Genomic DNA, 144179 nt, shown 5'->3' with positions numbered 1-144179 from the left:
ACCACAATATAAATCTCTCTGTTTTATAACAAAAATTGTTGTAAAAAACTCATGGGCCACCGGGTCTTGATCCTTTTAGCTGCTCGAGCCAACCCGGTCGCTTCTATGCTTCGCCACTAGCCTCAAGCATCAAGCTAGTTATTTTTTAAAATGTATTCGCCACATAAAAACATGTTTTTGACACGTTGGGCGTTCGTTACTATGAGATCATTGGGAGGACATAGTTAGTTTGGACTGTCGTCGGCCAATAGCTAATAGTTAAGATTATTTAAGTCTAATATTTTTAAAAAGAATGGCCCCACACTGCACCGCACTGTTCCCTATGCCGTAAAATCCCAAACTCCCAACACATACATTACATTTTTTGTGACCTTTACACCCATGGCTCATTGGCTCGAGTCTTTGGTCAGCTTTAACCCTTTCCTCATTTTCTTAAACAACTTTGATTAAAAACTAAGCACACTTTATAAAAAAATATGTTTTTGTTTTTAACGGGTCATGTAACTAATTAATTGGAATAGTAATGCCAAGCCCGATATTAAGATGATTTTGAGTCGTCAAATCGTATATAAAAAAATGAATATTTAACTAACAATTCACATAATTAACCACTTTAAGGGCAGATAACATCAAAACCAAATAATTACAAGAACCCTTAAATGGGTTAAACTCCAAGAATTCAAATAGAGCTAGGGATAAAGCTTTAAGCCAATTTTTGTTCTGCTTTAATTACTCAATGATAAAGCCTTTAAATTTTTAACTTTTTTTTTTATATAAAGAGTTCATATATTAAAGAAAAAGATCTAATTACAATAGAGATGTGGATAAGCGGGCAACAAGCTGCGCCACCAACCTCTTTTGAATGGCAAACCCGATCCTATTAAAAACAAAGTTGTAGTTCTTTGACATCGATAAATTACTATGCATTACTCGTTGAACTCTCTTAAAAGATGCAGAATATAAACATGCAAAGATGCATCTGATAAGAACATGGACATAATGCACTTATTACCCACTAACATTAATTAAAAAAAAACATTTAAAATAAATTGATAATACTAAACGTGGTTGATCCTCTAGTTGTGCTCACGCTGGATTGTTCATCACCATTAGTCTCCCCGAAACAAAAACGGTTAAAATCTAACCATCAATAGCTTTAATCATCATATGGTAGGTATTCAGAACGAATGTCATATCTTAAGACACACCATTTGTTTGATGCTTTGGGGCCCTCATAGGGGACCTCAAGTGCTTCAACAAATTTCATACATGTGTCTTTCGATAGAGCTTTCAGGTCCCACTTTGAAGGGTAACCACCGATCCTATCGAAAAAATACATTTCTCCACCTTTACAGATGCTAGGGGAGGAATTTTTGAGAAACTTGGTAAACCAAACACCTTGTTGACAAAGGGGATTGTAAAATACAATGCGGTCAAACGGTAATTGGTGTTTAAAGCGAGCATCATTACAAAATTCATATGGATCAACTTGATAATGAACCGTTACGTTCGCATTTGCCTTTTTAAGTGCTTTTAACTTTTTAGCAATGTTGTTAATATTCACTTCCCTGCTTCCTGATGAAAGGAGAATATTTTGGTAATACATAAATTGATAGAAAGAATAAATAATTATAAAACTTGAGTTATTTTGGAAATAAAAAATATATTTATCAATTGATGTTTTTAATATATTTATCGAACTGGTGTTTTTGAAGAGAGTGACTGAACCATTAACATAAGCAAATAAGCAAGAAAGTTTTGATGATTAATGTTGATACTGAGTCTTTTTCTATAGTCAGAATAAATAAAACTGAAATATAAAGCAACCGATTCAAATTACTGTACGTTCTTGTTCATAATTAGAAAAAAGACAATAAAAGTCACTTCGATTAATATTTTTAGAACGATTTTGTTAATATATTTTAGGGGAAAAAAAGAAAAAGAAATTCGGAAGTCAAACTCACCATTAAGATAAGGAGAGGTAGCACACAGCTTGATCTCATTGTTTGTTATGTGAGTTAATTCCTTAGCAAAACCAAAGTCGTGCTCACCGATAATGAGGATTTTGGATGTTGGTCTAAATAAGGTTTTCAGTTCATCAAATTTCATCTTTGAATAACTTCTTTTTACGAATTCTGATGTTTTATTCATGGTTAGACGATGAAAAAAATGGATATGGAGGATATAATGCAATTTCATCTTGCTATAAAACATATACGAATCATAAATTTATCTCAATGAAAATTCGGATTTTTTGAGAAACAAAGTTCAAATGAGGAAATTTTGACACTGATAGAGATTTTATAAATGTTTTTGTTATGGCCATTTAATAATGGAAATATACTATAATCAACAAAGAACGGATTTAGATAGAAATACAAGCTTTAATTACAAATATACAAATGATTTTTTTAACCGATTTGATTAACGATGATAATAGTTTGATATTACAAGTAATTTTTGTATAGAAGCTTTACTTTCATGTTTTTTAGGACATAAAAGAGCAACGATAATAGTTTGATATCACGTGGAAGTTGGTCAAACTATTTATGACTCTTTTTAAACTAGCGATTTCAATTATGTTAAAAATTAACTTTTTTTATGTTTATATTTTATGAAAACAACGCTTTGGGCCAAAATAGCCAACCAAAAAAAAGAAGTTAATTTCAATGTAACCAAAATCCTTGTTTTTAAATGAGCCATAAATAGTTTGATCAACTTCCATGTAAAATTTCCCTGTAATACGAAACTATTATTGTCATTGATTATATCGGTTAAAAAATCATTTGTATACTTGTAATTAAACCTTTATTTCAATTGGAATATGTTCTTTACTTATTATCGTATATTTCAATTATTAAATGATTATAACAAAAACATTAACAAAATTTCATTCTATGTCAAAATTTCCTCATTTAAACGTTGTTTCTTAGAAAATCCAAATTTTCGTTTTAAGATAAATTTCTAATTTATATATGTTTTCTAGCAAGATGAAACTGCATTATCTCATCCGTACACATTTTTTTCCACCGTCTAACCATAAACAAAGCATCAGAATTTATGAAACGAAGTTATTCAAATATGAAATTTGATGAACTGAAAACTTTATTTAGACCAGCATCTAGAATCCTCATCGTCGGTGAGCACGTCTTTTGTTTTGCTAAGGATTTGACTCGCATAACAAACAATGAGATCAAGCTGTGTGCTACATATCCTTATCCTAATGGTGAGTTTGACTTCCAAATTTCCTTTTTCTTTTTTACTTTTCCTAAAAAATATTAAAAAAATTGTTACTCTAATAATATTTATCAACGTGACTATTTTTATCTTCTTCCTAGTTATGAACAAGAACATACAATAATTTAAATCGGTTGCTTCTATTTGAGTTTATAAACTTCTTGCTTATGTTAATGGTTCAGTCAAAACTCTTTCAAAAGCACCACCTTTGATAAATACATAAGGAACATCAAATTTTTTTCCAAAATAACTTAAAGTTTTATAATTTTTTATTCTTACTATTAGTTTATCAGTTTATGTATTACTAAAATATCCTCTCTTTTTTTGGAACATAACCCCTTGGAAGAAGATATTGTTGTCTAAAAATAATTATCAAATTTAAATGCACGATTCGTTATCAAGTCGATTCAAACTGGGACATGAAAGCCCTATCAAAAGACACGTGTATGAAATTTGTCGAAGCATTCGGGATACCCCTATGAGGCTATGATGGCTCCAAAGCATCAAAGTGTAATTGTCTATTAATATATGACATCCGTTTTAAATATCTATCATGAAGATACATGTATGAAATTTCTTGAAGCAATCGGGGTCCCCTGTATGACCCCAAGGCAACAAATTAGTGGTCCGATTAAAACTGTTTGATTGATGTTTTGCTTTCGAGGATTGATGGCTTCTTTTATGGGATGAATTTGCATATATATTTTTTTTAGGGGGTTATAATTTTTCTTTAGGCAACAAATTAGTGGTCCGATTTAAACTGTTTGATTGATGTTTTGCTTTCGAGGATTGATGGCTTCTTTTTTGGGATGAATTTGCATATATATTTTTTTCTTTAGGGGGTTATATTGTTGTTATTAGTTATATATATATATATATATCGTTTTGATGCTATTAGCCCTAATCTGGTTAGTTGTAGACTTATAGTTGGTTTGTGAACTCAATGTTTTTTTAATCAAAATTGAATTTTTAAGTTATATAAAACGAAATTAAACACAAATTTTATAACCCGAAAATGTAACCACCACCTAAGAATAAATTATAACCTAAAATTTAATGCACATAAGTTATAGCCTTTCATCCGTTCCTTTGACTAGCTTTAATGGTATTTCAACATGTTTTATTGAAATCAAATGTCTTAAATGTTGTTTTAAGAATTCTAACAATATTTTTGAAAGTTTATTAATTCTTTTTTTAAATTAACCTCACCTTAAAACTTAAGTTTACTTCAACATGTATTTATACAATTCCAAATTGTGCATAACAACAAAACTACATTTATAAGGCAAGTAATAATCATCTAAAAACATAAAAAAAAAATGAACTAAAAGCATTCACATCCTGCTTTCAAAAATTATTTTATCTCTAAATTATACAGACATTTGTTACAAAAACTGAGATATAGTTTAGAGAAGTTAAAAGTTTTTCTCTAATAACAACAAAAAGTCACTATAAAGAGAAAACAAATAATAAAATAAGCTTACGCGTATATGATAAAGATATAGATAAAGAGTAAGATGTGAGATGTTTTTACGAATCAAACAAATTTCATTTTCATGGAAATTCTAAACACAAAACTTAGTCGCAGGAGGCGGAAACTAGCCAAATGATTTATTTTTCATGGAATTGTTTACCTGTCGGTCAATAACAAGTATTGAGAGAGATATAGGGGTTGAATTCTTACTTCTTTGACGTTGTCGACAACCATCAATTATAGACGTACTTCATGAAGGACCTAATGTGTTATTTGACACACAGCTGGTACCCGCGTGGTCATTGAGTCTAAAAATCTGTGTTGTGAAAGCCATGGAAATGCTCATAGTGGCGAACCTAATTTTGTTTTTTCTATAGGTAGAGAGATGTGTGTTGAGTGATCTTTTTAGGATAGTTTTATACTCATACTCTCATAGGTCGAGAGGCAACTCTTAATGGCAATTAATGGTATTTTGACTCACCTCATAAACAAAGGAGAATGGTTAAAGGATGAAGGAAATTTATTGACTAAATCATAAATGACAATTATTGTAAATACTAAATACCTTAGTTAAAAAATAGAGTCTAAAATTTTATTAAAACATATTTAAAAAAAACAAAAACTCTATAATAATTTGGTGAATTCTTAATATTTATGAATTCTTAAAGTAATGGTTAGTAAACAATTAAGTGACAAGGAAATTGTCGCTGATGTGAATTAAAAAAACTACAATATGGTCGAAGGTGACAAGAGCCCGAAGAATGTAACGTAGTTGGTTTTGGCAACGGGGCTTGTACAAGATACACGATATTCAAGTTTGAGTTATGTGAGCGACAACAGGGAACGTTACAAAATTATAAAAAAATCTCTTGTTTTTCTAAACCAGGTAAATCACACACTTATAAGTTATAAACATACTTCTGCATCTAAATACTAATAAGGTAATCCAACAAGATTGTTGTAATTTGTAGTTGAATTATAGTCGCCTGAATAGTTATATAAAGTATAAACCATAATAATATCTTATTAGCTACATTAGTATATGTAAAAAGAAGATTTCAAATTAATAACATTAAGCTGGCTTGCCCGAGAGGTTAAGGGGGAAGACGTAAGATCTTCTGCTCATAAGTGTGCATGGGTTCGAACCCCATAGCCAGCATTTATTTATTTTTTTGTTTTTTTTTTCAAAACATTTTTAACTCGTTGTACCTTAAGTATATTAATGTGATTAGAGTTTTAGAATAACGTACAATCGCTTATATAGTTATCTCGTAATATGTCTGTATATGTAATCTCGCGAGCTACTTTATTTTTTATATTAAATTTTGTTATTTTTTATAATACGAACCTTATAATTGAAATTAAGAAAAAGAAAGTTAAATGTTTATGTATTAAATAAACTTCTCTCGAGTTATCACAACTACGGAGAATTCTTAAATGATCCCCAAATAAATATATATAAGCGCGTCGATAGAATTTGAGATAAAATTGTTAGTGATTAAGAATTGGCTCCTTTTATATTTCATAGAAACATCCAAACGATTTACAATGAAGTGGCAGGTAAGCGGGCAACAAGCTGCGCCGCAACCCCCTTTTGGATAACAAACCCAATCCGACTAAAAACAAAGTTTTGATTCTTATGGGTTGATACGTTACTATACACAATTTTCTGAACCCTATTCAAAAGGTCCACGGCATCCGGAGCTAAGAAACCAAAAGTGTCAAAGGCGAAGGGGATAAACACGTGTTGATTCTCCAAACAAGCTCTCTCGTGTTTAGCAACCTTGCCCGATACCGCCTTCAATGCTGCCTGGCCTGCTACAAATCCAGTGTCCCTAATCCCAACAAGAGGGGACACTCCTGTGAGGTCGACACAAGCGTGTTTTCCCCCTACCCACCCAAAAACAAGTATATCGGCCGGTCGTAATGTAGATCTTCCTTCTTGAGGATCCGTAAGAAAGTTTACGGGGGCTTCCTTTTTAGCCGAAATTCCGGCTCGTTTAAGAACATCGCATAGAACATCCCTCACCAAATCATGCCTGTACTTAAACCCAGGCAACTCTTTGCAGTGAACCGCATGCTCGCCAAAAGAATCCAAACAAACCTTAAGGCAAACCGGGCACGGCTCATCTACCGGAAACAAAGGGATCATTAACCGATACTTCAGGATGGCCCGGTACTCCAAAGCCGACATATGTTGGCCCAATCCTTCAATAGGCAGAACACTTAAGAAATCTTGAGCCCGAGGAGCCCGAAGACACTCAAACACCTCTTTCTGACGAGGGGATAAATCAAACTTCATTTCCAAACTCTTGATGATTCCACTATAAAGGGCGCTCGCCAAAGCATGTTGAGCTTTAGGGGGGGGGGGGCGGTGTCTTTATTAGAGAAACCGCTAATGTCAAAATCGGGAAGTGAAATGTGCAACCGATCTATCGCACTCTCGTAATCGGAGTCAAACCCATCAATACCACAACCTCGAAGAATGTGGTCTTGTAATTCCCAAGATTGCGCCCTCGAGGCCACAAACGCATAAGTAGAAACGTCTGAAGCTGAACATAAACCCAAACCTCCAAAACGAGTCGGAAGTGATGCCAACCTCCATTGAAAATCTCCAAAGAAGGGACCACCACAAACCACGATGTCCTCAATCGCCCCCCGAAGGCCATTGTCAAACACAGAAACTGCTTCCCCTAAATACACAGGTTGGCATGTTCTAAGACCAAACAACAACTTTCCAACTCCCATACATGAGCGGAGCAAAAGGAGCTCGCATTGAGGGTCCCGCAAATGCGGGAGATAGCTCATCAACTCCACAACTCGCGAAGCCCTTTTCATATCAAGTTCACTGATGAACCCGGCATCCCGACTAACGGCTCCCCCGAGGAGTTTCACACCTAGCACCGGTCTTCTAATCTCACAGGGAAACACCCCCTCCTGCACCTTAACCCCATTGCACGATGGCCAAATACTTTGGTTTTCTTAATATTAAGTTCAAGGCCCAGGCGGGGACCCTCCGACCTGATAATATCTAAAGCTTTGGCAACCTCTTTAGAGTCCCCAATGATTGTACCATCATCTAGGTACCAAGCATGAAAGAGAAGCTTACAGGAACTCTGGACTAGATGAATAAGTGGGTGCAGAACTAAGGCGAAAAGAAGAGGTCCCAAAGGGTCCCCCTGCTGAACCCCAGTGGTGGACCAAATGTGGCCACCCCCCACATATAGCCTGGCCGGTTGCCCATATAAAAAGTTCACCCATAAGGAAATAGATGGGCATCGGGCCCGAACCTCATTCAGAAGGGCAGTCCTATCTACAAAGTTGAAGGCATTACAAAAATCAATAGTAAGCATAGCCAATGACCCATCAGAATGGAACTTACTTAAAAACCTGTTCGCGCTATGAAGAACGGCCTCTGCACCACTAGGGACTCCCACCCCAAACTGAAAGTCGCACAGGTATTTAGTAATGTCTTTCCCAACACCCCTCATAGCCACCTTAGAGATCAATCTTCTCCAAATGGCACCTACGGCAATGGGTCTAATCCCATTGTCCGGTTTGAGCAACGGTGTGAGAGGAGCCGACGCAATGAACTCTGCCAAAACCCTTGGGCATCTCCCCCCCAAACATAAATTAACCATCGCAGTAGTAGCCTTTAGTAACCCAACAGCGATCGGCGACCCCTCTCCACAAAATGCATCCAAAATATGTCGTGCCCTCAATCCATCTCTTCCGCATGACGTCCCTTTAGGGAAGGATTTAATGCATCCAAGCACACAATCCTCATCAACAACAAGAGGAGGCTCAGAAAGCAATGAAGCAGGCATAACCGGCGGGGGCAAATTGGGATGCTTAGCCACTAACGCTTTCAAAGTGTCATTACCGAAAGGTGCAACCCCTGAAGAGCATAATACTTTAATGGCGGCAGTAAAATGCCCGTCCGCCACTTTTCGTAAACATTGTTTCACATTGGCGCATACCGCAACATCATCGTGCTTAGCGAGAGGCTCCCCATGACTCGAGTTCACCCTTATAGGTGTGGCAAAAAGGGATAAAATAAGCGCATCAAAACCATCATTAGCACCCCAACTTGCTAGTGCTTGTTGAATACTCTGACATTGCAAAGACTTTCTATTACCGGACCCGCGCTCCTGACGTTTAGAAGGTCTGAAAACACGCAGCGTGCACCGTGGTAACAAGAAAAGTTTCACCCATGCCTCAACAGAGTCTGGCATAGCAACCACCTTACCCAGAGCCGCAGTTAACGCTTGAGCAAATGCCATACGACAACTATGAGGGATGCTCTTAACAATTGTGATAGGAAGAGAGAAGACGCGGTCAAGGAGAACCTCATCCACCACTATCCCTCCCAAGGGAGCAACATCCCTTATAACATGTGGTTTATCAATCCCCATAATAAACTCCTCCACAGCTCCCACACCCTCGTTGTACTTGGTGACTCCATCAGCATGATGACACGTCCGTTTAAGAGCATTTGGACGCATACACACCCCACATACTGGTCCGAGGCCTTAAAAGCCTCCCCAACTGAAATAAATAAATCACAATCCGTGGAAATGGCGTCCCGTAGGGTCCCTTTCCGCTCATCCGACGACAAATGAAGTCGTTTGATATGCGCCATTAACCGAGAGATCCCTCTTGACCCCGCCCGTCCATCCGGGCAACAATGGAACCCCCTAAAAGGACATGGCCAAACACCCACCGAACCCACACTATTTTCTAGGGTCTTAGACATAGCACCCTCATCAATTAATCCACCACGAGAAATGATGTCGAACCGACAACCATGTCCACCTCCCGTGCCCACCTCCCCCGATGGGGCTCCTTTGACAATCCGAGCCCTTGTCATAACCCCTCACGACAAAAAGGTCAACAAACAAACTCGAGCTGAGTTTTGGGAGTAAAAACCCGAACTAAGAGGAGAAAGGAGAGCAACCGTCAGTTGCTCTCCCCTCCGTAAACCCAAAAAAACCGATTAACTCATTGAGACATTTTATCGAACACCTGGCGGGCAGACCCAAAACCGAGGATTAAAGGCAAAATTGAAATAACAGTAGGGGTGGTGGTGAGGAGATGACGAGGATATGACGAGGAGATGATGCTGGTTACTAATGTGTGACGGCATATTGTTCTTTAGGCGAAGGTGTAGCAACGGTGGTGGTGGTGGAAATCTATTTGGGGGTCGGCTCAAAAAGTTGAACAGTTGATAATGACGAGGAGATGATTCACGTTACAAATCAATTAAATGTGTATGTAAGTGTTCCTTAGGTTGGAGTAGAGGTGTACAAAACCGGTTCGGGTTATAAATCGAACTGAGATGGTCAACATATTATAAATATCGCTTTGTTAAAATCTATCAAATCAATTCGGGTTATAAATCAGTTTGAGGCAAAGGAATTTTTTTTTATTATTTTTTTGTACGTTTTTCAAATCGGGCTGGGCTATAAATGGTTTCAATGAATGATGCTACGAACCTGTTTCTTTTGGTGACGTGGACCCGATAGAAACCGATTTACCGGGCCCACGGCAGTTTCTTTTGTACATCTATAGGTTGGAGATAAGTCGTTGAATAATAAAAAATTTCTTAATATGTCAGGCCCAAAATTTTATGAGAAGCCTTTTTGGATCACATGTTTAATTGTTGTTAAGGACACAACTTCTTTAAATACCCGATAACGCAAACCAAAGCCTTTGGTTTTTAATCGGGTCATATATCACATTCCGGTTTCAGGTCCGGGTTAACGAGCTATTTCAGGAACGGACCGAAAGTGTAATCAAATCTATAAAAAAACAATTATACCGTTTCCATATTTGTTATAAGTTTTAACCTATAAAAAATAGGAGCCGATAACTATATCATAATATACTTTGTTTAAAAATCAAAATAACACATCCACAAAAACTTAAACAGGAATCAAACTTTAAGCAGTTTTCGTTCAAGAGCAAAGGTTATCATATATTTGTTTCACAAGGTATTCATTAAATCGTTTTTAATAATTAATGATGTTTATATTGTTCTTCAATGATGTCAATACTTGCTTTGATCAATATATTTAGGTAGTTTCATATTTATCAATAAACCATAGAATTGAATAACTGAGTTTTTATATACTTTTATATAATCTGGTTTGGTTTCAAAAGTATAAAGATATAAAGTATGCATGTTGAGTGTCATGAAGTTTATACATGCTTTCATAATAATTTTCTTTTTACGTTTTTTTTTCATCTTTTGTGTTATATGGATTCAATGAATATTGAGATTTATCATAATAATGCCAATGTTTTCATAACCAGAGAGTGAACAAGATGTCTTATTGGATCAGATTTAAGAACTGAATGACGGCATAATTAATTTAAAAATATTTAAATATTACGTAAAGTTTAAATACTATTAAATTAAAATTTTAATAAAGTTGTGTTGTTATTTTACTTATATTTAAAAAATATTAAAAGAAATGTTATAAGTTTCTTATGGAAAAACAAAATATGAAAAATAAAGTAAGAAAATAATTTCCACAAAAATCTAATAAGATACTATACAAGGAAAAACTAACATTTTGGCAACTATATTTGGTCATATAATTATGTGTGGGGAGTTTGTAAATTACGGGGTGGGGTTGTGAGTGTAAATTATAGGGTGGAGAGAGAAATGTAGTGATTTTTTATAAATTTGGGGAACATTGTTTGCCCCTATTTATTTTTTAATATTTGTTGGATTGGTTGTGATTAGAGGAGAGAGAAAACTGTAATGATAAAGATATAAAAAAATATTTTTTAATTGAACAAGAAAGAGAAATGTATTGTTTTTTAGTGTAATTATAGAGATGGGGATAGGGAATGGAATGAGAATGCTCTAAGAGCATTCTCATCCCACCCACTATCTCCAAACCAAAAATTACACTAAAACTCACTTTATTTTCTCTCTCCATTTCAATTAAATAATACTTTTTATACCTTTTATTATTACATTTTCTCTTTCCTTCACTCACAACCACTTTCAAAATATATTAAAAAATTATAGGGGATGAACAGTAACTTTTCAAATATACAGAAAAATCACTACTTTTTCTAAAATATAAAAACTCTTCACTCACAACACTCTAAATCACTCTCTAAATTATAAAAACACCACTCACATATTATAATGGGTTGGATGAGAATGCTCTAATAAGTTGCTGATTTATTATGCTTTACAATTATAATAACATCTTAATAAGCATCAATGTCATGTTACATTTTTTTATCAAACTTCAAAGATAGACCGATAAATCGGTCGTTTTAAGTTATGTTTTATTTCTAACGTGTCATACTGGTTAAGTTAAAAGATTTAACTAATTACTTTGACATTGTTTTAGTATGCAGAAGATGATCAGTAAACCCGCAACTGCGATTCTATATTCCCTACTTAGAGATGGCGAGAAACGACCCGTTCAAGATATCATTACCGATTTCTCCACAAAGGTCCCGCGCTCTCAGCATAATGCAATCTACTCTGCACTTGTTATTCTTTTAGAAGACACACCAAAGTTTCTAAAACCGTCCGAGCGTTTAGTTGCATTTGCGTTACTTCATCACTCGTATGCATCTGCCAACCCGTACGTTTCATTGCTTATCGACATTGCAAACGATGCAAAAACCGACAGTTTTGAAAAATCGTTTATTCGTCATCTGCTAGGCGGGGTCCACGAGGTTTTGAAATTATCAGCTGCAGATTACATTAACAAGTTTGACTCTGCATCAAACAGTTTCACCCTGCTCGACCTGCTAGTGAAAAAGCCCAACCCGTTTACCTGTTTTTTTAAAGATGCTGCGGTAAAAAATGTGATACCTGATCCAGATTTCGGGCCAGGTGACCGAGAGGAAACAGTAACGGGCCTAATACAGTCTTCGTCACTGGACGGGCTGTATCCTCATTGGGCCCGGCCCGTTCCACCTAGACTCCCGGTTCTAGAAGGTGAGCTAACATGGGTCAACCACGAAAACATTCATGGCCCGCTTTGGGATCTCGGGATGTGTGTTGACATGAGCCTCGCTGCAGTGGTTCGTGAGCTGGTTCAGCAAGCCTTAAAAGGCCCGCTTGCGCCAGCTCAGCAAGAACGTGTTTTACTCGAGTTAAAATCCAACCCAATCCTCGTGTATCACTGCAGGTTGACTCCGATAAAACTACCAAAATTAGTGGAAAACAACCCGTTAATCGCGGTTGAAGTTTTGATCAAACTAATGAACTCACCAAAAATAACTGACTACTTTACGGTTCTTGTGAGCATGAAACTGAGCCTGCACTTGATGGAAGTTGTGAACCAATTAACGACTGAGGTTAAGTTACCAGCTGAGTTTGTGCATTTGTATATAACCAACTGCATTGCGTCGTGTGAGAATATTAAGGAAAAGTTTATGCAGCACCGGTTGGTGAGGCTCGTGTGTGTGTTCTTGAGGAGTTTGATCAAAAACAACATAATCAATGCTCAAGATCTTTTTTTCGAGCTTCAGACGTTTTGCGTTGTGTATGCGAAGATGCCTGAAGCAGCCGGTTTGTTTAGGCTTCTTAAAACGTTATAATGATTAATGTTTTTCGTACTGTTTTCATGTTAAGTAGTATTTTTAGATGAGACGGATTGAACTTGCATATTTGTGATTTGAAACTTATATGTTATTTACTAGTTAATATACGATTCGAGAAAGACCATTCGCATTTGAACGATAGTCACCAGAATATATGTGAAATTATTCTACCCATTCAGTTTATTCTATATACCGTGTTAAAATCTATATCTGTATCTATATCTATAATAAAAATCTCTTATGTCATGTCTTGTCTCCATATCATTCTCACAAATTTTCTCGCATTTCTCTATTATTAAATATACCTTCCCTCTCTTCAATAGTGATATATATATATTTTTTAAAAAATACTAATTATACTAATGAAACACATTTGTTTTAATATCTCTCTTATTTTAAGAAAATAAATGAAAACACTTCAATGAACACAAATTAAAAATATATAAAACCTTTAATTGACTCATCCGAATAATAATTATTTATTTTATATTAATACATATACGAACATAAATAAACGAACATAAATGAACGAACGGAACATGGGTTCATGTTCGTTCGTTTAATTAAACGAATACAAATTTTTTGTTCGTGTTCGTTCGTTTAATAATTAAACGAACATAAACGAACTTCCCGCCGAACGGTTCACGAACAGTTCACCGAACGTTCGGTTCGTTTGCAGGCCTATACTTAATACATTTTTCCAAGTATAATTATACATTAAGATATTGAATGTTTAAAAAAAGATTTCAAATTAATAACAGGAAGCTGGTTTGTCCGAGAGGTTAAGGGGGAAGACTTAAGATCTTCTGCACATAAGTGCGCATGGGTTCGAACCCCATAGCCAGCACTTTATAATTACTTTTTATTAAAGCTTTGTACTTTTCATTATAGTTAAAAGCTGGCAGTTTTTAGTTTTGAAAATAATCATTCATGTACATCTTGATTTTTTTTGAGTGGTGTACATTTGCTAATATAGAGTTCTTATAAATTATAATAGGATAACTAAATATGAATCAATATAATACTAACCGCGATGTATAATACTTCGAAATGCACAATCAGAAGCACCAAATCATCAAGAAAAATACGCAAGAAACTCAAGTGATGAGCGTAAACCGTTCTACTTGTATATAATAATATTGGTGCATGAGTTTACATGGTTGTTGAGCTTTCTCAAAATAGGTCCTTAAATTTTTCTTAACTGTACTACAATGTATTGAGTTATGAGTGATGAAGATTTGCTTATATCAATTCCTTATGTAAGGATAAACAAATAAGAGTGTAATTAAATCTATAAAAAACGATTATGCTGTTTCCATAATGTGCTATAGGCTTTAACCTATATAAATAGGAGCACATAATTAACATAATACTTGTTTAAAAATAAAATTATCACAGGAATCAAACTTTGAGCAGTTTTTGTTCAAGAGTAAAGGAATTCAACTGTTTGTTTTCACAAGGTATTAATTTAAATCATTTTAAATAATGATGTTTATATTGAATGATGTGAATATTGAGTGTCATGAAGTTAGTTAATACATAATATTTTTTTTATTTTTTTATTTTATTTTCACTATGGTGTTCTTGTTACTGATTAAATGTAGATGAATTCAATGAATATTGAGAATTTATCAGAATAATGTCTTTTTTGTTTCTAGTAAATTTTGAGTTGTAGCCAATGTTTTCGTAATCGGACAGTGACCAGGATGCCTTATCGGACTAGATTTAAGAACCATATAATGTCATAATTGATTTTAAAAATAATATTCAAATATTTTGTAAAATGTAAATACTATTAAATTGATAGTTTAATAAAGTTGTGTTGCTATTTTACTTATTTTTAAAAAATTAAAAGAACTATATTAGTTTCTTATGGAAAAACAAAATGATTGCATATGTTATTTAGAAATATATATGATGCTTTTCTTGTTAGATGTTGTAGCAATATATTAAGAATAATAAACATGGAAAAAAATAAACAGATATTTGATTTTATTACTGCTATGAGTTATTTTATTTCACTAAATTTGTATGGTTTATTATTAATTTGTTACACGTTTGATCAAACTTCAAAGATAGACCGATAAACCGGTCAATTTAAGTTATGTTTCATCTCTAACGTGTCATAAAATATTTAACTAGTTACCTTGTAACTATTTTTGTATGCAGATGACTGGGAAACCCGAACCTGCAGTTCGTATTTCCCTATCTATAGATGCTGAGAACCGAACCGTTGAAGACATCATTACTGAGTTCTCAACAACGATCCCGAGCTCTCTGCTTAATGAATTCTGCTCTGGACTTGTTACTCTTTTAGAAGACACGCCAACGTTTCTAAAACCGACTGAGCGTTTAGTTGCATTTGCGTTACTTCATCACTCGTATGCATCCGAGTCATCCGACAACCCATACATTTCCTTTCTTGGTAACATTGGATACGATGCAAAAACCGACACGTATGAAAAGTCGTTTATTCGCCATCTGCTAGGCGGGACCCACGAGGTTTTAAAATTATCAGCTGCAGATTACATCAACAGGTTTGACTCTGCATCAAACAGTTTTCCACCGCTTGGCCCGTTAACGAAACAGCCCGACCCGTTTACCAGTTTCTTTAAAAATATGCTTCCTGACCCGTATATCGGGCCGGGTGACAGGAAACGGTAACGTGCCTAATACAATCTTCATCATTGGACGCGCTGTATATTCATTGGACCCGAACCGGTCCAGCTAGACTCCTAGTTCTAGAAGGTGAAATAATACGGGTCAACCCCGACAAAACTCATGACCCGTATTGGGATCTTGGGATGTGTGTCGACACGAGCTATGGTGCAACGGTTCGTGACTTGATTCTACAAGCATTGCGTGGCCCGCTTGCAGTAGCTCAGCAAAAACGGTTAATACTCGAGTTATCATCCAACCCGGGACTCGTGCATCACTGCGGGTTGACTGCAAGAGTACTAGCCAGATTAGTGGAGACCAACCAGTTAATCGCAGTTGAAGTTTTGATCAAACTAATGTACACACGCGAAATGTCTGACTACTTAATGGTTCTTGTGAACATGGACTTGAGTCTGCGCTCGATGGAAGTTGTGAACCGGTTAACGGCTGAGGTTAATTTACCAGCCGAGTTTGTGCATATGTATATATCCCATTGCATATCGTCGTGTGAGAATGCTAAGGATGAGTATATGCAGTGCCGGTTGGTGAGGCTCGTGTGTGTGTTCTTGCAGAGTTTGATCAAAAACGAGATAATCAATGTTCAAGCTCTTTTTATCGAAGTTCAAGCGTTTTGCATTGAGTTTTCGAAGATTCGTGAAGCTGCTGGTTTGCTTAGGCTTCTTAAAACCTTTGAGTGATCAATGTTTTTCATTTTGTTTTCGTGTTAACTAGTATTTTTACATTCGACAGATTGAACTCGCATCATTAATTAAATTTTCTCAACACTTCATGTATTAGTCGTTTAATATTGTTTGTATTTTTCTTACGTTTGTTTTTGGGCTACTTGTGTCTTGTAAGTGGTCCTTTTGTTTTTAATAATATTTGGCCTTTCAAAAAAAAGTTATTTAGCGACTCGGTTGCATCTGCAAAGAGCTTCAATATGAGCACACAAGATGGTCGGGTTCAAACAATGCTTAGAGGAATTTGCTAACTGATATGGTGTGTAACATAGTTTACTAGTTTATAAAAGATTCAAAGAAGATAATTTGCAGTTGAACGATAGTCACTCGATTAGTTATGACTTATGAAGTTATTCTACACATCCCGTTTTGCGTTCATATATATAGGGGTGGCTATTTACAAAGAATGTGTAACGTACGTTGTGTAATTATTAACATAGGTTGAATGATTATTTTATAAGTTGCGTGATATTTTGTGCGTAAACAGTTCAATTTTATGTATATTATATTTACTTCATGCGGAACTATGGCGGAGAAGATCTTTGTACACTCTGTACGATCATTTACCTATAGATATATAATAAATCAGAAAAAAAAAATGTGATTATTTATTTATTACATTACTGTATGTATAAAAAGAATTTATATTTAAAAACAAGAAGCTGGTTTGCCCGAGAGGTTATGGGGGAAGACTTAAAATCTTCTGCACATAAGTGCGCATGGGTTCGAACCCCATAGCAAGCATTTGTTTTTTATTTTTATTAAACATTTTTTACTCCCTGTATTTTGATTATGTTGAAAACATCATTTTCACAGCATAGGTCCCTGTATTTTTGTAAGGTATATTCATTGTACAATGTATTGAGTTATATCTTATGAGTGATGAACATTTGCTTATATAGAGTTCTTATAATAGGAAGATAAACAAATACGGGTCAATAACACTAACACCGCGGAAATATTAAACATTGAAAAGCAAAACTTGCACCGAATCGACATCATGGATAGGATATATGAGAATTCCAAATGCTTAGCATGATCGAATTGTTAAGTTTTTTACGTATATAAACATAAAGCAAGAGAAAATCATAAATATGTCTATTTATCGGGTATGTTTATAGTTGTTCTACATTTGGCAAGTTTAATTAACCTGAAAATGAATTTGAAAAGCCAATACCAATTTAGGTTGATCTAAATAACCTGAATTATGAGAATAAATAAATATATGAAATAAAAATTATATATAATAAATAAAAAGTTTATGTACTTTTTCTAAGAAAATAAAATTTACATAATTCAATAAGTTTGAAAATTTTCACACACTTAGAAAATTTTAAAAATAAATAAAAATTATGTCAGATTTCTATAAAGAGAAATATGACCGGTTAAAATGATTAAACTTGTTTGACAAGTCACAAAATTAATATATATGTGTAACATTAAGTTCCTCTAAGAAACCGTATCTGAACAGGAACCAAATCAGTTCCACTTCTACCTGGTCAAACCCTGAACTCGGCCCAGCCAAAAACCGTTAAAAACTTGACCAAATCAGTCAAAAACCCGACTATACCTGAACCAAACCTGAAACAAGATTATATCTGGGTTTGGTTCCGGAAAAAAAACCCCATTTATAGACCTCTAGTACTCTACTAGTGTCTAGTCTACTTCTCATAGGGTTGTTCACTAGCCGAGCCGAAATGAGCGAAGGCTTGCTCGTTGCTTGGCTCATTTACAACCGAACCGAACCGAACGGTTGAAATTTGAATTGAGCGAAGACCGAAACGAGCTAAAACCGAATCGAGCATTTTTCGATCGAACATCGGGCGATTTTGAGCATTATTTATTTTTTTTTTCACTTTTGAAGGTTGTAAATAATATATTTTATAAATAAATTAATACTCCCTACGTCCCATTTTAAATGTCCCGAGACCCAAGACACACAAATTAATAAATGTTTGATCATTTTATTTTATGAGCTGTAAAATGACAATAATGTCCTTTAAATTATTATGGTTAAAAACCATTTTTCTTCCTTGGCGAAAAAATAAAACATCTAGTATATGTAATAGTAAGGGCACAATTGAAAATTGAATTTATATGTATAGAAATGACATTTAAATTGGGACAACAAAAAATGGAAAAATGGACATTTAAAATGGGACGGAGGGGGTAGTTTTTAGACAAACATGTAACAGATTGTAAGTTTTTATTAAAAATAAGTTTAAAGTGAGATATAATGAACATGTAAACAAATTTATAATATCTAAAGACTTGAAGCGAACAAATAAAACTATAAATTGACAGAATATGAAAAATTTAAAGGGGTAAAAATAATTGTATGCTTATATTATGTGTTTTGTCTATATATTTATATATTTGTTCATATATAATTATATATAAAATAAATTAAAAATATTCGAGCTGAACAGAACTGAGCAGACCTTTGCTCGTTGCTTGGCTCGTGTACAAACCGAAACGAACAGAGCGGCTCATTTTCAATCAAGCTAAAAAATAAGCGATCATGAACAATTTTCGAACGACCGACGAGCGGTTTGGACGGCCCCAGAACTCTGAATAATCATTCATATATATTAATGGACCAAGCCCAAAGTAATACAACAGGCTGACCCGATCTATAGAAACCAGGTCTAATAACGGATCTCATGTTTTATTGTTGTTCAAGAAACCACTTTGTTCAAATACATACTTCGAAAGCTTTTGAATCAACGTATTAACGATCTGATTAACACTTATCCATCGATCAAAAGGTAATCTTCTACCTGATTATTATTATTATTATTATTATTATTATTTATTATATCACTAATTCCATTCATTGTTTGAATATTATTAGAATCATGCCTTAATGGCTTCGTTTTCAATTTTTATTTTTTATTTAATGTTTCGTTGTATGCGAATTCGATGTTGTTTCGCATAGTTATTGATTAGAGGCTTAAAATCAAGTAGTTTATTTTTTACTTATTTCAAGTTATATACGCTTTTAATTGTTTTCATTTTTTTTTTGAGAAAAACCTTTAACAAGCCTAAGCTCAGCTTGAGCTTCTGAGTCGGTTTCTCAATCTCGGACTTGGCTCGCTTATTATTTATTAATTAATTTATATACGTTTTTAATTATTTTTATAAATTTTGGGAAAAACCTTAAACAGGCTTAAGCTCAGCTCAAGCTCGTATAGTACCTTAAACAATCCAAAGCTCGGCTCAAGCTCGTATATTACCTTAAACAAGCTTAAGCTCGGCACGAAGTCCGAAAAAGGTAGAATTTAAAAATACACAGGGCTCATTAAGGCTCAACGAGCCTAAATGAGCTTCCTATACAAGCCTCAAGCTCGGCTCATTCCAAGCGTTTTATCAATCTGATCTCGAGTAGCGTGTGAGCAACTCAGCTCGTTTGCACCACTATTTGTATGTGTTTAGGTTTCACTCAGCTGATCGGAGCAAAAATACATTAGGAAGATTAATATGTTTAGTTTTAACAAGTTTGATGGTTATTGGTTAAGTTATAAATATAATGTCATGATTCTTGGGATTGTTTTCATGATTTTGTTTGATTATATAGGTGAGATTTATTTTGCTTTTATCAAAGAGTTGAACCAGTGAACCTCGTAATTTGAGGGTATATTATCAAGACTTTCATTTAAGTTTACAAGATTAAACTCGTTTGTGCGTTGTTAAAGTAGTTTTAGACTTTTAATTCTCATAAGGAACTTGAAAGTTGGAAAATTATGTATGAGTTGTTGTTTGTAGGTAAAAATCATGAAGCTTGACTTTAGCGGACTAGAATCAAGTGCACCGCTTTACGGTGGAAATAATGAGTCATTTTGTGACGGGTTCTCAGACACTCCTTCATTTGACCTTCCAGTCACATCAGATGTGAGTTTTTCGACCTCATTTTGCCCGACAATACTTGTTTTTTAATATAAAATTGATGAGTTTGTAATGTGCTGAAAACTACATCTCATCTCTTGCTCCAGTTTGATGGATTCCAGAAGAATTCTGTTCAAATGGTAAAACCTGCAAAGGGAACAACAACCTTGGCTTTTATTTTTAAGGAGGGCGTGATGGTCGCTGCTGATTCCCGAGCCAGCATGGGAGGCTATATTTGTATGTTCTTGTTCACACTGAAAATATATCTTGTTTTATAATTTCATATCTTATTACATTTTGCAATTGCAGCCTATGCATTTGAATTATATTTTTTTCGACTACTTTTTATTTGATCTTATTGACTAAACACTGGGTTTTATTTTTGAAGTCATTTCTTTATTTTTCTTTCCCAAATGCGTTTGGACATTTTTGTGTTTTGAAAATCTTTATTTTGCTAAAAGAGATTGAATGTTCTTACTACAAAATTAGTTTCTGACGTAACACATGTTTGAAACAATGATTTCACATTTTCACTTTCCTTAGGCTGCAGGTTCTAATTATAAAGCATTAATTGATCTAATACATACTTATGATTTTGTTTTCTTTCAGCGTCTCAATCTGTGAAGAAAATCATTGAAATTAATCCTTATATGCTGGGCACAATGGCAGGAGGTGCTGCTGATTGTCAATTCTGGCACCGGAATCTAGGCATTAAGGTTAGCCTGTTTTCGTTGCTCACCTCAGTTGTAGTATAGTACCTTCTTTTTTATAAAATCGCCAGTCAAAAAACCCATTAAACTTATAGTTTTTTGACAAAAACCTGCCAAACTCTCAAAAGGTTTGATTTTTGTGTGACTAGACCATTTTACCTTTTCTTTATCTTTCTTTTTTTCAGAAATAATGATAAGGTGATGTTGAATATGACCTCTAATCAGAATCTTGAATAATTACTTAAATCATGCATACAATGTGGCCTAAAGTAATGCTTGTATTATTTTTCAAAAAAATTTCAGTGTCGTTTGCATGAATTGGCAAACAAGAGAAGGATTTCAGTAACCGGCGCTTCAAAGATGCTGGCAAATATTTTATATTCTTACCGTGGAATGGGTTTGTCTGTCGGGACAATGATTGCAGGATGGGATGAAAAGGTATATACACAACACATAATTCAGACATGTATTTGTACTTTATGTTTATGTTTTGCATATTTAAGGTTAAACCTTTGCTACATGTTTTACATCTTGTAGGGCCCGGGTCTATATTATGTAGACAGCGAAGGAGGACGTCTGAAGGGAACTAAGTTCTCAGTCGGGTCTGGTTCGCCATATGCTTATGGTGTACTAGATAGCGGGTGAGCACGGATAAACACATTTAAATTTTGTCAATTAAAAGTTTCATTTTTGTTTTAATTTTGTGAATTTGGTAGTTACAAGTACGATCTGACAATCGATGAAGCTGCTGAGTTGGCAAGAAGAGCCATCTATCATGCAACATTCCGTGATGGAGCTAGTGGCGGTGTTGCTAGCGGTACACCCTCTTTAATATTTTCTATAAATATAAATAATGAATATCAAATTTGATGGCAAAATAATATTATTTAGTAAGAATATTTAATTATTGTTAATGTTGGTTTTGTTTTAGTTTATCATGTGGGCCCAAACGGATGGACAAAACTATCGGGTGATGACGTTGGGGAACTTCACTACTCGTACTATCCTGTCGAACCAGCGATTGTTGAACAGGAAATGACTGAAGCTGGTGCCGCGTGAGTCGACTGGCTGTTTGTAATTTGTTAGAAAAAGCAAAAAGACAATGTGCGTTTGTTATGATTTTATATTTGCAAGTGCCATGAACTTGTCTTTTTTTTTTTGCTTATTTATTACTAGAGTGATGTACTTATTGCTTAATCTTAAAAAAACATCTTGCTTTTATTGGAGTTAGTAAATTCCCTAGTAAAATCTATAGCATGAAATAAAATTCACAAAAAATTATGAAAGTCTTAAATAATAAATGTATAAACATTCATAGCTGATAATATGTATATATTGTTTTATTTTTAACAATTAAAAATGTGAAAAATAAGTTAACTTCTGTAGCTATGAATTCTACAGAATTTTTAACATGTACTCTATTTAAAGGATTTATCTTATTGTTGGAGAGTACAATCTTTCAGTCTCTTTTGCTATCTTTCTCATCCTTTTCATTTTATAAGAAAATTTTTAAAGAATATGAATTTTGTAAAATTATAAAGTGAGTCAAGTGTGTGTATTGTTAAAATATTTTTGGCAATTCATGGGTAAAACGGATTTATGATATTTATTTCTTTTTTCTAAGTGATATAGATGTAAAATTTCGTGACTTCTAAAATCTTCATGTCAGAGATTTGGATGTATTCATAGTTTTAACATATTATTAGATGTTTGTTTATTGATATTTAACTTATGAAAATCATGAGCGTATATTTGAGGCTTCGAGCTCTACCCAAGGATGTGTAGATGCCCATGGGTAGCTTGGCACGTCCGTAAGATGGGCATGGGTTGGAGCCTTGGAGTGTTAGGCCCACGGGGAAGGAAGGTGAGGGACATGGTTTGGAGGATGACGTTGTGGATACTGGGTAGTGGTGGATCTATAAGAAAATTTCATGGGTTTTTCAAAAAAAAATTGGGATCTAGGGGTATACGAACACGTAAAACGAAGACAAATTTTTACATTTCGCCGCCAAAGTTAAGAGATATCACGGGCACTCTTCGGATTCCCCTTAGATCCGCTCCTGGCTTGTGGGGAAATTGTTATGACGTTTTAGATCTAAAAATATAAAGAACAAATTGAAAGTAATTCCATTCATTTGAGTATAGTAATTCTGAAATTGAAGAGCCAACATGCAACATTTGATATACAATAATAATTTAAGTAAAGTTTACAAATCAAATGGATTATGAAATCAAATGCTATTATTATGACACCGAGTTTTGCTTCTAAGCATGTATTCATCATTGCTACATCATAGTTTGGTCATCAATTATTTCTCCACTCAAATTATAAACCTTTTATGTTTTAATATGATTATAAATCTGATAGTTTTTCATAAACTTTTTAAAAATATATTTTTGTTCTAAAATATGAGAGTCATTATATTTTTGTAATAACATAATGAGCCAATTTACATAAACATTATATTGTTGTAACCGCGAACTGACTCGAGCTAACTATGAGCACAACTTACGCTTACAAGTCGAGCGAACTTGCTCGTTACACATGACATCACACATATTAACTCTTAAAACTCTTATTCAAGAAAAGAAATCAGAAAATATAACTATTTGGCAAATATGCCATATGCATGATGTATCAATGTCTCATTATCAAATTACCAACCTCAAGTGATGTTAGTTACAGAGTTTTATACACTTAATAATTGTTTATTGGTTTTGTTCTAATCTTTTTTCACAAAATCACCTTATATGATCATTGAAAATTGGAAATCTTTGCAAAGAAGCCAAGCCAAATACAATGCACCTCATGTCATAAAATTAAATATTTACTTTTTTACTTTAAAATGAATAGAGGGTATGGATAATGGGTGATGTTAGTTAGATGAAAGAGATCGTATACAATAATACAAGTAGCCAACCCAACTAATTAAACCTAACAAATAAAAATAAAGTATAGTATGTCCATTCAACTACTTTGAAACAAATGGACACACAAGTACTAAAATTCAACTTTTTAGTACAAATTTGTTGGGGGGGAGTATAGAAAATATAATATGTTTATAACAAACATATGTCAATAGTGAAGTGAAATACTCGGTAATCTTTTTAAGATAACAGTGATTTATGTACTGGTATTTAATAACAGTGATTTATGCACTGATATTTTTAAATAAAAATATCAGTGCATAAATCACTGTTATTATCTTAAAAAGATGTACCGAGTATTGTAATGAATTATGTTAACGTAAATACTCTTTCCAGTTACAATGACGTGTCTGTCTAATAAGGTTGTATACTGGTATATTGTATATGCTTCCTTTAAAAGTCACTTTATATAATAATCAACTTGTATATCTTTATATGTACACATATTATGTATACTTAATTCAAGGTTAAAAAGCCATATGAAATCAATCCATGACTGAGCTAACAGCAAGTGGTGTATAGAATGGTGTTACATGATGTGGGGTAGCCATTAATGAACTTGAGTTAGCTTTCATTAAGTTATTTTACAGAAGATGGTTCCCACATTTATTTCCGGTCACATACATGGCTAGCGTCAACGAAACATTTATGATGCATTTCCCTCGTTATATTTTCTAGTGTGTCTTGTTAGGTTGTCGGGTTGGACTGGTTAATGTCACTCAAAAACGTCGCTTGTAGTATGACCATCAAATTGTCTTCGACCTATAACATTTCTGGTCACATTTATCTACTGTGATGTTAGTTGAAAAGTTTTGATTCCGTCATAAATGGTTATGCATATTATCTTCCACTAACCGATGTTTATTTGTCGTCAAAGACTAAACGTAGTTTCTAAGTAAATTAAGTTGTTTTAGCTTTTAAGTACCAAACATTTACACATGAAGACATTGTTGTCACTTGTCAAATAATCCATCCAACAATTATTATTTCTGTAGTACATGTGTGATCGATCACATGCAAACCAACAGATTATATTTGTGTGATTGAAAACTTAACTCAATGCAAGTACCATAAAATAATTAGAACTGATTTCATAAAATACACAAAACTATTTCGACCATACACGAGCTATAACCAGAGTTTTAACTGTGTAATCTACGTCCATTGCTATGCCTCTTACTCTCCAGATGAATTACACGTACAAGGATGACAGAAATAAAGATGCATTCGGTTTAAATTATAACTTTAATAACAAGAAAACTAAACATGCTCAAATAAAAGTAATACATGTCGGTTAACAAGGCAACGTGCCTCACTATCTTCGAACTCCATCAAGCCAAAACTATTAACATATCTTATTGTCTTCATTAAACCGAGCCCGAACTTGGCCTCTACAAACCCAACATTAATCGAAAAGTCCCTAAATTTTGTTCCATTTGTGCATGTCTTCTTCCTCAATACATATGAATCTTGATATTGATATGATTAACATCAACATGACACAAACAATTATACTAGGCAGAAAGACAACATATTAAAAGATCCCAATATCCCATTGCTTTCCTTCTACTTCTAGGAATCAATGTGTGTGGGACCCACCTCCCAACTCAACCCATTCCATTACCTTATTATTGTCATATGTTCATAAATACCACCACTACAACCACCATCACCACCACCACCACCACCACCACCACCACCACCACTTACTTCATATATGATATACCCAATGTCATAATTCATTATATACCCTTAAATGTTATCTTACAACTTCTTAACATGTTGAACCTTTATTATAATAATAATAATAATAATAATAATATTGTTATTATTATTATTGTTATTACAATTATTTACATTTTTTCAAATAATGTTTATGCTATTACTTCAGATGGACTTTCCCTCCTCTCCGTAAAATCCGCCCTCGACAACGGCGCTGATAAACTTACGGACTGGTCCGACAGCGACACCACCCCGTGTCATTGGACCGGCGTTACATGCGCCAACATTTCCGGGGTTTCCGACCCCCAAGTCGTCAGACTTGCCCTCGCCGGAAAAAATCTCCGGGGGTATATTCCGTCGGAGGTCGGAAACTTATTATATCTCCGGCGACTCAATTTACACGACAACGATTTCCACGGCTCGATACCCGATCAGATATTCAATGCGACGTCGCTTCACAGTATATTCCTCTCCGGCAACAATCTCTCCGGCGAACTTCCGGCGACTATTTGCAACCCACCTCGGATTCAAAACATTGATTTATCATCGAATTCGTTATCCGGAACATTCCCGAAGTTTCTCGAAAACTGCCGGGAATTACAACGGCTAATTCTCGCCGGAAATAATTTCTCCGGCGAAATTCCGGCGGGTGTTTTTTCGAAACTAGCCAATTTGGTTCAACTTGACTTATCATCGAATTCGTTAACCGGGTCATTGCCGGACGATATCGGCGAGCTGAAATCGCTATCTCGAATGCTAAATATCTCGTTGAATCGCTTCACCGGAAAGCTGCCAGAATCTTTGGGTGTCTTGCCGTTGACCGTTAGCTTTGACCTCCGGCATAATAATTTTTCCGGCGAGATTCCGCAAACGGGTTCGTTTGCGAATCAAGGCCCGACCGCGTTTTCGAACAACCCATTACTTTGTGGATTTCCGTTGTCGAAAACGTGTCGAGATATTAATAATATTAATAGCTCGGCGGTTTCGTCGGAAACCGAGGGGTTAACGCGGTCCATTCGCGATAATGGATCGCGAAAGGGGTTAACCCCGGGGTTGATCATACTTATATCTTTAGCGGATGCAATTGGAGTTGCATTGATTGGATTATTAGTGGTTTATTTATATTGGAGGAAAAAAGATTCGAATGGCTGTAGTTGTACAGGTAAAGTTAGATTCGGTGGAAATCAAAAATCCAAATTATGTGCATTTCCTTGTGTTAGTGGATTTCCCAACACGGATTCCGAGGCGGAATCCGTGAAGGACGACAACGGTGGTGGTGGTGGCGGTGGCGAAGATGGGGAGCTCGTGGCGATTGATAAAGGGTTTAGAATCGAGTTGGATGAGTTATTGAGAGCTTCAGCTTACGTGCTAGGGAAAAGCGGGTTGGGAATTGTGTATAAAGTGGTCTTGGGGACCGGGATCCCAGTCGTGGTGAGGCGGTTGGGTGAGGGTGGTGAATTGCAGTATAAGGAGTTTGTGGCGGAGGTTCAGGCGATTGAGAGGGTGAAGCATCCGAATGTGGTGAAGTTGCGAGCTTATTATTGGGCTCCTGATGAAAAACTGCTGATTAGCGATTTCATTTCGAATGGTAGTCTGGCTTCTGCCATACATGGTCGAACATCTACGGTCCTTAGATGGTCAACAAGGCTAAAGATCATCAAAGGTTCCGCGAGAGGCTTAGCTTATCTACACGAATATAGCCCACGGAAATTTGTTCACGGGGAGGTTAAACCGTCAAACATTCTCTTAGACAACGAGTATCAACCCTACATATCGGATTTTGGTTTGAACCGTCTTATTAACATCACGGGAAACAACACGTCGTCCTCGGGTGGATTCATGGGCGGGGGGCTTTCGTATTTAAAGTCAACCCAAACCGAGAAAGTCAACAACTACCGAGCACCGGAAGCCCGAGTGTCATCCAACCAACCTACACAAAAATCGGATGTTTATTCTTTCGGTATAGTTTTACTAGAATTATTAACCGGAAAGTCACCCGAGCTTTCGTCTCCAACTACTTCGACTTCACCCGAGACCCCGGATCTTGTTAAGTGGGTTCGGAAGGCATTCGATGAGGAAACCCCGTTATCGGATATGGTGGACCCAATGTTGCTTCAAGAAGTACACGCGAAAAAAGAAGTGTTAGCGGTGTTTCACTTAGCCCTCGCGTGTACTGAACAAGACCCCAAAATTCGACCGCGAATGAAATCGGTCTCTGAGAGTCTTGAAAAACTTAAAACATAAATCAACTGTCTATGTTTTTTGTTCAAGGATGAGTAAGTTTAGCTGATTTTGGCATTTTTTGTATTTTTTTTCTTTTTATTAATGTAAGGGTAAAATAAAAGAATAGTTTGGTGATCTATAATTCATAATTCTGTTATTTTGGTTATATTCTTGATGTTGATTATATGACGTCATGTAATATATATATATATATATATATATATATATATATATATATATATATATATAAAATGGATCATATCCATTCATCTATATTATCATCTCAAATTGATAATCTAATACACATACTTCTTTTAATCTAATATACATATTCCAAGTATTATGAAACATTTTTAGAGATATATAGGTCAACTGTAATCAGATATAAACTCTTGACTTACTATTAATGTGCCAAATTTGGTTACTTACAGATAGAGGTGGGTAAATAAACCGGTTAACTGAATCGAGCTGAAAACTGAATCGAAACCGAACCTGTTTGAAACCGATTATGAATAAACCAGTTTGGAACCGATTCAAACCGTCGGTTTGTAACCAGTTTGTAATTTTCTCCCCCAAAATGGTTCCAAACCGGTTAACAGAACCGAAACCGGTCAAAATCTGAACCGAAACCGATCATTAACCGGTTTTGACTTTTGTTGACCAAACTGAACCGGTTTCAACCCAAACCGGTTTTGAGTTTTAAACCAGTTTTTGCACGTTTACTTGCCGATTCCTCTCCGAGAATCATGAAAAAAATTTGTGTCGAAGTCGAAAAAAATTTCGAGTCTTATATTAATTGAGTAGTTTAGTTTAAACATAAAGAATACATAAATTTTTATTTCAAAAAAGTATATATAATTTAAAACAAAAATAAAAATTCAGACCCGTCAAGGGGATTAGGTCCGTGTTTCTTCACTATATGTGTTGGGCCGGGGTCAGTCAATAACCTAACCCTGCCTCATAGTCGGCTCTGGATGTTGTGACGGTTTATGTGACGTCTCGACCATGAAGCCATCCGAGGACGACTTGTTTCCGGTGGTGTTAACAAGACATGTTGAGTTACAAAGAAGTTCATTTAGTATACCAAGTATATATAACAAATAATATGAATTTACAAAAGAATATCCAAATTCCACCACTATATACATAAAGACTAGACGGGTGCCCGCGCGATGCGGCGGGGAACAAAAATCATAGTAATCGTGTAAAATTGTGGATGTTCAAGGTTCATTTAAAACCTTGAAAACGTTTGAACCAAACATCGCTTTTGGTCAGCTGGTTTCCAAATGTTCAAACCATAGCAAACGGTTTGGTTTATAGTTTATACAGAAAATTGGCCATATAAAACCGGACCAGATGATAAACTTATTATTGAAGCTCCATGCGTGAAACCAAACCATTAGTAACGATTCAGTTTAGAGTTTCTATGGTTCAATTTTGGTTCTCAATAACAAAAAATCAAACCAATGGTTTGGCTCACGGTATAACTTAGAAACCGTTAAAACCGAATTATGAAAACCCATGCGTAATATGTTAATTTTTTTTATTTGAAAAATTATAGCAATACCATAACCAAATTAAAGACAATAAAATGCTCATTTTTATGGTGCAATTTTTTATTAAAAATATTAACGTATGAAAAAGTTATTGCTGTCGGAAAATTGTTGGTGGGAAGTTATTTACAATTAAAATTAAAATGAATATATAGGTAAAGATAAAGGTCCAAAGTAGTAACTATTTCAAGACATGTTTTCAAATGGACAAGTTTGTCCCTTACATGCTATATAATATGTACCTTAGACGCTAAAAATTGTAATTTACTTAAAAATAAATGTCTTAATTTACCCTTATCTGATGTATCATATATAGTATAGATATTAGCAAACAATCATAGCTTTAAACTCATCAAAGTTAAGCACTCCATCACCATCAATATCAAACTCATGAATCATACCAACACACTCATCAAAACTCGTTGGCTCACCGAGTCGACTCAGCATCCGCTTCAAACTCTTCGGTGTAATGCAATCCGTTCCCTCCATTTCATACATTCCGAAAGCCTTCTTCAAATCCTCAACCTTCTCGTCTTCCTTAGAGCTTTCCATCAAATTAATAAAATCTTCAAACACTAATTGTCCGTTGATCACATCCTCTACCTCCTCGACTAATATTTCATCGTTGTGAATCAACCGAAAGCAGCATTGCAACTCGGATGGGGAGATCATGCCGTTGTGGTCTTCATCAAAGCGGTCGAATACTCGCTTGTAATCGGTCGGTGATTTGTTCATGATTTTGAAGATATTGTGAGAGTTGGATTATAACAAATTGGTAAAAGATGATGATGAAATCAAAGAAGTGAAGCATGATTAATATATGGTATGGATTGTACGCGTGATTATTATTATACCTAATTAATTTGAATTATGCAGCTTCCAAGTTGATGCTGATGATACCAAACGTACGAAATGAAATAGAAGTGTACGAGTGTGAAATATTTGTAGCCGTTTAATTAATTTCCCACGTAATTTATGGCTTGACGAAACTACAATGAAATTGCCTAAGTGGATTGTAGAAGTATAAAAATAAATTAAAAATAAAAAAAGCAATGACTAAAATAATAATAATAATAATAATAATAATAATTATTATTATTATTATTTGTATTTGTTTTTAACCTTTTAGATGTTAATAAACAATAAATACAATTCAAAACGATTTTTTGTATACATTTCATATTCATGATTCTTTATTTGGTGCCCCGCGGGTGGTGGTGTGCGTGTTATGTCGTTCTTGTATTCCTGAGCTAGAATTGAGGCTGTAAAAATACAATTCAAAACGATTTTTTGTATACATTTCATATTCATGATTCTTATTTGGTGCCCCGCGGGTGGTGGTGTGCGTGTTATGTCGTTCTTGTATTCATGAGCTAGAATTGAGGCTGTAAAAATAAACATCCATACTTGGGAGTATGTCGAGGGGGGGGGGGGGTATTTCACAAATCACCACATCATCACTATTTGGAACTGACAGACGATACGTTACTCGCTCATGACTCTCTCTCTCTCTCTAAAACAACGTTGTCTTCTCATACGCCGTTTTTTTGGTAACAGATCAGAATTCCACTCTATCTCCTCCATGTCAAGCACTGCTTTTTTTTTGTGCTGTTTGTTTTTCTGAAAATGTATGCGCAACCTCTTTTGTCTGTGCCTCGCAGACCACTTGCAGATTGTTTTTTTCTCGAAAATGTGTCTTTAAAAAATTGTATGCGCAAGCTCTTCTTGGTGCAGATAGGGGTGCAAACGAGTCGAGCCGAGCTCGATAAGTAAAGCTCGGGCTCGGACTCGTTTATTAAACGAGCTTAATTTTAGGCTTGAGCTCGGGCTCGGGCTCGATTAAGCTCGGTTCGCTCGAGCTTTTTAACGAGCCGAACTCGAGTAGCTCGCGAGCAGCTCGGCTCGTTTGCACCCCTAGGTACAGACTTGACTCACCCACTTTTGAGATCTTTAAGATTTGCGGCAGTGGCGGATCCATGAAATTTTCTCACAGGGATCGGAAAAATTTTTAGTCGATATTCAGTTGCTCATCGCTACAATTTTTTTCCAATCCGGTTCAACCTTTCGTGTTTAGTAATCGATATATAATTTTTTTGGTCTGGCTGGGCCCCTCCGATCGGCTAGAACCGAGTCGGCTTGAGTTATATAGAAAAAAGACAATCAAACACAAAAAATGTGTGAAACTTCATCAGAAATGCATAAATAAAATGTCATGTGTCTGTAATTGTTCTTTACGGGTTTATATTTTTTGAAGCTTAAAGAAAACATAATATAGTGCATGTCTTTTTCAATGAAACAACTACAATTTAATGTAACATCCCAAAATTTCCATAATAATATTTTAATATATTATTTGTTTTAACGGAAGAAAATTTACCCGAGTTAGTAAATAATAAATAGAAAGATAAGTAGTCTAATTAAATGGAATTAATCATGGACTAAAAAGGAAAGATGGTCCTTAGGTCCATGGGTTAAGGGAGTATAAATACCCCTTAAACCATAAATCTTTCCATTTCCATCCATAACATCCATCTTATTCTCTCACTAAACCTAAAACCCACACCCAAACCTTGCATTTTCGGCCGCAAGAGAGAAATCAAGATCTGAGGTCAATCAAGCAAAGGTCTTTGATAAATCCTCGATAACCAAGCTAGATACACGATTCAAGTCCAGAAACAAAGCTAGTCGTGACCTTAGAACCATCAAAAGGTATGTTCTTTAACCTTAAAGGTTATGTTTTTATGAACGGTTTGCTATGAAACTTGAACACATACTAGATCGGGTCTAGATAAATTATAAAGCTTCAAACTTGATGATTAAAATGAACACCATAGACCTATGGTTATGTACGACTCATATATGAACCCTAGAGTTAGCCTAGAACGTTTTAAACTTATAAAGGTCAAAACTTTATGCCTAAAACGGGAAAGATTTTGAAGCCATGATAATAAGGGGTGTAAAACGGGTATGAGCGATGATGATATAGGATTAAAAGTTCATGGTTTGAGCTATGAATCATGTAATCTGGGCAAACAGAATCATAAGATAGATAATGAGTGAGCTGGGTGTTTTCGGCCAATATGGGAACTCGGTCAAAACGAGTTTTCGGTCAACCCAAGTTCTCGGCCAGATTTGAGGGTTCTCGGCCAACCCGTGTTTTCGGACAAAACGGGTTCTCCGTCAACGAGAGGTTCTCGGTCAACAAAGAGTTCTCGGCCACGAGTTCTCTGCCAAAGAGTTCTCGGCGAGTCCTCTGATTGGGTATTGGGCTAAATCCACTTTGGCCTAGACCCAGTTGAGCCCAGAAGAACAATTGGATTGATTTAATTAAGCCCATAAGGTGCTAAGCCCAACTTAGAAAATAATTTAAAATGTTAAAGGAAAATGTGTTAAGACAGTTAATGGAAATAAAATTTTTCCAAGCTGACCTGACAGCTTAACTCCAGCCAGGGGCTCTGCCCCTTGGACCCCGCTAGGGGCTGCCGCCCCTAGAACCCCGCTGCCCCCGGACCCCCGTTCGTTGTGGGTTATATAAAGATAGAAATACGATATGGGTAGTAATAGTTAATTGATACATGTAAATATTATACAGTTAGCCGTGCACAGCTCAAGAAGGGGATTACGATAAACGGTGAACGTAACCGCATTCAGGTGAGTTTCTAGCCCCATTTCCTTGTTATGTTTTCGGGGTTGTGTGCATACTCGATGTGATAGTTAATACACTTACCTTAAATGGTAAGTGTATGCCATGTATGTTTGATGTGATAGATATTAGGTTATGATTGTGAATGACAGCTTGTCGATACGTGAACGATCTTAGGATATTGCACGTATTGACAAGGGATGTATGTATATGAAAGATGAATGTGTGTGATATAAATATATGAACGATATATGAGTATGTAATAATGATTAAAGAAAGTATATGTATAAGTATGTAAAGGTAGTATGAACGAAGAAGAAGAAAGAGGGATCAGACCCTAATAATATCTGAGATAGAGAAGTAAAAAGGGATCAGACCCTAATAATATCTGAGATAGACAAGAAAGGGATCAGACCCTAAATAATATCTGAGATATAATGGACAGTAAATATATATAAAGTATGAACTTAATAAATTATGTACATATGTATGAAAGTACGATACATAAGTAAAGTAGTAAAGTAATTATTATGTATCTTCGGATGCATGATTGAAGGTAAGTGAATGTATTGTATAATGTATGATTAACTAAAACTCACTCAGCGTAGCTGACTTTTAGCATGCACGCAGGTGAGTAGGATGCGTCAGCTGGCGTGAGCGGGACATATGGCAGAAGAATAAAGGCCTGGCATCTGGAGACCTTTTATGTTTTTATAAGTTATGTTTTAAATTTTGAAAGACAAGAAGAATGTTTTAAGACATGTTTATGATTTGAGATGTAATGTTTTATGAAAGTTTTATATTCCGCGTAAAGTTTTTAATTAACTCTGGTTTTAGAACTGTGTTTATGAGTAAATCTAACACCAAAGTAGAGCTACCGGTAACGGGGCCTTACATTTAAATTCTCATCACCCATTTGATTATGCAAATTAGACTTCACTTACTTCATCACTGAAAAGTATTTTCAACGTTTGCGGATGCGACGGGTAATACGAGAGCTAACCTCAATAAACAATAAACCAATACAAATGAAGTTGGTGAGCAAACCAGCGTATGTAGAAAGTCGAAACATTTTTTTTTAAGATTAAAGCTCTAATTATAAGCTTTGAACTTATATAATAAATTTCTTACGTCATTGTAACTTTTTTTAATAAATTAAATGTAGATTAGGTTGAGAGCTTTGGAATTATACTTAAAACTTAGGAATAGATTGATTGGGTATTTGGGCTTAAATTTGTATTAATTTGTTTCAATTAAACTCAAATTTAGTTATTTATATACATTTATATAACTATAAATGTAAATTTATTTTTTATTATGACCGGTCTCAAAATTTCATGGGAGTTGTTCTTGAATTTTCTGTCACAGTCTCCGAACCCATACTCCGGGAGGGGAGCCGTGAACGCGAGTGGTGGTATCGGTATTTATTATTTAGCAGCAGAAAAATTCATCAGGACCGTAGTTAAGAAAAATTATCATCGTGTAAAACACCATGATTTTCATTTCATCAGGTTGGATAAAACCCATTTGTATCCTTACAAATGTTTTATAGGGATAAACCTTAGTTTACAAAAAACATGTTTTTTTATTCAGGTGATAAGCCACTTATTCACTTATCTTTATCATCTCACATGAAACATGTTTTAAAATTTTTGATCAGCGGAAAATACTAGTGAGTACATTCATTTATAATGACACATATACAATTACAGTACAGGGCTGACCTTTAGGGAGGGCGGGGTGGTCGACGACCCCCAGCCCGACAACCCGTTAGGCCTGATTTTTTTTAAAAGACATTTATATGTATTTTTATGAATAACAAGATGTATATTTAATATTTAAACCCAATTGCATAACAACTAATTTGGCTTAGTGGCAAAGAGATGTTACTCTCAACCAAAAGGTTGTGGGTTCTAATACTATTTGAAACATGTATAAGCTTATTTTTATATAAAACTTTTTTACACAACTAAAATCATAACCAACTATGACAATTTAAAAATTTAATTATTTAAAGCTAACAAAATACGCATTTTACTTAATGTCCAAAAGACATTTCGCCTTCGGCCAAAAAAAAATTTTGCTTCTCGAAGCCGGGCCTGTTACAGCATTAAGATGTTTTTACATCTGCCTGCTTACAAATTACCGAAATGTGCTTGTCATTCGACCGTATCTATGACTGTGGTTATATTACGTATTGGCTAACACTTGTCCAATAAGTAACGTGTAATAGCCCAGTAGGCAAGCCTTGTATACAAAACCCCACAATAACAGTAGTAATCATCTCGTAAGTCTACAGAGACTTAATCACTGTAATGTATTTAAAATACTTTAAAAATATATTTGAAAACATTTAAACCATCTGTCATGAGTTTTATAGGTTTTGAAATTATCATGACGGTGCCGGAAAAACAGTTGTCTCACGCAAATGTAATGGTACAAAAACTCGAATGTCTCACGCAATATGCGTATCATTCAACCACTGTCCAAGCTCAAGCATCTCAATATCAGTATCTGAAATGACTACATCACCCCATCCACCACTTCTAAAAGCTTCCCCAGTATCACTTGTAGAAGCTTCCCCAATATTCCAAGCATGAGAAAAAATTGAACTTTTAGAAGAAACCGAACTCTTAAATTTCTCGTTCAATTTATCAAGCTCCAAAAGTAACCCCAGCTCTATATTTTCAGGTTCAGTCTTGATAAAATGAGATATGTGTTTCAGGTCTCTGCAAATCTTTTCTGCCAAGTTTTTCTTTCTCTTCCTCTCAGGAGCATGGTCAATCTGTAAGTAGGGGAAATCAGTTAAAAAGATCATAAAAGTCATAATATTAATAAACATAATAAAATACTATACATATTTTCACTAACCATCCAACCATTGCAGAATTCTTAAGTCACATCGTCATTGATCTCTGAAAATGTTCAGCGCCTCCATCGTCTTATTCATAAAGCATAACTGTAAAAAGAGGATCCACCCACCTTTATTCTTCTCAATCTCATCCCCTTTAATAAATGTTTGAATGTTATTCTTGAGACTTTCAAGAGCAAGAGCTGTCCACGGTTGCTCATGAAGTTTATTTGCATTCTCCACATACGACAAATACTTTTTACCCAATACACACCCCGAAGCAGGACACACAATATAGTGCAATGCTATTAAGACAAAAGTTTGCCTAATAACATCGTCATCTTTAGTTTTCTCGAGTTCCTCCTGAACCGTTTTAATATTGATATTCTTTAGTTTCTCGAGTTCCTCCAGAAACGTCTTAATATTGATATTATTGTATTTGCGATTTTTTTCCAAGTTGCAATATTTCTTGAGAAGATCGGCATCCACTTCTTTAGTTGATGATGAGACATTTTTATCTCATATACCCATTATCTCATGAAAATCGTTAGTTGTAATCGTAAAACTTGGGTATTACCCTCTTTATGTATAGTTAGGGTCATGTCTTCCCAACTGAAATTCCTAACTATTGACTTGACAATATCTCTTTCTAAGCGCTTATAGACTTGGGTAATTCTATAACCTTTGCAAAAGGGGTTTTTAGAATTAAATCTTTTTTATGCTCATCTTCTAATAATGTTTTATTCAAAACTTCACGAAACAAATTTAGCGTACACCTTATACGGGTCTTATTACTTGTTTTCTTCTTTGGCTCGTTTTCGGTATTTTTTTCAATTTCCTTTTTTTCTTTGTATTTTTCAGCTAAATCCTTTTTTTTCATTCCTTTGTGTTCCTCCTTAAACTATCTTGATGTGCTTCTAAATCAGTTTTCTGTTTTGAAAATGAGTGACCGAGTCAGAGTCCAGTTTTCTTTTCTTAAATTTTTATTAGAATCTTATAATACCTGGTTCAAGAGAATGGTGGACGGTGATCCTTTAATTCTTTAACTAGTGGAGAGAGACCCATCATTGCTGCATGAGCATGTGTTACTTTGTTGTTATAACTTATGAAAAAGAATTTCTTTAACCATACATTATCAAAATCAGAGTTTTTATGAATGCATACCTATCAAGTGATGAAGAAGATACTTCCTCTCCCTTAGTTGTAATTCACGTATTTTCTTGTGATTCTTCATTATTTCATTTATCTTAATTAGTTCATCCTAATAACAAAACAACAAATTGAATAAGCACTTGAAAAAAAAAATAATGGGAATTACCTTAGACGAAAAGAGGCAATACTTAAGGATGGTGCATATGTTGGCCTAAGTGCCTAACCCATATATAGGGATAACAAGAAGAAAACCTTAAGTATGTGGCGTTCATTCGAAAATGACTTTTGTCTACATCTCATGTTAAAGCGTGACTCCATGCCGTAAACAATTTACTAAAAAGAGCACTCGTCAATGCAAGTTAGACTTTCAAGATGGGCAGTCTCTTTGTTAGTGAAACAGCTGAAATCGACGCTTGCTATCATATCATGGAGCCAAGGCAAGATACTAGAATGTCATTGTGAACAGTAACGAAACCAGAACTTTTCGATAAAAGAGTCAATAGAATTTTATTATTCATTTATTACAAAAGTCATGATAAATAATTGTATATATAAATAAATCCTAAATCAAATAAAATATCAAATATATTTAAAATGAAAATTAAAATAAAACCTGATTTGCATTCGGTTTTCTTAAGCTAGGTAATTAACAAAAAAAAATAATAAAAACCTGGTATAAGGACCAATTCGACAGGTTAGACACTGAAAATGATTTTGCGAATTATGGACCACTGTGAAATTTCGGCTGGTCAATCTGACTCCTTGCCGTAAGTTGACTGACCAAAAAACGGTGAAATTACTCTTTTACCCCTGAGTCTATAATGAAACCTAAAACTAAATATCCAAATTTCGTGTAGTGCGTGGGGTTCGAACCCTCGACCCCCGGTTTAACAACAAACAACATCAACCAGTTGAACGGAACTAACATTTAATAATACTACACAATATGTAATATATATTAAGCATTTGAAATAGTTTCCTATATATTCTGTATATATGTTGTATATATATTTATTCTGTATATATATGTTGTATATACGCTGTATACATATGCTGTATATACGCTGTATACATATATTTCGTATATATACTCTGTGTATATACTCTGTATATATATGCCGTATATATATACGGATCGGGTTTTTTTTAACGTATTTTTAAACGGCTCGTTTTTTAGTAAACTTTTCGTCCGAAAACGACGAAACGGACCGTTTTTTTAGTAAACTTTTCGTCTTAAAACGACGAAACGGACCGTTTTTTTAGTAAACTTTTCGTCCAAAAACGACGAAACAGGCCGTTTTTTAGTAAACTTTTCGTCCAAAAACGACGAAACGGACCGTTTTTTAGTAAACTTTTCGTCCGAATACGACGAAACATCTCGTTTTTTAGTAAACTTTTCGTCCGAATACGACGAAACGGCTCGTTTTTTAGTGTAATTTTAGCTCAAAAACGACGAAACGGCCCGTTTTTTAGTAAACTTTTCGTCCGAATACAACGAAACGGCCCGTTTTTTAGTGTAATTTTAGCTCAAAAACGACGAAACGTACCGTTTTTTAGTGTAATTTTAGCTCAAAAACGACGAAACGGCTCGTTTTTTAGTAAACTTTTCGTCCAAAAACGACGAAACAGGCCGTTTTTTAGTAAACTTTTCGTCTGAATACGACGAAACGGCTCGTTTTTTAGTAAACTTTTCGTCCAAAAACTACGAAACGGGCCGTTTTTTAGTAAACTTTTCGTCTGAATACGACGAAACGACTCATTTTTTAGTAAACTTTTCGTCCAAAAACTACGAAACGGGCCGTTTTTTAGTAAACTTTTCGTCCGAATACGACGAAACGACTCGTTTTTTAGTAAACTTTTCGTCCAAACCCGACCACTCGAACCCAACCATCCAAACCCAACCGCCCGAACCCAACCACCCGAACCCAACCCGAACACAATTAACACAAACATTTTTTTATATATATAACACGAACACAAAATACATATATCAAAACACCCGAATTATAAACTTCGGGATTTCACATACATAACATACCTAATAATTAATTATTCACCCGAATTATAAGCTTCGGGATTTTATAAGGGTAGCATCTGGAGACGCGACCAAAAATTCCACATACGGTGGAAGTTAATTTGGTTATGGCCGGCTAAGTCGACCACAAACCAACCCGTGATCTCTCGGATACGTAACTCAATCCGGAGATTGAGTTCGATTGGGACTCCTAAAAGAGCCCTATTGAAGTTCACGTTCACTATTAGAACCATCGTGACGGAGCCGGAGGCGGGGAGCGGGTGCCGGAGACGGTGGGACTGCCATTTTTAGCGTCAACCTGGTTTCCAAGATTTCAAAAAAAATTAAAAAGAGAATGACACATTTTTATCGCCAAATTTTCATTTGTAAAAAGACCAAAACACCCTCCATCTTAACAGCCTTTAACGGAAATATTTTAACGATTGGGTACATATTGACCCGCCAAAATTTCACAGTGGTCCATAATTCGCAAAATCATTTTCAGTGTTTAACCTGTCGAATTGGTTCATATACCAGGGAGACAAAATGCAGATTTCTCTAAAAATAATTCACTTACTTGATTAAAGGCTGTTATAATATTAGGTTTTATTGTTTTAGGCTTTTAACAACTAGTGGGACATAATTTAAAGTAGGTCTAGCCTATTTAGTTTTTTAAATATTATATGTGTCTTCTTCCTCACTTTATAAGTTTATATCAGAAACTGATAAGCAGGTGATCGACGGTTAACACGTTTGCTGAAAAAACTCTGATTGTGTTATATTTATCCTCTTTATTCTACACCTTACTCTATTATCTGATACGATTTGAAGGGTCGAACTACCAGAAACTGTTTTCCTTACCATAGTACGATGAACATTGAATCTGGCCGGCCGGAGGGTCACCGGACCCTCCTGACCCCCCCCCCCTGGTTACGTCTCTAATTATGAAGGTGGTATAGTCCACTTGAAGCTTTGCTAACCTTAACAAAACATGTATCTCCAAATCCATTTTCATTATCATCACCACCATATGCATAGTTGGTAATCCTGTTTATAAATTCACATCTAAATGTTTAGAATATCACCTTGGACCACATACAAAAGGAACTAATTCATCAAACTAACTAATATATCAATATTCAAGCGAGGAAAAGAAATTAGAGATACCTAAAACCGACTGGAAGCCGCCGGAGATGCCGACATCTGCCACCGCAATTCGTCGGAAAACAGATCTCGGATCCAATCACCACCACGTTACCGGATCTGGACTTACAATGTCGGATCTGCTCCAACTACCACCTCTCTTACACTCTCTCTCTCCCTCTAAACGTTTTTCTCTTAAATATTTTTTTGAAATGAAATGTAGCTAGGGTTGGAGTGTGAATAAGATGTTTATATAGTTAGGGTTGGAGTGTAAAATATGGGTGGGTGGATATCGTGTTTACGAACCTGTCCGACATTTAAACGTTACGCATCTTAAGTCGTTACGTTAACAGGTTTTTTCATGAAAAATAACATTAACACTTAGATTACGTGCTTAATTATTTATTGGGTTTTTAACACTGCGTTAATAATCGTCTACCTGGTCATTTGTCCAGTTTGTGGTGAATTGAAGGAGACGGCGGAGGATTTTTGGTGTTATTCGGTTTTCCTCGGGAAATTTGGTAATTTATCTCTCAATTTAAGAATTCGATTTTTTTTATGATTTTTGCTTTCGTGATATATTTGAACAACACAAATATATTGGTTTCCCAAAAGAGGAAGGCAAAAGCATTCCATGGTATTTGTCTTATCACAATGTGGTGTTTATAAAAAGCAAGGAATAACGTTGTGAACTTGTGATTAACCAAAAGCTAGTGGTTATTAGTATTTCGATAGAAATTATAAAAGATTTGGGGTGTTTTAGACTAAAAATAGAGAAAATAATGTGGGAAGTGGTGGGCCTTTAGTTTGTAAAGTTTTGTTTGGTTAAGCGGGTTCTACATTTGGTTGTGCTATGTGTTGAATGTAAACGTCATAAAGTGGCTTGTGCCTAGTTGGTTTATGTCTTGCTTTACTGTTTGGTGATTAATGAAAAACTTCATGTGTCAGCCTTTCAGAAAAATATAATTGCGTGCCCGAACCAAAACTGTTTAAAATAATGTTATGCACATCGGATGTATTTATTTTACAACTAGTAGTGGTTAAATTTTATTAATAAATAGTTAAAAATTAAAATAATTTTCACGTTTGAATATCAATAGATCATTTGGGTTTTGTAGTGGACTTTCTATTGGGTCACGATCTATTGATTTATTATGTTTGCATAAAGATTGCTAGATTCTAACGTTAGCTATTGATTTTATTTATTAAAACAAATTATTTTTATATTAATAAGAAAAAAATGAGTCCAAATTTCGGGTTGTTACATCCGAGAGCAACTACTTACCACGGCTACAGATTCCAAAATCTATCTATAGCAAAGATCCCGAGAGAGATGATCAACGATGGAACGATATTTCCCTACAAGACAACAAAATCCATGATATTCGTCTTTCATCACATCCATGAAGATCGAACACCGCAATCACTATCAAGAACTATTTGACCACCATAAGTTGGTCTTACTTCTAAAGGCCCGCTTCGACCGGCTTCATCTAAAGCTAAAAGATTACAAAACTGTTATCGAGTAGGTCTATTCTTTTCCGCATCACTTTTGAACTAAAGTTACACGGAGAGAATAATTGATGAAGACATTCTTTAAAACACAGGTCAATTGCTATGGATGCTATGTGTTGTTAACAACTGATATTGTACCAAGGATGAGTAAGTTGAGTTACTTTTAGCATTTTTGTATATATATGTTTCTATTAATGTAAGGTTATTAGTGAGAATGAAAATACTCTTATGTTCAGCTATACATTCTTCTTTACGTTCAACGTTTAGGCTATGCGTAGTGGATGAGCTACAAATTGAGGCGAATTGCGACATGTGACGCCCAGCCAGCAAGGGGTGGGAATTTTTTTTTGAGGTGTAACGGTGTTATGGTTTAATATATATATATCTATACTGTATATAATACACCAAATAATGGCAAATTAAGACACTTTATTTTGAGGGATTTACAATTTCTAATGCATAAGGTACATGTCTTAGTAAGGGTAAACTTGTCTTTTAAACACAATTCATTCAACTTACAAGTTTGATCCATCATCTTTAATCATATTATGTTTTTAATTTAAACTTTAAACTAACTTCTCACCTATAATTTTTAAATGACTATAGCATTTCCATACGTTAATATTTTTATAAAAAAAATTACATCATAAAAATGAGCATTTTATTCTCTTTAATTTGAATATGATATTGTTATAGTTTTTTTCATATTAAATAAATTAATATGTTATGTATGGGTGTTTAGTGTCGGTTTTGATGGTTTTAAGTTAAATTTGTAAGCCCAACTTTTAATACTGATTTTTTACCGTCCAAAACCAAACTCAACCATTGAAAGTTGAAACCGAATCGTTACCAACGGTTTGGTTCCAGTTTGGTTTCACAGTTTAAACTTTAATAATAAATTTAGTTTAAAATAATTATTAATTTAAATGTATCATCAATTATAACTAAACACCAACATAATATGATACTTGAGAGGATCATAAATAAAGAATAATAATTTTAGCCACATAAATGGTAAATACTAATGGAAGATCTAAGACACGAAATGATAACAACAAATATCACAAAAAAAATCATATTGCAATTAGATTAATTTAAAGTAGTATAGCCAAGTTATTTGTAAAAAAAAAATATGTTCAATTACATTTTAACTATATTTAATATATATAATTAAACATATATAATAATTAATAATAAAAAACATTAAAATGCATTTAACATTTACAATCTGGTCTGGTGCCATATGGTCGGTTGCCAGTATAAACCGTGAACCAATCGTTCACTACATTTTGAAATATTTGAAACCGACCAACTAACCGAAAGTAAAAAAAAAAAAAGAAAAAGAAAAAAGAAGTCAAACCAATGACCGGTTTAAAGGATTTCAAGGTTTTAACCGAACCATAAATACTCATATTTGTTACGTGATTAGTAGGGTCAAACACCTCGCTGCATCGCGCGGGCATCCGTCTAGTATATACATATATATACAACATACACAAACAATATAATAATAATAATAATAAAAAGGAAAGGAAGAACGACGAGAAGGAGATGTCGCCCCCGCCCCTTTTCGCCCAAAAATCGCCGAGAGGGCGGTGTTCCACCACCTTGTCGCCTCTTTTGTCCCCAATCTTCGCCCCACTACGTTTTGCCTTAAAAGTTGAATAATGTCGTCCATGTTATATATTAAAAATATGGGAAAAACATCAAAGTAGGTAATGTTGAGCATAAAATTCACATGCATGATAGGCAATATTTTGGAACTCAACTAATATAGCACCACCAATAAAATTCAAACACATAAGCTCGTTGGGCTAGAGAAACCAAATGTGAATAACAAAGCTAAGATATTACTTTGTTTGTCATGGGTTACAGATGTGTTAGCTTTTAACGCCTATGGTACAATGGTGCCAGGTGGTTGGGGTTGGGCTCCAGAGATGTCTCACTTCATCGCCTAGGCTCGAATGGTTTTGAGCTGGTTGGGCTCTGAAGGCGTCTAACTTCAACGCATTGGGCACTTGCGGATCTTGCTTGGGCCAAGCCAGGCTTTGGCCCACCAGCTATTCCGCTTAGTAATTTAATTTTACTAAAAGATAAAAAAAATCTTAAATATGTATAAACAAAACATTTAAAAGCTCTCAGGTTGTTTTTTAAATTATCTCAAGTCACAAAATTGCTTTATTTGTAAATTGATGATTCTCATGTATTTGACCCGAATTCACGGGTATGGGTATCACCAAACCCAGATAACCCTTAAACGAGTTATAACATCTCATTAAATTAAAAATTAATCTTACCAAATATTTGATATGAAAATTCTATAATATAAGGATATACTAAAAATTAATATCCGATTTTTTTATAAAAAAAGAATTTATTGATAATTAAGAAATAATTTTATAGCAAAAAATATATATAAGCGTGTCATGGGCCTCACCAACCCCATATAGTCTTTAAAACGAGTTATAACATTTTATTTATTTGTGAAACATTTTTATCATCAAATCCGAAGTATGTTATTAACTTTCTTATAATAAAAAAAATTAAAATTCAAAAAATATATAAATATTAAAAACGAATAATATTAAATAACATTATAATGTTATAATATTAGCCCTAACTATAACAAGATTATTAGGGTAATGTGAGAATTTGAATAAAGAAACTAGAGGCTAAAGGGAAAGTGAGAATGTAAATTCTTCTGGATCTCTTTACTCGTTATAGATGCATCATATTTATAATGTCAAAACATTATTGAAGAAACACTATTTTGGGGGACAAAGCCATTTAATTGCTTTGAAAAAACGGTCATCCAAAAAGTGAAAGCGTCGGTGGATTCATAACACTCCCCCTTGGATGACACATTTTCAAAACTTCGGGGTCTTGAAGTACTGCCTCATTAAAAACCTTGCTAAAGGAAAACCCAATGGGAAAAAAAACTTTAGCTAAGGGAAAAAGAGTGCAGTATATAGCTCCCCCTCAAATTGCAGGTCGTTACATTGTTCGTACATGGCGCATGCCAATATCATGGACATGTTTTCTGAATGTTGTTGTGGGAAGCGCTTTTGTGAAAAGATCAGCTGAGTTGTTGTTGGATTGGACATATCTCATCTCAACCTGATTGTCTTTAATAAGGTCTCGAGTATACTCAAAGTATCTTGGTGATATATGCTTTGTTCTGTCACTTTTGATATATCCTTCCTTCATTTGCGAGACACAAGCTGCATTATCTTCATAGATAGGAGTTGGAATTCGATCTTTCTCTAGTCCACAAGAAATCAATATGTGTCGTGACATAGATCTTAACCATACACATTCTCTTGAAGCTTCATGCAATGCAATGACTTCAGCATGATTTGAAGATGTCGCAATGAGTGTTTGTTTCTGAGAACGCCATGAAATCGCAGTTCCTCCATTCTTAAATACATATCCAGTTTGAGATTTTGCTTTATGGGGATCAGATAAATAACCTGCATCTGCATAACCAACTAACCCTTCTTTTGAATCGTTAAGATAAAATAAACCTAAATCAACAGTTCCTTTTAAATACCGAAAAATATGTTTATTGCCATTCCAATGCCTTTTAGTAGGGGATGAACTGAATCTTGCCAATAAATTAACTGCAAAAGAAATGTCAGGTCTTGTACAGTTAGTAAGATACATAAGTGCTCCAATTGCACTGAGGTATGGTACTTCGGGACCAAGAATCTCTTCATTATCTTCGCAAGGACGAAATGGATCATTGTCAACATTGAGTGATCTAACAACCATCGGTGTGCTTAAAGGATTTGCTTTGTCCATATTGAAACGTTTTAAGAGTTTCTCAGTATAAGTTGACTGATGCACAAGTATCCCATTATGCATATGCTCAATTTGTAAACCAAGACAATATTTGGTTTTTCCAAGATCTTTCATTTCGAATTCTTTCTTTAAAAGAGCAATTGCTTCATTAATTTCTTTTTGTGTCCCAATTAAATTTAGATCGTCAACATACACAGCTATGATCACATATCCTGATGTTGTCTTCTTGATGAAGACACATGGACAAATAAGATTATTTGTGTATCCTTTGCTTATCAAATAATCACTCAAACGATTGTACCACATCCTTCCAGATTGTTTCAGTCCATACAAGGATCTTTGTAATTTGATGGAATACATTTCCTTAGGCTTTGAGCTTATTGCATCGGGGAGTTTAAATCCTTCGGGAATTTTCATATAGATGTCACTATCTAGTGATCCATACAAGTAAGCTGTGACAACATCCATAAGGCGCATCTCTAAATTTTTAGAGACTGCTAAGCTGATTAAATATCTAAACGTAATAGCATCCATGACAGGAGAATACGTTTCTTCATAGTCAATTCCTGGCCTCTGAGAAAAACCTTGAGCTACAAGTCTTGCTTTATATCTTGTAACTTCATTTTTCTCATTTCGTTTTCTCACAAAAACCCATTTATATCTTACAGGTTTCATTGACTTTGGTGTAATGACAATAGGTCCAAAAACATTTCGATTGTTTAGTGAGTTTAATTCAGCTTGCATAGCATCTTTCCATTTGTTCCAATCTTGTCGATTTTTACAATCATCTACAGATTTTGGTTCAGGGTCATCATTTTCTTCCATGATATCGCTTGCCACAGAATAAGAAAATATATCATCAATATTTTCCATTTCATCTCGATCCCACATTATATGTGATTTACCATAGTTTATTGACAATTCTTTATTGGAATCATTTATTTATTCCTGAGGAAATGTTATATCATTTATTCTTTCCTGAGGGAAGGTTTTGTCAATCATTCCTTCCTTAGGGTCAGTATCCTTCTCATAACCCTTTCTTTTTCGAGGATTTTTATCCTTTGAACCGATTGGCCTTCCACGTTTTAAACGTTTTTGAGATTCATGAGGTGCATTATTATGGTTTTGCTTGCTTGGAATCTCAACTCGAGCTGGAGCATTAGCAGCTGGTATATGAGATTTAGTGACCCTGTTTATATCAGTAAATGCATCAGGTAACTGATTTGCAATTTCTTGTAGATGTATTATTTTTTGAACCTCTGTCTCACTTTGTTTTGATCTTGGGTCTAGGTGTAACAATGATGGTACACACCATGATATATCTCTTTCTTGTTTTTTCATTTCTCCCCCTAATGCTGGGAACATTATCTCATTAAAATGACAGTCAGCAAAACGTGCTGTAAATACATCACCTGTTAAAGGTTCAAGGTATCTTATGATGGAAGATGTTTCATATCCAACATATATTCCCAACCTTCTTTGGGGACCCATTTTTGTGCGTTGTGGTGGTGCAATAGGAACATACACAGCACAACCAAAAATTCTAAGATGAGAGATATTTGGCTCATTTCCAGAAACAAGTTGCGTGGGAGAGTATTTATGATTTGCACTTGGTCTCACGCGGATTAATGATCCAGCATGCATAATTGCATAACCCCAAATAGAAACAGGGAGTTTTGTCCTCGTTATTAATGGTCTAGCTATTAGCTGTAGGTGTTTGATCAACGACTCGGCTAAGCCATTTTGTGCGTGTACATGAGCAACAGGGTGTTCTACAACAATCCCCACAGACATGCAATAATCATCAAAAGCATGTGATGTAAATTCTCCCGCATTATCAAGCCTTACTCTTTTAATGGTATAATCCGGAAAATGTGCACGTAATTTGATAATTTGAGCAAGAAATTTTGCAAAAACAACATTACGAGTCGATAATAAAGAGATATTAGACCATCTGCTGGATGCGTCTATTAAGACCATGAAGTATCTAAATGGTCCACATGGTGGATGAATTGGTCCACATATGTCACCTTGAATTCTTTCAAGAAACATTGGTGTTTCTTTATCGACTTTTAATGGCGAAGGCCTTGTAATTAATTTTCCAAGAGAACAAGATGTACATTGAGGCATTTTATATATTTTGTGGATCTTTTGACATTTCAGTGGATGCCCATGTGTATTTTCAATGATCATTTTCATCATTGTGGATCCTGGATGGCCTAATCTGTCATGCCATAAGTTTATGATACCAGAATCGCAACAATTTTCTTTGACTGCCATATGTGCTTGAGGCACATTTATATATGTATAATGCAAACCAGAATGGAGCATTGGCAATTTTTCCAATATTTGATCTTTGCTTATGATATGCAAATATTTTTCATTACTAACAGTCCTTGACTGAGTATCATATCCATTAAGATATATGTTTCTGAAACTCAACAAATTTCTTGTTGATTTTGGGGAAAATAAAGCATTTTCTATTTTGAGCTTTGTACCATTTGGTAATGCTAAATTAGCTTTTCCCACTCCTTCTATCAAGTTTGTAGGACCTGATATTGTATTGATGATCCCTTTTGTTGGTTTCAGTTTATAAAAATATTTTTTAGATCTAAGTATAGTATGCGTGGCTCCACTATCCGCTATACATATATCTTCTTCATTTGTTTGATCTTATGCTCCGGTGATTTTCATTTTAAATCTTGAAAAATATTAAGAAAAAAAATAAGTGTATAACGAAGACATATGATATTTTAATAAGAACTTTATTTAATTGAAACACAAGTAGTACATGAAAGAGGAACTACATAATTAAAGATAATGAGAACACACTTAATAATTGCATCTAATTATAGTAGTCAAGCAACTTTGTTTCAAAGTTCTACCCCAAAGTCTTCAACGCTCAGCTCAGCATTGATATTATTAAAGTTATCAACATGGTTCACTTATTTCTCTTTTCCTTTTAGAGAGGCTTGGTACAGTTCACACAGATGTGGAGCTGTGCGACAAGCCTTTGCCCAGTGGTTTGTACTTCCACATCTAAAACATGAAGTGCCATTGTTTTCGGACCTACCAGCTTCATTCCATTTATTTTGGTGGTTGGAATTGGTATTGTGTGGGACATGATAATTATTGGCTCTCTGGTTACGACCACGACCACGGCCACGACCACGACCGTAAGAGTTATTGTTCCATTTGAATGGATGCTTACGATCATTAAAATGCCTTTTGTCAAAATGACCACGTCCACGTCCACGGCCTCGTCCTCGACTTTGTTCCCATTTATGATCAGAATTTTTATGAGAACTTTTGTGAGCAACATGTGCTTCTGGTATTGCTAATGAACCCGTGGGACGAGATTGATGATTTTTCATCAATAATTCATTATTTTTCTCTGCTACAAGGAGTAATGCATTTAGATCAGAGTATCTCTTAAAATTCTGCAAACGATAATGTGTTTGCAAGTTTATATTTGATGCATGAAACGTGGAGAAAGTTATCTCTAACTTTTCTTCCTCTGTTACGGGATACCCACAAAATTCTAGCTTTGAACAAATTCGGTATAAAGCAGAGGTGTAATCATTTACCCTCTTAAAATCTTGGAACCTAAGACTGTTCCATTCATCTATAGAAGTAGGAAGTAAAACTTCCTTTAGATGACCGAATCTGCTTTTCAAATCTTCCCATATCATATATGGGTTATCATAATTAAAATACTCATGCTGTAGTAATTCATCAATATGTTTATGGATGAAAACATCAGCTCTTGCTTTATCCTGGTCAGAGCAATCATTGTATTCTTGGATTGCGTCTAACACATCCATAGACATTAAATGTCTTTTGACATTTGCTGTCCAAGACATATAATTTTCTCCAGAAATGTTGAGTGCTGGGAATTCGAGTTTTGCTATATTTGACATTTTTGTTGCTAAACATAATAGAGCAAATAATAAGATAAATATTAGAATCCATATATATCAATCAACAATGAGATACAATACATTGGTAGAGCTATAAACATATAAAAGAAAAAGAAAATGTCGAAATCTTCAGATGGGAGATTAAAAATTAGAATGAGAAGTAGTATAAGCATTATAGTGACCAACATCAAAACCGGGTGAATCATTTTGAGAATTTTATCTTGGATAAATTTAATAAGAAGAATCTTTGTTGTAAATGAAATGGGGTTAATGGTTGGTTATTTATAATGAAAATTTATAACCCTTTTATAACGGTAACATTACCGTTTGTGTGTGTGTATATATATAATATATAATATTAATTATTTTAAAGTAAGATAATAAATAAGATATTAAATACAGTTTATTTTATAAAATATATATAATTAGTATGCACAATAATAAGAATAGAATTGTTAGTGTAAATAAATCTAACTTCTAAATGATATATTAGTGTGCATATATAAATAAAAGTTAGAATAGTTATCAAATTTTAATAACAATGTTTATACACATTATTGCTATTACTCAGTATCTTAGTTAGTATATGTATATGCATAGATATATATATCTAATGTACATAATTAAAGAAGTGTTTATGATGCTTATATAGATACCTTTGTGTCTATTACCTTTCTTGGTTAGGATCTAAGCGGCTCGTGCTGATAACGTGTTATAATATTAGCCCTAACTATAATAAGATTATTAGGGTAATGTGAGAATTTGAATAAAGAAACAAGAGGCTAAAGGGAAAGTGAGAATGTAAATTCTTCTGGATCTCTTTACTCGTTATAGATACATCATATTTATAATGTCAAAACATTATTGAAGAAACACTATTTTGGGGGACAAAGCCATTTAATTGCTTTGAAAAAACGGTCATCCAAAAAGTGAAAGCGTCGATGGATTCATAACATATAATATATATTAAGTCCGACTCATCCAAATTATTTATTCAAAATTCCTCCGCCACCGGCCTACGATGAATGGTGAGTTTACATCTATCACTGTATATGATGCTTCACATCTTGGAAAAAAGGAAAAGAAAGGAAAAAAAAATCACTTTCGACACGACAAGAAACAGAAGTCTATAAAATGTTAAAAAAATCGTCTTGATATGTATTAAATACTCATAATCCTTAAAACGATATTCTAGACATTCTTTGTCATTTTTGTATTTTCTCACGAATTTTCTTTGCAGTTTCGTCATGACACCATAAATTACGTTGAAGAATTGCTAGACAATTTAACACACAATTCAATCCCATTTCGTTTCATCTCACTATCTCAACATCAACATGGAACATGCATAATTCAAAATTAGGTATAATAATAATAATAATAACGCGTTACAATCCATATCATATCATACCATACCAATATAAATATAATGATGCTCCAACTCTTTGATTTCATCAACATCATTTATTCATTTCTCAATTTCTTATTCTTCAATCTTTTACAACCGAAACCCACACAACACATCATGATCAACAAACCAACCGATTACAAGCGAGTATTCGACCGTTTTGATGAGGATCACAACGGCATGATCTCTCCATCAGAGTTGCAACGCTGCTTTCGGTTGATTCACGACGATGAAATATTACTCGAGGAGGTAGAGGATGTGATCAACGGACAATTAGCGTATGAAGATTTTATTAATATGATGGAAAGCCCGAAGGAAGACGAGAAAGTTGAGGATTTGAAGAAGGCTTTTAGAATGTATGAAATGGAGGGAACGGATTGCATTACACCGAAGAGTTTGAAGCGAATGCTGAGTCGACTCGGTGAGTCAACGAGTTATGATGAGTGTGTTGGTATGATTCATGAGTTTGATATTGATGGTGATGGAGTGCTTAACTTTGATGAGTTTAAAGCTATGATGGTTTGCTAATTTCATGAAAAACAAGCATAAATTCGGATATTTGGTGGCGGAATTTGTTTGTATTGTATTTATTTTTAAACGGCTAACTCAGACATTCACTAATATTACTTGGAAGCTACATTGGTCATTATGTATCTCATCATGTTACACCAGAAGCCCTTGGATGTATAGTTTATTTGTTACTAAAACTTTAAAAGAATTTTTAAACTTCTTTGTATTGTTTTCAACAATGGTTCCATATATATATATATATATATATATGTGTGTGTGAACACGTATCTTGACCGTTAATGTAATGATTCAGTTCGACCTGTTTGACGTAAATTATAGGTCGAACAACTAACTATAATTTGGAGAAAGAAAAAAACCGGTTGAGTTGAATGGGTCATCCAGAATGTTAGGTTTTATGGATTTGTGTTGCTTTGAAAGTTGTTAGCTTGTAAAAGAATTATTATACTAATAAATACACACACATAACTATTTAAAAAAGAAATGTATATGTATAGAACTATAGATTATGAAGGTTAAACAATATGGCTTCGTGTGTGTGCACAAATGTAGTCCTTGACAATTTGTTCACTGATATATCAAACCCTCGAACACTCGAACATTCTCCTAGACAACGAGCATCAACGTACGTACCATAACCACCTTATAAGTCATAATTAGCATCAAGGGAAACAAGACGTCTCCGTCATGTAGCTTCACGGGTGTGGGAGGATTTCGAACCTAAAATTAACTAAAACAAATAAGTCAACAACTACCCCCAAAACCCGAGTGTCATCCAACTTGCCTACGTAAAAATGGGAGGTTTATTCTATGGGTATAGTTTTGTTTGAACTAATAACCGGAAAGTCAACGAAGCTTTCATCTTCAATAACCTCGATTTCAACTGAGATCTCGGATCTAGTCAAGTGGGTCCATAATGCGTTCTAAAAGGAAACCTCATTACCGGATTTGGTAGACCCAATGTTGCTTCAAGAAGTACACGTGGAAAAATATGTGTTAACAGTGTTTTACTTAGCTCGCGTGCACTAAACAAGATCCGGAAATTTAACCATGAATGAAATAACTCAATAAATCTAGAACCTTGAAAAGTTTAGATCATAAGTTGACCATTAATGTTAACGGTTAACTTATGGTCGTCTTTTTATCAAGGATGAATAAGTTGTAGTTAATTTTGACATTCGTGTAAATCTTTTCCTATTAATGTAAAATAAATATATATTTTAGGTGGTTACAAATTTTCTTATTTTCTTATGAAAGAAAGGTACAAAATGAAGGACCAAGTTCAGTTATACATTCTTTTGGTTCTATTGTCGGAGTCGTAATCATATTATGTTTTGGTCAAAGTTGAAGATTCTCGAAGGGTAATTATGTAAATACATTCATTGATCCATGTAGAGTGCGAGAAGCCATGAATTTGATATTTATTCTTTGTTAAACCAACTTATGATAACAAATTATAATATTAATAAATCTTTTACCAAAGTTGTAATACTTTCTATTTTTTCAGTAATAAATCTGTTTAAAATGTAGTGATCACATCAAAACAAAAAACATAAGACAAATATGTAAAAGAGTTAGAACCATTGGCCCGTCGTCACAAATGATCAATTAATCATTAAATTCTAACGGGATTTTACAGTTTAATTTACAGACTCCATTCCAGCTTAGAATATGAGAACGACACCTCACAACCCACAAGACTTCGAATAAAGAGTGTACTTTTAATAAATAATCATGTTGAACATGGGCGAAGCTTTATGGTCCATCCCCTCCCCCCCCCCCCACCCCCCTTCCTTCCTTCCTTCCTTCCTTCTTTTGCTCAACAGTGTAAATTATTCGTTTTCATCCGGAAACTTTTATACGTCGTGTTAATTTACCGGTTTCTGTTGAAAATTTTGAACACCCCACCCCCGGCTTATGGAAATTAATTTGGATCCTCATATTGGGTTCTTTATTTTCGTTCAATTTTTGCCACTTATTAGTGTTTATGATCTTTAAAATTATATAAAAATAATAATATTCAAGTCAAAATTCTTTATTTATTTATATACTTGTTAAATCCTTATATTATTTAGGCAATTTCATTGCAGTTTCGTCAAGTCGCCATAAATTACGTGGGAAATTAATTAAACGGCTACAAATATTTCACACACGTACACTTCTATTTCGTTTCGTACGTTTGTTATCATCAGCATCAACTTGGAAGCTGCAGAGCTCAAATTAATTAGGTATAACAATAATAATCACGCGTACAATCCATACACTATATATTAATCATGCTTCACTTCTTTTATTTCATCATCATCATTTACCAATTTGTTATAATTCTACTCTCACAATATCTTCAAAATCATGAACAAATTACCAACCGATTACAAGCGAGTATTCGACCGCTTCGATGAGGATCACAACGGCATGATCTCTCCATCCGAGTTACAACGCTGCTTTCGGTTGGTTCACAACGATGAAATGTTACTCGAGGAGGTAGAGGACGTGATCAACGGACAATTAGCGTTTGAAGATTTTATTAATTTGATGGAAAGCCCGAAGGAAGACGAGAAGGTTGAGGATTTGAAGAAGGCTTTTAGAATGTATGAAATGGAGGGAACCGATTGCATTACTCCAAAGAGTTTGAAGCGGATGTTGAGTCGACTCGGTGAGTCAACGAGTTTTGATGAGTGTGTTGGTATGATTCATGAGTTTGATATTGATGGCGATGGAGTGCTTAGCTTTGATGAGTTTAAAGTTATGATGATTTGCTAATTTCATGTAACATTATGTGTCTATATGTAAATTCATATTTATTTATTTGTTACTATAGAAATTCTCACATGTCTATTGTACGACATGTTTTGACGAAAATTATGGGTCGAACCACTCACTATTCACTAATAGTTAAAAAACGACAAATTAAACTGGTCAGGCTGAATGATTTGGATTGTTCAGACTGATACGTTTTACCCGTTTGAAGGTTTAGCCGTCCGAACTAAAATGTTATTAGTTTGTATTAAAATAGTAAATATAGTACGTATTACAAAAATGAAAATAATGTATTAATAATGAAGGATAAACCTGTTCGGTTTACATGGCCAGTTCCAAGTTCCAAACTTAGTTGAATTGTTTAATCATCAAAACACAACATAAACCGAATGGTGAATTGGTTGGATTTCAAGTCTCCTAAATGGGTCAGAATATAGTCAGTCGATTTCAATTGGGGACATGCACAATTCAATTTGGGTTGGTTTTGGGCCATTGGCGGTATTGGGTGACCCCTGTGAGATTTTATTAAAGATATATATATATATGTTAAAATCTCGATCAACCCTAAAAAATTTTGACACCGACTCTCTTTCGACCCCCGTGAATTTTTTTTTTGGCGTCCACCACTGTTTTGGGCTAAAACCGAACCAAAGACACCATAATCAACTAAATATTCGCCGTGACAACGACCAACAAATAAATCCTTGACTTTTCATATTGTCAAAGTAAAAGTGTGACGTTTAATACATGACAAAGAAAAGCAACAAAATATACACATCCATATCTTTAAATGAGGCTAAATATGAAGATGTATCCACATATGATTTATTTATATCTCTACTTAATAAAAACATATATAGACTACATCTAATGATATATATTTATATATCCATTTTAAGATGAAGAAATTAATGCTTTAGGAGGTTTAAACCCAATAGGAAAACAACTAAACACATAAAAAGAAATCTTGTATTTGAACCTTCTTAAAACCATAGTTTTTCCTCCTACCCATCTCACTATTGTCGCTATTATCTTCTTCATATTTTCCTTCCTTTTTTCACTTTTATCTGCAATTAACACAAAGAAATTTTAATAAGGTAACCGAGACCTAGAGGTGTAAACGAATCTGCACTTTATTCCTTCGTTTAACTCTAACGTAACAAAGTAATAAGCATGAGGGTATATAAACAAACATGCTTTCATGATTTCATGTGTATGAGTGAATAAAACATGTGTTTATGTTTGCTCATTTAGTTAAATAACACAAATAAAATGTGTTCATGTTAACTTGTGTTAAATAAACAAACTTCTTATCAGATGATTCACCGATTATCAGTTCACTAACAACCCTAGTGATATACACAAACTAACTATAACTTCTATGTCGGACACAGAAATTCTTTAGTTTATGAATTCATACTAAATATTTCACACGTCTGTTGATTATAAAGTTAAACGAAAAAATATACTACTCCTTACCGACTCTATCATTTCGTGTGGTTGGAGTTGTATACACTTGTGTTTCTTGATGGTCTTGTTCATTATCAAAATGGAGAGGATAACTTGTCAAGAACACCCTTCTATTGTTATAGTCTTCATTCCTAAAGCTTCTTGTTCCTAGACCATCACTTTCCTCCATTGGTTATAAGTTATTACAATCCAACTCTTAATTGGTTTGTTTTCAATTGTGGTGTTACCCTTTAAATACTTGTATGTCACTTGTCTTTATAGGTATTCTATAGATGCTATAACTAAAATTATTATTATTTAAAAAAGTTAGATTTAAAGTTGTCAAAAAGAATGTGTGTATAACCAATAGAGTAAAAAGGCTTTGACCATAGATCATGTAGATTTGAACACTCCCCTAACTCTATTATTGAATAAAATGGAAACTTAATTAGGACAAATTAGGTATACGGGTATCTCTGTAATCTGGTTTGTCCAGTTTGATAAGTAGTTTTCACCGAAACGTAAACTATGATTTCGAGAAATGATAAAGCATATTGGTTGGTTTGCGAGTTTTTGGCTTACTTTGCGGTGTCAGTTTAACGATTCTAACAAATTTTTTTAAGTCCTCGGTTCATATATCAACTTTTTTAAAGTAATATGTGTCATAAATATAATGCATACACATAATTGCATATCCAAAAATTAGAACCAATAGACGGAAAAAGAAAAGGTTAAATAACCGGATCTAGTTTAAAATTGTTAAAACTTAAAATTGTACGGAATAAACCTTGAATCGAATTGTATAAACCTAAAATTGGTTTATGTGTTTTGATTTGCATGATTAGGCTGTTTTAACTGGTTATGAAATATCCAAGATAAGTCGTGTAAAAGATATGGTAAATTATGGTATAAAACTATAAATATATATATATATATACACACACCATGGTAACACTATTAATTAAGATATTATTAAGTTGTAAAATATTGATTTAGAATACAAAGTTTATAATCTATCTGTAATATATATAAACGAAGACATAAAAATCATATGGATTTTGATGTGGTCGCTCCCTCTTTTTTTGGAGTCACCAGATTTGCTTCATTTTTAAATGGAGGCTTATCATGCATTTGACCCGAATTCATGGGTATGGGTCTTACCAAACCCAGATATTCCTTAAACGAGTTATAACATCTCATTAAATTAAAAATTATTCTCATCAAATTTATTGATGTAAAACTCCTATAAAATAGGATATAATAAAAATTAATATCTTATTTATTTTAAAAAAGATATATATATTATTTAAATTAAAAAACCAATTTGATAGTAAAAAAAATTAAACGGGTCATGGGTCTCATCAAACAAAAGGTATACTATTAACTTTCATAAATATTATTTATAATTAAAAAAACCAATTTTATAGTAAAAAAATAAACGGGGGCTTGGGTCTCATCAAAACCATAAATTTTTTAAACCAGGTTATAACATCTCATTTATTTGTGAAATAATTTATCATCAAACCATAAGTATATTATTAACTTTCATACAATAAAAAAATATAAATTCAAAAAATAAATAAATATTAAAACAAAAAATATAAAACAACCCCCGTAATACGGGGGATAAAAACTAGTAATATATATAAACGAAAACATAAGAATCATACGTGTCGTGATGTGGTCGCTCCCCCTTTTTTTGGAGTCACCAGATTTGCTTGATTTTGAAATGGAGGTTTCTCATGCATTTGATCCGAATTCATGGGTATGGGTCTTACTAAACCCAGATATTCCTTAAACGGGTTATAATATCTCATTAAATAAAAAATTATTCTCACTAAATTATTGATGTAAAAATCCTATAAAATAGGATATACTAAAAATTAATATCTTATTTATTTTAAATATATATATATATATATATATATATATATATTATTTAAATTAAAAACCAATTTTACAGTAAAAAAAAATAAACGGGTCTTGGGTCTCATCAAACCATAAGTATATTATTAACTTTTATAAATATTATTTATAATTAATTTATATAAAAAAACCAATTTTATAGTAAAAAAATAAACTGGGGCTTGGGTCTCATTAAAACCATAAATCTTTTAAACCGGGTTATAACATCTCATTTATTTGTGAAACAATTTATCATCAAACCTTAAGTATATTATTAACTTTTATACAATAAAATAATATAAATTAAAAAAAATAAATATTAAAACAAATAATATAAAACAACCGCGTAATACGAGGGGATAAAAACTAGTAATATATATTGTTTTTATATAGTTAGGCTAGAAAGTGGGGAAAGATAATAACACGTTAGCTACCCCTTTATTTGACGTTGGCATGCGTCAAAAAGCTTCAATTCTTTCGTAACGATACATACACTATCTTCTTCGTAAAGTAACAATCCTAACCTTTTTCACTTATCAAGATTTAATAAAAAAAAATAGTTAATTATATAACCGTCCTATTATTATTGAAACACTCTCTCCAGTTTTGCACACACGTTTTATACGAGTCGTATAGAGTCATATGACGTTTTCATACATGACAGTGTACGTTCGTACAGAGATTCCAGACATATTGTTGCAAGGACGTTATACGACTCGTATAAAAGCAAATTTATTCAGGTCCGTAAAAGATTCTTTTCGGTTACGTGACAAAAATTAATTGACGTGATACAACTTTTCGACAATTAGTTGACTCGATAATATTCGTATAATATTTGGCACGTTACATGATTCGTTAGTTATTTGACTTGAAACAAAAAAAACATTGAATAAAATGGGCATAAACATAACTTTTGTAAAAATAATTGTTTAAAACTATCTATTAGGAGTTAGGAAAATATACAAAAATAAACATAACTTCGAAAAATAACCTTTTTATTTTATAAAATTTGGCAATCATACGAGACCCTATACGACTCGGATAAGTGGGACTGAATGTGTGTATAAACGACGCGTTATTTTTATATGAAATTTTTTGTGTAAGTTACTATTTATCGTTTCATTAACTATGCTGTGTGTTCATTAAATAGTATTTTCATTGGGAATAAAATTGATTTTTTTGGTGATGGGTGCATTGCACATCAACTTCAAGATATAAAGATAAGTTGATGTCGCATTGTTTTTTTTATCCCATTTTCTTTTCTCTCTTTTAAAGTTAATAAAAAGATCGATGACACACTTTATGAATTTGGAGATAACTACGTGACTTACATGAATAGAACAACCTTTTACATTCTTTTTTCAAAAGAAAAGAATTCTAGAGTGAGAAAAGACGAAGGCAAAAACAAAAACGAAGACCAAGATGTTAGATGTAGACGATTAGATATGTTAATGAATGAACACGAACAAGAAAATGTGTTTAATTAAATGCTCATGTTTATAACTGAGTTGCAGAAGTAATCGATTCAAAATTTTTATAATATATGTAATAGTTTTTATAATATATGGTCGTTTAAACCAATTAACTTAAAAATATGTCATTCTATTTCGGGTTCAACTTGGATGCACGAGAAGCCGCTTGGTTCACCCTCACAAACCATGTGACCCGAACCAAGTTAGCCATCGGTTCTTGATCGGGTTAGGATTTGACAACATTGATTATAACTTCTTATTCTTTTATTCTTGATCCGGGATGGTTTTGTAGTATTAGGGTGCTCAATATTCGATTTTAACCCAAAACCTAGCTGAATTACATATTTTGATTTCCCTCGTTTAGAATATTAATGCACATCGAACTAGGCCTGTCAACAAATAGACTTTAATCTATAGATAATTAACATTTATGTTTTATTGGTTTTTTATGTTTATGTGAGTTCGTTTAGAATATTAATGAACAAACATATTGTTAACGAACGAACACGAACAAGAAAATATGTTCGTTTAAATGTTCTTTTTTAGAGGGAACGAGCACGATAACCTTATCAACAATAACCTTATTAACCTATGTTCGGTTAACCGGTTTCTATGTGAATATCCCTAACCAGTCCCTAACAATCAGTTTGTAAATCATTTCCCATACATCGGTTAATAACCGTTTTTGGTTAGTTTAACCGGTTAGGATTTGCATCTCTACAAGTAACCAACAAGGAGCTTGAGCATGTATAGTCTAATTCACTCTTATGTTTTAGATACAAATTAGCTTTCACTTGCTTCTATCTTAACCCCCTTAAAAACCATCTACACCGCGCAAAATGTGTTTTTACCTGATCTTATACACCAGCGGAACCCATAAGTTTTCTCACAGTTTTCATGAAAAGGAAAAAAAAAAAACTTTGTAACTACTGAGTAAATATAGCATACCCTAACTTTTTCCTGAAACACACACTTTTAAATGTATATTTAATCCAACTAAACTTTTAAAAATGGAAACATAAAATCCGATATAACCAACCAACCAAACTAAACTGGATCAAGATATTGAAAACGGTCTACTTGGCGATTTTTTTATTAGACACCGAGCTCGAAACCTGTGGTTTGGGATGCTTTTCAGCCTCACTTGGGTCCAACCATTTAAGCAGCTGTCGGTTGAAGAATGGCCAGTTAGGAATGGTGGTCAAAATAGTCAGCACAACTCCACCACCATAAATGTACAGCATTAGCACAAATGAATTAAGAAAATAGCCTGTTATAAATGCTGCAACTGCAAAAACTACCAGCATTATCTGCATCAGTTGCTCTGCTACCTTTTGTCCTTGCCAATCCATCTAGTAGTCACAGGGCAAATGGGTAATAAAATATCATTAATGTGTTTAATATTTGATTACAAAAGCCAAACTACTAATATAACAATTTTTCATATCAATCAATCAATCAATCATACCCAGTAAAATCCCACCGACAGCAAAGCTATAAGTAGGGTCTGGGAAGGGTGGGATGTAGGCACACCGTACCTCTATCCAAAGGAATAAAGAGGTGGCTTCCAGAGAGACCCTCGGCTCTAAGTACATGTGTATGAAGCAAAATAAAGGAAATCAAAGTTTAACAGCTATATAAAAACTACTGCTAATTATAATAATATTAATAATAAGATCACAGTTTAACAGCTATATAAAAGCTAATAATAATTATAATAATAATAATAATATATGTAAGGGAAATACCATTATGGTATGTGACCTAAATAAGAAGGTTGTAATTATCAGAGTATACATTGGGCAAGTTCTAATCCAATTTATATTTAGCCAAGGTTTTAAGTTATACATGTTTAACCTGCTAGAGATATAATGCAACCCAAGTAGACTCGTTTCAGCACAAACGGGTCGAAATACCAGCACTAATTAATTAATAATAAGACACTCGTAGCTTAACATTATGAAGATAGTAGTAAACTAATGCAAATAACAAATAACGGTCTTGAATTACCCACAATTAATTCAGTCGTAAATGGACTACTGAATTCTAGGATTGTAAACGAGCCGAGCCTGAGCTAGTTTAACTTACAGAGGGCTCGAGATCGGCTCGTTTCAAGCTCTATTTCTAAAGCTCAAACTTGGCACGCGAGGAACATTTCCAAGGTCGAGCCCGGCTCGTTTCCTATTTAGTGATAAAATATAAATATATGTATAACAAATATATACTATATATTATTTAGTTATTTTATCGTTATATTATATGAAACAATAGCTATTAAATAAATATGTATATCAAATAAGGATTATATAAAAAACATGCTCGTTTAGGCTGCTCGAGCTCGTTTATTAAACAAGTTTATTTTTAGACTCGGGCTCGGGCTCAATTCAAGTTTTTTTCGAATCTTCAACACATTAAGAGATCAAGGTATAACATCAAATCATACACGGTGTTACAATCGACTATCAAATCCCCTAATTTGAATCTGATTAGACATTAACAGCATATATGATTCATAAGTGATCGGAAGTGTAGGTTAAAGTATAAACTTAAGCTTCAACAAATTTAAATCGATTACACACGATGATAATTATTAATAGTAAACGAAACAACTGGATTAAACAAATATAAGATTATTATTATAATTACAGAGAAAAAAGACTCACTGTGAAACAGACGACGAGAAAATGTAGGTCAGTTGGTGAGTGTTAGAATTTATACGAATTTTATATATTATATTAGTTACACAAAATGCCCCCAAACTCCAAATAAACACTAAAATGTTACCTTAAAATTTGGTCGTAATGTTGTATGGAATTATTGATCATAAGGCTATGTGCAGTGGGCGCGAATTGGGGCGAATTTTGGGCGCGAAGGGGCTACAACACCGCCCTCTGGGCGAAATGTGGGGCGAATTGTGTGGGGGGGGGGGGGCGCCAAGCTTTTATCGCCGGAAGGTGTTGTTTGGGGGGGGGGCGAATTGTTTTTTTTAATATTATTATATTATGATTGAGAGAGGGGGATATATATATATATACACATATATATATTATATTATATTTTATTTGTAGCCCCTACACCATTACACCCCAAAAACAAATTCTCACTCATTGCTGACTGGGCGCCACACGGCGCAAAACACCTAAATTTGTAACCCCTCCACTACACATAGCCTAATGTTTTTTGTTGATCGTATGAGTTGGTTTTGTCAAACTATGTATATGGCGCGTGTAATATGACACAAAATATGATTGATATGATCATTGATAAAGTCATAGCATATATGACAATATTCACCTTGCCATATAACATCAACAGTAAGACTATTCCCCATTAGTAATGTAGTATTAAAAAAAAACCTCGAAATGATAGCAAACTAATTTCCTCTAGCAAACTAATTTTGCAACCTATATCGGTGTCTACCATATGAGTGGTATATTTTTAATTTTTCTTTTTTCTTTTCATTCATAATAATAACTTTTTATATCTAGTCTTGAGTTTGCTAACAGGTCCCATATATAGTATGTCGTTTCCTTCTTTTCAGTTTTCAAGTTTTTAAAGTAGCAGTTATGTCAAGTGTTTGTGTAAGAAAGGAAAGGTACATAACCATTCTTATACATGGCCTCGTACACTAACAAGTCCGTGTTGATTTCAGACAAACACCGAGGTTCACGAGCTCACTAGTTTGGTTTACTCAGTTTAGTTTTAATATTTTACCATTAGTGTAATTTGATATATTAAAATCTCTTCAACTTACAAAAATAACATGCAAAAATCTTTAGGCTAAAGTCTTATTACATAGTTTTAAACCAACATAGACATGTAAAAATCTCTAAACTAACTCTCTTATCAATAGTTATCATATAGAGTTTATTAACATATTAAAGTCTTTAAAATTGTCAATTGATGGTAAACCTTCTAATCAAGTTTTGATATGTAAAGATCAAAAAATCCATCATCAACATGTAAACTCATGAAAAACTTGCATCACATTAGAATTCGTGACTAGAATTTTAACACCCACGATTTCTCTTTATCACAAACTTTGTAGTTTTCTACCACAGAAAAAAATATACCATTTTCAACCAACAAACAAGAAAACATCAACGAAACAAATATGCTTAGAAACCAACAAAAACACAAAAGCCTCCAACAAAAATGGTCATATGTCTCAAAAACAAAATTGGTCTACAGAAGTAGAAACCACAAATGGCAAACACTTCAAAAGATGTTTTTGGTCAAACCTACGTAAATATGCCATAACAGATTAACAGGTTAACCCTTGAATTACTTTGACTTTCCACTGGTTGCTAGTTGAGATTCAGCCTGCAAAATTAACACAAGTCTAGTTCAGAAGAACTCTTAACTGCGTTAAAACCTGCTAACTTAGAAAAACACTCAACTGAGTAAAAATTAGGAGTGCAAACAATCAATAAAAAGCTCGAAACTAGCACAGAGCTTTTTCAAGCTCTCGAGCCACAAATAAAGCTTTTCAAAAGTGGCTCGAGCTTTGTATGGAAAGCTTGTTTAGGCTCGTCAAGCTTAATGAGCCTCGTGTATTTTTAAGTTTTACCACTTTTGGACTTCTATGTATTACATTAACACTTAACAGCCGAGCTCAGGCCAAGCTTTGGCTCGTTTAAGGTACTAAACGAGCTCAAGCCGATCTTAGGCCCGTCTAAAGTTTTTCTTGAAATATATAAAATTATTAAAAAAAATGTGTATAACTAATTAAAAAATACTAAGCGAGCCAAGCCTGAGCTTGAAAAAACAACTCACAGGCCAAGCTCAAGGTTTAGAAAAAGAGCTCGAATCGAGCCGAGCTCAAGCCCTTGTAAGTCAAAATGAGACGGGCTCAAGCGCGGCTGAGCTCGGGCTTGGCTCAACTCGCTTACACCCCTAGTTAACATAAACACCAACTTTTGACTCAGAACTGAGGTCAAGCGAAATTGGCAGAAAGACTAGTCAAAAACATATTATGTGAGATTTCTATAGTTTAAGATTGTTGTCAACTTGTTACTTAAAACTTGTTATAATCCCAAGTTGAATTTGACGACTAAAAAATTTTTCTTGCCAGATTTTATCTTTTTGTAAAAAAAACTACATAGATTACATAGTATTCTTGTCAATTCGCAAGATAAAAACCTGAACCACTCTAAAAATTAAATAAGAGAAACGGGAAATTAAAGCACTATAATAAAAATATATATTCAAGGTATAGCCGTATAGGGTTACCTCTTTTTTCACAGGCTCTTCCTTTTCAGATAAAGTCAACTCAATATGGCAGGGAGATGACATATAAGTTGTAAGACCATTTTTTAATTCCAGTTAAAAATGCATCTTTATTATGAATATGTATTCAATAAAATAATAAAATCACGAATGCATACGATTAATTCTTCCATGAGCCCGGTATGTTCGACGCCTTTGCTTTTGAGCTTGGTTCACTTGAATGTGAGAAATGAGAAGTGCATCAACATCCAAGCCTTTAACCTTCATTCAACAACAAAAAAATTAGATCATAACAAATTCAATACATTAATTTATGAATGTGAGAAGATTATGTTTTATGCCAATCAGGTCATATGAATAAAATCAAGTGCAAAAAACAAAACAGTCACAATCCGTCCAAAGTGTGCCTTATAATGCACACATCCTACTAAAAATATTATTGGTCCACAAAAAAGTTGCAAGTTAGGATACTTTAATTTAAGATAACCTTAAATTAGCATTATACTAAATATACCCTTACGCACTTTCTTATTACTTTGATAAACTAGTAAAACTTCATTATAAGTGTAACTAAGGACAAATCATATTTTAGTAAATTATAACAATCCATTTCTTAGTGTGTACAAATATTACAGGACAAAGGTAAACAATAAATCTGGAACAGTTTATTATTGCAACAAACTAACAAGTAACAAATATTACAAGACCAACTAAACTAGATAGGTAAACAATAAATCTGGAACAGTTAATTACTTAGTAAAGATTTCACTATAAACGTAACCAACGTTATGATGAAAATTTTAGTACACTTCAACATACCTCAGCGTTGCTTTCAGCATTTTTGAGTAAATCCAAAATAAACTTTGCTGACCTGGCAGGCCACCGACCCTGACCATTAGAGTGTCTGTTTTTGGCCTGAGCTGTACGTCCAACACCCCTACAAAAACGAGTGAATGGGATGGCTTGTTTGTGGGCCAAAACATCCTCCAAATATCTTTTTGCCTTTATCAAAGGCAATTTTCTAATGGCATGCGCGGTTTCTCTCGTGTTCTACAAAATTGTGAACAAATTTTGATAAATAGTTTAAAAAATTCCTAGCAATCAAAAACCAACCAAAAATGAGACGAAAATAGAGGTGCAAACAAGCTGAGCTGCTTGCAAACTACTTGAGATCGGATCGATATAAATCAAAAAACAAGCCAAGCTATATCAAGCGCAGGCAGGGCCATAGCCTCAGTTAAAGCTCATTTAGTTATCAAGCCTGAGCTCGAGCTATGTATGGGAAGATCATTTAGGCTTGTCAAGCCCTAACAAGCCTTGTGTATTTTTAATGTTTAACTATTTCGGACTTTTATGTATTAATTTCACACTGCACAGCCGAGCTTGAACCGAGCTTTGGCTTGTTTAAGGTACTGCACATAAGCTCGAGTGAAGCTTAGACTCGTTTGAGGTTTTCTCAAAATATATAAAATATATAAAAATGTACATAAATTAATTAAAAATTTAACAAATAACACGCGAGCCGAGTTCGAGCTTTAGAAAAAAGCTCGAAACAATCTGAACTCAAGCTCTCATAAGTCAAAGCAAGCCGAGCTCGGCCACACCTTGACATAAAGAGCGTATTTGTATCTAGATTAAATATATGGAATTGCAGCCATTAAGACAATAACTAACTTTGTCAGTCATTTTTCCACACAAACTAAACAGATCACATAAAGCAACATATCTACTAGGAACTAAATACATTTGCCTATACTTGAAATTAGAAACAACCGAGTGAGTACCTTGAAATGGCATCTCAGATCAGAACCCCTAGCTTTGCAGGCTGTAAAGCAAAGACAACAAATAGTAAGAGAATACTTTGACAGAATAACAGACACTCAAACTTGTTATTCTGACAAGCGTTGCAAATAAGTTCGTAAAGTGTAAATTGAAAACATACGCATCAACATCAATACTTATGAGGACAAAAACAAGCCAAATCTCTCGTAATCGGCTTGTTAAAAACTCTCATTGAGCCAACTTTAAAATAAGCTTGAGCTTTTATTGAGCCTCATTTTAAAGGAGTTCGAGTCTGAGCTTCACATATCGAGCTTGAGCCGGCTCGTGAGCCTAAACAAGCTTTTATATACTAACTCGAGCTCGAAAAACTACTCACGATCCAAACTCAAACTTGAATAACTGCTCGTGAGCCGAACTCAAGTTTAGTAGATAGAACTCTAAGCGAGCCGAGCTCGAGATCAAGTCCTCTTAAATTAAAACGAACTGAACTCGAGTCTTAACGAGCTCGAACTCGGCTCTGCTATGTTGAATGAGAACTTAAACCCAATTTCTAATTGCATTGGTTTATTGTCACATTATCAACCAGATAAGTTCAAAATCCACATAAATTGTAACTTAAATATTCCAAACTATAACACTTATAAACAATTACCTACTAATTCAATTAAGATACAGAGATCGAGAGTCAATTACTTACATTTTGTAGGATTATCAGGCTCTTTCGAGTACTTCACCTGCAGATTCATAACGCAATCGTTTAATAACTTAACAGCGTCAATCAATTAGACATGTAAAAACACCAAGAGATTGTAAATTACCATTGCAGCAGTTGCTTGTTACTGTATGTGCTGTGTGAAATCGGTTTTTATGTACCGTATAAACCCTAGTTGCACTTGCAGGTGTAAAATGTATATAACTATGCTGATGAGTTTGATTTTGGGCTGGGCTGGGCTGTTTTCAAGAGTTAATAATGGGCTGGCTTTCGTTAGAATTTGAGGTTGAACCGTTGAAGTCTAGAGGTGCACAAGTCGGGTTTTTTCTAATACCCGGGTTCGGGTATGAACCGGTTTCGGGTATGATTGGGTACTGAGAGAAATCGGGTAGGTTCGGGTAGGATATTGAGGAGAAAAACTCAACCCTATGTACCCGGGTAGGGTATGATCGGGTTCGGGTATTATAACCGGGTACGACTGGGTATTAATACCCGGTTTTGAATTTGTAATTTTTTTATACTTTTTTTAATTTGTTTAAAATTTGAATTTGCTTTGTAATATATAAAAATAATTAAACTATATTACAAAAACCATAAATCCACTTAATTACAAATTATTTACTTAGTAATATGTATTTTACAAAAACTTAAACATAAAAGTTGTGAAATAAATATAAAAATATACTATAAAAACTCATGTATTATTTCGGGTATTAGAAAATTTGTATCGGGTATCGGGTATAACCGGGTATTGGGTATAGGGTATGACCAGGTCCGGGTATTTACGGGTATAAATCGGGTACGGTTTCGAGTATGGGTATCGACTTCAAAATGCATACCCTATCCATACCCTACGGGTAGGGTCGGCTCCGGTTTCGGGTATAGAATACCCGGGTATAAAAAAAACCGGTTCCGGGTATTTTTTTCGGGTCCGGTTCCGGATACGAGTTTTTTGTGCACCTCTACGTTGAACTATAAATTAGAGTCGGTCGCTAAAGATTTATGGGGTAAAGTTATCGTAAAATAATCGCTTAACATATAATAGACATGCAAATCACGATCAAGCCATTTTACAAAACGCTCAAGCAACTCAATGTTAAAATCCAATACGCTTTAATCCAGGTCAGTTTTTCATAAATACGCTCTGTAAACGTTTTACGTAAGAACAATAATAAATTGAACGATTAACAATCTAAATCTGTTTTATTTCAAGATGACGTGACATGATTTCATGAATCTGTTTCATAAATACAAGTGTTTTTGTACCTAATGTACGTTAAACAATTAGTGTATTATATCTTTTATCAGGATTTATATATTCCCTTTAGTTGCTCTACTTAGAATTATCTACGAGTTCGATGATAAGAAATTGGGTGAAGTTATAGATATAATAGAAAACTTTTATAGAATTATAAGTGCGTGTATTTTAGACAAGCTTAAGGAGTTTAATACGTTTGTGTATTAGTTCACTAACCTTTTCATTTGTTTTTAATTGGTTTACTCCTTTTATTTGAAAAATAAGATAGTGTAATGGTCTTTTATGATATTAACGATTTTGTTGATACAAAATTTAAACGTCAGTTTGAGAGTAATAAGCCTTTGAGAATGGATGGCACACTTGAATCATGGGTTAGTTCATTAGGTGACTTTTGGGACATGAACAGGTTAAGCCTAAGTTTGACTAAACTCGAGCTCAACTCTTTAAACTAGACTTCACTGCCAGCTTTTGAGTAGTTTTTAATATGTATTCGTTTGAAATTGTTTTTTATTATTATATAACATGTATTGTATGTAGAATTCTATCATGATTTTATATGTGAGTGTATCCAGTATAATAGGTTAAAAAAGTACATAAATAATATATTCGTGTAGGCTTGTGACATTATTAACTTCAAAAGTAAAATTTCAATGTAAATTAAAATTTTAACAACCTAAAGTCTTCCGTTAAAAACTTAAAATTAACCCATAAACTCTGATATATTTACAAAACAGGTGTCAACTGATGGTCACACTTCTAGGCCCTAAGTCGGAGTGTGACATACTTATTCATCCAACGAGTCCTTGATAGCCCGGTTTAGTGAAAACAAAAGCCCGCCAGTTGCTGCTAGCCTAGCTCAGTGAAAAAATGATCAGAACTTTTCAAATAAACAAATGGAATGCCAAACGAACGAATGGAAGCCCAAATGAACAAATAGAAACCACAAAGAGCAAAAGAAGACTATAATGAGGGATCCTCTCCTTGATCATCTCATGACTCCATGATTGCCCCGTTCAGTGAAAACAAAAGTTCACCGGGCGCTGAAAGCCCCGTTTAATGAAAAAGTAAGCTTTGTTTTTCAAACGAACAAACAGAATCCCAAATGAACAAATGGAAACTACAAGTAAAAGTAGAGCTGAATGAGTGACTTGCCTGCTTATTCAATCTTGTTTAAGCTCGATTTTCAAGTTTTTAACAACTCAATCTTAAGTGAAAAGAGGTAGCAACGCAGCTTGTTATCAGTTTGTCTTCTGTTTCGATGTAAACCCTGCTTATCAATGAATGATATATTTGTTTGTATATTGAGTGAATTATAAATCTTTTGGTTCATGTACACCTTAGGTCCTTTTACAATGAAGTTAATCGCAAAGTCGGAACGAATGGGTCATGTTTAACAAATCGGTCTCAAGTAGCATATGAGTGGTTTGATTCATTTACACCCTAGCATCCTTTTTTGAACAAGGTGATGGCAAAATTCGTAGGGACGGGCCAAGTTTGTTTTGTTGTGGGACAATGTTCGTATCTCTAATTATGAGTTATCTACATTCAAAGTCATTTTCTAAAGATAGTGGTGACACATAAGGGACATACATGGACAGTTGAGATCGTGGTCGCTTTATTTCAATAAACGACGTATCTTTGGGTGAAGAATCGAAGACGAAGATCAAATATTGATTAAAAGGATTGGTGCAAGTTTAATTTTGTTAATTTCCCATTATAATCACTTTGGTTGTTTTGTTTTGTTTTGTTTTCTTTTCTTTTCTTTTCGCTTAGTCATTTACATTGTAATCTTCGGGCTTTCGTGGCTTGCCTTTGGTCCCGGTTTTCTTTTATAAGATTGGCCTTTAAAAAAAAAAGTTCACTAAAGGACATAGTTATAAATGATTTATTTTAAACTATAGAAATCTGTAAAATAAGAATAGGAAGAAGACAATATAAATCAAATATTTGAATTATGTAATGAAGAATCCTAGACGAAGATCAAATATCGATGGGAGGATTGATGCAAGTTTAACTTTGTTAATTTTCCATTATAATCACTTTGAATGCTTTGTTTTTTTTTTCTTTTATTTTCATTTTCATTGTAATCTTCGGGCTATCGCGGCTTGCCTTTGGCCCCGGTTTTCTTTTATAAAATTGGCCTAAAAAAAGTTCACTAAACGACATGGTTATAAATGATTTATTTTAAACTATAGAAATATGTAAAATAAGAACAAGAAGTAGATTATATAAATAAAATATTTGAATTATGTAATGAGGATAAAGGGTCAAATAATGTGGGGTTTCATTGCCATCAACTTGGTTACATACACGGTTCTTAAAACTTAAGGTTAGTCCATGAGGAAAACACATGCATGATACCATTATAGGTCATGTTGGTTTCCATTACCTTTGGGTTGGTGTAAACCTCACGTCTAAACTCGTAATTTCCCAAGTGAAACTCGTGGTAGAACTATATCATCATTCTTTGTCAAGTAACAGTGCTCGTTTACTCAATACCCATGTATTTATTGTCAAACATCATGAATCGCATATACAATCCTCTGGATTGTAAGACGGTAAAATAAAAGTCAGATTATACAAATTTAACTAAATTTAAAGCATTAGTACTAGAACCGAATTTGTTATAAAGATTAATTAAGGACTATATGTGTATTAAATCTGTCACCCTATAATAAACGCATCGCCCACTTGGTAATGACTTTTTACAATTTCAACCCTTTAATGTAGCACACGCACGCGTGTTTATACACAAAAATTAAAATAGAATTAACAATTCTCATTACGTCCAAATGTAATAAACGTGACATGTAATTTAATCCAACTAAAAAACAATGATAAAAAAAAAGCGAAAAGAGATGACTGGCCCTCATTGTTACATTTGTTAAATATACATTATTCCCTGCTATATGCTAGATTAGCCATATCGGTTGTTGTAGATGAACATTTGGTATTATCAGTAGCGTATCGAACTAAACTGGTACTATATCAATACACTCTGAATAGTATTACAGACCCCTTTTTTTTAAATTCAGTAACAATATTTATAACAATATTTATATCTTAAACCGAATGTTTAAGATATAAAAATAAATTTATAAAAAGATAGAGAAAAGGTTGTGTATATGAAAATAATTTTATAATAATAATAATATCATATCATATACAGGTAACATAGTTTTAAAATTAAAATGATAAATAATTATTTTGGTCGGGTACGCCTGAAGAATAAAAACGCACGCCATGTGGAGACTGAAAGACTGTTTGGTGGGGCCCTTGTTTTGTCTGCATGCAACATACAATGCCAATACTACCGTCTCCATCCAACATATTATTATTCAACACTACCGCAAATTTATTTTACAATGATATTCAACCTCCTCTATAGTCCAAAAATTCCAAATTATTAATCATTAGTTCATTACCCAATTTCTCCAATCAATATTCAATAGGTTAGGTTGAGTAAAGAATTTTTTAAAAATCAGTTAAAATCACTAAATACGGTTAAAAGATGAAAACAATTAGTAGATTTTAGAATGTTGTTTATGAATCGTTCTTAATTCAGCAGATCGATTGTATTAAAATTAACATGTTTAGCCTGCTAAACCAAAAATGTTGATCCGTCAACTCAATTACAACATGTGACATGCCAATTCGTCACACCGTTTGGCTTGTTTAGATAAAGGGTTATATCATGTGTTCAGAATGTGAGAATCCGGGGTGTAAACTAGCTCGGTTCATTTCGACAAGAATTCGGGCTCAAGTTGAGCTCATTTCAAGCCTTGCTTCTAAAGCTCGAGTTTGGTGCGCAAGTTGTTTTTTCAAGCTCGAATTTAATTCGGGCTTGGCTTCTTTATTATTTATTAATTCATATATATTTTAATTATTTTTATACATTATGTGATAAACTTAACGAGCCTAAGTATGACTCGAGCTAAGCTGTGCAATGCGAAATTAATATATAGAAATCCCAAAAATGAAAACTTAAAAAACAGTATAGGCTTGTTAAGGCTCGGCAAGCCTAAACAATCTTCCTATACAAGATTCGGGTTTGATAACTAAACAAATTTTATTCGAAACTTGAGTTCGAAAAAATCTGTCTCATTTCAAACTTTTTATCAATTCAATCTCTAGTAGGTGCAACCAACTTGTTTGCACTCTCAGTTAAAAGTCCAATAAAAAAATAACTCTACTAAATTTACATCAAGCTACTAAACAGTAAATAAATCTCAATATGTGAAAAACATATATATCAAATGTTACATGGTCGTCATCTCTAATATGGTGTATACATCGGTAGAAACTTGTTACTCTATCCATGTTCAATCTCTATAGATAACAATTTTGGGGCATAAGTGACTCGATAAGATAAGACTGAGATATTTGTGATTTCCAGTTTGATATCTACAGCGTCATGGTTTTACCACTAGTTGGCCTTCGAGCGAATGGAATGTCATCGAAACTAATAACTTGAAAACAGTTAAAGGCTCCATACAACTAGGTTAGCTAATAATGTTTGGTGGCTTCCTATCATAATCAACTCGTTATTATGTAACTTTATTATTATTATTATTATTATTATTATAAGTTTGTTTATTTATAACAAACTAAAACACGCTAAAATCACGAACAACCAACCAACCACTAAACACGAACACGAAACCATTAACCAACGGATGAATTCATATTCATTGATTATTGATCAATATAATAATAATAATTACCAGAAGAAGCTGGTGCTGGTAACATTAATCAATTGAATTGGAAGCAGCAGAAAGAAGCTAAGAAATGAATCAGAGATCTGAAGGTGGAAGCTGCATTGCTGCTATCCGTACAAAAACTACTCCTTCAACCTCTAGATTCCACCACGCTTCTTCTGCTCCTTCTTCTTCTTCTTCTTCAGGTATATATATATATATATAATATTGTAGTTTTTGTTGTGATATTTAACGTATATTGTTGTAATTGTTATTGTACATATGGATAATTGAGGTTAACCGAACCGGAACCGGTTTAATAACGAGGACGGTAGAAACCGGTGTGGACTGTTGAGATAGGAACTGATTTGTAACCGGTTAACCGAACATAGGTTAATGCAGTTAGTGTTAATAAGGTTAATTTTTATAGGTTATTATTATCGGTTATCCGGTTAATAACTAGCCTAAGCTCGGCTCCAGCTCAGCTTTGCAGTGTGAAATTAATACATAGGAATCCAAAAAAGTTAAAACTTAATAATTAAAAAAGACTATAGGCTCGTAGTCGTTAAGCCTAAACGATCATTTGCATACAAAACTCAGGCTCGATAACTAAACGAGCTTTATTTAAGGACTGAGATCGATCACTAAACTCAGGTTTAAATATGATTCTTTTAATTCTCTTTGGTTTTTGTTGTGATATGTGACATATGTTGTTGTAATTGTTGTTGTACTTGTGGTGAATTGAGTTTTGGCTGTGATTTATGAGTGAATTTTGAAATGTTGAGAGGATGGATATTGATTAGGTTTAATTTGTTGTTGTTAATTGTGTTCATGAAGCCTGAGGTGCAAAGTCCTAACCGGTTAACTGAACCGAAACTGGTTTAATAACCAGGACAGTGGAAACCGGTGGGAACTTTTGAGAGAGGAACCGATTTGTAACGGTTAACCGAACATAGGTTAATACAGTTAGTGTTAATAGTTAACAAGGTTAGTTTCAATAGTTTATGGTTAATTTTTACAGGTTATTATTGGTTAACTGGTTATATAGGTTAGGGATTTTTTACTCAAAATATGGTTAGGAACTGTAACCGGTTATTGGTAATAATCGGGTTTGACCGTTTGACTAATAAACTGGTTATGTTGAGTAACCGATCTTCCAAAAACTGGTATTTGCACCTCCACATGAAGCTGATTTCATGGTAGATTAGCTTGCATCTTGGATGAAAATGATATATTATTAAATGAAAGAACATTAAATCGGGTGCTGTTAATAGGGAGTTCTGAATTTGACAGATATTGTTAAAGGCTTAAACAAATGCTTAAATTAAGGCAATCAGTGATTTAAGCATTTTTACACTGAAAAAGGAATGATTTAGAAATTGCTAAAACTGAGGGGAGAATCTTCAGTGCTGAACCAGAGCTTTATATGATGGATTCGGGTCTAAAAGTTGGCACATCCGGCTCGTCGAGACCTTTCCTTTCATTGCTAATGACTAATGAGTCCCATAACTCCACTCGTATCCCAAGTTATGGCCCTTTTATGTTTGAGCTTTTTCTTCTATGTTTTTCGTTGTCTAGTTGGTCTACGTAGTAGCCTGCTATCTCTTGTATATATGTATAACGATTAACGAATACCACACATCAATGCTTGCATATTTACTACATAAACATCGTGTGCATGCTGCATTTTGGTGGCATGACATTTAAACATCCTTTATATTGCTGTGGGTGTGGACCGAATACTAACTGGATTAATGCAGATCCTGCAACTTCTGGTGGTTCTACATGGATGAGGAAGGGCCTACCTTGTGTGTGTTTTAAAAGGAAGGGACATTATGCACGGATATGCATGAATGTAAGTGCTCTTCTGCAAGTTTACAGAATATTATTATGATTATCTTTATTCTTATTATATAATCTTGAACAGCAAATACTTATGACTCGCCGCTAGTAGAGGTGGCAACATGGGTGGGTAGGGTAACATGTCACAACTGGTTTAGGTTGAAACATTTAGGGTGAAATGTTGAACGCTTTTTAGGTTTTTGTAAGTTTATTTAAGGGGTGTCTTAGTTCTTTTACAAAAGGCTTAACAGAAAACATAATGTTCATTCACTCAAAGGACCATTCCATGTTGACTTTCCAGGAGGAGAGACTAAGAAGGCTGAAAAACCGGACAAAAGTTTATTTTGATTCTACACTTCTTGAACATCAGGTAATTTAACTACAAACATCTCTAAGTTTAATTCTCCGTTTTAGTAGCAATGTTTATTCAAAGATGGCAATTTTAACCTGTTTGTATTAGAACGGGCTCACTCGGGTTGGATTTATTGATAAACGATTCAAACATCTAAAATATAAAAAGTTTACCAAACGTGAAACGTGTCGGATTACAAAGAAAAACACTGATAATAAAAATATGAACGACTCAAATTATAAACATCCATGGTATAAATATTGAAGATAGAGATTAATAACTGCTCCATTAGTTAACCTACTCCACTTAACTTGCCTCTGACTTTGACTTCCCAAAAGTTAATCTCTTGACTTTGTCTTCCACTAATTTTTCCCTTGACTTCGACTTCCTATAACTTAACCCAAGTTGACTGGTTATGCGGGTAACAGATGGGTTGACCCAACCCGTTGGATACTTATCATTTTCATTTTTTATTTTGAACTTTAAGTCATTTTCAAGAATTTAATAAACTATGACACCCAAATATTTTAGCCCAGATGCATAATAATCAATTAACTATTAATTAACAAAAAGATTTTGGCCCAAATTCCTTATTTTAGGCCATTTTCAGCCAAAAAATTTCAAGCCCAAATGGCAAAACCAAAAAACCGAAACCAAATGGTACCTTCAAAAACCGAAATTTTGGTTTTGATTTGGTTTGAGCCCAAAACCGACCCTAACCGCTCGAACTACCCTTTTTGCCAATTATATGAGAACTTTTGCGTTTAAAGTTGACAAAACAATTCATGATTTAAATGTGATTACATTTCTGAAGCTTTGAAACTGAGTTGCTAAATGATGAGCATGGTAATAAGTTTTAAATAAATAACAACATTAATGTAAGTGGACAGGAGGCTTTGAGGTATTATGGTCATCCACTTTCCCAGATCAAGAGCTAGATGGCTTGATATCAGATCAATGGAAAAATATGGGTTGGCAAGGAAAAGATCCAGCAACAGATTTTAGGTTATATTTTATTTCTTTATTTATTTACTTTCTTAGTTAATTCATGAAAATTGTGAAATTTCCTTAATATTTTGCTAATTTTGTTGATAATCAGGGGAGCTGGATTCATCTCCTTGGAGAATTTGCTGTTTTTTGCCAAGACATTTTCTGTAAGCTTTTAGATAATTACTAGTTAAACAAAAAAATATTCTCATTAGTAACTAATACGCATCATCAAGCAGCTAATATAACCAGGGGCGGATCCAGCATACAAACGGGTGGTTCCCCGGAACCACCCGAGTTTCGAAATAATAGTGTACGGATATATAGAAGACGCGTAGGAACCACCTTATAAATTAAGAGGGAACCACCTATAAAAAATTCCTGGATCCGCCACTGAATATAACATAACAGATAGTTAATTTAACCTGTTATAGATAAAACATAACATGATTTTTTTTCCTTTTTGAATGGGAAATGTTACTCCTAGTCTACTTTACATTAATAACTCTAAACGACCTATATTAGGTTATATTTTATTTGTGAATTAAGTCATTAACTATTCATAAGTGAATAAATCCTTATACTCTTGTTTAAACTGCAGATATCTTTCCAGCGCCTAATAAGAAAACAAGGGGCCAAGGGAGCTGCATGGGAATATCCATTTGCCGTAGCTGGTTTAAACATTACATTTATGCTCATGAAAATGCTTGATCTAGATGCTAGTAAGTAAAACAACATATTTTATGATGATTTGATCACATTTTATTTACACCGATATTTAGCTTGTATATACATATATTTTTTAAGATTATTGGCTAACCAAATACTGTTAATATTTCAGATAAACCTAGGACACTCGTGAGTGCTGTTTTCGTACATATGCTGTCAGGTAAAGATGTTTACTTCATATTTCAGTGGTTGGGCATTTTCACACAATATTTTCTAGAAAGCCACCATTACATTTTGTTATACTTAAAAGGTGTCAAGATCGGTGGTGGGTTGGGTACGGGTCCGAGTTGAACCGGGTCATCTATTTGTTTGTTTCAAAACATTTGGGATTGGTTTGCTAACACTTTTTGTTCAATTTTATTTTAAACACTAAGTGCGTCTTTATGGTTATAAAACAATATTATTACAATAATAATCTTAAGTTTTGAATCATACAGTTTAGGAGGGTGTATGCCTTAAAACTTTAAAACGATAGACTAACTGCAGAATTTAATTTATTTTCCACTTCTTATACACTAACTGCAGAATTAATTTATTTTCAGAAAACGAGTGGGCGTTTGATCTACTTTATTGTGTCGCGTTTGTCATTATGGACAAAAAATGGGTCGAGAAAAAAGCAAGCTACATGGAGTTCAATGTAAGTCAACACTCATTTGTTCAGATTGACCATTTACATTTCCTCTGTTTTTGGTTTTTTACATTTTGACTTTTGAGGTCAAACTTACGAGTTTAACTTTCGAATTTCAACAATATATATATCTTTAAAAACCTGGAATCACCCGTTTTCATGTTTATTATGCTCGTAGAGTTCCAACAAAAAAAAACAAATTTAGTTTAAGAAAACGAAACAAGTTCGTCAAACTTATAGTTGAAAACTTTTTGTTTGATCTTAAAGTCAACTTAACTTGTGCGTGCATGTAGTATACAAGTACGGATTCGATGGAGTATAATTAAGGAGTGTTTGGGATTGGTCTTAATTCTTAAAACTTACTTATCTGTTCATTGCTAATAAACCGGTCAAAATTTATACATTTAATGCGTTTTATTTGAATTTAATTTTGACACATAATGTATTAAAATCGACTCGGGCTCAGCTGGAAGAAGAGCTTCTTCTGGACGATGTTTTCAAGATCGAAGATATGCCATCTTATCGTCTTCTTCATTAACAGTTACCATGTAAATCAAGATATTATATCCACATTTATCTCCACACATAGGGTAGATTATATTGATTCCCCATGATCATAATATTATCATATATGTCAATCGCGTTGGATTGGGAGGTTAGCGGGGTTTTGGGTTTGTGGTTGAATCGTTGAAACTGAACACAACCCGTATATATACTCGTGTCAGTGATATCAAACTTCACACCATGACACACATAAAATCATATAACTTGAACACGACAAGTTAACACGTTTATCTAGGCATGTAATGTTGTAGTCAAGTAGTAATGTGTCAGAAACGGGTTGGTGGCTTGTAATAAATAGCTTAAAAGAATCGTAAAAGGCTTGTAGTCAACTTATTTAACTAAATGGGTTAAAACGTCAATCCAAAGTCCAAACACAACTTGTTTATTGAATATCACTAACCAAAATCTGATACTTTTCATTTTAAACTAAGTTTTTTACTCGCGGAATATCATCATATGTTTAGGATCACATTCTGTCTATTTTTGTTAAGGCAAAACCATTCTACTCCGTATTTGATTTACGGCTAAGGGGAGCCACAAGAGGTGGAATTAGCGGGAACATTGGCCTGCCATCCTCGGTATAGTCACCAGACAAGCCAGGGTGGGTTCTTCTTCCTGACTCATTTTCGTTGGCAATTTGTTTAATTTTGATCACTTTTAATAATTTTTATCATCTTTATATTAAACTATATATTAAAAGGAAGATTACTCATGTGATGAGTATCTACTGTGAAATTTACCGTGGAATTTTATTTGTCATATTTTATTTTCTTCTTCCTTGGTACAGTGTGTTGTTTTTTACCATTCAATTTTACCTACTTCAATACCCCCTTCACCATTCAACTTTACTAAACTACGGTCTTTGCATTTTCACTTCACTTTTAACAGGATTATTCATCGTCTTCTTGATAGATCTTGTAGCTATTTAATTATTGCCAGATCCACTTTCCTCCGGCTCCGCCACAGTCATTACGTGCACCCTAAATGAATAGAAGAATATAAATAGTATGCCATATGACTTTTTTTTTAAGTATACAGCTATAATACAAGCAAAGTTGTTTACAGTTTTAAGTTATTATTTCATAGAAAGTTATTATGTAACTACCATATAACTATTAGATACATTTTTTCACATGAATATTTAAGCACTACTATTGATACAACACCCTAAAGTGTGTATTAGCTTGTCTATTATATCGTACGACTCATAAGACCTTTTTTTCACCTTATTGTATTGTTTGTTGTTAGATGGAAGAAAAATTTAGTTTTTTACACCGAATAGACTAATCTAATAACTAATGAATAATTTACATAATGTACTAAAATATAAATAAATAATAAAAAAAGAATAGCATACAGAAACTGATTTATATATTTCACCTAGTTCCACCACCTCTTTCCATTCATCTTCAATTAAACATCGACAACTACCATATATAGTCACCGCTTCTCTTGCCATCACACACCTTCTCATCCACTAAAGCCTCCCACCCCACCGCTTAATCATCATGCCCCTTTGAAATTATTATAGAAAAGGATTAAAAAGTAATTGTTTATTAGTTAAACCAGTTAATAGGTGTGAGAAAAAAAAGTTAGTGAGAGCCCTCATGTATATGTGGTAGTGTCGTGACTGTACAGTTCTATCTTTTTATTACTCCACTACGCTTAGTCTAATCCTTAGTCATCACCGTCTTCATTATCTCCATCATTGACTCAAAAACTTTTTTCTCAAAACACGCGTAATACTTTAACTTAAAAACACGAAGAAAAGAAAGAAACAAACGGTGTAAGTTGTACCCTAAAAAAACAAAAACCTAGCTTATTATTATTATTATTTTGAACCACTTGATTTTATTAGAAACCAACAAAGAATTTAACTGCCAAGATACTAGACAAGAACGAACACGCCAAAGTACATATACACCAGAGCGCACAAATCGGTTTTAAACTCAAAACCGGTTTGGAATGAAACCGGTTCGGTTTAGTCAAGAATCCGGTTTCAACCCAAACGGCTCGTATTTTTCACTCTAGTAGAGAAATTAAAGACAGCCAAAACAAAGTCCCTTAAAACTCGCTCGTATATTTCACTCTCTTTCCCCCTCACACGCGCCAACACCTCCATCTTTTTCCTCTTCAATAAACCATCCGTGACTCCCACGCGTCCCTCTCGCGACTGTAAACTTATCACCTCTGATCAGGTGAGCGTATTAAATACGATTATTTATCTATTTATTATTATCTTTCATAAACTATAAAATAATAATAATAATAATAATAAATAATAATATATTCACCTAAAATCATTTTTATCAGAATTCAGACACAAAACTTTCATTGATTCTTCCTTTTTAGTTTTCCCTCTCTTTCTTTGGAGGGAAAATTATCATCAAAATTTGAAGGTATTAATAATAATAATATTATTATTACACAATCAGTTGCAGCTCGTTTGTACTTATTCAAACAATTACTACACCTTTTTGTTTCGGTTCATTTTTATTGCAGCAGCTACCGTCTGACGTGTCACCGAGCTTTGATTCTGATTGAATTTGAATCAGGTATAGTTGTTTTGTAATGTAATTAGCTTATATTAGTTGTAGTTTAACAGAACGGTTTTATATAATTTACTATAAAACGATTACAATAAAGTGGCAGGCAAACGGGCAACAAGCTGCGCTGGAGGTGTTGATTTTGTTATTTATTGTTGATTTAGGGTTTACTAGTAGCTTTACAGGTTCTGAGCTATGATTCGTGTTATGTATACTCTGGAATGTGTGGCTTCAGTAATTTGGTTGTTTTCAGTTACGTTTCGTGTTGTGTAGAACATCTTTAGTGTTGTAGAACTCGTAGGCGCTAGTTGATTAATCTGATTGGAATTTTATATGTATTTTTTAAATTTGTATATATATCTATATATGTGTGTGTGTACAAAGTTATATATATATATATAAATTTTCAAATACAACGAAGATTTTGACGAAAAATACTGATTCAATTTTATTGCAGCAGCTACGGTCTGAGTCTGACGTGTACCTAGCTCTGATTCTGATTGAATTTGAATCAGGTAGAGTTGTTTGAGAATGTAATTAGCTCAAATTAGTTGTAGTTTGTGTGTTTTGAGGTGTCGATTTTGTTTTAAGAGTATACGCAGGGTTTTTACTTTTTAGGGTTTCGAAATTGAGGTTTTATGATTTATTGTTGAATTAGGGTTTAAATGTTGTGGATTTGAAGGTTACTAGTCAATTTATTGGTTTTGAGCTGTAACATGCTACATATACTCTGGGATTAAATGTTGTGGATTTGAAGGTTACTAGTCAATTTAAATGTTGAGTGATTTGGTTGGTTGGAGTTAGGTTCATATTGTGTAGAACACCTCCGTAGTGTAGTGTGAGTTTCAGTTGTATTCGTGAATGAAATTCTAGTCAGTGTTGTAGAACTCGCTAGGTGGTAGTCGGGTGATGGGGTTCCGACTAGCGGCTAATAGATGTTAACCGGGATTTATCAGATTGGAATTTTATATATAGTTTATCAAAATTCTATACACACACAAATTTTTATATAATTATTTAAAATAAGTCATAAGTGTAAATTTTCAAATACTTTAAAAATTTTGACCGACTTTTGACCAAATATGACTGAGACTGGTACTGATTAGGTGAAATCGAATTGGTAGCTCACTGATTTCTGATTAATCGACGATCAATCGGCGCCTAATCGTGATTTTTACGTCACTGGTAGGGTTTCTTGGTATGTTTCATTATTGATGCAGAAGAATAGAATTTTGTTACATGAGGTTCTAGTAGTACAATTTCATTATTGATGTATGTGAATTCAACCTTATCTGTGGCTACATTTTAAAATCTTTTTTTTTTAAATATAATCTAGAATTTTCTATACATGAATTATTTACACCATTCAAGAAATTTTATGAAACTACATTATTTTCCAAGAGTTCCATAAGTTTTTAAGCATTTCTAAACCTTTTTAAAGGACGTATCCATGAAGCTCATTGAGAATTCAAAATTCTCACATCTAGTGTCCTCTTTTCAAGACTGTTCTAGAATTATCTGGAAAGCTTTCATTGAACACACAATTTATTGTACTTATTTTTGTTTTATTGATTTCTCTTAGATTCTTAGTTTATAGCTGTGCATTTCATGAAACAAGAAAAGTTGTCATTTTTAGGTGAATGGTTAGTAATATTTGTTTTTTGCAAAGATTTGTGAAGGATGCTCTAAATGTATACTTTGCTTGTACATATCTTCTTGAAAGCTATGCTGTATAATATGTGTTTCTTTATGATATTTGTCCTATATACAAGGTTTTACTTAACCACTAGATGACATAATAAAGGTTAGATCATATAAACGTAGCTGTTAAATGTTGATGACATGTGAAAATGTCTACTATATAACTAAGACTCAAATATCCAAGAAGATAAATGTTTAACAGAAGTGTGTTTGAATAATCTGCTGCTGTAGGCCAGTAGCTATGCTGCAGAATAATATGTATTCAGTTAATTTGTCTTAAATTTATTGTAGGACACTTAATGATTTTCAAACCGTTTGAGGGAGACCACAACTTGCAAACGTATCTACTGAGAATCTGAAGTTGATAAGCTTCTAGACCTCGATCTCTTCCAGGTTTGAGATGCAAACAAAGAAAGTAACAATGGGGCGAACTTCTTCAAAAGCAATTGGGAGTCCAAAAGTTTCCAGAAAACAGAAAAAAGTTCCAGAAGATGTCAACAACCAAGAAAACAAAGTATCTCAGATAATTACATCATCTGCTAGAAAACAAAAACCTGGTAAGTTGGTTATGCTAGTTGTTAAGTAGGGTGTCAATTGTATTGGGTTGGCTGAATGCATCACTAAACCCAAACACGATTCTTATGCTTAAAACTTATAATGTGAACATTGCGCTTTTAACCCTTTATCTAAATGAGTTGAACATGTTGGCTGGTTGTAATAAACACTTAAACGGGTTGGTAGGTTGATCTGTTTATTTGCACATGCTAGAAAGATAAACCTAACCTGGTTTGTTTATTCAGTGGGTTAGATATGACAACCCAAACCTGATTATTTCGTGCTGTTCAGAAGTTTTCACCCCTAAATTCTTAAGCTGTGATTTTGTGCTATCATTAGGGTATATAGATATGTGTTATACGACTGATAATTTGATTATTCTGATTTAAAACTGTACTAATAAAGTTTTAGTGTAGAGAAAGTGTATGATTATGGCTATTTAGTGGTTAGATAATCATTTTTCATAATGTGCTGGTGTGCTGCAGAAAAACTGACTAATTAAGAAATAATATATTGACGTCTTTGTTCTTAATCTTTACCCACTTTTCCGTTGTCAATAATACCCTTTAAGAAGTATAATTAGTGGATTTCCACATAACAATGTTTTTATAGAGTCTGTTACCAAATGATTTAAATAAATTATACTTGTAGTTTATAAAAATAATTTGTCTAAGTTTGTATACCATGGCGTATACAAATAGCTATTTTGGTCGTTTTATCTGCTATTTCGTAGAATAATCAGAATTTGCTCACACACAACTTGTTAATTGGTTACAAGTTTACAATTTCTAATAGCATCGGCACAACCAAAAACGCTATCTTTTGCTGCACAATTTATTACAACTGTTTGTTTGTTTCTTTTGTTAAACATTTCATTATCAGTGATAATGAAGTTATGTTGCTTCAAATATTATATTTTAAATTGGCAATCTAGGATATTTTACGTGTTCAGGATTGTGTTTGCGGGGTCAGTTAGTTAATCTTGTAAATGGGTCGTCTAGTTGGTGTTTTATCTTGTGACTATTTTATCTTTTCTTTGACTTTGAGGATCATAAATTTGAGTGCCATATTCCCATGTGTATGTCTATTTTTATCAGCAGCAGCCACCTGTACAAGGAACATCAAGGAAAATGTTGATTTGACTAATATAAATGCTACGGTTTGTTCGGACAGTGATACTTATCTTGCAGTCAACATGTCTGTGGATTCTGAGGTAATCACGTACATGTCTTTCTTTTTTCTCTTTCTAGTTTAAGATTCATTAACGTTGCATCATTTGTTTCTTAATTTGGTAAGAGGATGGTTAAAACCCTGAGTGCCGGTTATTTCTGTTTTTGGAATTTAAATTTGTAAAGTCTTTCTTCTGGTCATCATCTTTTACTCGCTTTCAGTTGGTAATATATGAGACTTTGAGCATTAACCGGCACTCAGGCTTTTAACTTTATAATTTCATATGAACATCAAACAAAAGCTAAAAAAGCAATAATGATATAAATACAACAAACATAAGCTACTATTTCTACTGATGTATATATTTTTTAACTATATAGTTTGTTGAGAAGGACATGATTTTTTTGAAGGCTCTAGTTATAAATGATATAATAAGCATATTTAATATATCGGTAGCCTGTAGGTTCTAGTTAGTTTTGATATTTCATATTTTGATATAATCACAATATTTAGTCTGCAACAGAATAGTGATTGTTGTTGTTAACTTATTATTATTATTGTTGTTGTTGTTATTATTATAATTAGTATAATGCCAGTTTTGTAAGTTATGGTTCTTACAAGTGTCTTTTGATATGCTGTAGCGAAGTGGTGTAACCGAATCTTTTGGGAACGGAACCATATTTTCCCCTACTTTCCACATTTCCAGAGCCGGTGAAGGAGAAATTACAGATGGAGGTAAATAGTGATATTTCAGTTTTAGTTATAGTTTTAGAAAGAAATTGATATAGCTTAAAGCTTGAATAAATCCTAGAGGTGGCAAATTTGCTCAACCGTCGCATAAATTTATATGGGTTATCTTTTTTCTTTAATGGGTCAATCGGGTCAAATAGGAAATAACCAGTCAAACGGGTTGAACATGTCAAAGACTTCCTAAAGTAGTAAAGTGTATAGTTCATGGGCAGAACCTTTTAAATCACTCTGCAAAAGAAATAAAAAAAACTAGTCTAGTCTTGTATGCAAGAAACTATTTTTAATTCCGACAGTTGATAAAATGTTTTGTAAGCTGGTTGTATATCAGTATATGAATGGAAATGAATTAATTTACTAAATGAAATGTGGATACACGTTTTCTGTTTTATATAATGTTGCTATCTTTTCTTGTGATACAGATTTAGGATGCGGTTTGTCAAGTGAAGTTTCAGCTATTTACCAATGCATGAAAGAATCATAATCATGACCATACATCATCTGATATTCAAATGGATGATAATGATTGTGAAGAGTTTGATGAATTTGATCCCTATTTCTTTATTAAAAACTTGCCGGAATTAGCCTCAGTTGTCCCATTTTATCGGCCCGTGCTTCTACCCAAACAGACACGGAGTTGTCCACCAACTACTCTTGTTTTAGACTTGGATGGTTAGTATTTATTTCTCTTGACCTCTGTTAAGTATATACTAGATTATTAATATTACTAAACTTTTGGTTAGCACACAAGCCCGAGTTAGGTCTTTTTAGGGGTTGTTTCTGGTTTCTATGTAATTACAAGATTCAGTTAAAATGTAATCCTAGGCTTGTAAACGAACCGAACGAACACAAGCGGGGGCATGTTCATGTTCGCTGATTTAACTTTATTCAAACACGAACAATTAAGAACACATTTTGTTGTTCATGTTCGCTTGTTAAGAAAGCGAACATGCTTGTGTTTGTTTGTAAAATAACTAAACGAATGTAAACCAACTAACATAAACGAACATAAGTGAATATAATTGAACAAACATAATGAATATGATTGAACAAACATATATGAAAATAACTGAAAAAATATAAATGGCTTGTAATACATATTTTGAATTTTTTTTATTATTATTTAAACAAACATATATGAACGGACATAAGGAACGTTCACGGATGTAATGAATAAAATGAAACATGTGTTCATGTTTATTTGTTTAATAAATGAACAAAAAATTTTCTTTACGTTCATTCGCTTATTAAATAAACAAACTTCCCGCCAAATATTTCCGTTACTTTTACAACTTGATTGTACTGCTCATTTCTTAAAAAGCGTTAGCAATGGAAACTAATTAAAGCCGATGGCAATCGGGACCCATATATCTACAACCTAGTCTTTTTTGGTTATATTTTATCTCTAACAGGTCAAATGGGTAAAACGAAAAAATAACTTAATAGGAAATGGCTTGAAAATCGCCCAAAGAGTAAGTATACACAAATTCTTCCAAATAGTTATAGTAAAAAAAATTAGATGACTAGTTAAACAGGTCATATTACTTATTGTTCATAGAGGTTCAAATTCGTATTTTGTTAATGACTATTCAAACGGTTCAAATTAGAAAGTTGGCTAATGATGCCGGTTAAATTGGTCAAACTGGTCAAAAGTTGTCTGACATATATTCAAAAGGGAAGTCATGCGATATGTGTTGCTAGCTGCTCACACAGTTGATGCAGCCAAAGCTTAACTTGTTTTTTTACATATTTTGCCTTTTATTTATAAATGTACACAAACACCCCTTCATTGTTGCTATCCTTATATTCTAATAATATAGTTTTCAATTATATTTGTAAAAGTAACTTTATGTTTAACTGAATTAGTTTCAACATAGGGGAAACCTCAAAATACAATATTAATAATTTGAAAAAATTACAAATTTTGTCCTTTTGAATTACATTATGGAATGAGTCTTTTATCAAAAATAGTTTCATTCTTTATCCTTTATATGGATGTTTGCCATGATTTTTGTCCCTTAAACTAACATTCGTTAACTTATCCTGTTAAATAGCCCCATGTGCATAAAACGTGACGGGCATAATCGTCTTTTTCCCTGCCCCTTTAATATATATAACATTAAAACTACTTTCTCTCTCTCTCACACAAATTTTCTCTCACCTTCATCTTCTCCAAAGATATCACCGACAACAAACCCTACCATCACCACACCACCTCCGACAACCCACCGACTATCAACGCCGCCACGTCGATCACCACCAAATCCGACCTACAAAAGGATCTTCATTATCACCACTAAGTCCACCATTTCTCTCTATACTTTGCCTCTTTCATACACACCACACCCACACCAACCACCACTATACCACTGCCACACACCGAGAGAAGAAAAATTGGGTCATCAACCACCACCACCTCCACAGATGTAGCTGACTGCGGTGTCGTAATGTGGTGGTTAGGGACAGCGAGTTGTCGGCGGTGGTGGAAGCCATAACTATTACGACCCAGATCTAAACAATGGCGGAGTGTGGCAGATCTAACTGCGGCGGCGGTCTCAGATCCGCTTAATTTCGCATATGAGCTTTCTTCCTTTCAGGTGTACCATTTTCGTCAACATATTGATATCTCGCCGATTACTCTTTGGACTGTGGAGGTGTTGATCATGGTGACACTGGTGGTGAGGGTTGATGGTAACGGTGACGGTGAGTGTCGATGGTGATGGTGGTATGGTGGTGACGATGGTGTTGTGGTGTGGTTGTGGTGGTGGGTTTGTGGCAGGAGGGAGGGAGGGAGAGGGCTTGAGAGAGAGAAAGATCTCAAGTTAACGGGTGAGGAGGAAAGAGTTAACGGGTGTGGTGACGGTGATAGCTTTGGAGAAGATGAAAGTGAGAGAAAATTTAAGAGAGAGAAAGTAGGTTTAATATTATATATAGAAAGGGCAGAGAAAAGACGATTATGCCCGTCACGTTTTATGCACATGGGCTATTTAACGGGATAGAGTAACGGGTGTTAGTTTAAAGGACAAAAATTATGGCAAACATCCGTATAAAGCATAAAGAGTGAAACTATTTTTGATAAAGGACTCATTCCATAATCTATGTAATTCAAAAGAACTAAATTTGTAATTTTTTCTAATAATTTTTTTACAGACACTTTGGTGCACTCCACACTGGAACCATGTGAAGATGCAGATTTCACATTTGCCGTTAACTTTAACCTTGAGGATCATATAGTCTATGTTCGTTGTCGGCCTTATCTTAAAGAATTTATGGAACGTGTGGCTGGTCTTTTTGAAATTATTATTTTTACAGCTAGCCAAAGCATATATGCCGAACAACTTCTTAATGTTTTGGATCCTAAAAGGAAAGTTTTTAGGCATCATGTTTTTCGTGAATCTTGTGTTTTTCTAGAAGGAAACTACCTCAAAGATTTATCAGTCCTTGGGCGAGATTTAGCGCGCGTTATCATGGTTGATAACTCTCCACAGGTATACAACTTTCTTTAGTTATATTCTCTTTTATTTCATGTAAGTATCAAAAATAATTTTGAGATAATAAACTGAAAATCATAGGTTGAAAATTTTGAAATAGAGAAATGATGACGTGGCAACTAATGCGCCTGTAACCATGTTGACCTTTTTCTGACGCAAAAATTAATTAACTTAGATGTTTACCGTGGCTAAGGGAAAATCGCATAAAAGGGAACGAGTTTAATCATCTTGTAATTTATTTGATAAAAAAACCTTAACCTTTCAAAGTTTTCGCTTTAAGACAATTTGACATAATGACGTGCCAGCTGACATGTCAGTAACCGCTTTGTTTCAGGCATTTGGATTTCAAGTTGACAATGGCGTACCAATAGAAAGCTGGTACGATGACCGTGCGGATCAAGAACTGATTACTTTACTTCCATTTTTAGAAAGTCTTGTTGGAGTTGACGATGTGCGACCGTTAATCGCAAAGAAATTTAACCTTAAAGAGAGAATTGTTGCAGCAGGTTCTTTTGCAGAACCCTTGGAAAGGTGACAAGCCAATCATTGACAGTAAAGTGAATTGGTGAACACAAAACAATGAAAGGTTTAGTTTATGTTGTTTTATTTATTTTTATTTGTTTTAGTTTGGATCTCTTGCCAAGTAACACCTTGTAGGTTTGGTATGTGTTAATTTAATTGCTCTAAATAACAATGTTTTTAAAGCTGGTTTCTTATTTGAGCTTTATACTTTGAATATTGTCCTTGAAACTACGGGGTGTTTCGGATTGCTTATTTTCATCAACTTATAACTTATAAGTTTTTTGAGAAGTAATAAGGTGTTTGGGATTGTTTATATTGTGAGAGGAAAAGTTTCATAAGTTACACTTTTGTAACTTATTAACTTAATGAAAAGTTATAAGGAAGTAAAATAAGGAATCCCAAACACCCCTTAATTTACCAAAATGTCATTTTGGGATGAATTAAACCAATAAAGGTTTGGTTTGTATTCATGGTGTTTTCATAAGGGGACTTTATTATCTTTTTGTTATAATCAAGGTTAGGTTTAGTTTCCTAATTGTAATACTACCTTCGTCCCATTATAAGTGTCATGATTTGAGACGGAGGGAGTATGATTAATATGACAGCATCTTAGTCATCACGTTAGGATTAGATTTTAAATATAGATTGGTGTTATGAAAATACATATCTAGATTGGTTTTGGTCACCCTAGTTCTATGAGCCTTTAGTATGTTATATTTGAATGATTTATGTTTGTAATTCCACAAGTCGGTGAATATAGAAGAACCAAAGTTAACAAATCGGTCAAGTTGATTTAGTTTCCTAATTGTAATATGATTAATATGACAATGTCTTAGTCACTAATTTAGGTTGGATTAAAAATATAAGGCTTTGTTAAAGACTTTAAATATGTGATCAATAAATAATTATTGTAATGAGTTTTTGAGTCAGTTTTCTATTGCAAGAATAAAGTGTATGATCAATCCTATGCCTTCATTTTATCCACTAGACGTGTTTGTCTACTAGACGCTAATGAGGTCTCGTTTTTAGCTTTGATGTAAGGATTAGAACGGAATAGAAGCATTATAGGTAAAGACCATGTATGCAATTTCATACTGCATAATTATATACAAAATAGTTTAAACCATATATGGATAATGGATTAGGTAACCACGCCTCTGGACAAACGCTTAATAAAGAGTTTTATATTATTTAACACGCAAACAACGACATGACATATACCGAGTTCAGTTGAGATCACCATGATCTTGATACAAATGAAAAACGGATAATATTCAAAAATACAAGAAAAGTGTTCACTTAAAAAAACCACAAGAAACTACCCTTGCATCAATAGCTGACACTTGATTTAGTTGTGGTTACCACATGCTCCAAGCAATACCTATGTATAATAATGTCATGCATTTCAAGGGGTCAGTTTCGAGTTTGTCATTCGTCAAACACGCTTATATCTCAGAACATGTAATTCAAATATTTGAGTAATGCGTAGTTTGATACCCAAATCAAGCAAAAAACTGTCGAGATGATGAATATAACGTTAAAACTTATCAAAAACCAAATTACATTTGATCGCCTTTTCTGTACTGTAAAGTAATACAATTATGATTAACAAGATCAAGAGAACCAAATATTATGCATTTAAACAATAAAAACTTAATTAGGTAAATGAAATTAAATAAAAGAACTTATTATATCCATTTAAAGGCGGGATAAGGTTTACTGAAAGAAAGCTTCTTTAGGTGTTAATTATTCCAAACAAACTTAAAAAACCAGATTTTAAAGTGAACTAAATTTCGGATTTGATATTTTTGCATTGGGTTAGCATCCAAACCGAATCCCAAATTCGATTTTCGAATTAAAATTTATATGTGTGATAAGTTGAAGAACTTTTTTGTTTTTCAGTATAAACCAACAAATGAACAAGAAACACAAATATTACATCTAACAGTCTCATCTCATAGAACTTAAAAAAGGAACTTACGGTTTATTTAGAGGATGATGATGACTCAGGTTGGTGGTCTTGAAGAAGATCATCATACGGATCCCTACGGCCTTCAACCTGGCTAATTTGGGCATCCCAGAATATTTGAGCATTGTGGCGGTCAAATGTCCAGAAACCATACGGACGAATTGGATAACTCCACATTTCCTTTGTCTTTACACATCGTTCCTTCATGTGATAAACATGGTCTCTGAATTTTCTATCTCTTTCAGCGGGATCTTCCATCATTCTCAAGATCAAGTTCTCAGCAAATTCCATTATGAACGACATCTCTATGTTCACGAGCACAAAAAAAATATGTAAATGGAACTTGATCACTTATCTTGAACAATGTAATGTTTAAAAATCAATGTAGAATTAATTAAACTTCAACATAGAATTAGAGATTGCATAAAAGTCAACTTAAAACGCCAATCCGATATGAGACTAAAGCATTTAAATTTTTAATACCAACAATCCAACATAGGTTCAAACACATAAGTTCCAAAAAGGGTAAATATGATGAGGATTCATATATAATTAAGATATGGATAGCAATATTCTTAAAATAAACATGAATATATACTGTGAATTGACATGAAAAGCTTACATGTTATTACATAGCTCAAGATCAAAGCCTCTATGTTTATGTGACTGTCTTAGAACTATTACAAACATATATCGCGCATTTACATGTGGGGATAGTACTATGATACACACCCGAAATACATGTTATGCGAAAAATATATAGGTATCTAATTTAACGCTTGCATATCATCAAGAAATGTCTGTCATACGCGACCTTTTCGTGCACAATCATTCAATGTGTGTACAATCTACAAAGCTTAATAATGTGCACACCTATCATTTGTGTATATATCCACTTCGAAGTCATGTTCACTCATGTATGTATCAAATTCAAAGGAAACCAGAACATCAGTTTGTACAAGGGATGAGCATCCTATAAACGATTACTGGCACCGACCGAACACAATCGGTATCCAAACATGTATTCATTTTTTCATGTTTTCGGTATTTTCTATGATACCGGTACAAAAAGAATCCATACGGTATTCGGTATATGGTTTTACTCGTTTAGTACGGTACCAATCTCTTCCCTAGTTCTTTCAATCTAACAGACAACAGAGAAGACCAGGCACTAGGGGTGAGCAATAACCGAACATAAAACTGGCAAAACCAAACCAAAACTAACCGATAACCGAATTAACCGGTTATTGGTTCTTTTTTGTACCCTCGGTTAACAGAAATTAACCGAACCGAACCATTCATATTTACATAGACTTCTAGTTTTTATACCTCCATTTCATGTGTTTCATGTATTATACCACCATTTCAAGTATTTATATCTACAGGGTTTGTTACAAATACAAATGACTTTTATCGTGAGAACTGTACAAATAACTAGCGTAATTATGTTAACACTAGACTAATTATTATCACTCTAAAACTTTTAAACTAGAGTAATTATTATTACACTATATTGTCTTTTATAACATATGTTTAGTATGTTAACTTTATATGAAATATATCTACATTTCATATGTGATTAAGCATCCTTTTCATGTATTTCTAAGTAAGTACATATTTCAACCCAAATTTGATTTTGTTAATTAACCGAACCAATAACCGATTAACTGAAAACCGATTGGTTAAATAAAATTGGTTAGAGGCTATTAACCAAACCCTAATTCGTACCGTTCAAACACAATAGCTCAGTTAACAGAATCAGAAACAATAATTTCACCAAACACTTATTCAATCAATCAATCAAATCAGCTCGTTTTACAGATCATGAAACGATATATTTCGATTTCCGCATTGGATACATAAAATTGTGCAAAAAATAACATTTTATTTATAAAAGCAATCAAAAGCTGAATGGATCTATAAACACATACACATACACATACAGAATAGAGCAGTGGATAAATTATTATTACCGGTGATTAAAATCAACAGCTAACGAAAAAATGAAACCCCACGGTGTTGAAGAAGAGCTTGCGATAGTAGTCGTCAATAGCTTTTGGGCCTTTGTAACAAACATATTGGGCCGAGTATCGGCTGTTAAAGTGTTATGTGTTAAGTTAGGAACTGGGCTGGGTACCTGGTGTTGGGTTTCTCCTCATAACTATACCCGGAACAGGACCCACCAGTCTGATTAGGAACCGGTTTTGAGTGCACAAAATACCCGGTTTTGGACCCGGCCGTGCGGGTACGACGTGGTATTGGGTTTCTCCACCCGAAAGACCGACCGTTTTGGGTAGGAACTTGTTACGAGTATGGTCAACAAAAGTCAAGAATCGGGTCGAATAGGAACCGGTTCCGAGTTAGTAGGGTATTTGATTGGGTAGAGGTGGAACCGGTTCCAGACGTCCAATGTGTCTGGCTTGGGTACGATTTTTGAGAAGCCGACATCTGGTTCGTACCCGCGTGTTGGGCAGGACCAGTTCTGTTCCCTCCACTAATCTTGAGGTTAAATACCGTTTTAACCTAGAGGTTAAAGTCCACTGTGTTCCCTAATTCATTTATGAAAAGAAAGGCAAGGAAACGAAAGTTTTCTTTTCTTATCTTTTCTTTTTGATATCTTTTCTTTCTCTTCAGTTTATTTTTCTTCCAAATCTTTTCAATTTGGAAAAATACAAACTTTTTTATTTTACTTATTATTTTATCGTCTCTCCTCTCCTTTTCTTTTTTTTTAATGAAACTCGGGAACACCTAACTTTTCCTTCATTTTTTTTTGTTAAATGAAATTCAAGAACACAACATATTTTTTCCATCCCTCATTTTCCTTCTATTTCCTTCTTTAAATGAAACTCGGGAAACTAGAAGATCTTTTTAAAAAGTATGTTTATTAACGGAATATCTTTTCAAAAGTTTATAGAAATGAGCACCTTGAAATTTCATGAAAATTCAGGTGCAAAAAAGTAATTATTTCACTCGAAAATGTTCATTCTTATTTCAAGTGGACCATTTATGTTGCGTTTGTGCATACTTTTAATCCAAGCATGTAATTTTCCAAACTTGGGAACAAAATCATAATGTAACATGTCGTATACATTATCCATGTAATGTGTTCTTTGTTATGTATGTTAATTAAGGTTCTTGAAATTAGGTTAGTAACTTTATCATCAAGTGTTATAGATTTCAATTACTTTGTTCTCACAAACATTGCAAATCATTTCTATACATCTTATCACGAATAAATTCTCAAATCTATCTAACTAATATCTTATCATGCATAAATTCTCATATTTATCTAATTAATCAATTCGTGTTCAATCATTTCAAACGATTGTATGGCAAAATGCATAGAATAATCAAATGGATACGTCCTACCAATAAATCAAAAGAGTGAAGGTAACATGCTCATAAGTCATAATCGAAAACAAACAAATTGTACGATACACAAGTTTTCGTTTGATATGTTTTGAAAAAAACTTGAATACTTGATTCAACCTTTTACAATATCGCATGAGAGTCATCTAAAATCCAAGTGATACCAACAAGTTTAACACTCAAATATCATATTGATTAGCATGTTCGATAGTTTTTTGGTTGTCATATCTCAAACTTTGTCAATAGAGTTCAGTCATTGATCACGCTTTTTATTCTATCAAAAAGCATATTTTTTTTAAAACAAGTGTTCAATTATTTTGAAAGTGTTAAGAGGTTCATTTCATAGTTGCATCTCGTGCCAGTCCTTCTCTTGTTCTCTATCGAATATGCCGAATATGCCCATGTCACACCCACTCATGTGACACCACCTTCTTTCATATCATCTTGAGGTTGCCTAGAGCATGAGGCCCCTCCTCATTGTTTCTACTAAGAATCCAATGTTTACTTTTTTTACATCATAATATTACCAACCATCTCTAATTTAGTACCTATCTTCAACTTCAATCGCATCACGTTATTTACTTGCACATTGTTAAAAGGTAACTTCTCCTAACATATTAAAAGTGTCCCTATGTTTTAATATGTTTTAAGACACAACAATCTTAAACCACAATTCATTCCATTTCCACATATACATTGCCCACTAGTTTTCCATTTCTATGAAACTGACTTTCTTGATATGTACTTGAACATTCAATAGTTAAGTACCATCTCTTACAACATTAAAACAACTCTATCAACACCTTTTACTAGTAAAGGTAGGAGTGTTACAAAATTTATTATGATCTGAAAATCGTGCCGAGTTAGTGAGTTAAAATTGATGAATGTTTATCTAAATAAGTTGGTATGTCAACACGGGATGATAAGATGTAATAAAGTTGTAAAAAGAGGTTAAAAAAAATACACACAAATAAAATCATCTAACTTGGCACAACCCATGTAACAACTTATCTAGATGTGATTTGTTTGCAGTGTCCACCTAGAAACTACTTGTTTTCTATAAACCACACACTTCTTACAAACTTGTCTTTGGTAATAGTCTTAGAAGTCTTATTATTTGTTGTAATGAAATTTTGAGTATCAGGAAAAAGTGTGTGTTGGGTTGAAATCGGACTAAACCCGGACTAATATGGGGTGGGTCAGCCTTGGGTTGGATCATGACTGAATATAGTTTCTATACTAAAATGTTTTATATTTCGGTTTTTACCTTAACCAAACTAAGCCCGAATCCAACTCACTGATGAATATTAAAACCAAACCAAATATAAATCAGTATGGTATGGAGTCAAGTATCCGTGTTACTTGATCCAACCTGAATCCTACTTAACCCTTGAAACCTAACGAACAATGGTCTTTGAGAGTTAATACTGTACGTGTGTTAGAAGAATAAAGGGAAAGCCTAGAACATGTCCTTGGGTTTATTCAGAAACATTAATATTCATTTAGACTATGTGTTGTGAAGACGAGGATGAAGCTCTCCTTCTTCACGTGGATGCTACGAATTGGATTGTAGGGAGTGGCGCCCCCTTTTGGCTTCCCGTCTAGTGTTACTTAGGTGATAAGCAAAGGGAAATTCCCCGCCAAAGAGATCGGTGATACGATGACATAAATGACGCCCCCCCCCCCCCCCCTTCTAAATCAACCATATATCACTTATAGTATAATGATAACATAGCCATATATGTAATAACTTTCACCATAATTTTGTTATCAACACCGGGAAAGTTGAGTGAATACAAGATGGTGGGTTCATACATAAATGCATGTAGACAAAAGAATTTAATGGAGGTTGCCGGTTGGGTGACTGATTGACGTGCAAACAACATGAAAATAATTAACTTTTTTTAATAGGCAAGTTATATTAAAAGTTTAGAACCAAAAAAATAGGATAATTCGCAAGAAGCAAGAGGCCCGGACAAATAATAGGAAAACGAAAATGAACCAAACAACAAAATTATAACGGAAAATTAACAAAATTAAATTTACACTATTTATACTACTTCAAACTCGATCTATTACTGTAACTAACGTAATTACCCATCTTTGACCCAAAGAAATAAGGTAGCGTAAGTGAATTAATATAATTAGCCATCTTTGGCACCGGGAAATGTTTATTGTTGAAGATGATACCATTCCTTATGTTCAAAATCATCTAACACGTTACCGACATTATTGCTTCACATTCTTCCTTATTTCATTTGTCACTTATGTTTACTCGGATGTTCTATGAGCTCTTTAACCAAATCAAAATTAACAATAACCATAATTAAGTTAAATAAATATATATTTTTTTATAAATGGCACAAATATTATTAATACATTTAAGAAATCATGAACTAATTCGATTTTTTGAGTGTTCATAAGTTGTTTTATTATTAAAATACAATAAAAGTAGCAATCTAGATAATCATAAAACATTATTAACAAAATATTATTAATAAAATAAGAGTAATTAAATAAAAATATTAGGTAGATTATAATTTATGAAGTTAAAAATAACAAATAATCACCCCAAAGACATTATTGGGGTAAGGTGCATCCCCATTAAGACCATGGGTAATGGTTAATACGTCTTAAGGGATATTTTCGGCCATATTATTGAAACATTATTATAGTAAAAAAACATGTAATGGATGATGTCATTTCAATCATTACCAATTCAAGCTACATATGGACTTTACTGTAAAAGCATCAATGCCCTTATAACACTTCATAATGCCTCCGGAAGAGTGAATGACTAAGTAATATCGGATATTAAGTAGACGGTTGATGTGTCAGACTCGTCTCTATCTTTCGTAGCATGCATTCACGTTCCCGTTACGCATGACCTAAGTGTAAATAAACTCGGTTATGTTCGTTATTAAAACATACAATTTATATATTGTATGCAATAACTATATTTATGTATATATTCACCTTTTTTCTTTTAAGAAAAGAAAAAAAAGGAAAGAAAAAAAAACAAACAAACATTAATTTGTGATTTGAAACATGTCATAATTGTTTGGTGTAAATGGTGGAGTCTTAAATATTGCACTATGCATGGTGGTGCCATTCTTTTTGGACCATAGTGGATGCAATCGCATATGCTCTAACACAAAAATTTATTTGCCTTTATAACCTTTATATATGTGTGTGTTGGACCATATGGTGACCTATTTAGCTATTTCAAACCTTTATGACTCTAAACCTAACCTAACAATTAAAAACTCATTAATGTTAAATTAACTAAATTACCTAAACTGTGTCTAGGCTTGTATTTTTGGAGTTTTGGTTTTAAAAAAATCTGACACCATAATAAAAATAAACTTTTAAAAAATTATGAAGCCATGCATATAAAATTAACACCATTTGTTATTTTTTGTTTTTTTAATACTTTTCAGGCAAAATCTCTTTTTAGCATAACCTAACCGCACATATGTTGCTATGTATCTTGAAAAATCACTCATTATCCGTTTAACTAAATGGAAAATTTGTTGTTTAGGACTTTAGGTTTGTTTATTAGATCGGTTAACTTTTCGGTTATTCGGATTGTTCGAATTTATTTTCTTAGAATGAAAAGTTATAAACTGAATAATTTAAACATTAAGATTGCATTTTATTCAAATCGGACTGAATCATTCCCGCTACGTCCTGCGAAGTATATTTATACTTTTTTAATGAAATGTAAACTTTATTAAAAACGTCGAAAACAGACAAATGCAACATATTACACAATGAAATTATACCAATCTAACCAATAAATTGGAAAAGAACTGGACCAACTAGAGAATTAAAGATAACGTAGAGCCTTGATATCTTCTAGTATTTTTATCTGGTTTGCTTTCGCATTTAAGAATTGTATCTCATTTAGGCATTTCAAATGCACCAACATGAGATTATCAAGACGCCATGAATGATGCCCATTGAACAAATATCAAAAGATATAACCAATTCGAATATGGATTTTGCACCTTTAGCAAAAGGGCATTCTTAGCCATGGACAGATGCTTTTTTTATGTGGGATTTTCTATCTTTTTTCTAAAGAAGAAATTCCCTTATGGGTTCCTAGGAGCATAAATAAAGCACATTCAACTATAGCAACAACAAAATGTTCCTCCACTAAGAAAATGTGTTTCTTTTTTATAAATTAGTAGTAAAGTAAGTAAAGAAGAAATTGCTCATCAATATCTCCCATCACTTGTGGTTTCCTTTTGAATATGGCACTTTGTTGTGATATCATAATTTATTCTAGCATTTACAACAAATAGTTTGTATATGACTATACTATAACATATAAAATACATGGTATCTTATTTTTATGTGATCAATTTGATAACGAAACGGGTGAGAATGAATGGATGAATTATCGTGATGATGAAGCGTAGTAACAGAATCGTATATCCCTCCTCCAATAAAATAAATAAAATCCAACAGCGTAAGATGCTTAATTGACCTCAAATTATTAATATCATCGGTTGAACTACACCTCTATAATATGAATGGATGATCAAGATTCATGAAATGAAAGATTATAACTCGTTCACAAACATACATATGCACATAACTATCATAACGTTGAAAACTATGAGAAACAGTAATATAGTCATATATAATGCATGGAAGATAATAAAATCAGTAAGATAGAAGTAAGACGATTATAGTCGTCTTATATATCATATTCAAAGCACATACAAGTATACAATATCATAAGGTTCTTGTTAACGTATTCTCAGATATTTGTGTATATGTATGTATGTATATGCACGTATATATATTTGTAATAAGTTTTTATATGGCAATGACAATCTATAGTGGTGATGTTTTTTTGTCCATGTTTATGTGTTGGAGAAGAGGAAAAAGAATGTGTGTGTGATGGAATGAAGTGGTAATCATATATAATTGACCTAGGATCCCTTTTACTCCCTTGACCATTCTCTTTGCTTTACACACATTAAAGAAAAACTAAAGTGCAGCCTTACAACCAATTCGTGTCTAACTTTTATTTTAATAAAAAAATATATAATTATTATATATTTTAATTTTTAATTTAGGTACAAATACCATATACATGTTTTTGTATTTGAATTTGAATTTAGTATTAACTTGAATTTAAACATGGATTTGTGATTAGTATGAAAGTGACAACAAAATGGATACAATTTCAAACATTTAATCCAACTTGATTAGATTAGAAAGCCAAGTAAGCATGATTGTGGCATGTTACTTGCTCATATTATTCACTCAACTTGTGTTTTGTTGGACAAAATGTGTGTTTCATGCATTTTCGTTTAACCTAGCGGTTTGAATAAATGATCTATAGCTTTCGTTTTCGTTAACAGCGAAAATAAACATTTTACTTTGTGACTTTACTTAATAGTGTGCCGGTTTAAAATGAGGTATGACTAGGTATGGACATAAAATGAAGAATGATAGGGATGACAACCAACTCGGGTGATCGGAAAACCGTAATTTCCCATAAGCTTAGACCTCCGAGTATATGATCATATCAAATTCGAGCTACCAATTCAAATAAGCTCAAGTTTACATATCTTAATTTTACTTTCAATATACTGTATGATTGTTTTATTAATAATATATAAATCTACAATATATAGAACGCTTTAAGGTCTACAAGCATTTAGTAATCATAAATTGCAAGGACAAAACATATAAACAAACAAAATAACATTTTTGTGGCAAGAGTATTTCTAAAAAAGATCATACTAACATGCTATTAATCATTTACCACTTTGACAACAATTTGTCATAAATAATTGAATTACTTAGTTTATCACTCATGACCGACACTATGCTTTATGATTTTTTTTCTTAATAATTTATAACGAAATAGTATAATTTTTATCTTTTTAGCTAATGTCACTAAATTATTAAGACCTAGTTTATACACCTTATAAGTTTGCTTATAATACCTCCAATGAAAAAAATGGTAAAAAGTAAAACATCCTCAATGGAAGTTCGTAAAAATGCCTTCACATGGATATTTGACAAAACTACTCTTTCACATAAAAAAACGTCTTATTTCCTCTCATCCTCTCTCACATAATATGTAACATTTGTTAAAAAATGTCTCTCCTCCATGGGTCCATGTGATTGATAAAAAAAAATGTCGTATATCATGACTTACATCACTTAAGTTACTCAACCCGTGTAGTACATTGATAAATAACCTAGGATATTATGCGCTAATCTCAACATCCATAATTGTGTAGGTCCCTGGATGGATAGATGAATCTTGACAGGACTGAAACGTATTATCAAAAGTGTGAAATCCCTTTGATAACAAATAATAGACAAGTAAAAGTGTCACAAATGCTTTAAATGCTTGTTCTATTGATAAAAACTATTACAATTAATTAAAGAACAAACACGAACACCCTTTGTTCATATGGAGATGGCTAACCCTAAACACCAAACGAACTTGCCTTATATAGCTAACAAGTTCGTCTAGCCCGTGTCAAGAACTATCTATTAACTATTGTCATCCAAGATGTACCAACAAATTGTTTTGCCAGTAGGTTTTATGATGGGTGAATTCAAAATCAAAATACAAGAATAGATGTTTGTCAAATAAAATGACTAAATTGAAACATTAAATATTGTCTTTTGTTTGGACCAAACTCTTTATAAACAAGAGAAGAGAAACAAACCACAATCCACAATTGATTATTTGGTGGTGACATTTGGGAGGCATAAATTTCCCCTTATCACCATGGTCCATAGCTTCCACATCGAATCAATCTTTGTATAAGTTTATGTAAAGAATAACGTATACAAGATGTGTGATTTGGCATGATTGAGACACTTCTAGAATTATATTCAAATATTATTATTAATAATTTATTTGTTAATTTTCAGTAAAATGGTTCAAAAACTTACTAAAGTATGAGCTATCTTATTTGTGTCGACTATTCACCTTAAAACATAACATCTAGAGACCTCATATCTTTTGAAATACATGCTAAATCTTGCCGGTTATTCTTATAAATTCATGATTTATTTATTTATAAAAATCTTCTAATTAAGTTGTTTTTTTAACGGCTAACGAATATTTCAAATTGCCTACTTGGAAAATTCATCATATTGGGATACACTTGTCATATCATCCGGTACCGGTATTTCCCGAATTTTGCGCGAAATACCTGTGCCGAACCGAACATTTTGGTACCGGTACCGGTTTCAAATTTTCAAATTTTTAGGACCGGTCGGTACAGGTACCGTTCCAAGTTACATGGAACATCAAATTTTTTATTTACCACTACACCATCAGCTCATTACAATTGATATAAATGACACTTTAACGTAATAAATAAGGCTTTAGCTCCGACTATACCATCTCCACAGCCACGATTTGTGAAAAGATCTTAAGTGTACCTTCTATCCTATATTCCTATTGTAGCTCACAAAGAGCGTCCATGAACATCTATGTAAATGGTGTACTGCTTTTCTATGTATGTTGTATTTATTTCACCTTTATAAAAATTTAATTATACAAGACATTTATTTCAATAACAAAAATGAAACCTAAGTCATTAAATGTTTTCTATAAATCATTTATATTTTTAAAAACATTTACTTCTTACCTACAAATGTTTATATTATATAATTCCTTTCTGTAAATGATTTATATTTTCAAAAACATTTACTTCTTAGTTCTTACACACCAATGTTTATATTATGTTCATGAAAGTCATTTAATTATGTTTATAAAATTGGTTTATATTTTTTCTTCGGTTTTGACTTTTGAGTAAAAATTCTTGTAACTGTTTTCTACGTTCTAAATTACATATAACGTTTGGCTGGTAACGAAATACCAGTACCAATTTTCCTAAATCCATGATACCAGTATAAAATTCAGGATATACCGTTCCTGAAAATCGAAAACTTGGTAACAATTCAATACCGACAGTACTAAATCAGTATTAGTATCCGTTTTGCTTATCCTATATGAGGTAATTCAATTCTTTTTAAATGGCAAATATCATTTTAATTATTGTCATCTGTGAAACTTAAACTTAAGACTTCTCAAACCCTTCCAATCCTCGGTATTTCAAAGTTTTGTCGTTGTCAATAAACTACCACCCATTTGATGAAACCGCTTAATTAAGTAGACACAAGCAATGGAGTTAATTATCGGTAAGGTTACGAAAACAACAACAAACATAAATTCAACTTTGGATTTTTCAATTCAATTTACGAGCATTTAAATAATTTCCTTTAAAATTAAAAAGGCAGCTACATTGAAAATATATTGTACAAAAATTGCTACTCATTAAAAAAAATAAAAATAAAAATAAAAAAGTAATTAACTTTCCTTTACTAACGTCGATATTCCATCCAACGTCAAAACAAAGCATGTTCAGTTCCCCATGATAATAACCCCAACAAAACTTTGCTTCAAATGCCGTTATGTCTCCATTCCGTTACCGTCAAACTTTCAACTCTCGACAAACATTCCGTCATTTTCTTCCACATTGCCGTTATCTTCTCCGTCAAGTACCAATCTCTCTACTTGTGTACACTCCATCTTATGCCGGATCTTCCAATCAAGCGCTTGACACGCGCGGGAACAGTAGTTAACTGTTCCGCAAACCGAGCAGCGCCGGAACTCATGCTGCCTGGTCTCCGGCCGCCCACAACTAGCGTGGGAACATAACCGGAGACCAGGTTGAAGCACCTTATCCGAAAACCAATCGGTTAGAAACCGATTGGCCGGTAAGGGTTCCGGCGCTGGCACGTTACACCCAAAATCACTAAGCAACGGACACCCAGCCCCCGCCAGGTTTCCGTTGCGTAGGTGAGGTAACGTGTTCCACGTCATCCAGTTACCCGAAACCAACGCGGATGGCGTGGTTTCGAGCACGGACGCGAGTTCACGGGCGTTCGCCTGGACTAAAAACCGCCGTCCTTCTGCGATGTTCTGGCGAACGCCGTAACCGTCTTGGAGGCAATGTCCGAGCTCGCGTAGGGCGTCTATGTGCCCGAGAAATGCTGCTCGGGCACATAGTGCTACGCCTGCGCGCAAGTCTTTGTCGGTTTTTGAACCGCCGCTGCCGTTGAACTGAATCAACGCCAGCAAATACAACGCAGGCGCGTGTGAATTAATCGCGGCTTTCGCCATTAGTGATGCACCACTTCCCCGATTTTCCAAACAGTAGAATCGTATCTGTATCAATAAACATAGGGATATATTTCATTATTAATCATTTTATTACACACAAAAATACTAGTTACTATAATTAAACCAATTCATTTTTGTTAATCTAACCAAAAATGTTAAATTGAAGATATCATATTTACAAAATTATTGATCAGAACAGCCGTTTGAACGATGCCCAGATAACTGTTCTATCAGTCAAACTTTTAAATAAATGTTTCATCAAAATGGCCGTCTGACCTCGTTTGAACGGCCGTTTAAAACATTATTAAAACAAATATTTACAAAACACAAAAAATCACAAAACACTCAAACAACCATTTTAGCTAAAAATGTTGGAATAATCTATTGGTTAGAACTTAGAACGGCTATTTGAACAATATCCGAACGGCTGTTCTAACGATACAAGATCCAAATTTGAGAAATACTTATTAGAACATTCGTCTGTTAAAAATTCAGACAACTGTTCTGACCATGTACAGCCAAACTTTAAAAAAAAATCATCAAAACGGCCTTCAGACGTTATCTGAACGGCCGTTTAAAACATTATTGGATTAAATGTGAGACGGTGTGTATATCCGGTCCCCAATTCACAAATTGTAACACTAACCATGCCAAGTGTGTAACAAGCTTCCACATTTCCAGCATCCGAACACCGTTTCAAAAACCGGTGAGCCGATTCAGACCAATTCTTCGATTTCACCGCAAACGTTTTCGGAGACGCGTTCGACAACACAAGCGAGTTAAAACCTAACACATTTAACCTCTTGCATCTGTTTAACAAACACAACAGAATTCAGTTACAAAATATAACAAACTTTTGGATTACTTATATAACAACATCCTTACGTTGATAAAACGTTTATGAAGTCTGCCGGACACGTGGCAGTGGAAGCAAGTTTAGTAAGAATAAACAAAACGATGTCGTCTGGAAGTGCATCAAGAAAATCACACTGGCCGGAAATAGTCAACGTTGGCGATGACTTTAGTCTTTTCCGGCAAGTTGTGGTGGTTTCATTAAAGGTTGATTTTCTTTTGGTGAAACACATTTGGTTAGTGTTTGGATAACTGCTGCTTCTTGTTCTCATATTGTGTGGATAAGGGATGATAAGAGTTGTGTTTTATATACACATGTAGTGGTGGTGATACATAGATACAGAAAAATGTGGATGTATGTATGTATAATTAATAGTGAAAGGGAAAACTGAGGGTGGGCTTATATGTAGAGAGGAAAGTTGAGAGGGGAGACACAATAAAAGGTGAATATTAAATTAAGATTTGACGATTAAAGTGGAATATTATTAACATAACGTAACTTAATTACGATATTGCCCTTTAGTTTTTTTTTTTAACATGGTTGTCCTTAGTGTTTTTAGAGAAGAAAAGGCGAGTGGACGAAAAATGTGGTCAAACGACGTTGACCAGGGCTTGTTCTTGTTTGGTATGAAATCGATAAAATTGGGTAAGTGTGTAGGTATTTTGATTTTCGGTTTCATAAAATCTGAATTTGGTTTGAAGAGAAAAACAATATATTTGTTATTCAAGTTTTGTTATTTGAAAACCGACATCTTTATTGGTTTTGTTTTCTATTTTTGTTAGTGTTTGGTGTGAAATCGATTAAACTGAGTTTGTATTTTGATTTTCGGTTTCATGAAATCTGAATTTGGTTTAAAGAGAAAAAAAATATTGGTTATTTAAGTTTTTGTTATTTGGAAAATGTCATTTTTATTGGTTATGTTTTGTGTTTTTTACGAAGAGTATGAACATTTTGGATAGAATTACGTTTTTAGTTCAACATAATTCAATATAATGATAATGGTAAATTTCATTTTAAAAGAGGTATTAAGGGTTTGGTTCAATTCTACTCGGTTAACTTTCAGAAATGAAAATAATCTTCAAACCAAATCAATCGAAACAATTAATTGAAACCGAACTAATGAACTTCTTTACTGCATTTAGCTTTATCCTTCATTACCTGTTTGACGTATTTTTATGAGTATTTTAGTTTAAAAACTATTTACACTAGGAAAAACATCTTATTTTAGTGTATATTATTTTACTTAATTACGATCCTTATAAATATACTAGCATTATGTCATAATAGATTGTAATGAGTCATTGTGTCATAATAAATTGTAATGGTAAGAAAGTTAAAGCAAAAAAATATTACACATTCATTTTTGGTAATGTTAAAATATCTTCTTTAATGCGTTATAAAGTTAAAATAAATATGTTCAAACTTACTAACCACGAGTTGGAAAAGATTAATACCTTATTCTATCCTAATCTTGTTTTACAATTAGGGTGGTCGCTTTTCATGATTCTCACGCATTTAAGTTTTTTTTAACATACCATGACCCTAATAAATAAATAATAAAGATGGCCGACTTTAAAATTGGAAATTTATTACATAGTCGATCTCAAGCTTTTAAATATGCAGTTCGCGTTTTAGGTTTTAGGTATGTAGCTTGAAACGAGCTGAACTCGAGTTCTTATAAATTAAATGAGCCAAACTCAAAAGTTTAATAACCTCGCGTTATGTCAGGTCGTGTAGGCTAGTTTACCCTCTAAATACGGTTAATATATTTAATGTATTATAAAAAATTTCTTTTAAGCCAAAACCTTTATCTTTTTTAATAATAATAATAATAATAATAATAATAATAATAATAATAATAATAATAATTCTCTATATTACTCGTGAAAGTGAGAAGGGAGTAAAATAAGTTGTGAATGCAATATTCCTAAAGTTGATATGTCACGGCTGGCCGCAGTCTCCCGTGACTAACTTTGGATTACGACCATTTTGTCAATATTATTCTTATCTCGGATTAGGCGTGAATGATTAAAACCAAACAAAAACACACAAGTTTTGACTTTAAGGTTTTAAAAATCGAATCTTAAGTTCATGAAGCAATCCATAGGATTTGTTGGACGCGTTAATATAAAGCCAACATGTGGTACACCAGTGTGAAAAGATTTAGTTATTTTATTTGATATAAAACAAGAGTGCATAGATGTTTAAATAGTCGTTTTGTATGTTGAAGTTACAATAAAATGTATTATAAGTATTTATATTTCGTTACAAGAAAAACGAGCTTTAATGACATGTTAACTATAAAACAAATTGCTTTTATGACGTGTAAAGTGTTTGTCATAGTTCCAATGTCATAAAAAGGGAAAACGCACTGGACACGCTTTACAAAATATGTGTCATCTTTCCCTGTCGTTTTATGTTTTCTAAGAACCATCTCTCCATCTCACGCTCACTCCATCCTCACTCCAACAAGGTGAATAACGATGTAACTGACAAAACAACACATGGTTTCGGAGGGAACACCACTAGCAGCAAGTTCTTGTTGCTCATAGGCAAGAACTAAGTTATTGTCTTTACCCATAGATAAAAATTTATCGATGCGAACTAAGCACAACTTGTTGATTTCCTGTTGTTGAACCCCATTAACATTAATAGATCATTAGCAATTGTGTTTGTGTTGGTATCAAACCAACCTAAAAGGATATAAAGGCTTCCAAAATGCGTATCCAAATGACATATTACACCTATCGCATACGCCGTACAGTTACTATGCGTGCTTAGGGGTGCCCCTCCCTTTATGGTCTCCATTTATTTTCCAATTGCTAACAATAACAATTTTGAAAAACAAGCTCCCTCTTATATATCTTTGTGATGTACGCCTGTACGGCATTCCCCGCATGCCACATGAGTTTCTATTCATTTTCTCACAACTTTTTCATTCGAAGTCATCATCTTAATAATCAATATCTCATTTATTTTAGTTTTACCTTTTATACGCTTTCGTTCGGTGCAAAACTCTTATCAAAGAGATCGCAAACTTATTAAATAATTAGTCAAATAAAATTATTTTCTGTCGAAAGTGTGCATGAAGTGAACAAATACGTGCTAATTAAATGGAAAATTTTATATACATATACAAAATTCCCTTATGATTAAAAAGGCACGTGCGACGCCTGAACTATTTATATAACAATCCTAAAGAGTGAGTCTCGTAATTAAACCCCTTTTAGAAATACCAATTAAAACTTTGATGGTATATGATATCTGATAAATTATCAAACTAGTTCCTTAATTAATTAAATATAAAACATTATCTAATAAAAATGTATGTTTTAACAAAACATCATCTAATAAAAAATAATTTCGTTGCGGTTTTGTTAAGACATGATTTAATAAATTAATTGTTTTAGGCCAAATGTCATATGATTACGAAAAATTAAAACATGTTTAAAGACTTGTAATAAAGAAAGTATTAATTTTGTAGACAATTAACTTAAGATGTTATGAAATCATAATTAATTCATATGCTATAAAACAGTAAGTTTCATGAAAATGTATAGGCTAAAACTAAAGAAAAACTATTTCTGGTATATAAATGAACAAATTATAGTATTCTATTTTGATTTCGGATTTTAGTACCGCCTTGGCGGATTTTTATTGCAATTCTTTACAAGTGTTTTTTTTACGGTAATTAAAAGATTTCTCGTCTATTGATGTGAAGATTCTAGATAGTGATAGGCTTCGAACCTCATGGTTTACAAAAAAATTTATATAAATATAATTAGGAGTATGATTTAGAGGTGCATAAATTAGTCGTTCTAAAAAGATCTATTTTATAATAAAAACACAATTCCTTCAATACTTGCACTTTTCTTTTGTAAACACAATACATACCATACCTTTTGAGTGATTATATACATACAAAGGCGGACCTCAAGAGTAACTAATTGAAGAAGATGAAAGCACATAAGTTATGAAATATGTAATTTTGTAAGTTTAGATAAGCTTACATGCAATTGTCCCTACATATGTATGTATACCGTCCTTTCATATATATTCTTCTATAACATATAATAAACGAGATGTTTATAGCGAAAGAAACTGTTGATCGACGATCTAGAAGTTGTAAACAACCATAGTCCATAAGTGCCTAAATTATATAGAAATCATTTTCTTTGGTTCCCACAAGTGTGTTTGATATAGATATCATGATGATACAACTTTCAAAGCATGTTATTGAAAAACTTTGAGGAGGTTTATAAAAACCCTTCCCCATTCAATGACTAGCTTGAAGTTTTAAACTGTAAACCGAACCATTAAACCATTTACATTGAATATCAAGCAAATTGAATGACTTATATCAATTTGTATAATGTACACGTAAGAAATTATACCTTGTTGATTTGTTTAAGTGTGACGTGCTAAGATGGAGCTCTTAAACTCCCATCCTTTTAAGCTAAAGGTTTAACAATCAACAATTAAACCTACTTTTGTTAAATTAACAACTAATTCTTAGTCAAACTTCATTAGCCTAGTCTCAGATATATATTGGTAAAATCACTAACTATTAAATAACTAATTTCTGTCAAGATCATGCATCTAATTTGCTAATATGATTATGCCGACCAATTGTGTTCTATGATTTGATGGGATGTTATGGAGTGGGTGTTTCTGTAATACCATTAATTTATATTGAATATACATTTTTACATTTTTATTTTGATAAAATCATAACATAATATTCTTAATCTTTTACACCCATATGATATAGTTACAATAGTTACAAAGATAGTTATAACTTAGACCATGTGTAGTCATAACTCTTCACATCCAGGCATTATACGCCACGTGGTGTCCAGTCAGAGTTATGGCTTTTTACAAAAACAGGCTGTAGTCATAATGTCTCACCTATGGGCGTTATATGACATGTGGCGCCCAGTCACATTTACACTTTTTTGAACCCACCACCGGATCTAATTATTCCGGCCACTTAAACCATTTACAACTCCATAACCTCACAAATATTTAAATAATAAATAATTCAAAAAAATAGAAATTAAAAAGCCATAAAACTCATGTATATCCCCTTCACACCCACTCACCTCCATCCACCTCCGATCTTCACACACACAGTGTTTATCAAAACCACTTCATAGCAACGAAGAAGAATCCCGGCCATCGGAGATTCTCCGATTTGAACATGGTGTCACTAGATTCTCTGATTTGACGCTGTCGGAGTTCCGGCCATATGATATAGGTGTGTATATCATTATTTCTTTCGCATATTTCAAATAAAAACGTTGTTATACTCTACGCAACACTATATGTGACTAAAGATCGCGTATAGTACTATAAAGAGTATAAGGACTCTTTTTTTTATCTAAATATATGAACAAAGTTGATACATGATATATTAAAGTCGTTTATTGTTAAGACCTTTAAACATACCTATTTTTATGGAATAATTTTCATATAACAAGCATCGTGACATTGTATTCCTTGAAAATACCTTTTTTCTATTGTTTTTAATTTAATAAAGTATTTTATATTTTCTTCTTCAAATATAATATTATTACTTTTGCATTATAGTAATAGCCAAAGGAACATATGTAATACAATATAATCTAAGGCAAATGGGTTAACTATGTTGACCCTTACATATTTATTTGTTAATATATTCATAATTTATGCTGGAAAATATAAAATAATAAAAGCATGGTGTGTTTGTTGACATGATAAACTAGATATGATGTATGCTTATCCAATTAACAACTTAGGCAGGGGCGGATCTATAGTAGAAATGGGTGGTTCCCCGGAACCACCCGAGTTTCAAAATAATAATGTATTTGTATATATAAAACATTAGAGGAACCACCTTATAAATTAGGAAGGAACCACCTTAAAAACATTTGAAACGTTTGGCCAGCTGGTAAGGTGCTGGTTTTGTAACTTGAAGGTCACAAGTTCGATTCCGGATTTCCATATAATTTTTGAACTTTTTTTCTTGAACTCTTCCTTTTTACTAACTACTGCACAACCCATTTAGGGTTTTATTAGTCAAAAAATAAAACACACAGACACTAAACACAATGGCTCCTGCTATCTCCCATGTCCCCTCTTCCCCGTCGGCCGTTCCCCGACCACCACCGCAGCTTTTCTGGCCGTTCTCCAACCTCCTGTCTTCTACTCTTCCTCGAAGCTCGATTGCTCGAATCCTCCCACTTTGAAGGTAAGTTTGCATTCATTTGTTAAATGTTAATTGTTCTTGACTTGTTAATTGTTCTTGATTGCTAACTACTTAATTGTTAGGTTATTTGTTAAATTTAGTTTTAATGGCTTGTGGTCACGAATAGTATATATCAAATCATGGTTGTTGGTGTTGGGTGTTAAAATGGTTGGAAAGATAAGAGTGGTGGTGTTGGTGGATGTTTTTTGTTGAGGTAAGGTTAATTGTGTGAATATGGTTTCTAACCGACCCGAACCTCAAACGGACCCGGAATTTATTATTGTATTTTTATTATGTAATGAACTTTGCCCGAACCATCTAACCGACCCGAACCTCAAACCGACCCGGAATTTTTTATACCCGATTCTATGAAATTGAATCATCTAAAAGTTGTGCACCACCTGAAAAAAATTCCTGGATCCGCCACTGAACTTAGGGTGTCTTGTCCCTTTTCACTTTCACAAAGTAAATACATTAAATATAGATATAACCCACACACGTATATAACGTATGTTACACACATCTTAGAATATATTCAAGCGTGCTTAAGCTTACATAACATTACAATTGAACATATGTTAAAATGTAATGTCAACGGATGTCATATTGTGATTTAAGATCAAAAATGAAACTTTAGGTCAACTAATTTTAAGACGAACTTGTTCGATATAACCTTTCGTACCTAACGGGATAGAGCGGAAATAATAGATTATGTTTTCAGAAAATACAATAACTTACGCGTCTTTGTAGACACAAGGAAAAAATATGTCTATTTACTAGGTATGTTTACTTGTTCATGTTCGAAAAGTTTTAAAATCTTTATGGCATTTTGAGTTTGTGTATGGTTAGTTGCCTAAAGAGTCTTGGATGTAAAACTAATGATTCATACAATAGAGTTGTCTTAGATATCAAAAGTGAGTTTGGGACTTTGGGTTATGTTTATGATTAACTTTGTATGTACTCTTTAAATGAATAACGAAAATAAAATTCAACTAAAATCCTTTTTACAGTTTGTAAACATTTGTAGCTAGCATCTAATTCAATTTTTCATGACAAAACTAAACATTGTGGAATTGATTTATTTGTGAGAAAAAAACAATTTTTGTTATAGAAAATGTTAAATTTGATTCTTAAAGTCAAGTTGTTAGTGTTTCATCTTATGTTAGTATTTAAAGTTGTAGTACGCGTTTCATCTTAACGGTGAAATTAGGGCTTGTAACCCTGCATTGGATTCGTCTTGAATCTTATGGTGAAATTAGGGCTTGTAACCCTGCATTGGATTCGTCTTTAATCTTACGTGGTTAGCGTTCTTGAGTTATGAAACATTGGATTAAAGTTTAGTTTTTTGCATACCCGTCAAGCCTATTCAAAGCACATAGAGAAAAACCAACTTAAACATGTCATTCATTATTCTAAAAACACATAATTTTCAATCGAGTCCCTGCAGTATAGCTCAGTTGGTTAAGAGGACGTAAGACTTGGAACTATAATTTTCAGTCGATGCCTACCGGTCACCGAACAATAACCTATAAAAATTACACTTTTCACAATATATATTTATATAAATTAGTTAAATAATAAAAATCAGGAACAATATTTAAATTTAGTCAAGAACAGTAAAAGAAAAAAAAAGTTTGAAATTGTTAAAAGAAAAGTTAGGGTACGTGCATGAATATCAATATATGCTTGAAAAGTCGTGATCAATGGTAAGATTGCTTCAAGTTGAAGATTTTTGCCAACAAGTAAGATGAAATACCACGTGGCTGAATCATATGTGGCCATGTCAGCATAAAAAACAAAACTTTATATAAAATTTAAAAGAGATATTTAGAAAAAAACAGAGGTATGTTGGAGAATGAAGCAACGGTGAAGAAGAGTATTGATGAAATCGTGTAAAATCCTTTTCTTTCACAAATATAAAGATAAGAGTGAGACCCCCACCACCCCTTTATCATCCCTATATTTTTTCAATTTCTTATCAATTTTAAGAAATACTTTTGTGAACTATGATATTTTTTAAATAAATAAATCTTAAGTATACATCTATGTTTATAATAAATATAGAGGATAAACTTAAGCAAAATTTTCTTGCTCGAAAGTGCGGTTTTCAAAGATATAGGGGGTACGTATATATAACATTGAACCAATTGATCATGAAATTTCCGCACCTTTAGTTTATCATCTTTTCCCGGCTCAAAAGTTTGATCGGTAGACATGTTTAATTGTTGTTGTGTTTGTCAATAGAAGTTCAAGTTATTCTTACGAGTTCAATTCCCGAGCACATCATTTGATATTTTGATGCTATATTTAGCTCCAAGTGCACCCATCTTTCAAATGTTTTTTCTTTTATTAATGACATTTAATAAGATTTTTAAATACTTTCTTGAACTACGTTTGAAACTAACCCTAAGGCTATGTGTAGTGAAGGGCTACAATTGAAGGCGAATTGTGACATGTGGCGCCCAGTCAGCATGGAGTGAAAATTTGTTTTTGGGGTGTAATGGTGTAGGGGCTACAAGTTGGACCCACAGTGTCTTTTTTTATTATTTTCTTTTTATAATTAAACTAATTAAATAAAAACCAATTTATTTAAATAATTAAATAAAAATGTATTAAAATTAAAAAATAAATACAAAAAAAATACATAAACTAAAAAAAATACACAAATAATAAAAATAAATTATAATAAAAAAACACACCAAAATAATAATACATATAAAAATTTCTATAAAAAAACTAATCTATTCGTCTTCTTCCCCGTCCTCGTCATCGTCCTCCTCCTCGTCTTCGTCCTCGTACTCGTCTTCGTCCTCCTCTTCAACGGGACGATTATCTCACACGTGTTGAACCAAATCTGCCTTCAATTGGTTATGTATATCACTTGATGTGAGCTGGTGAATGTTATACGTTCGTTGGTCTTGGGTTGGTTCAGGGAACTGTTCTGGAACGCTTCCTGGTATATAGTGTTGACATATTGCTTTTCCCTCGTCTTCTAAAATCATATTATGCAATATGATACACGTATACACGGCATCGCTCATTTTTGCCAAAGTCCATACACGACAAGGGTTTTTCACATAATGCCAACGTTTTTTTAGATCCCCGAAACACCTCTCGATATCCTTTCTCGTGGACTCTTGCTTCTTCTTAAAATAATCTCTTTTTTCTTCGATAGGGTCTTGAAACGTCTTGACGATGATCGAGTACTCTGGATATATCCCATCTCCCAAATAGTATCAGTGACGATAGAAGGTATCGTTGGCATAAAACGGTAAGACCGGTATGCTACGGCTGATGTAATACTCTAACACGGGTGACGCGTTGAGAACGTTTATGTCGCTGTTGGACCCGACTGAGCCGAAGAAGGCTGACCAAATCCAGAGGTCGTGTGAACAAATGGCTTGAAGACTAACCGTTGGCACTCCATGGTCACCACGAATGTATTGACCTCGCCATGCGGTTGGACAGTTGGCCCACTCCCAATGCATGCAATCTATACTCCCGATCATGCCTGGAAAAGAATGTTTGCTTTCGTGTACATCATATATGCGAGTCAGGTCGTTTGAAGTAGGAATCCCCAGATAATGACGAGAGTATAATTGTATTATCCCTATACAAATATATTATTAAACAATATTTATATTAAAAACAATAGTTAATACAAACAATTTAAATATTACCGATGCAAAAATTCTCAAACGCATCTCTCGTTATTTTCTCAGCCATCTTTAAATACTCATCAATGATATCGGTCGTGTTGCCGTATGCGAGGATGCGTATAGCCGAAGTACATTTTTGGATGGCGGAGAATTCTAAATATCCTCTTGCATCGGGTTTCTGTTGAAAATACTCATACTCCCGCTCCATATCTCCAACGATGCGCAAAAATAAACGCTTGGACATCCGAAAACGACGTTGAAACATAGCGTTGTTAAATGTAGGTGTGGCGTCGTAGTAGTCCTTCATCAAACGAGCGTTCGCTTGCGTACGATCCCGAATGATATATGACCGTCTACGTGGTGCCGTAGATGGAGCAGAGCCGGACACCATGTTATTGACGACGGCCCGAACCGCGTTCGTGACCTCTAAATGCTCTTCCGCCACTTGTCGGTGAATCTGATGAATTCTTCGACTCTGTTTGTGTATGATAAGGTGAAAATGGTTAGATAAAGTTTGATATATATATTAAGCTTTTAAATTAATTTTTTTTTATATATACCGTTACCCAACGGCATTATTATTATTATATTATTTTCTTTCCATCTTCGCAGGCGACAAATATATCCCTCCCCCGCCCCTTTTTGCCCAATTATCGCCGGGGGGTGGGGGTGGGGGGGGGGTGTTCCTCCAAAAAATCGCCCCTTTTCTCGCCCACTACGTTTAGCCTAATACCTTAATTATTCTTCATAATACAAGATGTTAATCGTCCATATTAATTTTGATGTTACAAACCTTACTCAGAAATACCATCAATGAAAAGCCTCCTACGCATCAAATTTTATACCTAAGACTATTCACTATGGGGCTCCGTTGGGTGATGTGGCGGGCGCCGTTGGTCGTGGAACATCATAGGGGGCTCTGTTGGACCAGGGGCGCGGAAGATTTGGTCATTGCATTGGCTGGCGCGGTTAAGGAAATTTGGTGGGGCCCCTCACTTTCCTCTCTCTCTCTCTCTCTCTCACTCTCACACACACACACACAGATATATATATATATATATATATATATATATATATATATATATATATATATATATGATTGATTTCTTTTGAGAACCGCTTTGAGTTTTAAGAACTCGAAAGAACTCAACGTAACAAATTTATTTTTTTGAATTTTTTTCACATGTGTAATACGTAAGTGTATGTGATGTACAAAAAATTACGGTATTTTTTTACACACCGAATCGACTTTTTACACATGTGTAACTAACATTTAAACTTGTGTAATTATCAAAAATACTTATTCTCTCTCCTGCTACATTTTTTAATTGAATTTAATCTCAGCCACATATTTCTATCATTTAATTAAATATGTGGTTCAAAATTGAGTTCTTAAAGTTCTTAAAACTCACCATGGTTCTCAAAATAACCATACCCTATATATATATATATATATATATATATATATATATATATATATATATATATATATATATATATATATATATATATATATATATATATATATATATATATATATATATATATATATATATATATGCGACAATAGGCATTAAACCACAGCGGGGCATTATTAGTTGGGATTCGAAACCCCCGATGGTTACGTGGCACTGTGAAGGGGCTTCGAAGCCCCTTATCATAAAGGATAGCCTAAAACCACAAAAATCTTAAGCATGGTAAATCTAAATGAAGCATAATTGCTTTTATATAGTATTAGAGCATTCTCATCCCACCCCCTCTCCCAAACCAAAAATTACAATAAAACTTACTTTATTTTCTCTCTCCATTTCAATTAAATAATACTTTTTATACCTTTTATCATTATCTTTTCTCTTTCCTTCACTTACAACCACTTTCAAAATATATTAAAAAATTATAGGGGGTGAACAGTAACTTTTCAAATATACAGAAAAATCACTACTTTTTCTAAAATATAAAAACTTTTCACTCACAACACCTTGAATCACTCTCTAAATTATAAAAACACCTCTCATATAATATGAGAGGTTGGATGAGAATGCTCTTAAATGGATATTTAGTGTGTGTGTATAAAGTTATTTTCGTAAATACCAAGAGATTCTATATCTTCCACCTTGCATGGGTAGTACCAAAGATTTGGGGGAATGGAAGAAGCAAGCTACAAACATTGAAACACTTGTAGTCTTCACAAGAAAACCAACCTAGTCAAGCTTACATTTCCCAATATCTTACTTTAAAACATTTATTTATAACCGACTCCTTTAACCTAAACTAAGGTTACAACTGTCAAATATTTTAACTTTATAAACAAGTATAAGTAATTTTGAGTTCATCTTTAAAAATGACCAACTGATTTATAGCATACATGATAAGTTTGAAGTAAGCTTTTTTATTTTATTTTTTTACTTTGTGGTTTGATGTTGAATAATAAGTAATAATTTCAAACATTTCACTTAAATTTTAGACACAATTACAAAGTTAATCGGTGACGTTTCTTTAAAATAAAAAGATTGGGTACTATAGTTTAAAAGTTGCAAACACGAATACTAAGGTTTTAATTTTGTAACAATCTTAGGTACTAACTTTAATTTTCGTTAAAACTTAACGGAATCTGCATCAACTCGTCGTTTTAAATTTTTTTATTTTTTTGTATGCTAATCTTTTTATATTTTAAATCAACAAAATTATATTTTGGGTTTTATTATGGGAAGTTTCTAACGTAATCAATACCCATCGAATATGCGTCGACTCGCTACTGTAACGCAATGCTCAGTTTTACCAGCCGAATAATATTGTTTTAAATATGATAATTTTAAAAATAATATGTAAACAAGAGAAGAGAAAAACCACGATCCACAATTCGTATTTCAATTGATTATTTGGTGGTGACATTTGGGAGGCATAAATTTCCTCTTACCACCATGGGCAAATTAAACAACGAACAATAACACAAATGGTATACTTTATATAACACATTGTTAACTTATCAATATGTTAATATAAGTATATATTTGATTGAATTTCATAATATTCAGTAAAAAGACAAAAGGAGATGACTAGTTATTTATTTTGGGATACTTGAATTGAGGAGTAAAAAGGAAGAAAAAGTATGCATGGATGCATGTTAAGTAATGCCTTTGTCTAGCAGACATGAAAGCTTTCAAAACAGGGAAGTGAAAGTGTGCTGTTAAACCAAGTAAACCTCCTCTTAACTTCAGTTTTCAGTAAATTAGTCTTCAATCCATCATATCTTCCTTTCTATGCAATCTAGCCCCCCAATTATATCAATTACTACTACCAACACTAGTTTTTATTTACTTATTTATCTTTATGGGATAAATAAATTTCAAGACTTCCTAATTTACTCCACATATATCCAAATAATTTGACCTAAATCTTTAAATTGTTTCTAAATTTTTTTTCTTTCAAATGAAACATAACCTTAAAGTTGTGAATTTATTTTGAAATCTTATTATCTACTATTTTGCATTGTTGGTATATATAAAACAACTGTGCCAGTTATGTGACTATGTTGACATCATTCTATAAGTTTTCTTATAATGTTATTGAGATTTCATCCATTAAATTTCCTAAAAATGTAGAGAAACGTTCTAACACAACCCTAGTTTATTATTCTTACACTTAAACCAGAAGTAATATTCTTATACGCATCTACTTTAAACGAGACAAACCATCCATCAAAAACAAAAGAAACGTCAAAGAATTTACGTTATAATTCAAATTCTTCCGAACCTCGATATAAAGGTTTCTTCTCTGCCGATTATCAGTTATCTGATTTCAGGTTTCTCAAAACTCAATCTATGAATATGAAATTATTATATATGCAATTGTTTTAACAATTGCTTAGTTTGTAACAAAGGTAAAAATATTAAACTTTGAAAATGACATTTGAGTCTTTTTAACAAGGTTGGTTTCTCATACACCCAAAGTATATGGTGCTCATGTTTAGCTTGTTAGCTAGTTTTAACTTTTCTCGTCTAAAGTGAAGATATCAAATGGGTTCTGTTAAATAAACCAAAAATATACCAAAGTCAAAGACTTTTAAGAAAATTTACTTTCTATCAGACTGAAAACCAACAGTTGTCAGCATTTATTTGTAAACCTAGAAAACAATGAAAATTTAAATCTTTACATAACCCAAAATACAGTTGAAAATTTATACCATAACAAAACAAAAAATACAGTTGAAAATTTATGAACAGATTCAATATTATTTAACAATAACAATAACAAAATTCTTAGGATTAAACTAAACTAATATTCTGATTTCTTACCATGGCAGATAACGAATTTATCATGACTACACCACAATTTTTCACTCATCAGGTATAATCAGTGTTGGGTTAGGTTTTCTTTCAAAATCGTGGTGGTAGACGGTGGTTAGGGTTTCGATATCGCCGGCGGTGGTAGCGAAGAACGGAGACAGCGACGAAGATAGGGCTAGGTGTGGTGGTGTGACCAAAACCCACGGTGGTGGAGAAAAGGAGACGACAGAGAAGAGGTTTTGAAGAAGAAAGGCTAGGTGTGGAGATGGCGGCGACGGTGGAGACGGCGGCGGCCATGACGGGGAAGGGTTAGGCGTCCGATAGCAAAGAACGACGACGAAGATAGGGCTAGGTGTGGTGGCGGTGAAGACGGAGACGACGGAGACGCTCGCAAACAGAAACGACGCCGTGACCAAAACCCACGGTGGTGGAGAAGAGGATGGCGCGGTGGTGGAGATAGGGCTAGGTGTGGTGGCGGTGAAGACGGAGACGACGGAGAGCTCGGTGGTGGTAGTGAAATACAGAGACGGCGAAGAAAGGAGACGATGGCGCGGGTATCCTGCGGTGCGGAGATGGTGGCGACGGTGGAGACGGCGGCGACGGCGGCGAAGGGGTTTTATTAACATTACAATCCTTTAACTATTTCTAGTTTAATAAATAAAGAATCCAACTTTCATAACTTATAGTTATTTTTACTAGTTTTTTTACCTCTTTTATTAACTTATATATAAAAATGTTTTTTATTAACTTTCATTTGTTATATCTTTTATTAACTTTTACATATATATATATATATATATATATATATATATATATATATATATATATATAATTAAATTTTAATTATTAAGTGTATTATTTATTTTTATTATTAATTTATATATACATTATTAACTTTTAATTATTAAGTGTATTATTTATTTTTTTATTAACTAATATATTATTAACTTTTTATTATTAAGTTTTTTATTAACTTTTTATTATTAGGTGCATAATTTATTCTTATTATTATTAACTTATGTACACATGTTTTTATTAACTTTTTATTATTAACTTATATATACATGTTTTTATTAACTTTTTTATTATTAGGTGTATCATTTATTCTTTTTTATTAACTTATATATACACATTTTTTATTAACTTTTTATTATTAAGTGTATTATCTATTTTTTTTATTAACTTTTTATTAAGAAAGCTGAAGGACATAATAGGTCTCGGTACAACAGATATTCAAGAACCTCAAATTCAGAAAAATACTCGTGGAAGACCAAATTTGAAGAAATCACAACAAAAAAGACGTGTCGGTCAAGGTACAACTGATATTCAGGAACCTCGAGTTCAGAAAAATACTCGTGGACGGCCAAGCTTGAAAAAATCACAACAGAAAAGGCGTGCTGAATTTTGTTCAGCCAGATATAGTTGCTCAAATGTGCCCAATTTTGTTGATCCGATTAAGGAGCCAGCCAGACATAGTTCATTCGAATTTGACCTGAACAGTGAACCGTTGATAGACTTGAATGAAGTCCCAGGTGAATGTTTTGAGCGTTCATACATGATAGACTTAAATGTAATGCCACAGTTGAATGATTCCAATATAATGAGCGATATTCCAAAAGTATTTCATCCATATATAACAAATATACAGAATGTTAAAGGCGATGGAAACTGTGGATTTCGAGCAATAGCTGTTTGCCTCGGACTTGATGAAGAAAAATCTTATGAGTACATTCGACAGCAAATGAGAGAAGAGTTACAAAATCGATACGATATTTATAAAGATATGTTTGTCAGGGATGTAAATTCATTGTATCATGACTTGTGTTTTTTTGGGTCACCTTGTCCAGAAGAACATTGGATGAAAATGCCTGAGGCAGGTGTTCTGATTGCCAATAGGTTTGGTGTTATCATCCATTCTTTAAGCATGTCAGGCAGTACCACTATTTTCCCATTTTGGAGTGGTCCAGAAGAAAGTCAACATCACAGAGCTCTTACAATTGCTTTAGTATTTGGTGAGACCCATTATGTCATGGTAGAGTTACAAGGAGAATCCCCAATGCCTGTTATCACGCCTTATTGGAATCTTAACAATATTAGCCGGTCTGCAGTTAGGTGGGAAACAATGTATAAGTCGCGTCTAGAACTGTACAGCGAACTTTATCGTCCTGAAAGTGGGTTTGTGGATTTAAGTGATTAATTATTTTAGTATTTTTACATTCATAATGAACTTGTATTTTCGTATTTATATATTTGAGTACTTTTTAGAAGACTAGTAATATTCATAATTGTATAATAAAATATTTAATATACTATTATTAATACTAGCATTGCAAAAAACTAATTACAATAGTCTTTAAAAAAATCTAATTAAAAAATAGATATTAGTAGTTTAAATAATTATTATGTAATGATTAGTAGTTATATTTAAATAAAATAGAATAAAAACGACGATTGATATGATTAGTAGTTGATTGAATGATTAGTAGTAGATTAATAGGGTTGACTTGGTATACCAAATAAAAACTTTTGGTATATTTAAAGTCCCCCTATCAAATATGTGAAAAATAAGAACAAAAGTGGGTCCCAGAGAGGGAGAGAAAGTGGGACCCACATGTGTTAGGGTGTTAGGAGACAGGTGGTTAGATCCCTCCGAGAACTACACGGCTTCAATATATTGGTGCCACGTGGAGGGATTGGTGCTGAGTCAGCAGATAAGTCAGAGGTCTTGCATGCGTACGTACAGTACAATGTAAGTCAAGTCAAACTCATCGTGACGAAGGGTTTGTTAGCCGGCTTGGTTTTTGTTTACTTTAATTATTATAGCCCGCCTGGTGTCAAGCGGCGGTGGACGGCAGCTGATAGTGGCGCAACCACCTTGCTCTATCATGTTATATTTGATATATTATATTTCGTTTTTTGTTATTGGGTTTCTTTCTTCTCATTCCTTTCGGCCTAAAATAAAACTTTAAAACGAATGAACCCTAACATTTAAATTTGGTCGCTTTGTTGACTCACTAGACTAACTCGAATTATCTCTTGTTAAATAAAGGATGGGGTTAGATTAATAACTTAATAAGCCTAAATTTTAAACAAATTATATGGATACAAAGAAAAAAATTTTACTCCAATATTCTTTTAGTTTTTTTCTTTTATCTTTTAAAATTTATTTACTTTGTTTTTTAAGCAATATATTTAACTAACCAATTAATCGAACACGTTATATTTTTACCTTTATTTTTTGTTTGGAAATCGTCACAACGTGCAAGTTTGCCGGCTTGAGTTTGGATGTTACATAATAAAAACCAGTAAAACGAACATGTATGTGCACCCTTGTGCTTATACTACGAGTCTACGACTATATATTCAGGTTTTTCTTCTTCCTTATCGTAGCAAATACATAAAAAAAAAAACTTTATGTCTGACATAACACGGTATTGGGTGACGCAACACGCGTGTTTTTTTTCAAAGTTTTGTAATTTAAATTTTAATATGATTTGCATGAGTTCCATTGTTAAAACAAAATTTTAATTTCATAAATATGAAAAGGCAATAATATGTTTAATGTGTGTTGTTTATTAGAATAATATTTTATATAAACAGAGAAGGGTCAGGGGATGTTGCTATTTCTATGATCTTCACTTGGACACTGGCAAAGTGTAAAGTGCAAGCCACCTTCAAAATTTAATTACAAATATTATTTTATTAAATGTACTCATATACGGCTACTGTATAGACCTCTCAATTAGTATAAAGAGTTACGAGCCAACGGGCATATGGTTCACACTTCACAACTGGTATGTAATTTATTTTCTCCCATTAAAGATTGAGGTTTAAAATACAGCAGTAGACAAATTAGCAATGTACGTGACCTCTATAGATTGCTTTCATTCATAACTCTTTTGTAAAAAGAGGTGTGTTTTTAAACTACGTAGATAAATATTATTCGAAGTTTTTGACTTGATTTTACAAGATTATTCAAATGCATAAGAAAATTAACTATTACTAGAGTGTACACATCCTTTTATTTCAAAATGCGAATAAATTAAAATAAAAAATTGACTCGGTTTCGGTAATCAAAAGACTAATGATCAACATAAATCAACTCAAGAATCATCGCTCTTGCCTTGTAGTAAGGTTATATGACTTATATGAGTTATATCTATTGTTTTCTGATAAATACTTACATATGTTGTCTTGAATTTGAATTTGAATTTGACACATACAATGGACTTTAACTAACACTCTTGTTTTTCTCTCATACTATATAGCATTATCTTCTATGCACGGCCTACAAAAAATTATACGGTTGTTAAGATTCTTCCATTCATATTAGTCAACTCCGCAATGGAACCGGTAAGCACTAGGAATTTTTATTTTTATTTATTTATTTTTTAATTGGTGGGGGGGGGGGGGGATTTTATACAACTAGAATTCGGTCCACTCGCCTAAAAATCGGTCAACTCAGCTCGAAATAACTCAACTCGCCTTTGGAATCGGTCAACTCAGGACCATCTACATGTATCCTTTTGATGCATATTGATATTGACGTAAATAGTTATGAATATTAATAAACGTATGATATTTGCATATATATATAATCTCTCCAAAACTAATTTCTTCATAATTTACTATGTTTGAGTACTCACCAGCCCTCGCCTAAACCGAGTTCTAGTAGCTCCCTAGTCGACCTACCTAGGAGCGTCTAACGACTTTTGCAACCTTGATTGACTGCATGCTGATTTTTTATAAACGACCAACAAATTTTATTAAAAAACGAGGTAACAAGAAGCTAAACACACCAATGAAACCACCAAACAATACACTAAAACTCGCCCAAACACAACCAATCAACAACCACCAGACGCTCAACCACCCAAATACGCCCAAAACTTACATCAATCCTTCCGGTCTTCGCAACCATTTTTCATATAAAATTATGACGTATAAAATGAAAAGTTAATACGAAACCATGGAGAGTTGAAAAGGGTTGACCGAGAGAAAAAGGTAGTTGACCGGTCTTTGACATGCTACAATGGATGATGCATATATATCATTATGCAACTCTTTAACTTTTATGCTTCTTTCACTCACACGCCATCCATAGCATGCCTGTTCTTTTACATATTTGCCCCCACCACCTTCCTTTGCTTTCATACAACTTCAGCCACAATAACATGCCTCTTATCCAACTTGGTAATATCTAAATAAGTACTTATCTCATCTTTTTATAAGAAAATTAGAAAGATTAGAATTAATTATCATAATCTATGACCATGTCCTTCTGGCTTAGTGGTAGTCCGGCTATTTATTCTAAAAGAGATCGCTTGTCCGAGCCTCAACATATGTGTCAAGGATGGTTTTACCTGGTTGTTGGGGTCTCCGCCTACATGGGATTTCAAGTCAAACGTTAATCGTTAAATAAATGGAAATGATTGAAGTCCTATCATATATAGTCACGTAAAAAACGTTGTTAAAAAATATTTAAAAGTATATATGACTCATTAACCGGTTAACAAATTAAATAGATAGTAATTACAAAAAATGTATTTAGTTTTATGAAATGAGAATGCCTCTTATGGGTGTGTTTGGGATTCTTTATTTTACTTTCTTATAACTTTTCACTAAGTTAATAAGTTATAATATTATAACTTATGAAACTTTTTTCTCTCACAATATAAGCAATCCTTAACACATTATTACTTTTTAAAAAGTTAATGAGTTATAAGTTTGTGAAAATAAGCAATCCCAAACAACCCTTATATATGTTCCTTAATTTTTTTCTTCAAGACACTAATTTTCTTGAGCATTGTGACCGGGTAATTAAATTATGCATCATTTGGTGACGAATACATGAATTTTAGCGAGGGGAACAAAATATGGATCGGATAAAACAACATGTATGTTTGAATCGTGGAAACTAAAATTGATTTTAACATGGTCGTTTGTTTGTTAGAAACTTCCAAACGGGATTCAAAACCGTGTAATTAAACATATAATTAAGTTAAAGAGGATGGGTTAAAATAGTAAAATTGTGGTTGTTTGGCCGTTTAAGCAAAGATAATGTTGTTGTGTTGCCTCCTGCGTACGAGGCATGTCATGTATATTATAATTCACCTTTACGTGCATGGCAAGTGAGCTTCAAACTGGTAGGCCTATCATTCATCCCACTCTCATTCCCTACTAAAAATCAATTTTTAATTCATTTTTCTTTAGAGAATTATATACACATTTAAAAAGCATAAATACATGTTATAATCTCCAAACATTAGGGCTGTCTCGGATGGGGAGGCAGGGAAGTCGACTGACTTAGGCCCGATCGATTTTTTTTAAAATTCTATGTATATGTATATATTTACAAAAAAACTTTATTATGCATAATCAAAAGTTTTGTTTAAATAATACATAATAAGTCAGGCCCAAAATCCAAATCATATACAATACTTGATTATTTTTTATATATGAGTAATCAAATTTGTAATTTTGTATTTTACTTATGGCCCGAATTTATACTAGCTTTCGGCTCAATTTTTTTTAGCGATTCTCAGATAAACTAGACATGTGTTATAATAATACGCTACATTTATAAATAACTATGTTTAAAATTAAATACACGAAGCTTGTGTTAGATAATAAACCCGATGTTATATAGCGGATTATATAATATATAATATACATATATACATTAGCAAAACATGAAACCTAATTAAATTGGAGATTTTCACTATATATTACAACTTGGCAACTTTATTCTTTTTTATACGTAATGATAGAGGTTTAAATAAAATTGTTTTGGTTAACCGTCATAAAATATGATTCCATAGCTATAGTCCGTAGTAAATAAATTTACTACGAGACTTGTAACTATATATCAAATCTGTAGCAAATTAATGAGTGTTTGCTACGGTTTTGTCAGAAACAATTAGATGTTTTTGCAGTAGTATGATCTACGGTGACAATATTGATAAACTGAAGTTATATATATATATATATATATATAAACACCCAACTTGATACATAAATATGTATCCCCATTGTAATAACTTAGAACAAATAATTACAAAAAAAAAAAAAAACAAATGTACACGTATGAATCAAACACCTCTCATCGACATTGCATGATTGCATGTGATACATACGTACATATATACAAGTATAATACTTTGGAACATATTGAAGATGGTTATGAACTTTTAAATGTTGAATTTGTAGCTATGTTATCATTAGACTTTATTGAAACGTGGGTGGGAGCCCGGGAATTGAAGTAGATAAGATCCAAGTGGGTGGCAGCCATATCTGTTCGATCTTCCATGGTATCCTAATAGTATAGTGGACCAAACAATTCATAAACAAGTAAACAAATATAGGTATGCACACACACATTCACACACATGTCTTCTATAATTTACTCTTCATATATGAAAAGTTTTATATTGTAATATACTTAAATCATATTGTTTATGTATCATCAAAATGTCTATGTTCATTTAATTTTCTCGTATTACTTTTCTCATGTCTACCTTATCTTTTTTATTTTCTCAATAAGTGAATTAAGTTTACATTTTTACGATTAAAGACGTCATGTTAATACAAAACAAATTTTAAGTAATAACCCATGAGAATCAAATAAGCATGTAGTCCTAATAATACGGAGTAGTAGTAGTATAGTAGTAGTAGTAAGAGACGGACACATGATTTTTTTTTCTCGAGCAATTGGGGCTTAAAAAAACCTTTTTGAAATGCGATTGAGATTTTAGCATATAAAAACACTATTTTTTTATAGAGGGCGGTCGCCCTTAGTCACAATGTAGGTACTCTATTGATATTAAATTATTAACAACATAATAATACGGGAGAGAAAGGAAGCCATGCAATTTCACAACTCACAATGTTGTGCTATTATGGTTTATGGACGTCACCGTTATGGCAAAAACCGAGCGAAGTCACAAAATCTGTGACCGAAGGGCGAGGAGCATCCGTGGAGGTTGGCGAGCATGTAGATGAGGTGTAACGTCCCAAATTTTATATTTATCTTTTTTAAAGTAAAACTAACTTTATATATGAAAAACAGAATGATTAATATTTTGTTACATAAAATAATTATTTTGTATAAATAATATTCAAACTGTGCTTATATTCTTGAAATTTGTTTTAGAATATTTATATATTTATAATTTTATGTATTGTAATCTAAAAAGTCTATGTATATAAACTTATAGATAATTTGTTTATGAATTTAAATATAAGAGGCAGAGATAGTGTGGAAAGGTAAGGATACATTATGGATGAGTTATTTAGAAACCTTTTCGTTTGTACATTTTTAATGATTTTGGTTTTACTTATCTTGATGCACTTGTGTTTGTAGTTTTATTTAGTGTATAGATAGTTCCTAGAAATCCTAATTAAGTAACTTAAAATAAAAGGAAAATTAATGAATAGTTATTCCTTGAAAATGAATCAAAAATGCAGGTGGAGATTTAAGAGAAATGGGGATTAGGGAGAATGTAACGTAACGAATCATGAAAGGAATTAGAAAGAAGCAAATGCATGGGATATTGTTTTGGACTTTTGTTTATTCCCTTTTATTTTTTTATTTAACTTTAATTATTATAACACGAAAGATTAATGATATATAGTACCAAAGTATTTACGTAAATTTACTAATTCATTCAACCTTCTTTTCTTCCATATCATAAGTTGTTAACACAACTTAATCACTCATTCATTTTCTAACTTTATTTCTAATTTACACAATTTCTGATGTCAAGTACGAGACTTGAACTATTACCATTTTAATCCACCTCATGACACTTTTTAATTTGTGTGTAGATGATGCTTTTGTGGTGGGTGAATGGTCTCTTAACAATATTGAATGCATTGGCAGGTTAGTGACTTCTTTAGTTCTTATTAGGTTTGTTTGACATAGGAGTTAAGGTCAAAGATATGGGAGGCTTGGGTATTAGATCTTTAGAGTGAGAGGTTTGGTGTTTCATATGATGCATATTTGATTCTTGTCTCTGTCATTTACTATTGGCGGCACCGGGTGACGATAAAAGACTAGGCAGATGACGTTCCTAGTTGGGTCGTTGAACTGAACGGGTTTATTTCACCGCATTGCCGTGTTTCAGACGAGTATTTACGGGTGTTGGCCTTATGTTAGGTTTTTTCACGGATCGAAATGCGATTATATCTCGATGTGGTGAATTTAGTAAGTAGCCTATTTGAAGAATTCGTGATCCGTAAAAAACTAAATATTAAATATATTAACATTTAAATATTATAAAAATTGCCGCCCAAAAGAGACATGTTTGGGTAGTTTAAGCAAGCATTATCCATGCATAAGCTAGATGATAGATTAGGTAGTTCATGCAAGCATACCCATGCATCATTCATGTTCATTATTTTAACAAATCATAATCATTTATGTTCACTTTTTGTATTTAAAATTCAAGTTATGATAAAACCAACATAATCTTGATGCTTGGTCGGCATCTAACCTTAACAACATGTTACCAAATCATGGCATTCTATGTATTACCTGCTCTATCTTCTGTTTTAAATAATTTCTTTAATAATTCATTATGAAAGTAACCTTTCTTTAAAAACTTTATAATGAATTTCTCTCACAAAATTACAAAGGTTATGAGTTCGAGTCTCTGAAAGTAAAAGAAGTACTGCCTTAAAAACATAAAAAAGTTAAATCGTCAAGTGACTGGTTTTGCTCTAGTCGCTATCAGTTTTGTATATCCGCGGAAAGTCAACAAGCTCGTGCTTTCCCTGTCTATACTCAAGATTAGACACACAACGCAACACTAACAATTCGCGCTTTAACCGGTCAAATTAGCCAGCACAATTGATATCATGTAATTTGTGAAAATTCATCATTGTATGTAAGATTACAATAGATGATAAACTTTCATGTTTATTTAGATAAATAATTTTATGACATTGTAAGAAAGATCTATACATGGAGCTAGACCGATGTCCTGACCTCAAATGTTAATCTTAGTGTATCTTAACATGTACTTTAAATAATAACTGTTTTGTTCCTGTTATTGGATTAAATTGTCAAATATAATGATTTATAAGTCAGTATGTTTTTACTAGATTTGCTCATGTATATATAGACATATAGATTGATGAAAAAAAGTGAAATAAGTGTTAATTATTGTGTTACCTATCCTAAAAGTGGAGACAAGATCTAGGCAAGCCATTGGTGCCGTAACCTTTTTATTTCCAACCTTATAATTGTGAAACAAAAAAACATAATCAAAATTTGAAATCCTTACTACTACTCATTGCATATCCTCAATCATGCAACTCATCATTTTCTAGTTTTAATTATAATCTTGCTTCGTATGAAAGTATACGAGTATCGTACGTAACTTTTTAATATAATAAAGGGGTATCGTACGATAGAAAAGGTTTTGTACTTGTATTAGGAATTATTTTTGCAAGTGAGATGCACGCAAACCCGATAAAGTAGATGTATAAATTTTATGATCTAGTGTAGGAGAAAATTCATAAGCTTAGTTTAGATTATCTTACCGCTAATGATAAGAAGTTGGATTTGATATGTCCGGTTGATTGGTTGTTACCTAAAAGAATGTTACATTCTTGGAGATATGGTAAATTTTTAATTCAATGAATTTACTTGTTTGTGTGTGTGTGGTGGTGGTTGGGGTGGGGTGGGGTGGGGTGGGGGGGGGGGGTTGTTGTGGCATTAATATCTATGATGTTAGGACTACATCCGTTGGTAAAAGATCATTCACAGCCGCGATCACGGACATTGCTGGTAGAACCGCCCCACCACCAATTCTGTGGGAAACCCATTCCCGAAATGTATTTAGTTTTCGCATCAGAGCATTCGCAATGCGACCATATATGAGCTCAGGTATGTTTAGGTGAAATTGGTGAGACCGTGAGAAGAGAGGAGAAATATCATTTGCCACATACTAGCACAGATGAAGAATGGAGTTAATGCGAGAGAGGAGAGGGGAGGGAGGAGAGCGCTCTTTATTTCTGACGTGAAGGGGATATTATGAACGTTTGTATGATGGATGATCTTATGTCCGAGTTTGATATAAACATATACTTAATACATTATGATATTTGATTTCATTTAATTTGTCCATTATGATAAGTTGATAACATTTATACTTAACTTTTATCTCATCAACAAGTTAGACATTTATGTCTACAACTTTACCAAAAGTTGATAATAATACCACTATACTTATAGATAATTTCCTTAAAAAGATCTATATCTTACACCTTGTTGCTTTCTTTGTATCCCGAATGTCACACTTCCGATTTTGGAAAATGATGTTTTCAAAAATTAAATTAAGACGCAAATGCCCTTATGAAAATTGTTGGTTCCATTAATTTGTACGGCACTTTCACTTTTGTCCTGTTAAAATCACGACCAATAAAGTTGATACATATAATTATATATATCTTTAGTTTAAAGCAATGCCACTAGCACTCTGGCAGGACTAATTGGTGCCACACATTTGGTGTGAGATATGTTTTAAGTCTTATTTTTCCATATGTTATCTTTATCCTATATTATACGTGGGCTAAATTTTGTATAACATGTACTTTAACTATGTTGTTTAACCCAAAATTACAAGAAGACAAAACTGTGACACCGTATCAAAGCGATCATTTAGGTTAAGAAATCACACGACCAACACAAAGATCAAAGATATATCAAACTTAGGGGTGTTTGGGATTCCTTATTTTTACCTTCTTATAACTTATATAAGTTATAAGCTATTAGTTATAAGTCATAAGTTACAATATTGTAACTTATCAGCTTATACCCTCACATATCAAACAATCTCAAACACCTTTTTTTAACTTAGTTATAAGTCATAAGTTGGCTAAAATAAGCAATCCCAAACACCCTCTTCTTGTGTCGAAAGTTGTTTATATATTTTTTGTTGGTTTGTTTAAATGTATGTATGTTTCAATTCTAGATCAAACATGTCATATGGTTTTTCTCTAACAATTGGTTAACTTGTTTTTGTTTCAATTCAATATTTCTTTATTTGGTTAGTTGCTAATATAGTTGTGTATTTGTGCATATGAGAAAAACAATAATATAGTTGTGTATTTGTGCATATGAGAAAAACAATAATGGACAAAATGGCAATGGGCTTGCAGCTGGGCTGTGTACGTGGGTTAGTTATTAGTAGCTGTCGGAGCTTAGAGCCTTAGAAGACTTAAAGTGGGTCAGGCCCAGATCCTAACTCTTTTTTATGAAGCCCATTATTTAAGGTTTCATTGTATGTAATGTAGCCCACATCAAATTTAAGGTGTCATTCAGAAAACAGTTTATGTTATTGGTGTGGAGATTAGAGATTAGCCCATTTGCTAACATTACTCATCCACTCTATCTAGTCATCTAGTGTTTTATTTTTTTATTATATTTTTTCTTTCGCCTTCTCTTTTGTATGGGTGTTTCTTTGTGTTACATGTTTCAAATTTGAAATCTTTCATTCTTTCTCTGTTCTCTCTATTTATTTATTTTCTAGAGCCTTAGTTGAGATGCCTCGTTTAATTTCAAGTCCGAGCTCGAAATCACCCTGACTCGACTCGGGCTCGACTCGTGAACAGCCCTAGCTTGGACCCATCAGAAAAAGAAAAGAAAACTAGGCTTTCTCATTTCTATATTTCTTTCTTCAATTTTTTTTTAATTTTAATATTCACCAATGATGGGATTACAAAACTTGGTTCAGCTTGTTGTAAATGTAACATTTCAATTACTTCAAACACAAAATGTCTTGATTAGTAGTCAAAACTAGCATTTTGCAAGTGTCCAAAGGCATGCTCCTCCGTCGAGTGCTTTTGTTGTCATTCTTAATTCGATGATTTATAATCGTTTGACTCATCTTTGTTTACTTGTGTTTGTTAACAATACCTGCATCATTTTCATGTTTGCAAACTTACTAATATGTCAACATTATAAAATCAATGGATGGTATTTTATTTGACAAAAGAAAGTATGAGGGATTGAGAATTGAGATGCCATTGAAGCAAAAGTCCAAATAAATATATGGTTAATCACTAATGACATCACATGTTTGACTGCCTTTCATTGGAGCCACCAACTCATTTAGATGTTTTGACACATTATTTTGAAGACCATGGTACCCAAACCATAAAACTTGAAGTAATGACACTATTGTAATTTGTAACAACGGCATTTGGGACGTTTTATATCTTTTAATCATATTAAAAATAATCACAAGATTTATCAATATAATATTTTGTATAGTGATATTTCTTGGTTATAACATGATTAAAAATCAATGATGATAATATAATAATTACCGACCATATGCAAGTAAATCTCTCTTTTCCAAAATAGGTTAATACAAATATAAGTAATTTAGTTATTATATATCCTAATTACCATGGGAAAATGTTGTTATAGGCTAAAAAAATAATCTTTAGCTACCAAGCTAGAACATTGTCATAATGTTTTACACGTTTGGGAGTTACAAATGTACGTATGATTATCTATTAGACCAAATTAATTATTATTATTACATGGAGATTACCATATGTTCATTCATTATCATTTGAAAGTAGAATCTAATGTTTTTAGTAAACAAACTTTTGAAAACAAGAGATTAATGAATATATTTTACAGTGTATTGGCAATCGGATAAGGCTTTTCAGGTCAAACCGTTAGTTCAATACACCATCGCTGTCACTGGATTAGTTACTAGCGAATGGACAGTCATGCATACACAAACTAATTACAAACAAGATAAAATTGTCAGAAATCGTCATTTCTTCGTCTTCCCTTTGACAACCGATGGTTTTTCTTTTAGAAACCGACCGGTTGAAACAAGACCATATGTCAGCTTGCTTTCAGAACTCGAACAACAATAATATTAATTTTGTGTGACCCTTTCCTTTAGATCTCAAACTTGAAAAACAAACTATATTTTCATAACATAAAAATTATCTTTTTATGATATGCCACAAAATGATATATTGATATTGAATAACATTACTAGTAATATAACAATAAGCTAGCCGTGTTACATATTCAAAGGTATTGTTAATTATTAGGTTAGTGCGTAGGGATCACGTATTATTTAATTATATTATAAGCACTATATTGCGTATATTCTTTTATCCCACTAATTGTCAGCAAATAGTCTATTAAATTTATCAATTGGGTCCCATTTTCTTCTTGGAGACATTTTTTCACTTGTTGACAGGAAAATAATCATATATTTTTATAATGTACGTCTCTAATGATGCAATTAATTAACACACAAAAGTTTTATATTCAACATGACCCCAAGAGAAGTCGTTTTCTGGCCAAAAGATTCCTATAAAATAATGTGTATAAAGTTTGTTAAATATATATAATACCCAAGTGGGGATTGATGGCGTTTGAAAATCTCTCCATCATCCCATAAATGTTCAAAATGTCGCCATCTCTTCACACATTTTATAAAGTTTTACTTTTTTAATATGTTTTTTTATATATTGCTAAAAGTTATTTCTATAACATACACATTAATTAGAAGTGTAAGAATCAGTTTGATGATATACAACTTAGACACATACACATATACTGAATTTGAACACATAACTTCTTCATTGTAAATTAAAGACCGGCTAGTATTTGTAGTTCCTAATTTATGTATTATTACGAGAATTGATATTGTCGTTAACTATTAATATTTGTATTTTTAAACCATAGCACTAATTTCATCAGTATATAAACTAGATGTGAACCTTCTATAAGGAAATTTTTTCATTGTATTTTAATGAATTAAATACTTTAGCTAAAGGTGTAACAAAAGATATCAAATTTGTCTAAATGTGATTTAATTTTTCTTATAATTTTCTGAATAATTTTATCAAACAGGTAGACGGTTATTTTAACTTTTAAGTGTAGACAATTTTTTTAATTGAATTAGTTATGCACAAGATTAAAAAAATAAATCACTAAATGATCTCTCATCTCAACATGATATATTGATATTTCTACTTAAAATGTTTAATTCATTCATTTTACCGTTATCAGCCAATTTTCAATTTATGTAACCAAGTAAATATACTATCTTAAGTTTTAACCAAATTATATTAATTAGTTTAAGTACTTATTGTATTACGTATTTTATATTGTTGTTTCCTTTGTCAATAACTTGGACCAAGAGGATTAGGCAGGCAGTATACATCACAATAATGGCCACTTTATAATATTTAAAGGATCAAATTTCGTATTAGTTTTAGACCAAATTTTCATCTATACACATTGTCTCCCTTGCTTCATTAATATATCATATACGGGGACATGTTTGTTTTGGTCATATAACTTAATCTTTGATTCATCTCCTTGTTCCTTAACCAATCCAGTGAACATGGGAAGAAACCTTGAAGAACAAGTCATCCTGCATCAACAATCCAAGGTAAATCTTATATGTTACTGTTTTAAATTAGTCGGTGTCTTTTTTGTATATCACAGTGGCGGACCTAGGATTTCTTTTCATAGGGTCATCGGGATTTTTGGGTATAAATGACGCTTAAAAGATTTATTTTTCTAATGGAGGGAAATTGCCTGTTACTCTTTATATGTGGGCACACCCCTGTATATCTAAGTGCTTTTAGAAATCACTATGAAATATCGCGTGCCAAATATCATGTAATTGTGAATTGCGGTTTTAACTTTGACCAGGAGATGAATGAAACCGAAAGTGGGAAATCACTGCTAGCTTCTTTGCCAAATTCATCAAATCAAAACAATGGTAGCAGGCCGACGAGCATGGTTATGAAGGCAAGTTCTTGTTTTCTCCTTTAACTCTTTCCCAAAGTAGCATGATTTCTAGTGAAAATGATCTTACTATTCATTGTCATAAGATTTTTTTCTGTTATTACTAAAAGTTTGTGTCTTCACCAACCATATATGGTATCTTGTGCCCATAATAGTTCATTTTTGTAGCTCATAGTGTTTTTTTTTTGCTCAATTGCTCCTGTGATACTTAATTTTCAAAAACTAATGGTTTGGAAAATAATTACACTTATTATTATACGTGTGTGTGTTGACATCAAGAGTGTTTCAATAACTTTAGGTGCCGTTCTTATACTGGCATCTATATATGTTATTATATCACCAAACTTTTAGTTGTTTTCTAACAAATTTTATTTTTTCTTGTATAAAAAAACAGAAACCACATACAGTGTTTCCCGCACACTTGGTTGCCGAAGCTATATCAACACTCCACGGGCTTGACCTGAGATGGTCAGGGCCTATCACGCCACAAGAAATGGAATACGTGAAACAATACATTTTTACAAAATACCCTGAATATAGTAACGGCCTTGTAGTTGAAGAGGGAGACAAGATTGATCTATACAACATTTGTACCAACGAGTCAAATTTGGAAGCAAGTATGAGCGATGATAAACGAAAGTATTCCCCTAGGGTTATCACGATAAAAGACTCGTCTTCACCCTCTTCCTTTAGTTCCATAAATGATCTTGATGGCACCCAACTAGCGCCATCAAGATTGCTTGAAATCCTAAACAAAAAGTCCTCGTTTGAAGGCAATTTCATGTCGATTCCTGAAATCCAAGTACGAAACAAGGCGTTGCAAAATTGTGGGCTACAAGAAGACGAGTATCTCGTGTTATTCACACCGACATGTAAAGAAGCTATGGTGATGATAGGGGAATCATACCCCTTCTTTAGAGGGAATTATTACATGACTGTAATAAATGAAAAGGAAGACTCTATTAGAGACTTCGTGGCCACTAAAGACTCTAAAGTCATAGCGGCCCCCGAGTCATGGTTAGATCTACGGATTAAAGGTTCTCAGTTGAGTCAGTATTTCAGAAGAAAGAATAAATACAGTCCAAAGGGGCTTTTTGCATATCCAGCGTATGTCAATGGAACTAGTTATTCAATGCATTGGATTTCTGAGGCCCATCGGAACTCTTGGCATGTTCTTTTAGATGCCACCGAACTGGAACCAACAAAAGAGCGATTGACATTGGCACTTCATAGGCCGGATTTTGTGATTTGCACCGTAAATAACACACACGCTCAACCATCAAAAATCAATTGTCTTTTGGTGAGAAGAAAATCATTCGAGACAGCTCAACCTTTAACGAGTGGTTCTTGATATTAAACAAAAGGGCTTTATGTACAACTTTCCCTACTTATGTATGATTTCTTTGAGGTGTCGGGCCAAAAAGGTTTATAATAACCGAACGATTGAATTGTAATCACCGAGACTCTTCTTTTATACATATCAAGAGTTAATATTATATAAACTATAAGTTAGTATTATGATGCTAGTATTGATGATCACATGCATACAATTTCTCATACAGATAATAAGTTGTTCATTCATTTATGCCATACTTGATCTCATCTAATCTTGAGCTCGGCTTGTTTAATTTAGTACAACTTAAGCTCAATTCATTCCGAACTCTATGTCTAAAACTCGAGCTTGGCTTGTTACGAACTTTATGTCCAAAGACCTAAATACTCATCTTCTTGATTTCATCTCAAAACTGAAAATGAGTTATAGTGCTTTCTGGTCATATTTTATTTTTTTAACAGCGTTTGGAACTACCCCTATTATTCGAGTGAGTCATCCTGAGACGGAATGTCAATCGTATATACAGTACTAGTTTTGACGCACTAGACATGACTTACCTAGCAAGAACACCATTAACCGAGGACACCCACTGAACCATAAAAATCTCAAGCCTCAACCATCACCCCCATGCTACTGGACCCGTGCCATTGCGCTTTCTAGTCATCTTGAAAGAGAAAGATGATATTAATTCGCAAATCTTATACATAGAATAAGGATGTAAATGAACCAATCTTGACAAGTGACAACTCATTAAACTTATTAACAAAGTACAAACAATAACACCACACACCAACCTCCTATAACCACATTACTTCCTATGCAACCACCCCTCATCACCTTTAAACTTAACAAACCAAGTTAACCAAATTAACTTCAATCAAAATGTGGAACAAGGGGTCGGTTTTGGTGGCGATGGTGACGTTGGTTTTGGCATGTGGCAACTTTGGGGTGGCCGAAGACTCACTAGCAGAACAATGCTCATCAAAGCTAACCGCGGTGATGACATGTGTAGGTTTTGCAACAGGTCAAGAGGCGAAACCGCAGCCGAAGTGTTGTGATTCTGTGAAGGACATGAAAGACAGTAATCCGGCATGTTTGTGTTTTTTTATATTGCAGATTCATAATGGTACCAATCCCATGTTGAAGACTATTAAGGTTCAAGAGAGCAGGCTTCTTCAGTTGTCGTCTGAGTGTAATATTGCTAATGCTAGCATCAGTGATTGCCCAGGTAATTATTAACTTTTTTTATTTCACTTTGTTTTTAATATGTGTTTTATACAAATGAATAGTACTTTAATTGAATTAATTAACCAAGGTTGTTAACTTGTTATACAAAGTTTGTTTGAAATCGGCTAGTTTGTTATCGACCTAAGCTAGCTAGCTCGATTTAATTTATTAACAAGCCAAGCTCGAGCCAACGTAAGCTAGCTCGTTGACACCAAGGCCGGCTCAACCACTATGTGGCCTAAACGATGTTTAAAAACGAGGCATTGTTGTAAAAAAATATCTTGCTTAAATCAATACATTGTAATCATTTTTAGCAAATGCATAAGTAATGCAATTTCTTATACATTCTCAGACCTAATTCAGTTTAAATATCGCTTAAATCACACACATTAATTAAAATCCCAAATTACAAATGTGTAATTATTAACTTTGTTTTGAAATTAGAGGCATTAGGCAGTGGAGACTTAGAGTCCTAGCTTCATTTCGATGGCCCTAGAGACGGCTCCCCGTTTACTCTTGTTTAAGTTAAGGTTCAAATTTCAATATGTGTGTATATTATAGCATATCACTAGGCTTGAATATTTGTAGTTTATAGATGTAAAGAATAAAAAAAAACCTTTAAAAAACAAACGAGCACGTTGTCTCGAGGGCTTTAGGTGTTCAAGCTAAATATTCCAGCTTGTTAATTAACCTAGCCGAGCCGACCAGACTTGGTTGGTAACCTAGTCGAGCCCGAGCCTAACCTGTTTTGGCACGGCTTGTTGGCAACCCTACATTCAACTAAGGGTAAACCGAGCATACACTCGTGAGTCAACTATATATGGTTTCGATCCTGAGTTTTTTCAAGGCGTATGATTCTCAAATTAAATGTTATGAGCTTGGGGTCGGTTCACCATATGCGAAGTATACAAATTATAAATGACGTGAATTTGTAAAAGAAAATGACATTTAATTTGTTGGACATCATAAATGCAGACTACATGTACTTATATTATTACGTATTATTATTAGTAACATTTATAATTATATAGTATGTTGTAGTTGCATAAGTGTTCTCATTTTGTATGTTTTGTGATTTTTGTCTTTATGTTTATACGATATAACATAGTATAAGTATCTATAGCAATTATTATCCAAATGTTTATTCAATTGATATGTTTTCTTATTATTTCAGAGTTGTTGAAGTTACCATCTAATTCGTCTGATGCGGCCATATTCAAACGTAACACTACCATAGTACCTCCAACATCCGGACGAACACCATCATCAACAACTACTTCTCCATCGGGAACAAATGCGCTCAAGTACAGTGCCCCAGGAATTCAACGCTCTACTTGGATTCCTTTAGCTTTCTTGCTAATATTCTCTTCCACAAACGTGTTCCATGTCTAGGTACTAGTTCCATGCCTCATAAGAATGATGTGATCATCTTCTGACTTAGCTTTTGTGTGCCACAATATAGTTATGGCGTAGTTAGTATGAGAAAGGATTGAATAATGATTGTCTGTAAACTACAAAGATGAGAAATACAAAATAAATAGGAAATACATTTGTGGTTTAACAAGGAAATACAATCAAGAGTAATTGAAAGAAACCAATTCCAACGGTCCATAATTGAGAAGATCAAGCTGTCAATATTTTATAATAGGAAGTGATGATTTTATTGATCCTATATTTGTACCAAGAAATTCTTTATTTTCTAACACTCCCCCTCACGTTGAGTAGTTGAATCTCTGACACTCAACTTGTCAAGACAGTTGTGGAAGATTCTTCCGTTGACAACTTTTGTTAATATCTCGGCTAGCTGGTCTTTTGATCGAACGAACGGTAGCTCTATAATCCCTGTTTCAATTTTTTCTTTGATGAAGTTTCTATCAACCTCCACATGCTTTGTGCGATCGTGTTGAACAGGATTCTCGGAAATTTGTATTGCAGCTTTGTTGTCACACATAATCTTACTCGTTTCGGTTTGGGGAAAACCAATCTCTGTTAAAAGTCTTCGTATCCATAGAACTTCTGCGAGTCCTCGTTCAATTCCACAGAATTCAACTTCTGCACTGGATAATGCCACAACCTTTTGTTTTTTGCTCCTCCATGTAACCAGGTTTCCTCCAAGTAAAGTGAAATATCCTGATGTTGATCTTCGGTCATCTTCATCTCCAGCCCAATCTGCGTCTGTATATAGCTGGATCTTTAGATGTTTATTTGGTTGAAATAGAACCCCATAGCCCGTTGTTCCTTTGAGGTATCTAATAATTCTCCACACTGCTTCCATGTGTGTTACTTGTGGACGTTGCATAAATTTACTAACTACCCCAACCGCATATGCAATATCTGGGCGAGTATGCGAGAGGTATATTAGTTTACCGACCAAGCGCTGATATATTTTTTTGTTCGCCAATTCTCCTTCTTCTTCCATATGCAGTTTGTGGTTTACCATTATTGGGGTGTCAGCAGGTTTGCAGTCAATCTTTCCTATTTCGGCCAGGAGATCAAGAATATATTTCTTTTGACAGATAAAGATCCCTCGTTTAGACCTTAATACTTCAATTCCAAGAAAGTACTTAAGTCTTCCTAGGTCCTTCATTTCGAATTCTTTGAACAATTTTGACTTCAACTCCTTCATTTCCTCCTCATCGTTTCCTGTAATGATCATATCATCAACATATATAATTAAACAAGTCACAAGTTTACCTCTTTGTTTAAGGAAGAGCGTATGATCGGAGTTGCTTTGACGGAACCCATATCCTTTCATTGCTAGAGTAAATCTTCCGAACCAAGCTCGAGGAGATTGTTTAAGCCGATAAAGAGATTTTCTTAATCGACATACTTCTTTTGTCTTGAAATTTTTTGTGAAACCGGGTGGAGCTTCCATATAAACTTCTTCTTTCAATTCTCCATGTAAGAAGGCATTTTTAACATCAAATTGATGAAGAAGCCATCCTTCATTAGCGGCGATTGAAAAAAGAACTCGAATTGTGTCAATTTTTGCTACGGGAGAGAATGTTTCTGAGTAGTCAATTCCGTATGTTTGGGTATAACCTTTAGCTACCAGACGTGCTTTACATCTTTCAATAGTTCCATCTGGTTTATGTTTGATAGTGAACACCCATCTACATCCAACCGGCTTCTTTCCAGAAGGCAGGTTACACTTTTCCCATGTGTCATTTTTTATTAACGCCTTCATTTCTGTTTCCATAGCATCCTTCCAGTTGTTCGATTCTAAGGCTTGTTCCACTGATGGTGGGATTTGTTCAGCATATAGGGAAGAAGTAAAGGCCTTGGCTTCTTTGGTTAGGTTTCCTTCAACTATATTCGCCATGGGATATCTGGAAGATCTAGTGTGTTTTTCCTGGGGAATACCGTTTTGGCGGTATTCCTCGGTTACCCTTGGGTGGGAGAACGTATTTCTCAATCGTTTCTTCTTCTTCTTCTTGTATTGTTTCTTCTTGTTCTTGTTCCTCCTGGTCTGTTTGTTCTATTTCTATCCCACAATTATCAATATTTTGTTTTTCATGAGATTCTTCACGCGTTAGTGAATTACTTACCTCAGACGCTAGGTTGGGAGGATTTTGGTTTGGAACACTGATTGTTGGTCCATCAGATTGTTGAGATGCTGGTGACTCGGATCGGGTACGATGCTCTTCTGATGATGGTTGGGTATTATGATCTTCTGATGATGGTTGGGTACTTTGATTAACCTCTTGTGACGATTGGACCCATTTTGGGACCCATTTTAGCCAACTCAGTGTGTCATTATCCTCTTTCTCCCCCTGACAAATGTGTTGGGAGGTGTAAAAGAATTCGGTTTCCAAGAAGTCACAATTCATGGTAGTGTACATATGACGTATTTTAGGACTGTAGCACCGATATCCTTTTTGGTTGACACCATAGCCAACAAAAACGCATTTTTCAGCACAAGGTCCGAGTTTGGATCGATTGACTTTTGGTATGTGAACATAGACAGAGCACCCAAAAATTCGTGGTTGTAATGTAAGTGTAGGAGGGAGTTTGGTAAAGTCAGAAAGGGTTTGAAGAGGGGTTTTTAAATCAAGAGATTTCGTTGGTAGCCGATTAATAACATATGTGGCAGTGGCAAGGGCTTCAAGCCAAAAGGATTTAGGTGTTCTAGATTCAATTAGAATGGTGCGGGTTATTTCCAAAAGGATTCGATTTTTTCGTTCGACGGTTCCATTTTGTTCGGGAGTGTGAGAGCAAGACGTTTAGTGAATTATTCCTTTTGTTTCGCAAAAGTGTCTCATGGATGCGTTAACAAATTCCCCCCCCCCCCATTATCAGACAGAAGAATTTGGATGTTTGTTTTAAATTGTGTTTGTATCATGGCATAAAAATTTGTAAATTTATCGAAAACTTCATGTTTGTGTTTTAAGAAGTAAATCCATGTCATACGAGTGCGATCATCAACAAACAAAACGAAAAAGCGAAAGTTTTGTCCCCCAACAACTTCCGCTGGTCCCCAAACATCCGAATGGATAAGGAAAAAAGGTAAGTTAACTTTTGTGTTATTTGGCTTAAATGTTTGTCTATGACTTTTAGCCAAAACACAAGTTCGCAGCTTAAAGTTTCATTTAAAGAAAATAATTTTGGAAATAAAAGATGTAAATAACCGATAGAAGGGTGACCCGGTCTTCTATGCCATAACCACGCTTCTCTTTTCATAGTCCCGTGAGCCAGCATCACAGTACCATGTTGAGTCACTTTGTCCACATAATACAATCCCTGGCGTTCAGTGCCACGCCCAATAATTGCCCCCGTCCTTATGTCCCGTAATATACAAAAGGTTGGATGCATTAAAACGGTGCAATTTAATTCTTTTGTTACATGGCTTATTGATAAAAGTTTGTGTGACAAGGACGGAACATATAGACAGTTTGAGAGTTTTAAAGTCGGGGAGATTTCGATAGTCCCCCCTCCTTTTACGGGAACTATTCCCCCATTTGCAGTTTTAATGTGGTTTATTTTCGGTTTAGATTTTGAAATAATATCCGATAGTTCAAAAGTCATGGTGTCGGTAGCACCACAATCAAATATCCATGATTTTTCAAAGGTTTCACTAGTTTTACCCATATTTACTTCTCCAACAGAGTCTAAAAAATTTGTTTTGTTTCTAAATCTTTCATTAGTTTTGTTTAGTTCATATTTGTGAAAATTAGAACTTTGATGGGCTCTGTTTGTTAAACTAAAGTTATTTTGATCAATATGATAGTTATCAGATCCTTGAGGAGGTTTATGTAACATTTGTAAAATAAGGGGTTCAAGTAAATTGTGTCTAAAAAATAAGGATTTGAGGAGAGTTCCTCAATCCTATTACCTCTATTGTTACACAGATTGATGTCTTCATATCCGGCAGACAACGTACCACCGAATCCACTGGTCCGATCTTTGATTTGCTGTTGGTCGCCACAGCTACCGGTAGTTTCTAGTTTGTCTACGGCGCCAATCGTTTTTCCCCATCTTTATTGCTCTTTTTGTGGCCGTCACTCCACCATTCAGGGTACCCGACAATTTTGAAGCATTGTTCCTTGGTGTGCTTTGTCATACCACAATGGCTACATTTAAGCACAGATTTGTCTGGTTGAGATGATGAACCGGTCGGTTTTCCAATCGGGTCTGACCGGCGCCACCCCTTTGACCGAAACTCTAACACTTCATTATTATTCGCTCTAATGGTTGCTAATCCGGCCGACACGCCTTGTTGTGATGGGTTACTGGAGACTGCCCGAAGAGTTGTTTGGTGAGCCGTTTCCTTTCTAACAGCGGTGTAGGCTCCATTGGCTGCTGATTTTGGGGTTTGGTTTTGGGAATTAAGGGCATTTCTAAGGAGGTTTGCAAACTGATTGTTAAGTCTCCGGACATAGCGACTTTGATTGGGAATAACAGAAGGTTATTGGTAGATGATGAGCAATATTGGTCCAAGAACCAGACAATGCTTTGATACCATATGAGAAAGGATTGAATAATAATTGTCTGTAAACTACAAAGATGAGAAATACAAAATAAATAGGAAATGCATTTGTGGTTTAACAAGGAAATACAATCAAGAGTAATTGAAAGAAACCAATTCCAACGGTCCATAATTGAGAAGATCAAGCTGTCAATATTTTATAATAGGAAGTGATGATTTTATTGATCCTATTATTTGTACCAAGAAATTCTTTATTTTCTAACAGTTATTACCTATTTAGTGTTTATTTATGTATTGTTTGAGACAGTTCAGATATGTTTTGTTTTGTTATGTTATCGTGTTTGTTTTCTTAGGTTTCATTCGGTAGTTATGTGTTTTTTCTGTCATTGATGATATAGATACACAAATGTGGTTATGTTTGTCTTTCGTTAAATTTCTCCGACCTAAGACCCGCTACAAAATAAATGCAATTAGCGACACAAGTTTTTAATAACATTTAGATTTTGTGCCATTATTTTTAGGTTTTAATAACACTTTGTATATGCCATATTTGTTTGCACACAGTTTAGTGACACTCAGGTGCGGATCTACATTGAGGGTAGGGGATTCACAGGAACCCCCAAGTTTTGAAATTTTAGTGTAACGTTAAGTTGGATATAGTGGGGTGAACACATAACGAGACAATTGGCGTAGCGGTAATTATAGTGTGTTTGGTTGAAGAGGGCGTTGGAAAGTTTCTTTTGTAAACTTTTAATTGTTTTTAACATGTATTTTTACAAATTTTGTATTTCTTTCTTTTAACATTTATGAAAATTGCCCTGTCAAAGAGAGTAAAAAAGAACTGATCCACCAATACTTTTTCCTATTTTAAGTTTTATAAATTAAGGTATTAAAGTTAGTTAATTGCATTTGTGTAACTTGGATCCGGAAAAAGGACCGGTACATCTTATGGTGCATTGTCGGTTTGCTAAGTGGTTGTGAAATATTCATGCTTGGGTAAAGTTATGGTGCATTTTGGTTATGTGAAAGAAGTTTTGGAATTTCACATAAGAATATAAAGGAGTTGAAGAGTGTGTGTGAATTCAAGTAATTCTGGTCGTAATTTGTTGGTTGATTTGAAAAATAAAGAATGATTTTACATTTAATAACAAACCTCTGGTGATAGAAAAATTGGTGAATGGCATTAAAGCCAACGTAGGATTCTAGAATGTGTAAAGTGGTGCAAGTTTAATTTTGTTAATTTTCCTTTATAGTTTCATATCGTGCTACACTTTAGTGGTTGTATTTTCCTTGTATGTTCAGCGACTTGCGTCTTGTCAGCTATCCCTTTTTCTGTTTTATAAAATTTGGCCTTCAAAGTCTCGTAGATAAATTCACTTAGAACATATATACTTGACTAAAAGTTTACTGCTTTTCATTTGACAAGGCTCCATAGATTTGTGATGTTCGTTTGTGTTCCTTCAAGCAATATATGTTAATTCTTCTAAGTTTCCTATACCACATGACTAAAATAGATTGAGTTGCTTTGAAATGTGGAAATAAAATCATAACTTATGATAACATAT

The 144179-nt window shown here is 33.5% G+C and overlaps 10 protein-coding genes, 2 non-coding genes and 6 pseudogenes across 15 annotated transcripts; 13 read left to right on the top strand and 5 right to left on the bottom strand.

Annotated features, from left to right (window-relative positions):
• Positions 1-12071: 12071 nt before the first annotated feature.
• On the top strand, positions 12072-13448 carry LOC143627599 (uncharacterized; annotated as a pseudogene).
• Positions 13449-14058: 610 nt separating this feature from the next.
• On the top strand, positions 14059-14141 carry TRNAL-UAA (transfer RNA leucine (anticodon UAA)). Its single transcript has one exon. It is a non-coding gene; the product is annotated as a tRNA-Leu (tRNA).
• Positions 14142-15463: 1322 nt separating this feature from the next.
• On the top strand, positions 15464-16650 carry LOC143627598 (uncharacterized; annotated as a pseudogene).
• Positions 16651-17353: 703 nt separating this feature from the next.
• TRNAL-UAA (transfer RNA leucine (anticodon UAA)) lies at positions 17354-17436 on the top strand. The gene has a single exon. It is a non-coding gene; the product is annotated as a tRNA-Leu (tRNA).
• A 1929-nt stretch (positions 17437-19365) lies between these two features.
• Positions 19366-22494, top strand: LOC143627649 (proteasome subunit beta type-5-B-like). Of its 2 annotated transcripts, XM_077097434.1 has the most exons (8): positions 19366-19460; positions 20458-20583; positions 20685-20814; positions 21187-21293; positions 21591-21725; positions 21825-21928; positions 22004-22104; positions 22219-22493. In XM_077097434.1, exons 2-8 carry the CDS (start codon positions 20467-20469, stop codon positions 22344-22346), a joined length of 822 nt encoding a protein of 273 aa, XP_076953549.1. In that variant the 5' UTR covers positions 19366-19460; positions 20458-20466; the 3' UTR covers positions 22347-22493. The 2 variants fall into 2 exon arrangements, with proteins under 2 accessions (XP_076953549.1, XP_076953550.1); XM_077097435.1 differs by lacking the exon at positions 19366-19460 and having other exon boundaries at positions 22219-22494.
• A 3500-nt stretch (positions 22495-25994) lies between these two features.
• On the top strand, positions 25995-28198 carry LOC143627648 (receptor protein kinase-like protein ZAR1 pseudogene; annotated as a pseudogene).
• A 1839-nt stretch (positions 28199-30037) lies between these two features.
• On the bottom strand, positions 30038-30448 carry LOC143627522 (putative calcium-binding protein CML19). The gene has a single exon (XM_077097314.1). It carries the CDS (start codon positions 30446-30448, stop codon positions 30038-30040), a length of 411 nt encoding a protein of 136 aa, XP_076953429.1.
• Positions 30449-51277: 20829 nt separating this feature from the next.
• Positions 51278-51688, top strand: LOC143627521 (putative calcium-binding protein CML19). The gene has a single exon (XM_077097312.1). It carries the CDS (start codon positions 51278-51280, stop codon positions 51686-51688), a length of 411 nt encoding a protein of 136 aa, XP_076953427.1.
• Positions 51689-54040: 2352 nt separating this feature from the next.
• Positions 54041-54451, top strand: LOC143627520 (putative calcium-binding protein CML19). Its single transcript, XM_077097311.1, has one exon. It carries the CDS (start codon positions 54041-54043, stop codon positions 54449-54451), a length of 411 nt encoding a protein of 136 aa, XP_076953426.1.
• An 8950-nt stretch (positions 54452-63401) lies between these two features.
• On the bottom strand, positions 63402-67031 carry LOC143627519 (large ribosomal subunit protein uL22y-like). Its single transcript, XM_077097310.1, has 6 exons — positions 66983-67031; positions 66288-66328; positions 65323-65553; positions 64662-64764; positions 64507-64574; positions 63402-63597 (listed from the first exon to the last, which is right to left on the bottom strand). The coding sequence occupies exons 1-6, from the start codon at positions 67029-67031 to the stop codon at positions 63559-63561; spliced, it is 531 nt and encodes a 176-aa protein (XP_076953425.1). The 3' UTR covers positions 63402-63558.
• Positions 67032-74284: 7253 nt separating this feature from the next.
• On the top strand, positions 74285-78028 carry LOC143627597 (uncharacterized; annotated as a pseudogene). Its single transcript, XR_013152619.1, has 8 exons — positions 74285-74807; positions 75096-75164; positions 76037-76151; positions 76246-76300; positions 76735-76855; positions 76975-77022; positions 77405-77497; positions 77928-78028. The product of XR_013152619.1 is annotated as an uncharacterized LOC143627597 (transcript).
• Positions 78029-80518: 2490 nt separating this feature from the next.
• On the top strand, positions 80519-88891 carry LOC143627596 (uncharacterized; annotated as a pseudogene). Its single transcript, XR_013152618.1, has 7 exons — positions 80519-80609; positions 82593-82858; positions 83954-84069; positions 84668-84761; positions 85196-85445; positions 87924-88261; positions 88599-88891. The product of XR_013152618.1 is annotated as an uncharacterized LOC143627596 (transcript).
• Positions 88892-89950: 1059 nt separating this feature from the next.
• LOC143627595 (uncharacterized) lies at positions 89951-91076 on the bottom strand. Its single transcript, XM_077097378.1, has 2 exons — positions 90768-91076; positions 89951-90167 (listed from the first exon to the last, which is right to left on the bottom strand). Exon 1 carries the CDS (start codon positions 91056-91058, stop codon positions 90771-90773), a length of 288 nt encoding a protein of 95 aa, XP_076953493.1. The 5' UTR covers positions 91059-91076; the 3' UTR covers positions 89951-90167; positions 90768-90770.
• An 11264-nt stretch (positions 91077-102340) lies between these two features.
• On the bottom strand, positions 102341-104465 carry LOC143627647 (F-box protein At1g67340-like). The gene is made up of 3 exons (XM_077097433.1): positions 104188-104465; positions 103949-104111; positions 102341-103347 (listed from the first exon to the last, which is right to left on the bottom strand). The coding sequence occupies exons 1-3, from the start codon at positions 104424-104426 to the stop codon at positions 102619-102621; spliced, it is 1131 nt and encodes a 376-aa protein (XP_076953548.1). The 5' UTR covers positions 104427-104465; the 3' UTR covers positions 102341-102618.
• Positions 104466-113122: 8657 nt separating this feature from the next.
• On the bottom strand, positions 113123-114362 carry LOC143627517 (uncharacterized; annotated as a pseudogene).
• A 5537-nt stretch (positions 114363-119899) lies between these two features.
• Positions 119900-120523, top strand: LOC143627516 (uncharacterized). Its single transcript, XM_077097309.1, has one exon. The coding sequence runs from the start codon at positions 119900-119902 to the stop codon at positions 120521-120523; it is 624 nt and encodes a 207-aa protein (XP_076953424.1).
• Positions 120524-134353: 13830 nt separating this feature from the next.
• Positions 134354-135662, top strand: LOC143627515 (uncharacterized). The gene is made up of 2 exons (XM_077097308.1): positions 134354-134443; positions 134523-135662. Exons 1-2 carry the CDS (start codon positions 134354-134356, stop codon positions 135477-135479), a joined length of 1047 nt encoding a protein of 348 aa, XP_076953423.1. The 3' UTR covers positions 135480-135662.
• Positions 135663-136343: 681 nt separating this feature from the next.
• On the top strand, positions 136344-138161 carry LOC143627594 (non-specific lipid transfer protein GPI-anchored 1-like). The gene is made up of 2 exons (XM_077097376.1): positions 136344-136689; positions 137863-138161. The coding sequence occupies exons 1-2, from the start codon at positions 136344-136346 to the stop codon at positions 138078-138080; spliced, it is 564 nt and encodes a 187-aa protein (XP_076953491.1). The 3' UTR covers positions 138081-138161.
• Positions 138162-144179: the final 6018 nt, after the last annotated feature.

This window comes from Bidens hawaiensis, unplaced genomic scaffold, assembly GCF_021521415.1.
Source record: "Bidens hawaiensis isolate Kalapana, Puna unplaced genomic scaffold, B.hawaiensis_p1.1 tig00004685_1, whole genome shotgun sequence".
NCBI lineage: Eukaryota > Viridiplantae > Streptophyta > Magnoliopsida > Asterales > Asteraceae > Bidens > Bidens hawaiensis.
This window is presented reverse-complemented; position numbering and strand designations above follow the sequence as displayed.

Coding starts and splice junctions, on each gene's coding strand:
- LOC143627649 (XM_077097435.1), top strand. CDS start 20,467: ATGAAGCTTGACTTTAGCGGACTAGAATCAAGTGCACCGCTTTACGGT. Junction 21,726..21,824: donor TTGCAGGATGGGATGAAAAG/GTATATACACAA, acceptor TACATCTTGTAG/GGCCCGGGTCTATATTATGT. Junction 22,105..22,218: donor TAGTGGCGGTGTTGCTAGCG/GTACACCCTCTT, acceptor GTTTTGTTTTAG/TTTATCATGTGGGCCCAAAC.
- LOC143627522 (XM_077097314.1), bottom strand. CDS start 30,448: ATGAACAAATCACCGACCGATTACAAGCGAGTATTCGACCGCTTTGAT.
- LOC143627521 (XM_077097312.1), top strand. CDS start 51,278: ATGATCAACAAACCAACCGATTACAAGCGAGTATTCGACCGTTTTGAT.
- LOC143627520 (XM_077097311.1), top strand. CDS start 54,041: ATGAACAAATTACCAACCGATTACAAGCGAGTATTCGACCGCTTCGAT.
- LOC143627519 (XM_077097310.1), bottom strand. CDS start 67,031: ATGAATCTGCAGGTGAAGTACTCGAAAGAGCCTGATAATCCTACAAAA. Junction 66,329..66,982: donor GCCTGATAATCCTACAAAAT/GTAAGTAATTGA, acceptor TTTGCTTTACAG/CCTGCAAAGCTAGGGGTTCT. Junction 65,554..66,287: donor ATCTGAGATGCCATTTCAAG/GTACTCACTCGG, acceptor ACAATTTTGTAG/AACACGAGAGAAACCGCGCA.
- LOC143627595 (XM_077097378.1), bottom strand. CDS start 91,058: ATGTCGTTCATAATGGAATTTGCTGAGAACTTGATCTTGAGAATGATG.
- LOC143627647 (XM_077097433.1), bottom strand. CDS start 104,426: ATGAGAACAAGAAGCAGCAGTTATCCAAACACTAACCAAATGTGTTTC. Junction 104,112..104,187: donor TTCATAAACGTTTTATCAAC/GTAAGGATGTTG, acceptor TTTGTTAAACAG/ATGCAAGAGGTTAAATGTGT. Junction 103,348..103,948: donor CTTGTTACACACTTGGCATG/GTTAGTGTTACA, acceptor TTATTGATACAG/ATACGATTCTACTGTTTGGA.
- LOC143627516 (XM_077097309.1), top strand. CDS start 119,900: ATGCCACAGTTGAATGATTCCAATATAATGAGCGATATTCCAAAAGTA.
- LOC143627515 (XM_077097308.1), top strand. CDS start 134,354: ATGGTTTGGAAAATAATTACACTTATTATTATACGTGTGTGTGTTGAC. Junction 134,444..134,522: donor TAGGTGCCGTTCTTATACTG/GCATCTATATAT, acceptor ATAAAAAAACAG/AAACCACATACAGTGTTTCC.
- LOC143627594 (XM_077097376.1), top strand. CDS start 136,344: ATGTGGAACAAGGGGTCGGTTTTGGTGGCGATGGTGACGTTGGTTTTG. Junction 136,690..137,862: donor TAGCATCAGTGATTGCCCAG/GTAATTATTAAC, acceptor TTATTATTTCAG/AGTTGTTGAAGTTACCATCT.